The sequence below is a fragment of the Lutra lutra genome, chromosome 3 (assembly GCF_902655055.1).
Source record: "Lutra lutra chromosome 3, mLutLut1.2, whole genome shotgun sequence".
Classification (NCBI taxonomy): Eukaryota; Metazoa; Chordata; class Mammalia; order Carnivora; family Mustelidae; genus Lutra; species Lutra lutra.
In genome coordinates, this window is record NC_062280.1 from 142,891,926 (window position 1) to 143,023,965 (window position 132,040).

Sequence of the window (132,040 nt, forward strand, 5' to 3'; positions counted from 1 at the left end):
TTAAACCAGGGACTGGTTTTTTAAAAGATCAACAAAATTGATAAACCTCTAGTCAGACCCATTAAAAAGTAAGAAAAGAATCACAAATGAAAGAAATAACAATTAAAGGACAACTGGGTGGCTCAGTTGGCTAAGCATCTACCTTCAGCTCAGTCCATGATCCTGGGATGGAGCCCAGAGTCAGCCTCCATGCTTAGCAGGAACTCTTCTTCTCCCTCTGCCTCTGTTCATGTTCTCTCTCTCTCAAATCTTTTAAGAAATAACAAAAGAGAAATAACAATGAACACCACAGAAATATAATTTTAACTGATTATGAAAAACTGTATGCCAACAAATTAGATAATCTAGAAGAAATGGATAAATTCCTAGATACATAACCTTCCAAAACTGAAGTTAGAATAGAAAATTTGAACAGATTACCAGCAAGTAGATTGAATCAATCATCAAAAAATTCCCAACAAACAAAAGAAGAGGACCATTTAGCTTCACAGGTGAATTCTAGCAAACATTTAAGAGTTAAATGTGTTGTGATAAGCACTGGGAGTTAATACGCAACTAATGATGTACTATATGTTGGCTAACAACATAATAAATGAAAAAAGCATATCCAAGATGTATGGTTTAATTAATAGTAATAAAACTTTTCCCCACCTTAAAAAAACATTTAAGAGTTAATACCTATTCTTAAACTATTCCAAAAAATAGAAGGAATACTTCCATATGAGGTCAGTATGAAATCCAGATAAAGACACCAAAACAAAAACAAACTACAGGCTGATTTCTCTGGTGAACATGGAGGCAAAAGTCAACAAAATACTTACAAACCAGATCCAACAGTACATTTAAAAAATCATTCATCACAATCAAGAGGAACTTATTCCCGGGAGGTACAGGAAGGTTCAATATTTGCCTATCAGTGTGATATATCACATCAAATCACTTCTCGGCCTTTTGCCTATCAAGTGTGATATATCACATCAATAAGAGAACCAGATGAAACCCATATGATCATTCCATAGTCACAGAAAAAGCATTTACAAGTACAATCATATATCATGATTTAAAAAAAACCCTCAACAAAGTAGGTTTAGATGGAACACAACTCTACATAACAAAGTCCATATATGAAAACCCCACAGTTCAATCATATCAATATAGAAAAACAGAGCTTTTCTCCTAAGGACCAGGAAAAAGACCAAACTGTCCACTTTCACTTTATTGGCATAGTACTGGAAGTCCTAGCCACAGCCATCAGATAATAAAGAGAAATAAACATCATCCAAATTGGTAAGGAAGAAGTAAAACTTCATTACCTTCAGATGATATGATATTCTACAGAAACCTAAGACCCATTAAAAAAAACCCTGCTAAAATGAATTCAGTGCAGTCACAGGTACAAAGATCAATGTGCAGAAATCTATTGTATTTTTGTAAATTATGAACTAGCAGAAAGAGAAATTAAAAAAACAGTCCCCCTTTATAATTGCACCAAACATAAGATACCTAGGAATAAAAAAGACCAAACAGCTGAAAGACATAAAATCTAAAAACTACACTGATTATACTGAATAGGACACACACCAAAAAATGGAAAGACAGTCCATGCACATGGACTGAAAGTGTATCATTAAAATGTCTAATACTACCCAAAGCAATCTACATATTTAATACAATCTCTATCAAAATACCCATAGCATTTTTCACAGAACTAGAACAAATAATCCTACAGTTTCTAAGAAGCCACAGAAGACCTTGAATAGCCAAAGCTATCTTGGGAACAAAAAGCAAAGCTAGAGGTATCACAATTCCGGACTTCAAGTTATATTACAAAGCTATAGTAATCAAAACACTATAGTACTAGCCCCAAAACAGACACATAGATCAGTGGAAAAGCATAGAGAACCCAGAAATAAACCCACAGTTATAGATGTTCAATTTATCTTCAAAAGGGTGGCAAGAATATCTGATAAGAAAGTCTCTTCAACAAATGGTGTTGGGAAAACTGGTTAGTTACATGCAAAACAATGGAACAGGGCCCCTTTCTTACACCACACCTCAAAATAAACTCAAAATGAATTTAAGACCCAATGTGAGACCTGAATCCATAAAATTACTAGAGGAGAACACAGGCAGTAATGTCTGACATTGGCCAAAGCAACTTCTTTTTAGATAGGTCTCCTGAGGCAGGGAAAACAAAAGCAAAAATAAATTATTGGGGGCACATCAAAATAAAAAGGCTCTGCACCTCAAAGGAAACAACAAAACTAAAAGGTAACATACTGAATGGGAGAAGATATTTCCAAGTGACATTAGATAAAAGATTAGAATGCAAAATACATAAGAATGTAAACAGTTCAACACCCCAAAGCAAGACATGGCAGAAGACATGAACTGATATTTCTCCAAAGATGACACAGAGAAGGCCTACAGACACACAAGAAGATGCTCGACTCAGTCATCATCAGGAAAATGCAAAGTAAAAATACAATATCACCTCACACCTGTCAGAATAGCTAAAATCAACATACAGGTGTTGGTGAGCATGTGGAAAAGGGGAACCCTCTTCCAGTATTGGTGGGAATGAAAACCGGTGTAGCAATCTGGAAAAGAGTATGGAGTTTCCTCAAAAAGTTAAAAATAGAATGACCCTAAGATCTAGTAATTGCACTACTGAGTACTTACCCCAAAAATACAAAAATACTAGTTCCAAGGGATACACGTGCCCCAATGTTTATAGCAGCATTATCTACAATAGCTAAGCTTTGGAAACAGCCCAAGTGTCCATCAACTGATGAATGGATAAAGATATCTCTCTCTCTCTCTCTCTCTCAATCTCTCTCTCTCTCTCTCCCTCTCTCTCTCTCTCTCTCTCTCACACACACACACACACACACACACACACACACACACACACAGGAATATTACTCAGCCATGAAAAGGAATGAAATCTTACCATTTGCAACAACATGGATTGAACTAGAGTGTATAATGCCAAATGAAATAAATTGGAAAAAAGGCAAATACCATATTATTTCACTCATATGTGGAATTTAAGCCATAAAACAAATGAGCAAAGGAAAAAGAAAGACAAACCAAGAAACAAACTCAGAGAAAAAACTAATGGTTAGTAGAGGGAGGTGGTTGGGGGAATGGGTGAAATAGATGGTGGGAATTAAGGAAGGCACTTGTAATGAGGACTAAGTGATGTATGGAATTGTTGAATCACTATATTATACACTTGAAAGTAGTTTAACACTTTCTATTCACTATACTGGAATAAAATTTAAGAATGCCTTTATCAAATAGTAAAACTAAAAGTTCTGGATCACAAATTGTACGAGTATTTTCTAAAAATTTATTGTTACCTCTTTGATATACCTCTAAAATGAAGTTTTTGTGACTGAGAAACTTATCTTTATGGTCATACATACTTTTTTGCTTGCTTAAACAAAACTGGTGTCACCATGCTCAGTTTTTCATCAAATACAAAGCTCTCTGGCAAACACCTATCAAATATTTGGAACATTTACTGAAACATTTTGTACTCATTAGGAAAAAAATATATCAAAGACAACTGGGTTGTGCCAAGAGGACATGGAAACTTATCAGAAAGGGCTATCAAAGAATGAGTGTAACTGATAGAAACAATATTAAAATCTATGAACTCAATGATTTAAAGAGATAAAAGAAAAAAAACCCGTTGCACATCTTTGGAAATAACTAGGCCACCGATTCCTTATTCTGGAGGTTGGCTATTTGAAAGCAAGAGAATAGAATTAATCATTTTGCCTTCCCTATGTGAACTGTATTTTAGGTTAACTAGTTTTAGTGGATGGAATTTTTTTTATTTTTTTATGAAAGTATTCTAGTCAAACTATATGAGAGAGATAACAGTCATATACAACTAATAGAATCATTGAGCACTATATCAAAAACTAATGATGTACTATATGGTGGCTAACATAAGAAAAATAAAAATTAAAATTAACAAAAAGAAAGTCACTACTTTGTAGACCCTAAATAAAATAATTAATAAAATAATTGATTCAGGCAACAAACATTAACAAGAAGAAACCCTTATACATAGGCTATTAGTATTAATTTATAATAAATACAGGCGATAGAAAAACTAAATGATGTAAAGAAGCCAACTATGCTAAAAACAGGACCTTCTACAGGTTTCTGTTCGCAAGTCACTGATCTGGTGCTATAATAAGTCAAAATGTCATCAAGAGATATATGTGTTGTGGTGAGCCCTGGATGTTGTGTAAGACTGATGAATCACAGACCTGTACCCCTAAAACGAATAATACATTATGCTAATTAAAAAATAAAATTAAATTAAAATTAAATCACTTAAAAAGAAATAGGGATGGAGCAAATATACATTAGAAGAGTCTTAGGAAACAACTATAAAATCCAGTGCATAGATCTTATTTGGATTCTGGCTTAAAAGAGACATCCTTGCATCTCTGAGACAATGATATTGGGTAATAAGGAATTATTAGGTACAATGGCACTGTAGTTAAATTTAGAATGTCCTTTTTTGAGATGCACCTGAAGCATGAAGGTAGAAAATGACCTGTCTGATATTTGGCTTCTAAAACTTCAGAAAGGTAAAGTTATAAATACAGAAAAATCCTGATAACTCAAATCTTGAGGTTCAGCATATTGATCTACTAGTCTCTCTACTCTTGTTTATGCTTAAACATTTGTTAAAAACTTCTAGTAAAAAGTGTCACTGATACCAAAGATATTTCAAAGTCTACCAGCTAAGTTCCAGAATCATCTCTGAAAAATGAAGTAACAGAAGATTTGGGTGCATTACCAGCTTCTTTTAAATATGTGGTAGTCTTTTCAAGTGAATATCCTGAAGGTGCAAAATTCTTCATTTTTTAAGTTCTAGTAGGGTTTTTTTTTAAGATTTTATTTATTCATTTGACAGAGAGAGAGAGAAAGAGCACAAGCGGGGGGAGCAGCAAACAGAGGGAGAGGGAGAAGCAGGCTCAGCAGGGAGCTCGATGTGGGGCTCCATCTCAGGACCTTGGGATCGTAACCTGAGCCAAAAGCAGCCACTTAATTGACAGGGCCACCCAGGCAGGCACCCCTAATATGTTTTCTTTAAAATGAAGTCAATTTTATTTATAGTCTCACATGTCTTATTGTTTACTTTAAGGTAAAATAATTTTATCTCTTAAAAAAAAAAAAGAGATCAAGCCCAGATCTTCCATTGATAATGGAAAAGAATGTGAGGAGAAAGAGAACAGCTCACTGGACCTCAGAACCATCCCTCTCATTCAGAAAATTACCTTATTAATTAAACCCGCCTCCTGGGAGAACATCACTCCTTGATATTCCATCTTACAGCACAGCATAAGAACCATCTCTTACAACTTAAGCAAAACTGAGGTAATATAGAAACACTTATACAAGGTTTTAGTTAAAAATTGGGGATAAAAAAGTAAGCACTAAGAGTAACACAACTAGACCAGGGCTACACAAAGACCAGCCACAGACCAGCAGCAACAATAATCACTTCCAAGTCTGATACAAAGCAAATTCAAAATAAATAAATAAATAAATAATGTATCTTCATGGGTCCCACCCCAGAATTACTGAGTCAGAGTATCTGGGGATAGACTCTACAAATCCATGCTTTAAAAAGCTTTGGTTTTTAAGAATCATTGAACTTGATAAATCACCACAGATTCTTACTAAGTTCATTTATGATAATCATTTTCTCAAACTTAAGAGACACATTAGAATCATCTGGGGAGCTTTTAAAAGTCCTAACACCCAGTCCTCACAATAAACTGATTAAATGAGAAACTCTGGGAATAGATGCCAGGCATCAGTAGCTTTTAAAACTCAGCCAGAGGATTCTAATGGGCAGCCAAACTTGAGAACCACTGGTCTAGCACATGACATGCCCCAGCCATCATTATTTAGGAATTCCCCCAGAGGATACAGAAGTGTAGCCTGAGTTGAGAACCAACCAATGACTTGCATGCATACATGATGCATTCCATCCATCTTCACTGAAGGGTCTAAGCCATCTCACTGTCTGCTTCCATATGACAGGGATAATTTTTTCCCTACACACCACAAATGTCCACAAACATCACTCAATGCTGCAAAATCCAAGAATAAGAATGAAGGAGGCCATCAATTCCCTGTACTAGCCTTAAGTGTGTTCCAAGTTCTCATGATTAGCTTTTTCTACAGATGGGTAGTATTGGCAGTATCAACCTCATCATGAGACCCCACTTCCTAACCAGAAGGAGGTGACCGTCCCTATTCCAAAGACCTTAGTAACAAACTTATCAGAATCTACTACAACACAGCAACTTTAACATTTGAATATGAGATAACAATTTAGAGTATTAGGGAAAACTTGTAATCTGTATTACCAAAATAATTCAAGGAGTTGACTATCCAGGAACAGAGAAGTAATTAAAGGTATGTGTGTACTATACACATGTGTGACCACTCTGGCTTATAATTTAACTAATTGTAGACCCGATGGTTGTTAAAGACTTTGGATATTGAGCTCCAAGTTTTCTGAAGGCTGTAGGTTCCCAAAAACAATTCATCTCTGACCGATGCCATCTTGAACTCCCAGCAGAGAGATACTATGACACGTTATGAATTTATGTTCAGGATTTAGACCCTACATTTGAACCCAGATCCACCACTTACTATGGGATCTGGAACATATTAACCTACTCTAACCTTTATTTCCTTATCTATAAAGTGGGGATACCACCTGCCCTGAAGGACTGTTGTGATAATGTACAGGGCATACTGAAATTGTTCAGCATATTTATGGTCAACAATAGGCAGCTATTATTTTCAAAATACCCTGAGTAACTTTCATGCCTCCATGATTTTGCCCCACCATTCCCTATGCCTGGAATACCTTTCCCTTTTGTCAACCTGGTTTATGCGATCATTTGGAATTTATTAAATATCCGCTATGTGCTGGATCTTTATTAGGCACCAAGGATAAAATAACCAAAATCAGACATTCCATTTCCGTTAGGACAACTCAAACTGTTAAAAGCTATGAAGGAAAAGCTAGAAAGAAATTAAAGCATCTAAAAGGGAGCCTCTAGTCTAGGGTGTCAGAGCAGTACAGTGCAGGGTTTGAAAGCATGAATTCTGGAATCACTTCCAATGCTGCTTAATGTTTACACTGAGAAAGTTATTTCAGCCTCTGTGCTTCTGATTCCTTAGTACCTACTAGTGTTGCTGGCACGATTGAATGCTGTGAAAATTAACATAATACCTTGCATACAAGTACTTAATAAAGTCTTCATCTGGTGAAAGCTTTCATCTGGTGAAAGCCATCTTGACTTACGTGTTAACGTTTTCTTTTTTTTTTTTTTTTAAGATTTTATTTATTTATTTGTCAGAGAGAGAGAGAGAGCAAGCACAGGCAGACAGAGTGGCAGGCAGAGGCAGAGGGAGAAGCAGGCTCCCCACAGAGCAAGGAGCCCGATGTGGGACTCGATCCCAGGACGCTGGGATCATGACCTGAGCTGAAGGCAGCTGCTTAACCAACTGAGCCACCCAGGCGTCCCACGTGTTAACGTTTTCTATGAACTTTTCCAACTATCAGTGTAAGGCACATAGCAGAAACAATACGGTTTCTGGTTGAATAGATACAATGCCCATGGGCTGCAAGTAAGTCAAAGCTTAAATCAAGTTATACTAAATTGTACTGCAGTTCAGTATAGCAGCATTTTACCATCCAATTTGTCTTCATTTTAACCTCCATGTAATAGCTGCTGGTGTATACCATTAGCATCCTCTAAGATCTTCAAAGTGAAGCTGTGTTTTAGTACAGAAATTGGATGATCTTTGTTCAAGTATAGGCTGTGTATGTCTATACTGTCAATTTAGCACCTATCCATAATAACTATAAGGGAACAACTACAGTACCCTCCAAGCATTAAGAAAAAATCAAATTAAGCACTGTTAAATATAGTTGTACACATTTAAAGATATTAGAGGAATAAATCACAGCTTGAAGGCTACTATGTCCATATTTGTGGCTACTAAAAGAAAGCCATAACTCCCTCAAACATAGAGTTCCCAAGCTTCATGATCTTTTGTAGCTAGAAACCACAAGATCCTTATCATATTTGAACCCAATTTTTTAGGAAATTATTCCCAATATCCCCTAATAACTCTAAAGCCAACTGTGTCTGTCTATATGTACAGATGCAAAGGTTTCACTACAACCAAGCCTCACATAATTAGAATTCTAACAAATCAGCCCTGATAGCACTCTCTTCCTAACAATCACAGCAAGAAAATACCTCACATTTGTATTTACCATGTGCCAGGTGCCATGCAAGACACTGCGCTGGCATTATCTCATTTAATTCTCCCAACATCTGAAAGAGCCAGTACTATTACCCTATTTCACAATGAGTAATATGAAGCTTAGAAAGGTTAATCTGTTTTCAAAGCTTTCCTTTTTAGCCACTTTTCCTTTTGGCTTTTTTAGTTTATCTGTGTTCTTGTTACAGAAATAGTAGCATCTTAGGGTTTCCCATTCTTATCTTCTCTGTTGGTATTATAGTTCTCAGCTTCAGGTTATTGTTCCTACTGGTCATTAAATTCTCTGCAGAATTCTTCCTCTGAAAGTGTCCCCCACTGGTTCTGAGAATCAGAGCTGAATATACCAGGCCCCATACCTATGGGACATGACGGGGCAAAAAGGGAACTCTTCTACTCTGTTGGTTGAAATTTAAATTGGTTCAGTCACTATAGAAGACAATATGAATTTCCCTCTAAAAAATTCTAACTTAAACTACTCTATGATTCAGCGATCCCACTTCCAGATATATATATCCAATGGAAATGAAAAAAGGATATTGAAACAGTATCTGCACTTGCATTTATTGTTTTTCTCTGTAGCAGCACTATTTACAAAGGCCAAGATACGGAACCAAGTTAAGTGTCTATCAGTGACCCAATGGCTAAAGAAGATGTGGTATATATAAGAAGTATTATTCAACCATGACCATCCTGCCATTTGAAACATGAATGAAATTGGAGGGTATTACACCAGATGAAAAAAGAACAAAATACTGCATGAGATCACATACATGTGGAATCTATAAATCTTAACTCTTAAAAACAGAATACAGTAGTTTACCAGGGACTGACGAGTGGAATGATTGAGGAGATGACTGGTAAGGGTATAAACTTCCAGTTATAAGTTCTGGAAATCTAATGCCCAGGATTGTGTTTATTGTCAACAACATTGTATTATATACTTACTTCAGAGTTGGTAAGAGTAGATCTTAACTTTCTCACCAAAAATTAAAATTAAAATTACAAAGATTACAAAACTAAGAACTGACATAAACTGTTAGTTTACACTGTAATGGTTGTGTTACAATATAAAAATGTATCATAACACATTGTACTTTTTAACTTTACAATGTTGTGTGTCAGTTACATCTCAAAAAGACAAACAAAGACCTCTACATATGGGTTCAAAATCCAGAGAACTTGACAGGAGACCACAAGGAAGATACCTTGTAGACATGGAGTGCAGAAGAAGCAAGGAGAAGGTGCTGTTGTAGAAAGGTTTATGTGGAAAAAACTCAGACTTGAGAAGCTGAATTTATGTTATCAGTGTGGAAAGGGGCAGGGCTCCCTCAGGAAATAAGGCAAGTAGTAAGGACAGCCTTGAAGTAGGGAAGAGAAATGACTTAGCTCCTTGAAAGGTCAAATCCTTGGCAAGTTAGATCCTTGGATCCTGCTTCAGGTCAGGCAAGGATTTCAAGCCACAGAGTCTGCTGCCATTGTGACAAGGATGGTACAAATAGCAAAGTTATTACAAAGTAGGTAACATCTTCCAGCTCCTTCCAAACATAGTTCATGAGGAAAAGATTCTAGATCAATTCTAGGACTGTCCAGCACATTAGGAGGCAATAATGCCCACCTATCAGTTTTAGTTGTGATGAGAAGGAATACACACAGACAGAATGCCACCACAAAGAAATACACTTAGTGACTTAGCCATCTATCTTTCTTGCAGGAAACCCTGAAAAGAGATACTGAAGGGGAGGAGGAGGGAACCTACACAAGGTTGCTTTTCCTTTTCAGAGTGGAAGGAGGGTCAGACAAACCAGGTTGGGTTGGACTCCTTTTGAAGAAAACAAAAAAGGCAGCCCAAATGGGGATTCTGCCTAGTCACTGGTGTGACTGAGTTTGACTCACTACTCAAACCTCAGTCCCTCAAGGTCCCTAAAATACTGGCTTACCCACAGGGTACTCACCTCTGTGTTATGGCAGGATATCTCTACCCAAACCTGTACAAACCTTCCCAGCATTTTAATGTCCAGTCTAAAGAGAGATACTGAAGAAAGTTCCTCAGATTCACCACACTAAATCCTGAAGGAATAGGGAGGAGGTAGGTGGCTGGGCATAAGAGATAGAACTCAACTATGACTCTTAGTCAAAAGGAAATCAAGAAACTGTGGATATTACATAAGGTCCTTATATAAATACATCTCTCATCTTTCTCTTCTGCTGCAATGGGCTTGCTGAGAAGCCAGTGTGATTGTTTTGGAACTCAGAAGAGTATGCAAACTAATGGAGACAGCTCACTTGTCTTATAATATGGGAGACTTTAGATGGAGGGGCACACACATGAGAAAAAAAAGATTTAATGGGGAATTCTTATTAATTTTTGCCATAAGGTGTAGGATATAGATCTCTCCTCTAATCTACAAAGTAAAGGTACAAAGAAAGTACCTTCAGAAAAATCACCCAAGCATAGAATACTATAGCTGTTTGGGGGAAAAGAGCGTGTTATGAGAAAGTGCTAAGTCTGGCTGTAAGGTAGGAAAACAGTGAAGGTGGAACACATGAAGGCAGCTTCACCCAAGCTGTGTGAGGTCCTCCTATGGGTCAATAATCAGGTACTGGACAGGTCAAACACAGAGGGAGAACTCACATCATGTGCCCCTGTAAGATGAGACATGTACACAGAGCTAGAAGGGGGCACTGGCAGAGGGACCTACTGAAAATCTGAGACCCTTTGGTTGTCAAGGCAAACAAAAGAATGAACACATCTGGAGGAAAGTCAGAAGCCATTCCAGTTATCTAACTATTGCTGCAATCACCAACTATTCCCAAAACTCAACTCAGTGGCTTACAACAACCCACTGTGTTATCTCTCACAATTTTGAGTTAGGAATTTGAACAAGGCATCAGCTGGGCAATTCTGTACCATGATAGTATCATGGTACACTTGGATCACTTAGCTGTAATTAGCTGGTGATGGTCTGAATAAAAGGTCCAAAATATCTATACTCATGTGCCTGGGCCCTTCATGTGAAGGTGGCTGGAAGGCTGGGCTTGGCAGGATCCCTGGACTTCTCCATGTAGGCTGAGAGATACTCCAGAGTCCCTCCATAATGGTAATTTACCATTGGAAAAGCCATGGCAGGCCAGCCCAAATTCAAAGAAAGTAGACCCATCTCTCAAACAAGCTTTTAAATTTGTTAAAGGAAAAAGTTTAGTCTGCATATAATTGTGTTTTCCAAGAAGAATGACACATTCAATCCATCGGCAAGTTCTGTTGGGTCTACCTTCATAATATATCCCCAACCCAATGGATAGCTCATCACTTTCACCAAAATCAGGTAGTCCAAACCCAGATTATTTTAACAACCTCCACCTGCACTTCCTTCTACCACTCCTGCTTCCTACAATTTTCTACCCAACTGCCAAACACACTTGAGTTCTCAAGTCTCAAGCTGCTTACCATGACTTGTGCAGCCCTACATAATCTGAGAGTTGCCCATTTCTCCAATTGCCTTACCCATCTGCCTCTTCCCTCCTCCACTGTTAGCTCAACTGGACATTATGCTGTTCCTCAAATATCCCATATCCATCTCAAAGAGTCTTCACGTTTACTTTTCCCTCTGCCTGGGGAGCCCTTGTACCAATTCTCAGAAATGGATTCCCCTTGTTATTCAGATCTTAGGTATAATACAACCTCCTAAGATCTTAAAAACCCTATCTAAAGTATGCCATACCCCACCTCCCTATCTTCTTACCCTGTGACATTGTCCTTGGCACTCACCATTGCCTGGCCTAATAGTATATATTAATTCGTATATGGTGATCTATCTTCCCAAGTTGAATGGAATCTCTGTAAGGGAGAAACATAATTCCACTCTATTCACAACTATATACCCAGCATCTAGAGCATGGCCTGGAAAAGTAATAGACCCATAATAAATAGTTAATGAGTGAGGCAAATGCCAGAGGCTGTTTGAGAGAAATTGGGAGAAAATGGTAACTGTCAGGGGAACTGAAACTGGAAAGAGATTATAGAAAACATCTTTGTCTTCAATTAGAGAGTTTTGTTTTTTTTTTTTTTTAACCAGAGACAGAACATCACTAACCCAATTATGTTTGCAGGAATCTAAGTGATTTTTAAATACTGTTAAAGAGGTACCAACACTGAGGATGTCAAACTTCTGACAGGAAAATGACAGCTGAAAATTGTTAGGAATATGTAATGAACGTCTTATGACTAAGCAGGCTATGATTAATAAATTGCATCTTAGAACTAATATGTTTAAGGAATGCATATGAAATTTGATAGTTTCCAGTTATCTTTGTAAATTCATGTTGTGTGCTGTTTCTTCATTTAATATTAAAAGCTACTAATATCTAGGATTTATTTATAATTTAAATTTTGTCTCAATCTAAAAGACTCAGTCCATTTTCTTATATCATTCACATTTAATTTGTTCATCACCTATACACAGTTTTCACACTGCCCAAGTATTGCTAAACTAACTGGCCCCTCCTCTCACAAATTGAACACAATTAAGGATGAAGGTAATGGTTTTTAAAAACCTTAAGAATCTGTACAGTAGGGGCGCCTGGGTGGCTCAGTGGGTTAAGCCACTGCCTTCGGCTCAGGTCATGATCTCAGGGTCCCGGGATCGAGTCCCGCATCAGGCTCTCTGCTCAGCAGGGAGCCTGCTTCCCTCTCTCTCTTTCTCTCTCTCTGCCTGCCTCTCCGTCTACTTGTGATCTCTCTCTGTCAAATAAATAAATAAAATCTTTAAAAAAAAAAAAAGAATCTGTACAGTAACCATCTCCCAGAACATCAGCCGATTCATATTCCCTTTTCATAGGCTCTTGCTTCCATCATCTCAGTCCATGGCACTGCTGCTTTCCCTATAAAGAGAGCAGAAGTGGGTAACTGGCCCTAACTGTGCCGTTCAGATGGTCTTTACTTCTGAGATGGTTTTTAAAATCCTCCAGCAAAAGAACTTCTGCTTCTAGGATTAAAGTGGAGACATTATTTTACCTGTAGAACTTTCCACTCAGTAGAACGAAAAACCCTAGATGTTTGTAAATAAAATGAGCATAGACAATTCTAAATGGTGGAAAGGAAGCACAGCTAGGGTCATTTGAATCCAAGGAACACAACAGTGGTGAATTGCTTGAGTTTTCTTTTGGCCTCCTTGTATTCCAGACTAGGTTCTAGAGAGGACAAAAACCTGGAAACACCAATAGAATTAGACAAGAAAAACCTTAAAAGTCCCTCTCTATTCAAATGATCAGGAAAAGGGCAGCCTAGAAAGATCAATTATTTTTTTAATAATAGCCACTCTACTCCAAACATTAAAAAGAAACAACAGCAGCAACAACAACAACAACAAAACCCTACAGTCACATCCAGCAAAAGCAGAAAGGAAAACCTATACTTCCACTCTTGCCAGGCTGTACTGAGGCACCTAAAGGATCTATCCAAGCTGTTATTAGTGTAGGCTGAGTAGGTTGCCAAGACACTTATCTCTACTGAATAATAAGCAGCCATAACTCAATGTGAGTGAGCAACTGCATGGAGAACCTGGGCTTCTAATTCCCACATGGCAGTAACAAAGAGGCACTGCCCTCCACTTCCCTGTAAAAGTATCAGAGGAAGTCAACTAAAACAAAAAGTATAAATAAGATCCACAGTCTCTTAACAAAATACTCAAAGTCAGATTTCAGTTGAAATAAAATTATACAAAGCCACAAGATCTAAAATTGAAAATAACCAATAGATAATAACACTTAGATAATAGGGTATTAGAAATTTCTGGTAGTGATTTTCAAGTGACCATCATAAAAATACTCCAAGAAACAAACACAGTTGCAACAAATGAAAAATAGCAAGTGTCACCAAAGATTAAAGAACCAAATGAAAAAACTTTCTAAGTGAAAACTAAAATAAAAATTTTTAACTCTGAATGGGTTCATAGGTTCAAATAGGTGTGTGTTTTTCTGCCAGTACCATCCTGTCTTGATAGAGCTTGAAGTCCAGCATTGCGATGCCACCAGCTTTGGTTTCCTTTTTCAACATTCCTCTGGCTATTCAGGGTCTTTTCTGATTCCATACAAATTTTAGGATTATTTGTTCCAGCTCTGAAAAAAGTCGGTGGTAATTTGGTAAGGATTGCATTGAATGTGTATGTTGATCTGGGTAGCATAGACATTTTGACAATATTTATTCTTCCAGTCCATGAGCAGGGAATGTTTTCCCATAACTTTGTGTTTTCCTCAATTTCTTTCATAAGTTTTCTGTAGTTTTTAGAATACAGATCCTTTGCCTCTTTGGTTAGGTTTATTTCTAGGTATCTTAAGGTTCTTGGTACAAGTACAAATGGTATCGAGTCCTTAAATTCTCTTTCTCCTGTCTCATAGTTAGTGTACAGAAATGCAACTGATTTTTGTGCACTGATTTTATATCCAGCCACATTGCTGAGTTCCTATATGAGTTCTAGCAACTTGGGGGTAGAGTTTTTTGGGTTTTCCACATAAAGTATTATGTCATCTGCAAAGAGGGAGTTTGACTTTTTTGCCAATCTGAATACCTTTTATTTCATTTTGTTATGGCATTGCCGAAACTAGGACTTCTAGTACTATGCTGAACTAGTAGTGGCAGTGGTGAAAGTGAACATCCCAGTCTTTTTCCCTGACCTTCAGGGAAAAGCTCCCTCTTATCCCCACTGAGAATGATACTCACTTTGGGCTTTTCATATAGCTTTTATGATATTGAGGTATGATCCCTCTATCCCTACATTGTGCAGAGTTTTAATCAAGAATGGATGTTGTATTTTGTCAAATGCTTTTTCTGCATCAATTGGGAGGATCACATAGGTTTTTTCCTTTCTTTTATTAATGTTATGTTTCACACATTGATTGATTTGCAGATCTTGAACCAACTTTGTAGCCCAGGAATAAATACAACTTGGTCATGGTGAATAATCCTTTTGATGTACTGTTGCATCTTATTAGCTAGTATCTTGGTGAGAATTTTGGTATCCACATTCATCAGGAAATTTGGTCTATAATCCTTTTTGGTGTGGTCCTCATCTGATTTGGGAATTATAATACTGACATCATAGAACGAGTTTGGAAGTTTTCCTTCCATTTCTACTTTTTTAAACAGCTTAATTTTAGGTATTAATTCTTTAAATGTTTGGTAGAATTCCCCTGCAAAGCCATCTGACCCTGGACTCTTTTGTGTTGGGAGATTTTTGATTACCGCTTTAATTTCCTTGCTGGTTATGAACCTGTTCAGGTCTTCTATTTCTTCCTGGTTCAGCTTTGGTAGCTTATACATCTCTAGGAATGCATGCATTTCTTCCAGACTGTCCAATTTATTGGCATGTAATTGCTCATAATATGTCCTTGTAATGGTTTGTCTTTCCTTAGTGTTGGTCATGAGCTCTCTTTTTCAATCATTATTTTATTTATTTGGGTCCTTTTTCTTTTCTTTTTGAAAAGTCTGGCTAGGGGTTTGTCAATCTTATTAATGCTTTCAAAGAACCACCTCCTAGTTTTTTTGTTCTAGTCTACTTTTCTTTTGGTTTCTATTTCATTGATTTCTGCTATACTGTTTTCAATTCTCTTCTCTTGCTAGGTTTAGGCTTGATTTGCTTTTCTTTCTCTATCCCCTTTAGGTATAGGGTTAAGTTGTGTAACTGAGAAAGGTCTGCATTGCTATGTACTTCCCTCTTAGGATGGCCTTTGCTTTATCCCAAATGTTTTCAGCAGCTGTGTTTTCATTTTCACTTGTTTCCATGAATTTTTTAAATTCTTCTTTAATTTCCTGGTTGACCTATTCATTCTTCAGTAGCATAGTCTTTAACCTTCAAGTATTTGAGTTCCTTCCAAATTGCCTCTTGTGACTGAATTCCAATTTCAAAGCATTGTGGTCTGAAAATATGCAAGGTATAATCCCAGTCTTTTGATATTTGTTGGAACCTAATTTGTCCATTGACACCTTCTTTGTGAGCCACTATGTGATCTATTCTGGTGAATGTTTCATGTGCACTTGAGAAGACTGTGTATTCTGTTGCTTTGGGAAGGAATGCTCTGAATATATCTGTGAAGTCCATCTGGTCCAGTGTGTCATTCCAAGCCCTTGTTTTCTTGTTAGTCTTCTGCTTAGATGATCTGTCCATTTCTGTCAGTGGGGTGTTGAAGTCACTTACTATTATTGCATTATTATCAATGTGTTTCTTTAATTTTGTTATTAATTGGTTTGTATAATTGGCTGCTCTCAAGTTAGGAGAATATAATTGTTAGTTCTTCTTGTTGGATAGACCCTTTAAATATGACATAGTGTCTCTCTTCATCTCTTTTTTTTTTTTTTTAAGATTTTATTTATTTATTTGACAGAAATCACAAGTAGGCAGAGAGGCAAGCAGAGAGAGAGGAGGAAGCAGGCTCCCCGCCGAGCGGAAAGCCCGATGTGGGGCTTGAACCCAGGACCTGGGATCATGACCTGAGCCGAAGGCAGCGGCTTAACCCACTGAGCCACCCAGGCGCCCCTCTCTTCATCTCTTATTACAGTCTTTGGTTTAAAATTTAATTTGTCTGATGTAAGGATTGCTGCCCTGGCTTTCTTTTGATGTCCATTAGCATGATAAATTGTTCCCCACCCCCTCACTTTCAATCCGCAGGTGTCTTTGGGTCTAAAATGAGTCTCTTGTAGAGAGTATATGGATGGGTCTTGCTTTTTTTATCCAATCTGATACCCTGTGTCTTTTAATTGGAGCATTTAGCTCATTTATATTCAGAGTAACTATTCAAAGATATGAATTTAGTGCCATTGTGTTACCTGTAAAGTCACTGTTTCTGTATATTGTCATTGTTTCTTTTGGGTTTATGTTTTGGGTTCTCTCTTTGCTTAATGGACCCCCTTTAATATTTCTTGAAGGGCTGGTTTAGTGATCACAAATCCTATTAGTTTCTGTTTGTCCTGAAAGCTCTTTATCTCTCCTATTCTTTGGACAGAATATCCTCCTTCTGGCCTTCCTGGATAAAATATTCTTGACTGCGTATTTTTCTCATTTAGCATAAGGATTAGACTCTTGACTTTGGCTCAGGTCATGATCTCAGGGTTGGGGGACAGAGCTGCATATTGGGCTCTGCACTCAGTGGGAAGTCTGTTGGAGATTGTCTCTCTGTCCCTATCCCTCTGCCCCACCCACTTGCAAGCATGCTCTCTCTCTCATACTCGCTCTCACTCTCTAAAGTAAATCTTTTTTTAAAATTGAGTTAATTCTAAAACTCCTCAAAAAGAAATCTCTAGCCCCAATTGTTTTCATTATAGAACTCTACCAAATATTTGAAGAATTATCATACACATGTATCATACACATGTCTCTTCCAGACAAAATTAAAAAAAACACTTCCCAATGTGTTTTATGCAACTATTATCCTGATACCAAAACCAAACAAAAACAGAAAAAAAAGAGAACTACAGACCAATATCCCTCATTCATCGAAAAATTCTTAACCAAACATAAAAAAATAGATTTCAGCAGTAAGAATCCTATACCATGACCAAGTACAGATTATTCCAGGAACGCAAAACTGGTTTAAAATCTGAAGGAAAAAAATCCATGTAGTCCACGTTATTAACAGGCTAGAGAAAGAAAATCATGAGATCATATCAATTTACACATAAAAACCATTTAACAAAACTCAAAAAAAAAAAAAGGAAGTGTGTGTATTTGCGTGTGTCTATGTCTGTTGTGGTGGGACTTTAACTTGATAAAGACCATTTATAAAACACCTACAGCTAACATACTCCATGGTAAAAGAGAGGAGTAAAGCAAAGATATCCACTTCTATCATGCTAATTCAATGTAGTGCTGGAAGTTCTACCTTGTGCAAAAAATGAAAATAAAAGACCTACAGACTGGGAAGGAAAAAAAAAATAAAATAAAACTTTCCCTGTATCCAAAACATGGTATCTATGCATGAACTCCTAGTATGTCCCAAGTAACATTCCTAGATGTAAGAATCAACTCTAGCAATGTCAAAAGACAAAGATGTAAAAATTGTGTTTTTATGATCAATAAAACACCAAAACTGAAAATTCAAATTTTATTATAATAACTTTTAAAAACCCAAAATATTTAATTATAAAATCAAGCACGGGACTCATATGCTGAAAACTACAAAAGAAAAAAAAAAGTAAAAGAAATAGAAGATCTAAACTGGAGACTCATACCATGTTCATGGATTGGAAGATTCAACTGGTTAAAGAGATCAAATCTGAGTTTACATACAAATTGTTTAATACAATTCTCATCAATTACAGTAAGAATTTTAAAGATGTAAGTGACGTTGTTTGAACATTTAAATGGAAAGGCAAAAGATCTACAATAGCTATAAATTTTTTGAAGAAGAATGAAGTGGGGGAAAATCAGTTTGCTCAATTTCAAGATTTATCTGTCTACAGTAATCATAACTGTGTGGTATTGGTAGAGGAACAAGCACATAGATAAAGGAATAAACACGTCAGAAGTAGTTCCTCACAATTATGCCCAAATTATTTTCAACGAATGTACAAATATGATGCAGTGGAGAAAATGTACCTTTTCAGTAGTACTAGAGAAACTGGTCATCTATAGACAGAAAATGAACCTCCACTGAAGTCCCACACCTTATACAAGTTAAAGGAATCACAAATAAAAAACTTTAAAACTTTTAGAAAAAAAAAAAACTATCTTCAGGTTTGGGGTCTAGGGCTAGGCAAAGAGTCTTTTAGCTTGACCAAAGTAGCACCCCCTGGATGGAAAACTATATAAATTGGATTCCATCAAAATTAAAATATTTTTCTTTGTGTAAGGGTTGATTAAGAGAATAAAAAAACAATATGGAATGGGAGGAAATGTTTGCAAACCACATATCTGACAAAGGACTAGTCTGTAGAATACATAAAGAGTCCTCAGAACTCAAGAGTAAAATTTAAAATTACAATTAAAATTTTAAAACCTCACACCCTAAACTGAAAATGGCCAAAAGATATCTGCAATCATTTCACTGAAAAGGATATATAGATGACATATAAGCTCTGGAAAAGATATCCATTATCATGAACAATTAGGGAGCTAAAAATTAAAACAAGATCACTACAGATTTTAGTCAGAACTAATAGAGTAGTGACAGCACCAAATGCTACCAAAGATGTATAGAAACCCAACCATTCACACCTTTCTAGTGTTAATGTAAAAATTTATAGCTATTATAAACATTAGTTTGGCACTTTCTTAAGACTCTTAACACACAACCACCTTACAACTCAGCAGTAGTGTTACCAGACATTTATTCCATGGAAGATTATGTTTACACAAATACCTGCATGTTAATGTTTAAATTAATGTGAAATAGCAAAAAAGTGGAAAGCAGATGTTCTTCAATAGGTAAATGAGTAAACTGTTGTACATCTACACCAAGAACACTATTCCACAATAAAATGGAACTACTGATATACATAAAATCCTGGATATTGACAGAATTAGCTGAGTTGGAAAAGCCCTTTTCAGTACATTACATTCTGCATGATTTCATTCATTCACCATTTCTGAAATAACAATTATAATGAGGAACAGATCAGCGGTTATCAGGGAATAAGGAAAGAGTGGAGACAGAGAAATTGAGTGTAGCTCTAAAAAGGGTAACATAATGTATCCTTATGGTGATGAAGTGCTCTGTATCTTGAGTGTGTCAATGTCAATATCCTGGTAATATTGTACTATTCTCTTTCAAAATGTTACCATTGGGGGGAAATGAGTAGAGGGCATATAGGATCTATTATTTCTTATAGCTGCATGTAAATTTTCTCAAAAATAAGAATCAAAAAATAAATAAACAGCAAGTCTATTGGGAGATTGGGCTGAGAGAGCATTTAAATGGAAGCTGGGAGGCAATGTTGGACCAGGTAAAGGGGGAAAAGAAGTTTGCAGTAAGTAATGGGAGAATAAAGCAAACATGGCAGGTAAGAATGAACAACTAGGAAAAAGGAGTCATCTAAAAAGAGAGCTGCCTTGATTCCTCCTGACAGCTGAGTTCTTGGTTCCACATAAGTGGAAGGATTAGCTTAGCAGTACTTCCCACCTTTGAGGTATATAAGACAGGTATCTCTGCGTCTTTCCAGTTAAAGTTCCTTTGGGCTTAAGTTACTGTGGATGGTTTCCATTACTTGCCACCAAACAATTCCTAACAAGACAGCCATGTTCAAATTACCTCAACTCTCAAAACAGAAGTGTAAAAAATGGGATATGTGACAGATTCTTTTGTTTTGGTTGCATCAGGGCACTCAATTTTTAAGGGTAATATAGTGTGAAGTAATAAGTGAATGGAAATACTGATGTTCCAAATATTGATAATAATTGTAAACATGTGCCTGCCAAGTTTAACTTATACTTAACTATATGTCTTTTATGTCCCGTTTCTCTGAGAAAATTTCAAACTTTTTCCAGTACTAAAACCAAGCTGTTCTGATCCTACCTCTTTCTCCTTAAATTAGCTCATGTTCCATATTTTTTAAAACAAAGGAATGTTTAGGAGAAACAATTATTTGTAGGACATTTTTCAAGCTGGATAACTTAAGTTATTAATTAATTAATTAATTTATCAATTTAATTTTATTTAAATTTATTATTATTCATTATTAATTCCTTTGATTTTATTAATTTATACTACTGGGTTGTGTGCACCATTAGTGAAACATAGTTATGCTAATGTTCATTTTTATGCTTTTGATGTGGGCCCACAAATAAATGCAACTGGTGATTCAGATCCCTTCTTAGAAAGCAAAAGAATGATTCAATAATCCTCTGAGAAGCATTTGTCTCAAATTTCTCTAAAATGGCAATTACCCTTTCGTCTCCTAAAATTCAGAATTAGGACAGTTAACTGTAACTGTTTCAGAACACATTTATTATAACGAGGATCACTCGCCCACCCATTTATCTGTTCGACACAGTTAAGGTTCTCAGTATTACACAATGAGTAAGGTCTACAGAATAAGGACAGTTCCAAAGACCCTCACAGACCACAGGGAGACACCTTTAGTAAATCTGAACTGGAGGATATCTCACCATTTTGAGTAAGCATATCTGGTATGTACAAAGGGAAAAAAAAAAAAACATTTAGTTCGTCCAAAGTCCCTACAAACTGGGGAGTTTGTACTTAGGATTTTGTGTTTAAATCTCACCACATTATGAAACTGAACATGGAATCTCAGAGGACTTATCTCACACATTGTTGCGTGGCAACTGAAGGTAAGGTGGAGACTTTATAGTATCAGAAACCTTTTTTTTTTTTAAGATTTTATTTATTTGACACAGAGAGAGAGGTATCACAAGTAGGCAAAGAAGCAGGCAGAGAGAGAGGGGGAAGCAGGCTCCCTGCTGAGCAAGGAGCCCGAAGCAGGGCTCAATCCCAGTACCCTGAGATCATGACCTGAGACGAAGGCAGAGGCTTAATCCTCTGAGCCACCCAGGTGCCCTAAGAAACATGTTTCTAATAATGGAAAACTCAAACCAAAAATCAACATTGTATTTTAGAAATTAAGTACATTTGACCTAAAAAGCACTTCTGATAGGGACAAAGTAAAATGCATTATGCCCACACAAGCTATGAATGTACAGATGAAGCTTCATTTTATCCCTGACAGTACAAGACATCTTAGACTCGAAGAAATAAACCATCAGGCCGCTTGGCATATTTTTGACTCAGTAAATTACAAAAATATTATCCTTGTCATTTTCTGTGAATGAGACAAGGTTTTAGCTTGCTTCTTTTTATGTGGAAATAGGATTAAAATAAGGTGCACCATGGTGCCTGATAGTAAAAGCTGAAACAGCTTCCTTACCTTATTTAATCCCTTTTCAGAACAAATGACTTATTAACTACTATCATAATTAAAATCCTAATTGTCCAATTTATTGCGTGTCTATTACATGCCAGGTACCATACTTAGTATTCTCCACATGTTGTATTTAGTCCTCACAACCATCTAAGGCATTATCATCCCATTTTCTAGGGAAAGAAACCGAGGCTCAGAGTGTTTTGGCCAGCCTCCAGCCACAAACCAGACCACTGTATTGCCAACAAAATCCAACACACTTCATGTATGCTTAGAAAAATAATGACCATGGTTGCTTCTGGGATGGTTGGTTCTCTGAGCCTGAGAAAGGGTGGCTCAGAGAACCACCCTTTTTTTTTTTTTTTTTATTTCATGTACCTGCTTTTTTTTTTTTTAAACAAGGAGAATGGATTACTTTTATAATAAAAGTTGCTGAGTTCCTTGATCTGAAAACACCTGCTGTATGAAAACTTCCAATCTTTGGAGAACTGAACACAGCAGGCACTGAGTCAACACTAGATAGAACTGAAGTGAGTTAAATTGATTATTCTTTTAAAAATGAAAGATATGCAGAAATTGAAGTATAAATGTATTTCTACCCTTAACAAAGTATAATTAGACTATATATGAATATACATAAACCCTTATTCTTAAGGTATCTTAGCTATATTTTATATATTTAACATTGTTCTATCATAAATATGAATGATTCTCAACTTCTACCTCACAAGTTTATTTTCATGGGGTTTGTTTTATTTTTATTTTTTTTATTTTTTCAGCATAACAGTATTCATTTTTGCACCACACCCAGTGCTCCATGCAATCCGTGCCCTCTACAATACCCACCACCTGGTGCCCCCAACCTCCCACCCCCCACCCCTTCAAAATTCTCAGATCGTTTTTCAGAGTCCATAGTCTCTCATGGTTCACCTCCCCTTCCAATTTCCCTCAACTCCCTTCTCCTCTCCATCTCCCATGGGGTTTGTTTTAATGAAGAAAATTCGGCCCCACTCCAGAGGACCTGAAAATAAATCTAAGGTAGAATTTAGGCATACGCATTCTGAAAAATCTCCATATATTTGTTGAACAGGCCAGGGACTGTGAATCCCTACTCAAACTCTTTTTCAAGTAACTTAGCAATTCCTCCTCCTAGGCCCAACAGAATACTGTTTACCAAAACACATGTAGTAGATGAATAACAACACAGTTTCTAACTGTCCCAAATTAGAAGCTAACCAAAAGCCTAGTGACAGAATAAAAAAGTGGTCTATTCACACAGTGGAATGCTATGAAGCAGTCAACAGCTACAGGAAATAAGGATGAATGTCACAAAATGTTGATAATAGCCAGACACAAAGAACTACATGCTGTGTAATTCCACTAATATAAAATGCAAAAACTGATGAAACTCATTTTTGCTGTGAGAAGTCTAGATAGCAGTTACCTTTGCGGGGCAGGAGAGGAGGCAGGGAAGGGTGACTGAAAGGGAAAATAAGGAGGATTTCTTGTATGCTGCTACTGTTCTCTTTCTCCATCTGGTCATGTGGGTATACGAAGTTTGGGAAAATTAATCATGTAGTACTATTATATATGCATTTTGCTACATTATACAGCATTCTAATAAATCTAAAATGTCCATAAAATATCAGTTATTTGGCAGTTTAAAATTTAAGAACCAAGAAATAATTTAAAATATACAAAGAAGGGGTGCCTGGGTGGCTCAGTGGATTAAAGCCTCTGCCTTTGACTCAGGTCATGATCCCAGGGTCCTGGGATTGAGCCCCACATTGGGCTCTCTACTCAGCAGGGAGCCTGCTTCCTCCTCTCTCTCTCTGTCTGCCTCTCTGCCTACTTGTGATCTCTGTCAAATAGATAAATAAAATCTTTAAAATATATATATACAAAGAAAATGTGATGTCAGAGAATATACAATAGATAAGGGTTGAGATCCCAAAAGGAACAGGCCTAGGAGATTTAAATTCAGTTTCATCTTAACTTCCCAAGATCATCTGTGTTGCATATTATTTTACCTCTTGAAAAGCTGTTGTCAGGATTATGTAACTCTAAAGCTTAATAGTTGGCCCATAGTTCACAGTGAGCATTCATTTTTCTCCCTTTCCAGATTTTAGAACAAAATGTATGTTTCACAACAAAGCAGCTGTTATTATTCTTAAATGTAGTATCAGTTCAGGTAAGACCACCAAGAAATGTTTAAGCCAGTTCAGAAGTAGGTAATTCCAGAGGATTTTTAGATACTTCTAATTTTGTTCACTTTTCTGGGGTACGAAAGCAAGTGGTAGGTGGTGACTATGCTACCAGACAGACATCTCCAGCAACCATATCCATGCGGCAGGTAATGTGGTATCTGAAAGAACACTGGCTGTGACAGTTTTCAATAACCAGGAGCTGTGATTCTAACTCAGGTGGTATCACTAAAATGTGTCATTGAAGGAAAAAAAATGATCAAATTCCAGCAGCCAAATTCGAAGGCAGAAAAAAAAATCGTATCTGGGTATTGAAGGAATTCAAGCTGAATGGCAGTCAGAACTAGCCTGTTTCCATTTAAAAGGCAAATCATCAGATGCAGCAAAAAATTGGCATATGGTTAGTCATAGTACATTGACAGAACACGTGCTGTGTAAGGAGCCTCTGGCCTCATCATCCAGTTCTCATCCAAGCCTCAGAGGAGTTTTGAAGAGGATTAAGAAGGGCAAAGGTTGATAACTAGGATTAATAAGCACAACTTAAAACTGACCAACATTATTTACACCAAGAGGGAAAAGCAAGGGGCAGTTCAACAATCTGTGTTTGAATTAAAAGATCAAGGATTAAAGGAGGGAAATTAGAAATACATTGTCAACAAAATCAAACCCATTCATCATTTAAGCTTACTGCATGTTTTTAGCACCCTACTGGTCCCTTTCTGCTTCCCCAGGCAAAATTGATGCCTCCCTCACTGGCTTTATTTTGTTTTTAGAATAGTACAGTCAGGATATAATCACTACAACTTCTGATTACAATAATGAAACTATGCCGAGAAACGGAGGAAGTAGAATGGAAGACAAAGGAGTAGCTGGGTGAATCAAGTGGTTTTTATATTCCACTCTCATTCTTTATGTTACTTGGTCATTAGGGTCAATTGCAAATGGCTCTACAAGTCCTGAATCATGACCATCCCCAAAATAGATACTAACAGAATTGAGGGAGTTATGGCGTGTTATACTACTATGAAAGATTGATATGTTACAGGACATATTCCTGAATATCATAAAGAATGACTGAAGACAATAGCAAAATATCATAACTTTGCTCTTCACCTTTAAGTCTTTAAAAATCTAATTTTCTGTCTTCTCCCAAAAAGTGAATTGATGGCTTACAAAAATGGAATCAGGCCTGTGGCTATGAAATCCTTTAAAAAGGTCTGTTTACATGCCAAACTTTCACATGCTGTCTACTTGGATAGGAGATGAAAAATTTAAGTCTGATTTATTCTTAGAGTGACTGTAATGGAAAAAATAGAATTTTAGAATTATAAGGTGATAGAGAATTAGTTCTAAAGTAGAGATCAGCAGTTTTTTTTTTTTCTGTAAAAAGCCAGATAAACTTTGAGAGTATGTGAGCCAAATGGTCTGTCACAACTATGCAACTCTGCATGAAAGAGGCCATAGCCTAGATAGAAGAGAATGAGCATAGTCATTTTCTAATAAACCTTGATGAAAACAACAGGCAGGGGGCAGTATTTAGCCTGAAGGCCACCATTTGACAACCCTGCTCTTAAGAATATTAAGATGTGGTTTCCACAGGGGAGGCGGGGGAGCACTGGGTGCTGTATGGAAGTGTCGACCTACATATGGAAGTGTACACCTAAAACTAATGTAACACTGCCTGCCAACTAATGAGAATTAATAAAAACTTTAAAAAGATGTGGTAAAATACAGCAAACCACCCTTTTATTCAGTCTGGCCATGAGTAGGTAACATGACTGGCCAAAAGCTTGAGCATGTGTATCTTGGAAGCTATTAAGTCCTTCAAGTCTCCTTACACTGACAAAAATCAGAAGACCTTCTCTTTTTTTTTTTTAATCATTTTTTTAATTTATTTTCAGCATAACAGTATTCATTGTTTTTGTACCACATCCAGTGCTCCATGCAGTCCGTGCCCTCTCTAATACCCTTCTCTTCTTTATGTCTAAACACCCATATCACCTGTTTTCATTAGTGGTGGAATTCAAATATCAAAACAAAACAAATAAAAGGTCTTGACACAATAGGACTGGTAAGAAAAGAAACTCTAGTCTGGGGCTGACTCCAACAGAATTCACCCGATGCAACAAAAAGACAATAAATTCTAAAATACGTACTTAATAAAATTTTGCCCTTTTGTCCGTTCAGGGGCACCATTAGAAACTCCAATAATAATATAAACAAATGGAGGCTCTACAGCGTATTACAGCCTTGAACTACTGTATTGGAAAATAGGCTGCCAATTTCAGGAGAAAAGTTATGTGGCAAGTACCAAAAGAGGATACCGATGGCTACAAATCTCAAAGCTAGAAGAACCTACTTTCCCAGGAGATAGCCAACTATAATCAACAAGCCCTTTTATTAATTTAAACATGATAGAATAAGCATGTTGATATCAGGAACTTTCCTAAACCCATTTGGGATAGGGAAGGCAGGGCTGAATGAGGAATCAGGAAGTAGCATCCTGTCAGTGAGACAGTTTGTCTATAGCAAATGTTTGCATGACTGACCTGCAGTATCCATCTTTAATGGCTAGAAAGAACTAAAGCTGTAAATCTCATACACAATATATGACTAGGGACTTGAGGAAACAAGATGTGAATTACACTAGACCTATGGAGAAATTCTCAAAGGAAAGGGAAAGAATATAATGTGGGGGAGGGGGGTACAACTAGCAGACCAAGACTATTTGCTCCTCTCAAAAAACTTCCATGAAGAAGATTAAAATATTGACTAAACATAGGTCATGAATGTATAGGTCTTAATAAAGCAATCACGCATATAAACAACAGCTTGGAGCAGCAATTCTGTCATCTCAAGCAATCTCAGGTGAGTTAACAGAGACATCAGGAGATACAGCAGGAGCTAGCTCGTGGCAACACATAGTGCAAAGTAGTCACGGAAATGTAGACCATATTCAAAATAGCAAAAATAGGCACTGCTAAAACACCATAAAAAAAGACACAAGAGATTAAGTGAGTGAAATATTTTTAAGACGTAATTTAAGAAAATTACAGGAGTTCAAGAGGAAGTTAATCTACACATTAAAAAGGCACACTAGTTATACTATATGTTGACTGAGTTTAAATTAAAAAAAAAATAAGAAAAAGAAAAGGCACACCACATTGCAGGAAAAACTGACAGGACCAATCAACAGCAATACATTTCCAGGTAAACTTACTAGACATGAAAAGTTTAAAGAAAGTGGGGGAAGGGGCCTAGGTGGCTCAGTTAAGTGTCTGCCTTAGACTCATGTCATGATCCCAGGGTTCTAGGCTCAAGTCCTGCATCAGTCTCCCTGCTCAGCAGGGAATCTGCTCCTCCTTTTCCCTCTGCCCCTCCATGACTCACGCTTGCACACATGCACTCTCTCTCAAAAATTAAAAAAAAAAAAAATGCTCAAAGAAAACAGAAGTCTTTTGAGCACTTGAACAGAATGAATAAAACACTTAAAATGGTGAAAAAAAAGAAATTCACTGAACTCCGACTTCTACACAGCCATCCTTAACCAAAGATGGTAAGAATATTGAGGGTGTCCTTTTATTTTTTTTTTTATTTTTTTAGTGTTGGTTGTAATCTCTCCTCTTTCATTCATGATTTTATTTATTTGACTCCTTTCTCTTTTCTTTTTGATAAGTCTGGCCAGGAGTTTATCAATCTTATTAATTCTTTCAAAGAATCAGCTCCTAGTTTCATTGATTTGTTCTACTGGGTTTTTTGGGGTTTTTATTTCACTGATTTCTGCTCCGATCTTTATGATTTCTCTTCTCCTGTTGGGTTTAGGCTTTCTTTGCTGTTCTTTCTCCAGCTCCTTTAGGTGTAGGGTTAGGATGTGTATGTGAGACCTTTCTTATTTCTTGAGATCTTTTTTTTTAAATCTATTTTATTTTCAGTGTTTTGAAATTCATTGTTTATGCACCAGACCATGCTCCATGCAATACATGCCTTTTTATTGGCAGTAGCCAAGACACTGAAGAAGCCTAACTGTTCACTGGTGGATAAACGGATTAAGAAGCTGCTAGGGCATCTGAGTGGCTCTGTCATTTAGCGTCTGCCTTTGGCTCAGGTCCTGATGCCAGGGTCCTGGGATCAAGCCCCACATCGGGCTCCCTGCTAAGTGGGAAGATTGCTTCTCCCTTTCCCACTCCCCCTGCTTTGTGTTCCCTTTCTCACTCTCTCATTTTGTCAAATAAATAAATAAAATCTTTAAAAAAAAAGAAAGAAATGTGATATATATATACAATGGAATATTATTCAGTCTTTAAGGAAATACTACCATTTGGGGGTGGACCTGGAGGGCATGGTGCTAATGAAGTAAGCCAGATATAGGACAAGTTCCAGATGATACCACTTATGTGAAGAATCTAAAATAGTCCAGCACAGAAGCAGAGAGTAGACTGATGGATGCCAGGAGCTGGGAGACAATGACAGGAGGGAAAAAAGGAGGTGTTAAGGGGTACTAACTTTCAATTATACAAAATAAGTCCTAGAGATCTAGGATATGGCATAGTACCTATAGTTAATAGTATATTGCATACTTTAACATTTGCTGAGAGGATAGACCTTATGCTAAGTATTCTTACCACAAAAAAAAAAAAAAATGGAGAGAGGAAACTTGAAGGTAATAGATATATTTATGATATAAATTGTGTTGATAGCTTCATAGATGTGTACTTATCTCCAAAGTCATCAAGCTATATATATTAAATATGTACACTTTTTATATGCCAATCATCTCTGAATAAAGTGGTTAAAGAATCTATGTACAATGTTCAAGAAAATGACAACAATATTTGATGACATGTTAAAGTATAAATACAGACATGTTTTTCAACTTTTAACACTCAGAGAATATAGTTCCATGAGTCATTTTTGAAGAAACCACTAGAGAATAATATTCCATCAACCAAGAGATAACCAGACAACTATGGCAAAACAGACATTGGTAAGCAGTCATTTAGGATTAAGCCTAAAACAGATGTGAGGATTATGGTCACAAAATATGATTTAACATTATAGGCCTCAGAAGTTCTTAGAAAATGATATAAACAAAACCAGAATGAAAAGCAGAAAAAAAAAAAGTAACAGAACTACAAGCATGCTGATTTTCTTCCTTTATAGGCTCTTATTTAAAGTTCTTTGGTAAAGGTATACACATATACTTAGAAGTCACCAGAGATGTAAAAAAATCTGGATCACAGGCACAGATCTGCACCCCTGGGTGCTGAATTCTCACAATGCATTTGGTAGGTTAAGTATTTTTTCCTAACAGCCTTTGAGTTTTATGGCAAATGATCTAGAGAAAGACATGATTTTTGTTGAGAAGTTATCTGGAACCAAATCACTGAGACAGTTAAAATTAACATTGATGGAAATGGTCAAAGCAGAGAATCTCAAACTAAGGAATAAAGATATTTCAAGTAAACATCGGGGTTTTTCAGCAGTTACAAAGACTGCAAGTTGCAAAAACTGTTAAATTTTTAAGCCTTCAAAGTTTACATACATAAGTGAAAACCATTTCAAAACTATGATATTTCATAAATATTTATAGTTATAAATTTCACTTAACAGTGAGGCACAAGTTTTGTTTAACAACTGGTGGTTCAGAAGATGTAAAAATGTTAGAGCTGCCAATTTAAAGAACCCTATGTTTTGTTCAATGTTATCCTGCACTTAGAAAGTTAGTGTGGCTTCCGAAGCACATATACTAGAAAGTCAATACCTATCCTTCTCAAACTACTGCAAGATAAGAAAAAGGAATGCTTTCACGTTTATTCTGCCGAGCATGACGCTGATAACAAAACCAAAGACACCACAACAAAAGAAAACTACAGACCAATAGCTCTGATTATAGATGCAAAATCCTCATTAAAATATTACCAAATCAAATTCAATCCATTAAAAAAAATCATTCAGCACAATCAAGTGGGATTTCAGAAATGCAAACATAGATTGATATCCACTAATAAGATACACATTAACAAAATGTAGGATAAAAATCTTACGATTTTAATAGATGCAGAAAAAGCATTTTACAAAATTCAACATCTGTTCATGAATAAAAGTCTCAAAGCGGTTTTAAAGAGAACATCTCAGAGGCGCCTGGGTGGCTCAGTCATTGGATGTCCACCTTTCGGCTCAGGTCATGATCTCGGGGTCCTGGGATCAAGCCCCACACTAGGCTCTCTGTTCAGCAGGAAGCCTGCTTCTCCCTCTCCACTCCCCTTGTTTGTGTTCTCTGTCTCTCTCTCTCTCTCTGTGTCAAATAAATAAATAAATCTTTAAAAATAAATAAGTAAATAAATAGAATAGAACATCTCAATATAATAAAAGCTATCTAAGACAAACTCACAGCTAATATCTTAACAATGGTGAAAAGCTGAGATCTTTTCCTCTAAGATTGGCAACAAAACAAGGATGTACACGCTTACCATGCTGACCATAGTACCAATAGCAGTCAGATGAAGCAAAAGGCATCCAAATTACTAAGTAAATTTGCCCCTATTTGCAGATAATATGCTATATATCAAAAACTCTCAAAACTTCAGAGAATTAGAATAAATGCACTCAGTAAAGAGGCAGGATACAAAAATCAGTATATAAAAATCTGTTGTATTTCTATACATTAGTAAACTGGCAGATACATAAATTATTATAACTGTCCCATGTTTAGCTGCATCAAGAAGAATATAATACCTAGGAATAAACTAAACCAGTAGGCAAAAGACCTATATTCTGAAAACTATGACATGGATGACAGAAACTGAAGATGAACACAAGTAAATGGGAATATAGGTCATGCTAATGAACTGGAAGAATGTTAAAATATCCATTTTAACTACCCAAAACAATCTACAGATTCTATGTAATCCCTATCAAACGCCCGTAGTATTTTTCACAGAACTGGAATAATCCAACAATTTATATGGAACCACAAAAGGCCCTTCAGTTTCATTCTTTCACATGTAGCTGTCCTGTTTTATGAGCACCATTTACTGAACAGCCTGTGTTTTCCTCCATATATTCTTGCTGCCTTTGTCATAGATTAACTGACAATGTAAGTATGGGTGTATTTCTGGGATCTCTATTCTGTATCACTGATCTATGTCTATTTTTGTGCCAATACCATACTGTTTTGATTACTACTGTAGGTCTTGTAGTACAGTAGCTTGGTTCTTAAGATAGTTTTGGTGATTTGACCTATTTTGTTCCATACGAATTTTAGTATTTGTATACTTTGAGTATTATATTGTAGTATTTGACTACTTTGAGTAGTCAAAAGCTATCTTGCAAAAAAAAGAACCAAGCTGAAGGTACCACACTCCCAGATTCAAACTATATTACAAAGTAATAGTAACCAAAACAGTATAGCACTAGCACACACTATGAAATGGACATATTCCTAGAAACCTACAATCTTCCAAAACTGAATCCGGAAGAAATAGAAAATCCAAACAGAATAGTTAAATCTATAAATTTAAAAAAAGTACTGAAAAATAAATGTCCATGACCAGATGACTTCAAAGGTGATTTCTATAGAAAATTTAAAAACAAGAGTTACCTAGGGGCACCTGGCTGACTAAGTCAGAAGAGCATGTGACTCTTGATCTCAGAGTCAGGAGTTTGAACCCCATATTGGGTGTAGAAGTTACTTAAGTAAGTAAATAAAACTTAAAAAAAAAAAAAAGATAAAGAAGAGTTACTTCTCCTCTAACTATTCCAAAGCATATTTCTGATACCAAAACCAGACAAAGACACTACAAAACAAAGAAACTACAGGTCAATATCCCTGATGAACACAGATGCAAAAATCCTCAAAATATTACCAAATCACATTCAACAATATAGTAAAGGATCATTCACCATGATCAAATGGTGTTTATTCCATGGATTCAGGGATGATTCAATATCCCCAAATCAGCATGATATACCACATAAACAAAGGCTAGAAATCATGATCTCAACAGATGCAGAAAGAACTTTTGATAAAATTCAACATCCTTTTTTTTTTAGTAAGTTCTCAAGAAAGTGAGTTTAGAATGAACCTACCTCAACATAATAAAGGTAATATATAAAATCTCTCAGCTACCATCATCCTCAAAGGAAAAAAGCAGCTTTTCCTCTTAGATCAGGAGCAAGACAAGAATGTCCACTCTTGGGGCACCTGAGTGGCTCAGTGGGTTAAAGCCTCTGCCTTCGGCTCAGGTCATGATCTCAGAGTCCTAGGATTGAGCCCCACATCAGGATCTCTGCTCGGCAGGTAGCCTGCTTCCTCCTCTCTCTCTGCCTGCCTCTCTGCCTACTTGTGATCCCTGTCTGTCAAATAAATAAATAAATAAATAAATAAATAAATCTATCTATCTATCTATCTATCTATCTTAAAAAAAAAATGTCCACTCCCAGTACTTTTATTAAAATAGTACTTGGCCATCCTAGACAAAGCAATCAGACAAGAAAAACAAGAGGTATCCAAATTGGCAAAGAAGTTAAACTTTCACTATTTTTTTAAAGATTTTTATTTATTTGACAGACAGAGATCACAAGTAGGCAGAGAGGCAGGCAGAGAGAGAAAGGGAAGCAGGCTCCCTGATGAGCAGAGAGCCTGATGCGGGGTTCGATCCCAGGATCCTGTGATCATGACCTGAGCTGAATGAAGACAGAGGCTTAACCCACTGAGCAACCCAGGTGCCCCTAAACTTTCACTATTTGCAAAGAGTACTTTATATGTAGAAAATCCATAGGTTCCACCAAAAAACTACTAGAATAAATGCATGCAGTAAAATTGCAGAATACAAAATGAACACCCAGAAATTGGTCTCATTTCTTTACACTAATAACAAAGTAGAAGAAAAACTAAGAAAGCTGTGTTTATAATTCCACCAAGAAGAATATCTAGAAATAACCCCAATCACGTGAAAGACCCATAAGAACTCTGAAGTAGGGGCGCCTGGGTGGCTCAGTGGAGTAAGCCACTGCCTTCGGCTCAGGTCATGATCTCAGGGTCCTGGGATCGAGTCCCACATCGGGCTCTCTGCTCAGCAAGAAGCCTGCTTCCCTCTCTCTCTCTCTGCCTTCCTCTCCATCTACTTGTGATCTCTCTCTGTCAAATAAATAAATAAAATCTTTAAAAAAAAAAAAAAAGAACTCTGAAGTATTAATAAGTTGAAGATGACTCAAATAAAAACATATTCCATAGTCTTGGATTGGAATAATATTGTTATATTACCCAAAGTAATCTATAGATTCAACGTAATACCTATCAAAATACCAATGCCTTTTTGTTTCTACAAACTGAAGGAGAGAATACTAAAATTTGTATGGAACAAAATAGGCCAAATCACCAAAACTATCTTAAGAACCAAGCTACAGGTACTACAAGACCTACAGTAGTAATCAGAGAGAACAAAACCAAAACACTTTAAACACCCTAATAAAAATAAACTCAAAATGGATTAAAGACCTCAACATGACACCTGAAATCATAAAACTTCCAAAAAACATAGGTACTAATTTCTCTGGTGTTGGCCATAGCAACATTTTCCTAGATATGTCTCCTAAGGCAATGGAAATAAAAGCCAAAATCAACTATGGGACCACACCAAAATCTAATGCTTTTGCACAGCAAAGGAAACCATCAAAAAAAAAGGTACATACTGAATGCGAGATGATATTTACAAATGATATAACCAATAAGGGATTAATATCCACAATATAAATGTGATTAAAAACTGGACAGAAAACATGAATAGGGATTTTACCAAAGAGGACATACAGATGGCCAACAGATACATACAAAGCTCCACATTATAATCATCAGGGAAATGTAAATGATAACCACAATGAGGTATCACCTCACACCAGTCAGAATGGCTTGTATCCAAAAGACTTAGAAATAAGTGTTGTTGAGGATGTGGGAAAAAGGAACCCTCACCCACTACTGGTGAGAATGTGAATTGGTACATCCACTGTAGAAAACAGTTACAGAGTTTCCTCAAAAAACTAAAAATAGAACTACCTTACGATCTAATAATTCCACTACTAAGTATCTTCCCAATGAAAATGAAGTAGGGCAATTGCTGGGTCCTAGGGTAGCTGAACTTTTAACTTCTTGAGAACCTCCATATTGTTTTCCACAGTGACTCTACCAGCTTGCATTCCCACCAACAATGTAAGAGGGTTCCCCTTTCTCCCCAGCCTTGTCAACATTTGTTGTTTCCTGACTTGCTAATTTTAGCCATTCTGACAGCTTCGAGGTGGTATCTCATTGTGGTTTTGATTTGTATTTTCCTGATGTCAAGTGATGGGGAGTTTTTTGCACATGTCTGTTGGCCATTTGTAGGTCTTCTTTAGAGAAATGTCTGTTCATGTCTTCTGCCCATTTCTTGACTCATTTATTTGATTTTTGGGTCTTGAGTTTGAGAAGTTCTTATAGATCTTGGATACTAGCCCTATATCTGATATGTCACTTGCAAGTATCTTTTCCCTTTCTGTAGGTTGCCTTTTTTTTTTTTTTTTTTTACTGTTTCCTTTGCTGTGGAGAGGCTTTTGCTCTTGATGAAATTCTAATAGTTCATTTTTGCTTTTGTTTCCCTTGCCTATGGAAATGTGTCTAACAAAAAGTTGCTGCAGCCAAGGTCACAGAGGTTTCTGCCTGTGTTCTCCTTTAGGACTTGGATGGACTCCTCTCTCTCATTTAGGTCTCTAATCCATTTTAACTTTATCTTTGTGTATGGTGTAATAAAATTGTTCAGTTTCATTCTTCTGCATATGGCTGTCCAATTTTCCCAGCACCATTTATTAAAGAGACCATCTTTTTTCCATTGGACATTCTTTCCTGCTTTGTCAAATATTAGTTGGCCATAGAGTTGAGGGTCTATTTCTGGGCTCTCTATTCTGTTCCATTGATCTTTATGTCTGTTTTTGTGGCAGTACCATACTGTCTTGATGATTACAACTTTGTAATAGAGCTTGAAGTCCGTCATTGGGATGGCACCAGCTCTGGTTTTCTTTTTCAACATTATTCTGGCTATTCAGGGTCTTTCCTCAGTTCCATACAGAAGGGGCGCCTGCACCCCAATGTTCATAGCAGCAATGTCCACAATAGCCAAACTGTAGAAAGAGCCAAGATTTCCATCTACAGATGAATGGATAAAGATGTGGGGTGTGTGTCTGTGTATACATATATGTATGTATGTGTGTGTGTGTGTGTGTGTGTGTGTATAAAATCTCCAATGGAGTATTACTCCACCTTCAAAAAGGATGAATACGTAACCATTTAAATTGACATGGATGGAACTGGAGGGTATTATGCTAAGTGAAATAAGTCAATCAGAGAAAAACAGTTATCAAGGATTTCACTCATATGTGGCATAGAAGAAACAGTGCAGAGGATCATAGGGGAAGGGAGGGAAAACTGAGCAGGAAATCATCAGAGAGAAAAACCATGATAGACTCTTAATTACAGGTAACAAACTGAGGGTTCCTGGAGAGATGGGTGGGGAAAATGGGGTAATGGGTGATGTGATGAGCATTGGTGTTACACACACCTGATAAATTACTAAACACTACATCTAGAAACTAATGATGTACTATATGTTTGTTAATTTATTTTAAATTTCTAAAAAGATGCCAAAAATAAATTTAAAAAATAAAAATTACTGAAATGCAATTATCCAATCTTCGCTTCCACCCTTCCATTCTGAGAATTCACCATATACTTGGTCCTAAGTTTTGTGACTGTGGCAGAAAGATCCATAAAATCAAGTCACCTAACACAGAGGAAGGTCTCCAGGCCATGGACACCATGTATGAATGAGGAACTGTACATACTGCTGAACACGGAGCAAGGGCACTTCCCTAAGATAGACTTTCCTTAGAAAGGGCAGGAAGAGGCTTTAAAACACTGTGGCAGGGGCACCTGGGTGGCTCAGTGGGTTAAAGCCTCTGCCTTCGGCTCAGGTCGTGGTCCCGGTGTCCTGGGATCGAGCCCCGCATTGGGCTCTGTGCTCTGCAGGGGGCCTGCTTCCCCCTCTCTCTATCTGTCTGCCTCTCTGCCTACTTGTGATCTCTGTCTGTCAAATAAATAAATAAAAAATCTTAAAAAAAAAATAAAAAAAAAATAAAATAAAACACTGTGGCAGGAAGACGCCATGGCAATACTGGAATAATCATCTCCAACTCTCTGTCCATGTGAAGTCTGGAGTAGAACTGACCTGTTTGGTCTCAGACTCTGGAGCCCTTCATAAACCAGAAGAAATGTGGGGATAACAACAGGCTTTGAAAGGGAGATAATGGACTTAAGGATATAAAGGAGCTCAAATAATTAATTTTATAAATAACATATGTGACCTTTTTTATTCCAATATTATGGAGGTTTTAATATGCTCATGTGCAATGTATCACCTTATCCTGGATAATGTAGTTTAACATAGCTTGGGATGGGCAATAAAGTAGGCATAGTAATTTTATCTTAATGTATAGTAATATGCTTGTTCATTTCAGTCATTTCTGGGACCCCCATGTGAGATCTTTATAAAAGGTCCTGAGGGGCTTACCTGTCAGAATCAGAAATACCAGGTGTACAGAAGGAAATTTTTGGATTTTAAAAGTGAATAATCCAATTTAAAAATATGTAAGTGATGGATCACTAAATTCTACTCCTGAAAGCAAAATTAAACCAAAAAATAAATAAATAAATAAATAAAGAGAATAGGCTGACAGCATGAATAGACATTTTTCCAAAGACAACATACAAATGGCCAACAGACACATGAAAAGATACTCAACATCACTGATGATCTACGAAAGACAAATCAAAACTACAATGAGATATCACCTCACACCTGTCAGAATGGCTAAATCAGCAACATGACAACAGATGTTGGCAAGAATATGGAGAAAGGAAACGCTCCCGAACTAGCACAGCCACTGTGGCAAACAGAAAGGAGGTTCCTCAAAAAGTTAAAAACAGAACTATGCTGCAGTCCAGCAATTACACTAAGCATTTGGCCAAAGAATACAAAAATACTAATTCAAAGGATTGCATGCACCCCACTGTTTATAGCAGCATTGTCTACAATAGCCATATTATGGAAGCAGCCCAAGTGTCCACAGACAGATGAATGGATAAAGGTGGAATGTACATACAATGGAATATTACTCAGCAATAAAAAAGAATGAACTCTTGCCATTTTCAACAACCTGGATGGAGCTAGAGAGTGTTAAGTGAAATTGGCCACAGAAAGACAAATACATATGTTCTTACTCATATGTGGGATTTAAGCAACAAAACCAGTGAGCAAAGGGGAAAAAAAAAAGATTCAAAGCAAGAAACAGATTCTTAACTATAGACAACAAACCAATGGTTACCAGAGGGGAGATGGGTGGGTGGATGGGTTAAACAGATGTGGATTAAGGAGGGCACTTGTTACAATGAGCATAGGGTGATGCCTGTCAGTGTTGAATCACTATATTGCAGACCTCAAACTAATATTGCACAGTTGGTTAACTGGAATTTAAATAAAAGCTTAAAAACAACAACAGCATAAAAATAAAAGGGGCCTCATGAAGGTGAAAATTTGGCTTTTCTGATATACAGCTTTACTCCTGAGGAAGTCAACACTTTCTGTTCAGTTGACTAATCTATGGCTATTGAACCCACTGGAATATAGAAGAACCAGCTATACTGTGTACCAGTTTTATTCTGTCAAAATTCAAGATGGGGAAGAGCTCCAATGTGGGTCCAAACCAAGGGCACAATCAGGCCACAGTGCTAAAAGATACAGCCTTCCCTGAAAGAAGCAAAGACATTAAAAATTTATCCTCTGAGCAGTGAGCTCTCATTTGCATTTCCTCTCAGAGGCTGCTTTTTTCATACTGCCGCTTCAGTAAAATGGGCCCAAAGGATTTTTCTCCTTTGGAAAGTACCTCAACTAATAAGTCACCCCATCCCCTACTACTCCCCCACCTCTGTTAAGTTGGAAATGGAGTGGGACACAGAGGAGAGGCCCAAAAGCTGTGAGGCATGACTCTGATCACACAAATAGAACCCTCACAACCCATTCTGGATCACTACATGCCCTAGTTAGGAATAAGTGTGTTTGCCAGGAATAATCCTCCAGCACATTTCACAGACAGCGACCAGGGTGGCTGTATCCACAGTTGGAGCCAGAACAAAATTTGAGTTCCTGCCTAAGCATCTTTGAGATTCTTTTTACCAATAGGCAACTGCAAAATTTTATGAGGTAATTCTTTGGGATCAGCAATTACATTTGCCTCAATTAGTTCTTTTTCTCTTATTTTAATTTTTTTATTTTTATTTTCTAAACATTTATGCCTTTAGAGAAAGAAAAAAAGAGCACATGCCTGAGTGGAGGGGAGCCAGAGGAAGGAGAGAAGCAAACTCCCTGCTGAGAATGGAGCTCCACTCAGGCCAATCCCATGACCCTGAGATCATGACCTGATCTGAAATCAACCCAACCAACTGAGCCACCCAAGTGCCCCTGTGCTTTTCTGTTACTGGGTAACATTGTATTTTAAATCATTCTATTGTACACTGTATGTTAGACTTCAATGTAAATAAAAATTTTTAAGTATTTTATTCTCTTGGCCCCAGGACACCATATTCTCTGATTTTGCTCCTCCCTTATCACCCCCCACCTTGTTTCCCTTGCAGGTTCTTCCTCATCTCCCTTACCTCTGAATGTTGAGGTATCTCTGGATTTAGTCCTTGGACTGCTTCTTACTCTTAGATAGGATGAAATTTCTTAAGTATCTCATAACTTTCAATACCATCTATATACTCACAATATCCTAACTTACATATGCAGCCTGGACCTCCCCATTCTCCTCCTTACATTTGACCATGTTATAAGACATAGTTATTTGTTACATCTCCAGGTTAACGTACCCAAAACTGATCTGACATCTATCCAAAACTTGTACCTCTAAAGCCTTCCCCACCCCAGTTAAGGATAACTCCATCTTCCCAGGTGCTCAGATCTAAAACCTGAGTCATCTTTGACACTTGTTTTTCTTACATGTCACATCCTGTCCTTCTACTTCCCACTCTCAGAAGTTCCTTTCCCCCTCCCCACCACTGCCCCATGACCCCATGTTTCTCTTGTATATTTTAACATTTTCAATGACATTGCTCTTAAGGTCACCACCAAACCCATGTTGCTAAACCCAATGGACTCATATATGCTTTCATCTTAATAAACATCTCAATGGTAGTAGACCTCTTAGCCTTTTTCTTAAAAACACTTTCGTCTGTTGTTCTAGGACACCAGACTTTTCTAGTTATCTTACCATTTCTCAAAGGAATTTTTTGCTGAATCTTCTAGTTCTTTCAAACCTTTAAAATCCACCCCTTCTCTTTATTTTTTTTCTTTTTAAATTATTTATTTCTTTTCAGTGTAACAGTATTCATTGTTTTTGCACCACACCCAGTGCTCCATGCAATCTGTGCCCTCCCTAATACCCACCACCTGGTTCCCCCAACCTCCCACCCCCCGCCCCTTCAAAAGCCTCAGATTGTTTTTCAGAGTCCATAGTCTCTCATGGTTCACCTCCCCTTCCAATTTCCCTCAACTCCCTTCTCCTCTCCATCCCCCCCTTGTCCTCCATGTTATTTGTTATGCTCCACAAATAAGTGAAACCATATGATAATTGACTCTCTCTGCTTGACTTATTTCACTCAGCATAATCTCTTCCAGTCCTGTCCATGTTGCTACAAAAGTTGGGTATTCATCCTTTCTGATGGAGGCATAATACTCCATAGTGTATATGGACCACATCTTCCTTATCCATTCGTCCGTTGAAGGGCATCTTGGTTCTTTCCACAGTTTGGTGACCATGGCCATTGCTGCTATAAACATTGGGGTACGGATGCGAGGTACCACCCTACACCAGTTAGAATGGCCAAAATTAGCAAGATAGGAAACACTCCTTCTCTTTAAATCAAGATCATTCCAGCAATTATTTCCTGCTTCTATTGCACTGTCCATTTCTCCCTTTCTTCTGGTTCATTCCCATGATCACAAACCATGTTATAATTTATCCTTTTTTCAAAAAATCCTCTTCACCTCTTCTCCTATCAGTTACAACTCCATTTAGGTTTTCCAAGAAAAATCCTCAAAGTAACTGTCTATACGGACTATACTTAACACTTCTTTTTTTTTTTTTAATCTATGCTATTGGGCACTTACTTCAACTGCTGCAAACAGTTCTAATCAAGCCAAAAGCTTCCATTATGACAAACACGATGGTCATTTCTTATTTCTCATACTGAGTTTAGGAGTAGTGTTTTACTGTTGAGTACACTCCCCCACTTCACTGTCTTTCTCTACCTTACTTCTGGGATGTCACTCTGTCCCTCCTTACTCACTGGCTGCTCCTTTTCATTCTGCTTGAGTAGTTCCCTTTAGATTTCTCCAACCTCAAAATTCTGAAGTAATCCAGGGCCGATTCCTCAAACCTCTTTTCCTTTCTCTATTTCCACTCACCACCCCCCCCAGATGATCTCACCCAGTTAAACACTTTATATACCATCCACATGCCATTGATCACCAAGTTTATGCCTCCTCCCTATACCCCTGTACTCCTACTTGCTATCATCAACTACTTAAGTACATGAATTAAAGCAGGAACCTTATCTTTAATGTTATGCTCAGCACTACAACAGTATAGTGCTCAAAGGTTGTTATTTTCATGAGTATTGTTCAATACCCCTATGAGAAAATTTAAAGTTAGTAGCTAATTCCAAGTAGTTGCTTCTTTTACACAAGTCAATGGTGTAAGAGAAGGCAATTTAAGGCCTTGTTTTCAAACAATCTGGTTTGTTTTAAACCTGAGAACTGGAACATCCAAAGGGAGGAATGGATTATTTATCATTCAGGAAATCTTTTGTGAAAATTTGTTCTCATTCCTAGACTATTAATAAGATTTGGACAGCATAAATCTCAGGGACGTATTCTTTAAAAAGAACATAGAGTTAATGAATTCTATGCAGCCATTTCAAAATAAAATCAAATCTAGTCCGTTGAGCAGAGGTAAAGTTGGCATGGTCTTGAAAAAAAAAAAACTAAAAAGAATGGATCAAGGATCTAGTCCATGTTTCTTTGAACAAGAGAAAATAAATGATTTCCCAAATATCCAGGCCACATAACAGTTTTTCAGGCTACAATCCATAGAAAGTTTATGCACAGCAAGTAAGTAAGTCTCACAAACATACTGTTGAGCAAAAGAAGCCAGAACCAAAATGAGTATATACTACATGCTTCCATTTAAATCAAGGTTAGAATAACATGAGAGGACTTTCACACGTGAGGGTAATGGTGGCTATCTTGACTTGGGGGATGGTTACACAGGCATATAGTTGTCAAAGCTCGAACTGTATACTTAATATATTGACACTTTAAATTGGGTTACATTTTACATTCATCAAACAAAGGGTCCTGAAATCGGTGTTCTGGGGCTAGATGGGGAGTGAGCAAGGTAAGATCAACAAATTTCTTCACTGTACCATCTCTTGCTGCATTTAAGAGGTTAACATACACTCCAGATCTCTAAGAGAAGGCTATAGGATGCATTATGTTCCAGGCTTACTTGCTCAAAGAATCGCCCTCACACATATACTAACATCTGTAAGGCACTGATGTTTCAGAACCCACTAACTTTAAACTGGAAAAAAGTTAAGGGCTACAAATACTGCCACAGCTATTAAAAAAAAAAAAAAAAAAACCACCTGATTTAAACAATCCTCTTTTAGGGAATACTTCCCATAATAAACTGGTTACAAAACATATCCCTAAAGAAAGTCCAATTATGTACTTAAGAAACTGTGTCCCAAATAAGTTTGTTTTGGGGTTGTTGACCTTAAATTTTTTTTTTTTTTTAAGATTTAGTTATTTGACAGAGAGAGATCACAAGTGGGGATGGGGGTGGGGAGCAGGTTCCCTGCTGAGCAGAGAGCCCGATGTGGGACTCGATCCCAGGACCCTCAGATCATGACCTGAGCCAAAGGCAGAGGCTTAACCCACTGAGCCACTCAGGCACCCCGACCTTAAATTCTTTATGGAAGTAGTTAGACAGTAAAGCCAGTTATCTCTTGCAGAACTTTTGGTTTATGAGAAGAAAGTATTCATCAACATATAATTTTTTTGTTTTGTTTAAAGACATTAAACTCATCCAGAATGGCATTGAAGCATTAAAACACATGTTTAGGGGCACCTGGGTGGCTCAGTGGGTTAAGCCTCTGCCTTGGGCTCAGGTCATGATCTCAGGTTCCTGGGATCGAGCCCTACATCGGGTTCTCTGCTCAGCTTCCTCCCCCCACCCCCCGCCCCGCCTCTCTGCCTACTTGTGATCTCTGTCAAATAAATAAATAAATAAAATCTTAAAAAAAAAAAAAAAACCCACATGTTTAAAAATATTGGCCTTAGGTTCCCCAGGAAGGCAACTGTGAGACAGACTTGTGTGTGGGAGATTGATTGCTGAGAGCTCCAGATCCATACCTGCAGGGGAACGATGGAGGCAGGACTAGGAATGGGGAGGAGATTAACAGTGATGCAATCTCAACAAAGGCCTGGGCAGATCCCATGGAGACTCTGGGACCAGGATGGCCCTTCCACCTCATCTAGCCTCAAGGCAGGGAAACCAGACTTTTGTATCCTCACAAGAAACCAGTTGTATTCTGGCTGCCCTAGAGGAGAGACATGGCTATGGGCGAGGTGGTCTCTTTGGCTGAGGGTAGTTCTCAGACCAAGAATCAGCTGAGAGCCACCAGCTTTCAACATTTCCAGCAACAGGGAGAATGAGTGCCTCCGTCCCAAAGAGGTTGCTGAGCTGCACACCAATGTTCACTTTAGCAGCCAATGTACAGCCCTCTTTGAAACTCAAGAGTGTCTGACCTCCAAGAAACCATTCCCACCAAATCTAACTCCCATGCTGTTAACAGAGTAGCCAAGGGTCTGATTTTTTGAACACACTCCTTTGCCCTGGACTAGTATTCATGGAACTGCAAATAATCTCCAATGACTACGAACAAAATTATTTCACAATAGAAACCATATACCAAGGAATTCATTGACGAGCTTTGCCATGATTGGAAACCTGGCTGCCCCTGAAGACATCAAGCCTGAAAACATCAGGTTTCTCCAAGAAAAACACAGCAACCCATAAAACAAAATTAAAAAGGCCTTAATTTTCTAACAAAATTTTTAATCATATTTCCCTTTGCCCTCTTTAATAAAATTTAGCATCCCACTGCACAAAGTAATGAAAAAGGAAGTAGAGTTCTTTGTTTCTCCCTGATTAAGCTTTTTAATACAGGCTGCCAACTCACTTCTTCTTTCAAAATGCATTTACTAAGGACCTTCCATCAGGAGATACTATGCTTGGTCTTGTAGGTAAGAGATGACTAAGAAGTTCGCCATCTAATAAAGACAGACATATAAATTATCAGTCCTATGTTTCATTCAACAAACAGACCTAAGCACTATATGTATGACCATTAACAAGACAAAAACGTAGTCTTTGCCTACATGCAAGGTGAGACATGATTGAAGAGAAAGCTTCTGAAAATACCATGCTCGTTGCCCATACTGGGGAAGAGAGCCATGGAAATCTTGACAACTGTAAGCCAATGATTAGCCTTTACAGAGCACTCAAGTTTGTACATGCCGGGTACATTCTGACTCTCAATCAATCCTCTCATATAGGTATTATCTTCCCCTATTTACAGATAAGGAAATTAAAGCACAGAGGTTAAGCAGCTTAGTCCAGGTCACTCAGGGGTTGAGTGGCAGGAGTGGATTCAAGGACTTACCTTCAGAACTGAGCCTTGAAAACTGAGTAGGAATTTGCCAGATGGATACTAAGAGGGGGTGGTGAGAGCATTCCAGACACAGGGAACTTCAAGTACAAACACTTTAAAATTATCAACCTGCAAGTTTGTCTCCATGTAGGCTGCTTATAGAAGAAAACAGGAGTCTAGGCCTGGGAAGCGGGAGCAGTGGGGGACAAAGATGGGAGTTGTGTCCCACAAGGGAGAGGCTAAAGGGATGGAAGCACAAATTGGTGGGAGTGAGGTCAATTGTTTCAACAACATCAAATAGGATTAATAAAAATGACTAACATTAAGAACATCCTCTAAGCATGTTGGTTTATGTATTTACATGCAAGACCCCGTTTTAGTTTCACCACCACTTGAAGGAGGTACAACTATGATCCCATTTAAAGTGAGAATACAGAGTCTTAAAGAGGACGGCTAGATTGTCCAGGGTTCTACTGTTGGACTTATCGAGCTAGGATTCAAAACTAAGGAGCTGTAACCCAGAGCCTGGGCTCTCAGCTGCCCGCTCAAATGGCACAGCAATCACACTCTCCTCCTCCAAGGTATGGCATCAAGGGCAAGTTCCCACAAGGGAGAGGCTCCAGCCCAGAAGACAGGTAAAATGAGGGCTCAAGGATGAGAAGTCTGTGTACACACAAGTGGCCCTGGAGACTACGATCAAGCAGGGAGAAGGAAGGAAGAGTCTTGGCTAAGAGCCAGCTGTCTCAAGAGAGGCTGATTCTGGTGACCAAGAGAATGGGTGGAGATACGCACCAAGAAGCCGGTAGGGGGATGGGAGAAAGATGCAGAGGTCAAGGTCCTCTAGGGCACAGATGAAGGTCTCAGTAGGCAGCTGGATATTTAGGTCAAGAGCAGAGAAATCACCTGCTAGGAAGGTACTGATTTGTCCAAGGACATGTTGAAGGCACACAAGTAACAGAATTTGTCTAGAGAGAATGTGAAGATAAGAACAGAAATCTAGAAAACCACCACTCTTCAGGATTAAGAATCCTTTTTTTCATCTGTAAAAATAATGCTATCTAGTGTATATACATATATACACCTCGTGTACCTGCCACATAGCTTCGGTTTTTAGAATTGAGAAGGGGTTTTTTTGTTTGTTTGTTTTTAAACAAGGCAGGAGGTCTTTAAAATGATCTCTGAAAAACCCCTCTTCCATATGTGAGGTTTTGAATTACTTCTAGGTAAGTTTATTTCTGGGGAAAATAAGTTAGTTGAATGGAGCATGCTACTGATAAATAAAAATACTACTGATAGTTTGAGTATCTCCAGGAGGAGCTTGGCCGCCCTGAGCCCAAGTCGCTGACGTCAGCAACTGCACTTCAGACAGCACTGTGGGCTCTGGGGGGAAGAACAGCACGCTTACAGTGCTCCCAGGATATGCCACTTTCTAGCCTTATTTACGTGCCCCCCCACCCTAAGAACCTCACAGCACAGCTTACCTGCCTTAGCCATCTGCATAAAAGGCAATTCCTGACGTAAGAGAACTTCCCTATGTTAACATGTGGCCAAAAGAGAAAGAGGGAGAGAGAGAAACAAGGGGAAAAAAAAAAAACGCCTGTTTGGTCCGCCCTCCTGGGCTGTTGCTACCTTGCAGTTTCTGACATACAGATAGAGGGAGGTCTGGTGTGAAGTGAACGAGGCAGCCTGAGAGCCGGTCCATTCCCGGGGAAACCACGAGTCCCCTGGCACAGGCAGCTCTCCCTACTTTCCGGAGGGATTTCTTTTGTGCAACTTGGAGAGGGGCTCATGAATGATTGCTGAACGTGTGCCTCGCTCAGGCAAGCCGCGCAGGGAGGGAGTGACCCAGCCGAGTGTGGGCAGAGCCGGCGAACACAGACCGCGCAGTGCTGGAATTGGCTCCACTCTTGCAGTTTTTGAAGTCAGCAAAACAGAAATCAAATTACTCTCCTGTTATGCCGGTTGAGGCTCAAGAAGAAGGGACTCTACACTGGCTTAATTACCGTGGGAGATGCAGCAAGTCCCAGAACAGCGAAGTATGTCTAACGTGTGGACCCTGAAGACAAATGTAAGTTCTCACGCTGCTGTCTTTTATTTCGGTGTTAATTTTCTTTCTGCCTTGAAATCACGCTTGGCCAAAATGTTATCATTTCAGTGAGAATTTCTGGTGTGAAAAGTTGTCTGCTAATCTTTGCTTAAGAGTTTTCTTTTCTTTTTTTTTTCTTTCTTTTTTTTTTTAGCTAAGCATAATGCAAAAGGAAATTCCTGACAGCAGCTATGGCTATTCAGCCTAGAGACGGAGAACTATAGCCCCAAGTACATCCAATTACTATGGGATTAACACAGGATGTATTTTTAATTGCCTTTCTTAATGTAGAATGCATACCGCCCCACTGTTTTGGATTGCATGCTGTTTTAATACTGCTGTGGCTAAACTAGTGGGATCAACAAAACCCACAAAATGAGACAGAGCTCAATGAGATTCCTGGTAATTACAAAACTTTTCTTTCCTGGCCAGGATCGCATTTTTCTCCCCGAATGCTCCAAACTCTGCAACCTCTGTTAAAAAGTTCATCCTGCTTTTCTGACCTTGCTTTGAAGGGAAAAAAAAAAAAAAATGAAACCAAACAAGACTCCACTAACCCCGTGAAGGAAGGAGATACAAAAAGCCACTGCAGTTCAGCTCCCATTGTAATCATGAGAGAAAAAAGGCGACCCAAGGAGCCCAGCATGTACGCCGGCTTCAGTGTGACAGAGCTTGGGGACAGAAAGATGGATGGCAAGCTGAGGCTCTAACTTGGTAGTTTTTCTTTACTTCATCTGCTACAAATTCCGGCTTAGAAATGGATATTCTTTTTGAGGAAAATGCTTCATTGAGCCCAACAACAAACTCCTTAATGCAATCAAATGAGGACCCAAGGCTCTACATCAATGACTTTAACTCCGCAGAAGCTAACACTTCAGATGCATTTAACTGGACAGTGGACTCGGAAAATCGAACCAACCTTTCCTGTGAGGGCTGTCTCTCACCACCATGCTTCTCCTTACTTCATCTCCAGGAAAAAAACTGGTCTGCTTTGTTGACAGCTGTAGTGATTATTCTAACCATTGCTGGGAACATACTCGTCATCATGGCAGTGTCCCTAGAGAAAAAGCTGCAGAACGCCACCAACTATTTCCTGATGTCACTTGCCATAGCTGATATGCTGCTGGGTTTCCTTGTCATGCCCGTGTCCATGCTAACTATCCTGTATGGTGAGTGGCCTTAGCCTCCCAGCTGCACCCACACGGGTAATAGACAGCGTGTGCATGTTAGGAGCAGATGAGCGGAGGCTCAAGGGACAAACTAAACACAAGGGTTTATTTATAGACAGGGGTCTACCGTGTTACGCTGGTTAAATCTTAAATTGGCTTTCACATATTAAGAGATCAGACAACCCATTATCCTTGGAGAGTCTGTGCTTTGAAACACATCCATTTTACGTAGTCACTTTAAATGCCCCCCATACGGTCATAAAGCAGTAATTTAGCTGTCATTCTGAATCCACTGGATTTTCGCTTCTATATATGCCCAAGTATCCCAGCCTTCAGGACAGAACACAGTTTTAGCTTTGTCACACAGTTTTCAGCACTTCTAATGGAGTGGCAAACCTTCCCAATTACCTTGGAACGTGTGCAGGGAGAACATTTGTGGTACAGTGGGTCTGATGTTAAAATATGCAGCTTCTACCTTAGAATAAATAAATTAACTCCTGTTTCAATTGTTCCCTACCTCCAGAGAAGCTAATTTAGAAGTATGCCTTTAAATTAGACCCTCAACTCTTTAAAAATACATATACATCAACTCCTCCAGTCTGGTTTGGAAGAGGGTAGAAAACAAATGGGAAGACATTAATCTTGCTTTCTTCAACAGTTTGAAAGAGTCAAACCTCTCAGCAAGTCAGCAAACACTGGTACGGCTTCAGCTGGAAGCAGAACATGATGTTCTTTTCAAATTATGAGTAATACAGTTGGATTTCTTTTTTGAAGAGTATTTAGACTGCTGACATAGGCACGTAGCAGTCACCTTATGGTCTTTGTAAGAGGAGATTTTCTGTCCAAGTCTTAAGGGCTAAAGTATATATGTATTACCCCAGCGCAGAAGGGTATGGAGGAGGAAGGAGATGGGCAATGGAAAGCGGGCACCGGTTTGCACTGGGTCCATACTGCTCTTTGCTAGGACAACCTCCGTTTGACCATCAAATGTCACACCAGGATGATTTCATCAAATTTGCCTGTCATTTCCCAGACATGCTGCAGAGGTTCTGGCTTCCTAAGGCCCGACCCCCGCGTCGAAGGCAAACTCCGGGAGTGGTGCATGGCTCCCAGAGGTCCCATTAGGGCACTAAAACCACTGCCAGAGGGCGGAGGTGACCCCAGTAGCAGATGGGGAGCAGGCACCCACCAGCTGGGTTAAGAAGCTAGGACCTGGCCGCCGACTCCCGCTCGGGGTACAACGGCGCCCCCTAGCGGCCGCTGCTCCGCATGCAGCCAATTCCAGCCAGAGTTTCAACTCTCACTGGGACTGGTCCTCTCTCACCCCTCAGGGTGAGGAAATGACCCTCCCTATCCCTACTTAGGAAACCAGACTGTGGCCCGACCTCAGCTGTCTCTCCTTGCAGAGAGAACTCCCAAGGGCCAACATCAGTTCCGACCAGACAAAGTGTGGCTTCCCTCCAGGCACTGCAAAGGAAGAGGCTCTTGTTTTAGCTCGTTTTTTGGCAAGTAGAGTGAAAGGCATTAAGTTAGACTTGTATCCTGCACCCTTTACTTCCCCAAATATAGGTGGTGGCATTTTGGTGGAAATGCGGAATTTTGCACATGCGGAATCTGTTCAGCTTTGCAGGTCTGGACTACTGACGAGAAGAGGTGATCTTTAGGATTGCCTTTTCACTTGTACGCAGATGTAACATCATCGCTTACACAGTTATCAAAACTAATTTGGGTTTATATAACCACTGGATCCCCTGTAAAACAAGAACAGGACACTTAGAATATGCATTATGGGCCTCCCGCAGTGCTCTTCATATTGGGATCAATATGAAGACAGCTCTGCAACACTCTGTTTGGGGCCCACCTCCTCCTAACCTCCTGAGAACCAGAACCTAGAGAAAAAGCTTCTCGGCTGATTCTCAAGTGCAGCCAGGGCTGACAGCCGCTGCTGCACGCAGCTGTTGCCCAAGTGTTATCCCGGGACCAGGAACACCACCTGGAAACTGGTTAGAAATGGCCATTCTCCTTCCCCACTGCAGAGTCACAAAATCGACACCTCCAGGTGGGATCCAACAGTACCATTTCAAGACCCTACCTGGGAGGCCCTGAGGCTCACTGAGTTTGAGAACCACTACCCTGAAACACTCATCAGGACAAGAACACAATGCTTTTCTGCATATCCCCCACACACACACACCCCAAATTTGAGTTGAACCCCTAAAGCATAATGTAATTATTTTTCATTTTTCCAAAAAATATTCTCAATCTGGACTTTTTCATCATTTATTCATTCACACCAATAGCATTTATTGAGAGACCACTAAATGATATCACTGTGCAAGACTGAGCCGTTAAAGTTATGGAGACTAAGAGGTGGGCCGAACCTCAGGGAACCCACAGTATGTCAAAGACGTGAACAAGGCGCTTTAATAGAAGAGCTCCAAAGCTATCGAGACTTCTAACTCCTTAAAAACAAAGAGAAAAAGGTAGATGCTTTAGGGGACACAGAGCAAGAGAAACCCTGAAGACAACCCAAGGTTACCACAACACAGTGGCATAGAACTCCAGCCCCAAGAAATTTCTAAACCCTGAGTTCATCAGCTTGTAGGATCTGAACATTGTTCAGTACAATTGTTCTTGGGCTTTTAAAATACTGAAAATATCTTGTGTTGCCCTTTGCCACCACCTGTGCCTTCCCCACTCCACCCCATCCCCAGAATAGCAGCCCTTCTGGCAGGCTGGGTTCCATGCACCGCACCATGGGAGGCCCGAGATCCCTTATTGATGCTAACCTTTTGCATCCCAGGTTACCGGTGGCCTCTGCCTAGCAAGCTCTGTGCTGTCTGGATTTACCTGGACGTGCTCTTCTCCACGGCTTCCATCATGCACCTCTGTGCGATCTCACTAGACCGCTACGTTGCCATCCAGAACCCCATCCATCATAGCCGGTTCAACTCCAGAACCAAGGCCTTTCTGAAAATAATTGCTGTTTGGACCATATCAGTGGGTAAGTGGGTACGGGATTTCAGGGGCTCATCTGAAATAACCATCCATGCCTTCCATAAACACTTGTTCTGTTTTATTGTACGAAAAGCTGATACACAGACTCCATGGGGTTTTTGTTATTGTCATCTCTAGATTGCAATGTCGTATTTCTCAGATTTGCTTTAGGAAGAAAAAGTATCAACATCACTGGCTGACAACCTAAGTTTGCCCAGTTAAGTACAGACACCTGCAGTTAGAAATAACTGCGCCATAGCCACTTTCAAATGCTTTTGCTCCCCATCTCACACTTTCAAATTCACTACTCTTTAACTCTTGAGCTCCCCTGGAGACCTCCACATTTGTCATCCCTGCCCTTGTCCATTTAAGATGGCAGATCCCCACACTGGAGAATACTCAGCTTCCGGAGGCTGGAGAAAGGTACCAGGGGCTGTAACTCGGAGGCAGAAGGTGAGAACAGAGGAAGGTGGCAGGACTAGCTCAAGGGCAAGGCACTTCTGCCCGCCCAGTACCTCTGTAACCCCTCCTCTTGTTAGGTCACCACACACCCGAAGATTTCAACCCCCTTCAGTTGCTTTGATTACACATTCCCCTCTCACCAGTATTGATCTCCTGTTACAACCAACTCAACAGGCAGGAAACCCCAGATAATGGGAGCCAAAGGGTCAGCTCACAGGTAGCTAAGTCAATGGCACCAGTCACCTCAACAGGCTTGGTTTGTAACCAAAAATTCCCTGGGATTTAAGGCGACAAAGCTTTTCAGGCAAGGACACTGCACCTGCTTGTGGCCACAGCGGTGTTTGCATCTGCTATCAGGAGGGAGGCTATGGGATTTGACAGCAGGCTTGACACCAAAAATTTCAGAGTCTTTGTGATAAAAATCCAAGTTAATAGCAAATGCAATAGGATATTTTGTGTTTTCCCATTCCTCCTGCTTGCCTTGCTGCTAAAGGGGTCCTCTGCAGAATAGGTAACTCCATTTTAGGGATGAGCAAATGGGGCTTCAACAAGTGAAATGACCCGCACCAGACCCCACAGCTAGGACACAGGACAATGCCTGTTTCCTGATGGAAATGCTAACAAATTACATTTGCAGGATATTCAAATTTTGAAGGGTCTTATCTAGTTTCCATTTTAAAATTCCTAGTACAGGTTGAGGTGGATAGAAGAGCTCATTATGCTTATTTGATCAATCAGGCTTTGTGGCTTTCTGTGTCAGCTCTTCAGCCAGTGACAGGGCTAGGACGCCAAACTTCTGGTGCCAAGCCATGCTCTTCCTACTGCATGACCACCTTCTTTAGAAAAACGTTTTGGGGCGGGCGGGGAGGAGCATGTGGTTTCTGGGCCCATGCAATCTTAGACTCCTTCTATCAGGAACAACAGAATGAAAGACCAGTGGTTCTCAATCCCAGCTACACCTAAGAACACATGTGGAGCACTGGGATTTAATTGGTCCATGGTGGGGTGACTAAGGAGCAACCAGGGTAAAGGACCACTAAACACATGCGCTTAGCAATGGTGGCCGATAATGCAAACAAAGCAAACCATGTTATCATCAGGTTTATTGTAGTGCTCCCCTCGTACACAGTCTCACTGGTGAGACAGAGGCTGGGAGCGTCACCCATCTTCTACCTTCTGCCATACATGTACAGCTCAATAGCACTTGTCCCAAGGAGCTGTTTCTGAGCAAAGATAACCAGCCCGCGGTATTTAAAGTGCCTTACAGAAAATAAACTGCAGAGAAGTTGCACAAGATGACATCGCTCCTATTCTGCTCTCGCTCCAGGAGACGGGCAGGCTGGATGGGTGTGGGGGTGCGAGGAGGGGTCATCACCAATGTGGCCGTACTTACAACACAGCTACAATGTATGGAGCACTAAATACACGAAGATGAGTAAGATAAGTATTTGGAGACTTCCAATAAGGTGATGGAGGAAGTCAAATAAGTAAATAAAAAAGCTCTATATCACAAATCCGAGATAGAAGGCTGAGGAGATGGCAGTTGGGAAAGGGTTAAAAAAAAATTCTAACCAAGAGCCTGAAGGTGCTCAGCACAAACATCTGAATTCTCTGCTACTGTTTCCACTTGTTTTACATTTAGATACTTAGTCCAGATGGAATTTTGTGTATACAATCTAACAGATTTCTTCTACCAGTGAATATGGTCTTTTTAGCATCTATTGATATATCAGTACACTGAAGCTGAAAAACGGATATTTTGTTTTCTTGATAGATCTGAACTGCCCTTGCGTTCCTGCAATGCATTTATAAATGAAATTGGCTTTGGAGGACTTTGTTAGTTGGTTTATTATTCTTACAAGGTTTTTTTTTTTTTCTTTTTAGCTATATTAAATAAATTTGGGATATTACTGGTTTTTTCTCTGTGGTCTTCAAATATTTAAATGGGAATGTTCTTTAAAAGGTTTTATAGAACTTAGTTCTAAATCTCTGTCATGCTGGAACCTTTCTAAATGTTCTCTTTAATTATAACTCTAAACTTTCTTCAGTAGTTATTTACATTTTCTACCTGGTCTTGGGTTACTAGCTACGTAGAAAGTTGAGATTATCCTTTCATATGGATTCTTGATTATTAAATGCAATTCTTCTTGCTTTAACATCTACTTCATCTGATAGGAGTATAGCTCTGCCAGTTCCCTTTTGGTTATTTTCTGAATATATCCTATTCCACCTTATTACTGTCACTAATTCCTGATTTAATATTTAAAGTACATTGCCTACAAGCAGCACATAAAATTTTCTTTAATCCAGTCTATCTTTTCATTGGAATATTTAACCCATTTATAACTAATGCAGCCCAGATACATAGTATTTGGGTTTAAAATGACCATTACTTTTTTCTTTTGTCCCATTTATTTTATATTCTAGTTTCTATCCTTGCCTTCTTATGGCCTGATCAAGAATTCATTGTTCCCCATTATAAGCTTGTTATCCATTCTTTTAAATCCTTATGATTTATTTTTTTAACCTAATAGAGCCTAACAAATTATTTTACCATTTCTTAGATAATGGAAAACCTCTGGAATATTTTAATTCCATTTATCCCTATCTTTCATGTTCTCTTTTCCTATTGTCTAATTTTAAGTATCCTATTAAAAAACCATAGGGGGGCACCTGGGTGGCTCAGTGGGTTGAGCCGCTGCCTTCGGCTCAGGTCATGATCCCAGGTCCTGGATTCGAGCCCCGCATCGGGCTTTCTGCTCGGCAGGGAGCCTGCTTCCTCCTCTCTCTCTGCCTGCCTCTCTGCCTGCTTGTGATTTCTCTCTGTCAAATAAATAAATAAAATCTTTAAAAAAAAAAAACCATAGGACATAAGTGTCCTACTATTTCCCACATATTGAACATTTCTGTTGCCATTCGTTGCTTCTGTCATTTCCATGATTCTGCCCATCTTTTCCATGATTCATAGTCCTTACTTCTGAATTTTAGAATGACCATGTAGTTTTCTTTCAGCTCGTTATTCCAAACATCTTTATTTAGCCTTCCTTTTAGGCATATTTTTTGCTCAATATACAACTCAAGGTTTCTGGTTTTCCAGTAATTTAGAAGGGGCATTCCAAAGTTCTAGCTTATATAATTTTGTTTGATAGTGAGAACTCAGCTGTCAGACTTAGTGTCCCTTAGAAACCACCAGCCCTTGCCACCCCTTGCTACTTTAGTAGGATTCTTTCTTTGTATTTTAGAAATTTAACTATGATGTGCCCAGATATGTCTTTTAGTTTTGGGTTTGTCCTGCATGGTGTTTATATTCATTAATTTTTTGCTCAGTGCTTTTGTTAATTTAGCAACATTTTTGGCCATTATCTTTTCAAGAATTGCTTCTGCTACAACTTTTCTCCCCGACACATTTCTTAGACTCATTTCCCAGATAATAGAAATTTTACCCATGGTCACAACTCAAATAACTTTTCCACATTTTTACATCTTTAAGTCTTTAGTCCATGTAGTTTTACTCCCTTCTCTGGATTATTTTTTTTTTAAGATTTTATTTATTTATTTGACAGAGAGAAATCACAAGCAGGCAGAGAGGCAGGTAGAGAGAGAGGAGGAAGCAGGCTCCCCGCTGAGCAGAGAGCCCGATGCGGGGCTGGATCCCAGGACCCTGAGATCATGACCTGAGTCAAAGGCAGCGGCTTAACCCACTGAGCCACCCAGAGCGCCCCCCTTCTCTGGATTATTAAAGCTCTCACCAGCTATTTCAAATTTGCTGCTCAACAAATGTATTATAGCCTTAATAGATCACTGTATTTCTAGTTTTAAAATTCCCATTTTATTGTATTTAGTTCTGAAATAATTCTCCATGGTTTCATCGGTTTTCTCAAATGTTAATCACAGATGTCCAGACAGCTGATTACCTGGGATATTCTGTTTTCTGGGGTCTTTTCCCCTTTGGCTATTAGTATACCTGGTAATTTTTTTTTTAATTGAATACCAGACACTGTGTTAAGGGAAAAAAAAAAAAAAGAAATAAAATGTTAGTATTCTTGTTCAGAGAGGCATTCTTTAGTTTTATCAGGCAGTTGCCGTAAATCTCTTTAATCCAACTAGGGACTGAGCTTATTTTAGTCTCGCTTTTCGTAAGCACTGTTTTTTAGTTTATCCTTACACCTAAGGTATATGCCTTCCTTTTTCCAAATGAAAGCCTGAGGTGTTCTCCATTTTGAAGAATTCTGAAATCCTATCCCCTAATCCCATCCCCTCAGCACAGATTATTCAGCTACTCAGCCTCTCAGTCCATCCCTCAAATGGACTGGTAAATGACTAACTGGGAAAAGGGCTCACATGAATACCTTCCTTCTCTTCACTTCACTCCAGAAGCTTAATTCTTGAAATCCTGGCTACCATGGGTAGCCCTAGTCCAATTCTTTATCCCCCTAACCCCTGAGATATGGTTTTGGGCCTTGAGTTCTGCCTTATATGAAACTAGCATTGCCATGCCTCTTCCTCATTTGAAATTCCCCATTTCATCTTTTCTCATCTCTTCATTTCTGTCATGTCTTTGTTCCTTTGATAATTTCACATTTTTAAAACACAATCTTCCTATCTCTGTCTTTTGATAAAGAAATTCATCCTGTATTACTATCACAACTGGCAAAAATCAATTTTATTCTTCCCATCTTCTATTTCATATATTTCCTTTATAACAGTTCATTTACGTTATTTCATGCATTTACTGACTTGTACAAGGTCATTCTTTCCTTCACCCCATCCCAATCAGTTTGCATTATTTGACTTTTCCATTCTTTTTATTTTTGAAGTCCATCCCAATAATTGCACTGATATATCTATTAGAAGATCATAAGTAATCCAACTAGGTTGTATTCTTTCCTCACTCACCCTGAGTCCCAATTTAGACTTCTTCATAATTTCAAAATAGTAGAGCAATAGCTTTTTAAGCAATCCAAAGAAATACACAAACTACGAAGATATAGACATTGCTTACTACAGGAGAAAAAGTTCTATGGGTAAAAATCAATAAAAGCGAAGTCAAAAGAAAGTATCAGTGCACATGAACAGACCGAGGGTTGGTATTCCTAACATACAAAGAGTACCTACAGGTCAAAAAGACAACCCAATAGGGAAAAAATATATAAACATGAACAGAAACATGAAATGGACAATAAATGCTGAAAAGAGGACAACTAGTGGACAGGAAAATGCTTAATTTCTTTAACGGTCATGGAAGTGTAATTTAAAACAATGCATTATCATTGTTCATCTGATTGGCATAATTAAAATAAGCAGAAACACCCTGAGTGATGCCCTATGTAGGCTCATACCTTATTTGTGTGAATATGAATTGTTCTTGGACAGTGTAGCCAAAGTTATTAAAATCTGACCTGCCAATCCTACTTCAGGCCATCTGTCCTACAGAAAAATAGAAGTAGATCTAAAGACCTTTAATTCAGAAGTCTTGGAAAATAGCAGAAAAGAAGACTGGATTGTGGTTCACTGTATTGTTTTTATCCTAATTACAGAACATTTTCTAGCTCTTAAGACTATTGAGGTGGGGTTATTGGATAGTCAAATGGAAAAATGTCCATGACTGTAAGGGCAAAAAGCAAGATTTCAGGGTGGTATGGATGGTCTGAGCCCATTCCAGTAAAATAGGAATAATTTAGGTGAATCTATTAGCAGGAAGAATCTGAGGACTTCAAATTTGTCAAGTAAGGGAAATTAGAAAAAAAAAAAAAAAAACAGATTGTTGTTTTCCCCTGTAGCTTTCTGTATAGTTTTGTCACAGATATTGCAACTGTTTCATTCTTGATCATCATAACATCTGTGGCGTGGGAGAGAAGGCTTCATGGAGAAGGTGGACGACCTTCTAAGTTTGCTCGGATCTAACAAACAGCAACCTTGGGAACCACAACCCAGATGACTCAAGTTTTCCTGCACTTAGTATTTCTGAGATTTGCTGCCGTGAACCCCTGCTCCCTGCTACCAGCTTGGTCATTTTACTGTTGCCAAGGCTTTCATCCAATTCGGAGGAAAATGAACGTAATTACAAATCAATTGCACTTTCTATTTGTGAACTCTGAGGACAGAACTGATGACAGAAAAGATTGACGCATTAGATTAAGAACGATCCTAGGATCTTCCGGATTTCATCAGCCCTTCATAAACCCAATTCCCATGATCAGAGGTAACGGACTTCACCATGGTATAAAAAAAGGGAGCAAATGCTTTCCTCACAACAATAGACTTGCTAACATCACGTAGGAAAAGAAAATACTTAATTCTCTATCTGTAGCAGGTAAAGGTACAGGTTAGATAGAAAAAGTGAAAAGGACTATCTTTCACATCATCATAGGACAAGCAAAAACCCCAATTAGAATTTTTTCTTCTATTTCAGAAACATACTTGCACCCCATGGAGTCACTTTGAAGTATCCCAAGTCCAAATAGAATTTTTTCACTCCCCTCTCAAGGATATCCATGACTACTATTCTCTACATTAAGACTACTTTTGTAATAGGATAAAGATAAGCTGTGTCACATTTATTCAGAACCTGTGTCTTCACAAACGGACACCTTTGCATAAATCCTCAATTGAATGCGGTCACCAGGTCCCCAGGTCACAACACTTGCCTTTAGGCAGTCAATAATTTCCTTTCTTACGCAGATTTATAAAGAAATTTTGAGGGACAGTGAAAATAATCTCAGTGTAGCTTTCATTTTTTAAAGAGGATTTTGAGTATCTTTGGTCTATGAACAACTTTCCATTTTGTTTAGTTGGTTGGCCACAGATCTTGGTTATAAGCCACAAGTCTGGAGTCAGACTATCTGGCTCTGTCATGCCTAAGCTGTGTGACATATAGCAAGTTACTAACCTCTCTGTACCTTAGGCTCCCAATGAATAAATTTTAGTAATAGTACCTATATCATGAGGTTTAGTGATGGAGTAAATATAGGGTTTGTGTCCTAAGTGTTACAACATGCAAACTTCTCTGTAAGGTTCTTGGTTTCTTCCTAACAAATAAGCAGGATTAGGGGTTTTTTTTTCGTGGTTTTTTTTTATAATTTTTTTACTTTTTATAAACATAAAATGTATTATTAGCCCCAGAGGTACAGGTCTGTGAATTTCCAGGTTTACACACTTCACAGCACTCACCATAGCACATACCCTCCCCAATGTCCATAACCCAACCACCCTCTCCCTACCCCCCTCCCCCTGGCAACCCTCAGTTTGTTTTGTGAGATTAAGTCTCTTATGGTTTGTCTCCCTCCTGATCCCATCTTGGTTCATTTATTCTTTTCCTACCCCCCGAACCCCCTGACATTGCATCTCCACTTCTTCATATCAGGGAGATCATATGACAGTTGTCTTTCTCCAATTGACTTATTTTGCTAAGCATAATACCCTTTAATTCCATCCACGTTGTCGCAAATAGCAAGATTTCATTTCTTTTGATGGCTGCATAGTATTCCATTGTATATATATACCACCTCTTTATCCATTTGTCTGTTGATGGACATCTAGGTTCTTTCCATAGTTTGGCTATTGTGGACATTGCTGCTATAAACATTCAGGTGCATGTGCCCCTTTGGATCACTACGTTTGTATCTTTAGGGTAAATACCCAGTAGTGCAATTGCTGGGTCATAGGGTAGCTCTATTTTCAACTTTTTGAGGAACCTCTATGCTGTTTTCCAGAGTGGTTGCACCAGCTTGCATTCCCACCAACAGCGTAGGAGGGTTCCCCTTTCTCTGCATCCTCACCAGCATCTGTCATTTCCTAGCAGGATTAGCTTTTTGTCTGCTTTCACAATTTATCTAAGTATTCCCAATGTGTTACTGGTCATTTGAAAATGGTGAGTTTTTCCAAATGAATTTTTGGGGTTTTTTTTAAAGATTTTATTTATTTATTTGACAGACAGAGATCACAAGTAGGCAGAGAGGCAGGCAGAGAGAGAGAGAGAAAGGAGGAAGCAGGCTCCCCGCAGAGCAGAGAGCCCGATGTGGCGCTCGATCCCAGGACCCTGAGATCATGACCTGAGCCGAAGGCAGAGGCTTAACCCGCTGAGCCACCCAGGGGCCTGAATTTTTATTTTTATATGATTTTTTATGTATTTTCTTTTCTTTAGGTCTTCTGAATTTTCAATCATTACTGAGATTGCCTTTCCCATTACAAAGTTAAAAAATCTTCCATTACTTTTATAGTTTTATAAGTATTTGAACCATTTAGAATTAAACCTGTGATTTTAGTTTTTCTACACAGCTTCATGTACCCTTTATTTGACCACAGTCTGATACTCTACTTTATCATAACCCAAGTTCCCATATATATCTGGATTTAATTCTGGACTTGTTCTGTTGATTTGTTTACTTTTACCCAGAGTATACTTTCAGTTGAGAATGTATAATGGCATTTATTACCTTAGATCAACTCCCTCATTCTTAGACTTTTCATGACTATTTTCACATGCTTTGAGTTTTAAAAATCAGCTTCTATCTAGTTCTGGAGGGTGGGGGGGTGAATGGTTTTATTGAAATCCCATGTAGTTTTATAAATCAACTTTCTAGGTCTTTTCGGGGGCATGCCTGTGTACTTTTTTGGTCTATTTTTGTGGCTTTGTGAACAAGCTCCTTCTTTGTAGAACAAAGTAAATGTATATAAACAAATATAACTACCTGAAATTTTAGCATTTAGCATTTTAAAAATCACATACAATCTAGGTCCAAAAAGAATAATAGTGAACTATGCTTAATTAAAAATACAAAGTGAATCAGCTGTTCTGTTGGCCTTCATGCTTGGAGGTGATGGGATTCCCAACTCCACTGGCTGAGACAAAGTATCTTAGGACTCCTGGGATTCTCTCTTCTGGGACCTGACAGGTTTATGCCCAACTTGCTTATTGCTAGGAGTCAGCCATCCTAGAAGTGGAATCCAGAGACTCATCAAGCAACCAGGACTGGAGGTGAATGGGTTACCTATGCACTCTTCCACAACTGGGAGATCACAGTGTAGGCTAGCTCCTACCAGGACACATAGGCAAACTTGAGAAATTCACTTAACTCTCCCTTTCCCTTGTTTCTTGGCTCATTTTCTCTCCTGGGTGAAGCAAAGTGGTTTTTCGTTTTGCTTCCCCCATATGGCACTGTCCTATCCAGACGGCTAGGAAGGAGCTCTGGGTACCACCTCAGTCCGTGGGTGAGTGGGCCAGTGTCTGGGAGCAGGGATGCTCACAGCCACATGGAGACTGCAGTCCTTCCCAGGAGTATCACGGCACCAGATAGCTAAGGGACCGGCCATACTGTCACAGCCCTGAAACAAAGGCTCTGCTGAGCCACTATCCCCTCAGCCCATCTTCTCATTTCTTAGAGGGCCACGGTCCTTTCCCCTTCAGCCCACAGGTACAGAACTTAGGGACCTGCTAAGCAGCACTAAGACCCTGCTGAGCAGCACTTCCTACTTAGAAATCTCACAGGGAGGCTATGCTCTTGGAGGACACATCCTTGGCTGTCCTTCAGCACTCTTGCCCATGGGTATGAGGCCATTTAATGGCCCATGTCGCTCAAAACCTGCCAGAATGACAGCTGACTTCTTTCTGCATCGCAGACTCAGCCATAGCTATGGGACAATATGCTCAATAAAACAGCACTTAGCATAAACTCTCCAGGGCAATTGGAAACTGGTGAGAAAAATTAAGAAGTGATTTGGTGGTAAAGAAGTACTTTATGCCTTGTCAGTCTGCTACTTTGGCTTGCCTCATGGACTGTTCTGCTTTTTTGATCATTCTCTCAAGGAAAATGAGGAAGGAAAGGAGGAACAGGGTTGAGACTTTTATTACTTCTGGACATTGAGAGCAGAGGACTAGCATCCATATACCGCCCCTTCTTGCCCACAGGCTCTGTTGGGTACTTCCAGGTTAGGGAGCCTTCCACTTTCTCCACATCTACCCATCACTTCTGGGCTGGAGGGTAGGAACCCTCAAGTCAGAGGCTAAGGTAGATCATCCGAGAGGTTATCACCAGCACCCTTCATATCCTAGTACCTGTTCCTTCCTTGGCATAACCAAACCCCAACCCTGGGTCACTTAGACCATCATCCCTTATGGTTACTGCACCCATGTAACCCACAGCTGCTAGAGAAAGTCTCACACTGAATCACATGGTGCCACATATCTCTGGTTTCCAACTTTGCCTAGATGCCCATTGTGGTCAGTCCTTTGGGCCATCCCTAGTGGATCTTTCAAGTTTTTCCCCATTTAGGTTTTCTCAACCTCAGTCCTTCATTCTCCAACCAGAAGGCCTCATCCCATCTCCTCTGTGAGAAGGCTATTAAAGCTAATTCCCCTTATCCCTACTTTTACTTTGCAATTTGGGTTTTAATTCCCAGTTTCCAGACACGTATTCCAGGACCATCCATGTTCTTCTGTGCTTTGTCTCTACTTCCTGTTCAACTCCTCCCCATCCAACTCTGATTTACATTAACTCCCCCTAATGATTCTACCCTTGCTTGCTGCATTTTGTCACATTGTTGACACCTCAAACACCATCCAACTTTGGCTGCCCTTCTTACTGCTCAAGGTCACCAAAGCCTTTCTGTTTCCCAGTCATGTCTAAGAGACGCTAATAACATCCTCAAGTAATACATGAATACTTTCCCAATGTGAGGATCTAACAGCTCAGACTACAGAGAATGCAAACTCACCCTTCATCCCTCCTGCCTTTCCAGACCAGCACCCACAGTCTGGGCTAACCTTGATCCTCACCATTACCATTCAGTGCAGAGCATAAGCTGGAAGGGAACAAGTGAATCGTACCAAGCAAAGCTCCCTCAGATTTCAGCCCTTTGAGAACATCTCAGTCCCTTTTCACTTGGATAACCTTTGACTCTGTTTGCACTTCAAACCTTTGCTGCAGTTTCTCTTGTTTTGGCCCTTTCTTCAAGTTGTTTTTACTAAACCATCTGCTGTCCTCCATTTGTGAATTACTAGTAAGAGCATTCTTTTCATGGGTTGTTCTAGTTGATTGTGATCAATGGACTTTATTCTGTTTTATCAGTGAAAGGAATTTCCAAGATCCTATACATATGTGCCCGGACATGGGCCTGATTCAAAAATATTTCTCATTCCTTACCTACTATCCTTTTATATATTTAATTCTATGGATTGATTGCTTTCAATACTATCTTTTTTCTCTTTTCCTTTATTAACTCCCAAATGAACCACTGAAGGTTTGTAAGAGGAACCATACTTACAGGCTACACTTAAATGGTTAAGACATGACCAATTCCCACCACATTTAAGGAAACCACCTAGTTTACATACTTGATATAGCAACTTCGGAAACCAGCCAGGATATAGAAACCCACAGTCTGTTTATTCAGGGATGCTTTCTACTTCTGATACAGCAATTAACCCATCTGGGTTTTTTGTTTGTTTTTTAAAGGTTTTTGCTCATTAAAATTTCATTTTATCCAATGAAAGATACTCAAGCCTGTCTGAAACAAAGTTGATCCTCATTTGTTGTCTTGTTTGGTCCGCTGGTTTTGTGTCTTTGTTTTAGGCACTGGCTACTGAATCCCTAGTAAATGGACCAGAAACCATGTATCTGCGGTTCCTCTAATCCAGGGAAAGGAGAGGTTCCTCTTCTTTCGCCCAGCACCTTCCTGTGCTATCCTGCCAGCATTCTATTATGGCTCCAACCACTCTATTCCAGCATCACCATTCTTAGATGCTAATTCACCAACCCAGCCCTATCATTCTGGTTTAACACACATGCTCCCTACATATACTTGAAGACATTATTTCTTTTGATTTGTCTCCTAAAGCCATTTACCAAGGAATCAGACACATAAGAGACCAAGCAGGAGTGTATTTAGCCATACATAGGAAATCAATTATGCTATCTGCTATGTTATCAAGTAAATAATGAGAAATAAATAAAGAAAATTTAAAAAATAAATAAAATAAAATAAATAAATAAATGAGAAAAGGATGGAGGAGACCTAGAAAGAAGGGATACAGAAATAAAAGGAGGGAGAGAAGTAGGGTTTCCTGATGGGTCCTTGTAGCTTTTCCCCTGCAGTAAGTCATCTTTAATAGGTCTACCTAGGCCAGCTGTTTTATGTACAGGACCTCACTTGGCCAAGTACAGCAAATAAAGGTTTGCATACACATCTCCAGGGTAGCTTTTTCAGTTCAGATTTAATGTCAGTTTCCATAGTAACAGGTTTAGAAAGGCTGATTCACAGAAGCTAAGAATGAGAGACATTCTATGAGAAGTTCTCTAACTTCAGGCAAAAACTAAAAGTCACACTTTTGTCTTTTCAGTAACTTGGTGCTTTAAACTCAGCAGGAGAGAGCCTTATTAAGTCGACCAAGAAATATTTTCATTAATGAGGTTTCTTTTTTGACTGTTTATATTTCTCGTAAAATTGAAAGCTATTATAGAACAGTGTTAATAGGGAATGTTCCTCAGGGGAATGGAAAACTTCCAGATTCTGGTTATGGTCTTCAGAACTGCCCCTGCCCAGCCCTTTCCTCAATGAAAGGTCTTAGCTGCCACTTGTTCACCTGCCTATTTTGAGGTATTTTATCATTTAGCCAGACGTCAAGAGCATTAAAGAAAACTAAAAAACTTGAACAGTAAGACTGAACTGTAAAAATGAAGTATTTCTCTAAGCATCCCTAGTGACCATTCCTAGACCAGTTTCTGAAACAACGTCAAACAGACCAAAGTGATAACCGGTAACTGGAGGCCATTTATTTCACCCTTGGATGAGAACTTCCTTTGTGTCTGTGAAGGAGGACTTTTCTGTAAGGAACAATGGGAGCACATTAAAGTTACTGTAAAATGCCTATGCTTAGAGCCCATTCCCAGATAATCTGGTTCAATAGAAATGGAAAAACTCAGGAATTGGTATACCTCAAGAAGCACTGCCTGAATTATCAGTTTAGAATTTGAATTTTTTTTATGTATATTCTCCTGGACCATATTTCATATTCAAGACTTCAGATTTGTACATTGCATGTACACATATTTTTAAAGGAAGCATGTAAGCATTCCACTAGAAGTACCCAGTTGTTCAACACAGCTGTTCAACCAGCATGCAAAAGTACACAGTATGTTCTACATGCAGAATATACCAGACTTTTAAACTCTTAAGGGTAGGGACAAGTAATGTCTTACTTGTTTGTGTAAGTAACACCTCTTTGCCCCAGTACAGTAGGCATTCCATCAATGTTTGCAAAACTGACCAGTAATGAGTCAATCCTGATATCTTCAGTTTTCATTTCAAATTGGTCAAGGTAATAAGGTACCTTCTCACATAAAGGAATATCATGATATTTGAAAGTTACTGCTGCCCATCAATAACTCTACCAGAATTAAAAGAGGAAAAATACAACTAAGATGACCCAACTAATTTCCCTGGAGGTCTTTTGAAATAGTTTAGAAAGTCTTAGGTCTCACATGGCATTTGTCTAGAATTAAATTACATTTTGATAATCCTTTTCAGCTCTATAATTCCATTTTCTACTCTTGGGTCTCAATACTTAAAATTGTTAGCAAGCCTCTGAACAAAGATACTTTTGTTTTAGCAGCAAAGAATTTTATTTCTAGGTCTCCATTCGACCTTTAAAATCATACTCAGAACAAGTTGGGTGTCAAAATGTGGAGAAAAGCACTGAAAGCTCTCACTGGTCTAACCAAAGTACAGTGTTATCTGCAACTCCTATCTGTTTGCCTACCTGGAAACTTTATGAACTCTCCATAATTATTTTGAAGTAGGGATGGTCCTTGGGTGAATAAACTAATTCACAGACCCTATGGAAAAAGTAGCACTAAATAGCGTATCTTCAGAATGATTTGCTTTTTTTCCCGTGGTGGTTGAAGGCAGGAAAGACAATGGCTTATTTAGCAACTCAGAGGCTCAGCAGCCTGAAACAGGATATAGAAATAGAAATAGAACAGGTGAGAACCAATCAGTCAAAAGGTTTTTGTTTGTTTGTTTGTTTTTAACCCAGCCCCAGTTGCAAGTAGAATTGAATAGACAGAAATCATAAAAAAGGGTAGGGTCTTGTGATTGATTTCCCTTTGTTTTTCAGGTCAAAAATGGACCTGTTTAGTTTATAGACTTTTAACAGATCTTTCACAAGGATAAAATAAGAAATCTGAATCGAATCATTTTCATAGTTCTTTAGGAAGCTTTTTCCACATTACTACATTCTAGAAGCTTTGGAAGTCCAATTCCTCAAGGTTGAAATAATTCTCGCAATGTAAAGGACTAAAAGTTCAAAGGGAGATAAGAAGAGATGATGGGTTTGGTTAATTTAGTAGCAATAAACTAAACATTTTAAAGTGGTTTTGCAGCACCAAGTCCCTCTGTCCGTGATACATTGCCATTCAGAGTTCAGTATCAGGTAATAAGCTGCTCTGGCAAGAGGAACAGTGTATTGAGACCCAAGCAGCCTGGACCATCAGCTTTTATGGGCATATGGGCTGTGTCCATTTCCACACTTGTATGGTGAGAAGTTTGGATTACTGAATTCCTGAGCTCATGGTCAACTCTACAGTCCTGTAGTCTGTAGACTGAACCCTTAAGTCTTGGTATTGAGAATATTTAGGGGGAGCCCGGCAAAACTTAATTGGAATTTAATATCTCCAAACTACTGACTAGCTATACTTCATGTTAGACCTATTTAGATAAAATTCATCAGATTAAAACTGAGAACTGATGGAGCTCCACGATAAAATGTAGCTCAAAACTCCAATAGGTAATTAATAGGTCACTATTAATAGACCCCCAAGGTATTGAGCCAGACAAGATCTTTCCTTTAAAGAACAGTCGAAATCATTAGCAATTTTAATCCTAGAACTATTTTCATTTGTCTCCCAGTAGAATGCATTTTTAGCAAAGAGCCTATACACGGTTCTATATCATGATACTTTTATGACTTGTAATACATTGTTTTTTCCATTACAGGCTCTATTATTACAATTCTAATGACTGTAATCTATTCCTTCATGTTGGTAAAGCATAATCTGTTAGCCATTCTCCCAATTTTGTTTCTAGTTTTGACCAGAAGTAGTATACCCAAAAAACACTCACTTGACATTTAATAGCATTTGTTTTATTCTGTCCTTACAGCTGATTGTATTTTAGTTTAGTCCTTTCGGTTTCACTTATCTTGAATTTCCTCAAGTCTATTCAGTCCAAATGATTCCTTCACTTTTCTCCTCTTTAAGGAAGCTGACCATTTTAGAAGTTGCTTTTCTTTTTAAGAAGTCACAAATGAAGGCATTACTTAAAAAAAAAAAAAAAGTTGTGGCAAAACAACCAGTGTGTCATTTCACTACTAAGCATATAGTTCAGTGGTATTACATTCAGAATCTTGTACAACCACAATCATTATTTCCAAACTTCCCAACCCAAGCAGAAACCATGTTAAGCAATTCTCCATTCCCTCCTACTGCAGCCCTTGGTAACTGCTAATCTAATTTATCTCTAGGAACTGGTCTCTTACATTTCATAGAAGTGGAATTATATTTTTCCATTTGAGTCTAGCTTACCTAAGTTTTCAAGGTTTATTACACTACCTAGAAAACTCTATTCCTTCTCATAGTTCAATAGTCCATTGTAAGTACATTTTGTTTATTGGTTTGTCTGATGGTAGACATGAGTTATTTCTACCTTTTGGCTATTGTGAATACTGCTGTACTGAATGTTGGCACGAGGACCTGTTGTAGTCCCATTCTTAATTCTTTTGTTTACTGAGCAGTAGGTCATATTCTAGATTTACCTTTTCAAGAAACTGATAAATCAGCTTTCACAGTACCTATACCATTTTACATTTCCATCAGCTATGTAGAAGGGCTCCAGTTTCTCCACATCATCAGCAAAAGCTATCTTGCTTTTTATTGTAGACATACTAGTAGTGTGAAGCGATATTTCACTGTGGCTTTGATTTGTATTTTCCTAATGACTGATGTTGTTTCTTAAGTTTTTTTGGCTTTGTGTATCTTTGATGAAATTTCTCCAAGTCCTCCATCCACTTTTTAACTGGTATGTTTATCCTCTCATTTAGGAATTTTTTTTTACATGTTCTGGATATAAGCCTTTCAGAGAATATTTGCAGACATTTTTCCCCCTCATAGTTTGTCATTTTCTTGATCATCAAAATTAAACTTGTACACAGAAGGACATTAAATCCAACTTCATTTTTCTTCTGTCACCTGTACTTTTGGTTCCCTATTTCAATCACTTTTTATTCCTTTAATCTAGCTTGCTTTCTTACTCCATCTTCCCTAAGGTTTCTTTATTACTCCAAGTTATACTATTGTTAGATAATAATTCAATGAGTTATCAAGGATTAAAAGGATTTACAACAAACTGTTTTCCTGTTATTTGAAGTATTGAAATTCGGTGTGGCAATGTTAATAGCAGTGAATAACTTTTCCATTTTTAGAAATGGCACATATCAGTAGCCGGTAAATGTCGATATAGTTTATAAAGCACTTTTGGATGCTTCAAGGATGAAGAGTCACCCTAGACTTCTTTGGTAAGTGCCTGAAGATAGATAATGAAAATGTGGTATAGAGGGTGAAATAGGAACTCAGTCAAATACGGGTAATTTAAAATATGCTACACCTGTGAGTACACTCTCAAAAGAACTAGGTAGGATAATCACATATTTGATGGTGCTAATTCCTTCATTTAAGATGTAGAAGAATTCAACAGTATTTTAGGGAGGTGTTAGTCTAATTCCTTCAGTTGGAGTCTGCTTTTGATTATATGGTGGATTCTTGCCAATACAGGTTCTTCTGAATAGTTACTTGTTCTTGGCCATGCATTCACCTTCAAAGACCTCGTACAAATGTTAAATCTCAATACCAAGCTGTCAGAGCTTTGCCTTCTATTTCATTTACAGATCACATTTCCAGCCGCACAGCAGCCTTCCGTAATTCCATTCAGCTTGACTCTCTGACCCAGCTCTGGCAGCTTTGCACATCCAAGGATGTGGAGCTTTCTGATTATGCAAATGTTATGTGCTTCCTGAAGTCTGACTTCTCTAGGGAAAAGACATCCCCATAGTTTTAGAGAGACAGAAAGAAAATGTTTGAAAATGGGAACAATTTCCCCTGATCATCTCTTCAATCATGATTTGTATTATCTAGCTTTCCAACTGCTAAAGGAAACCAGCTCCTGAAGAACTGATCATCTCTTTGCAGTAGACTCAGACAATTAATCTAAGACAAAGGAACCTGAGCTTAAACCCAAATCCTTCATGAAGAGCAGCAAGCAACCAGCTCCTTGTTCCAGATGGAGATGTTATCTGTTATCCAAGGCTGCCCACCATTCAAACATTCTCAAAAAGATATTCTTGAGGAGCAGCAACTCCTTGAATTCTGTGGAGAATCATCTCCTCGGTTTTATTTTTTCCCCTTTTAAAATCTTTAAAAAAGATTTTATTTATTTGACAGAGAGAGACACAGCAAGAGAGGGAACACAAGCAGGGGAGTGGGAGAGGGAGAAGCAGGCTTCCCACTGAGCAGGGAGCCCAATGTGGGGATCGATTCCAGGACTCTGAAATCACAACCTGAGCCACCCAGGTGCCCCCCCCCCCGTTAAAATTTTAATTCCAGAGTAGTAGCATACAGTGTCACACTGTCTCCTCAGTTTTATGCTATGTTGCACACACATGTAGCGGGCTGTCACGGTGCTGATATAAAATGACAAGGGGTAAATGGTGAAACAAGGGATTAAGTGAAAAATGACCAATTATCAGTCTCATGAAAGGGGACAAGATAATGGGATTGCCTTCACTTTCTAGGATGAAGTCCAGTTGGTACCAACTTGTAAGTAGCTGAGGTAGTTCAGATATCACCTATGCCAGATCCTTTGTCCACTCTACATCTAGCCTATAATAAGCATTTTTTGGAGTAGCTGTTGTCAATGTTATTAGTTCCAGGCAAAGGTTGTTTAGCCTATATATGGAAACTAGTCAGTTAATATATAAAATATGTAACAAATATAAAAAACTAGTTATTCTATTTCTGGACTCCAACTTATACTACTTAGAAAGCTTCTCCTCAGACTGTAAAGGAACCAATGGGACATGTGCCTTCAAGCCTTTGCTCAAATGTTCATTTCCTGGTGAAGCCTACCTAAACTTTCCCTCCCACCCAGAGAAGTTTTCACATTATGTCCTATTTCCCACCCATTCTACCCAGCTTATTACCTTCTATTGTTTATTTAGGTTTTATTTTCAGCCTACCACTGGAATATATGTCCCATGAGGGTAGGCGTTTGTAATCTGGTATACATGATCAATCTCCACCCGCAAACACTGTGTGGTCACCCACAGTCAATGCTCCCTAAATTTGTTAGATGAGAGAACTGAGTCCTAAGAGATAAAGGACCTCAGCCGGCTATAGTAACAAAGTAGGATTGGGACACAGACGCAGGTCTTCTGACTCAGTTACTATTTCCACTGTATGTCACTTACTTTGCTAACCTCCCCTATCCCAGGCCTCCAGGTACTTGTATGCAACTCCATCTAGGAGCAGAGATGCCCGCCCCACCCCACCCCCTCCCCCAGGAAAGAGAAGGACTGCAAGTGAGGCAGAGGCTAAAGGACGGGTCAGCTTTCCAGGTAAAAAGACCACCCAATCAACTGTATGTGTGCATCAGCCTCCTGGGTTAGTAACAGATGCACCTCTCTGAACTTTATAAAGGTGAGCTTTCAGAAGTCTAATCTCTAAATCAGGACTGCCCATAGTAATAAACATTTTATATAGAATTTTAATCTACAAAGCAATTTCTAAAACTCTCCCAAGTGAATCCTCTTAGGATTCCCAGGATGTGGGCCAAGATAGAGGTAACAGAACTTGAAAATAATGAAGTATGTGAGAACAACAACAAAAAGGCCTCAGCAGATGGCTGGAAAGCCCAGAAAAGCTTACTTGGGTCTGAGCATCCTTATGTTCCCATCACTGCTAACTTTGAGGACTCCCACTCCAGTGTCTACATATCCTGCCATCAGTGATAGATGCTCATCAGTGTCCTATACATAGGACTTATTTCCACTCATAGCACAAGATTCTGTGTATATATTTCTACATATGCTTTAAGTGATCCCAAGATTTCCTTTGAATTAGTTAGTTCCATAAAGCTATCAAGCAGCCACCAGAAATGTGTGCTATTTAAAACTTCAATGTTCGGTAGACCTAGACATTGATGGCTCTGACATTCCCATCACATAGTTCTACTAGACAGTGTCCCTGCTAGATGTAGCCCACATGATACAAGACCATTTATAATCTGCATCTCAATCTGGTAGAGCCATAATGGTTTCATAGGGCAGTCTGTTGGCAGCTGTGGTGGTAAAATTTGTGCCTAATAGCTTTTTGACACTGGATTCTCATGAACTTTGAGCAATTGCTTTATCTTGTCCTATCTTATGAGGCTATTAGTTTTCTTTTCCATCACATCACACTCACTGACCTGGAGTCCTCAACAGCTGAACCTCTTCCCTCCCCACCTCCAATAGTTTTTGTCAGCTAGCTGACAGTTCATGGCCATGTGAGGCTTGGGACAATGTACTTTGCTATCTTCTCCTTCTTTGATAGATCTTAAAATTCTCGACATCCAAATTAAATTTACAGATTAGCTAAGAAGGCCAGAAGATGGGGAAGTGCAGCAAAATATATTTTAGTAAAAATAGGCCAGGCCAGATTCAGAGGTAGGATAACTCAAATTTGGCACTCATCGTTAACCCACAGACCAGTCCTCTAACTTCTTTCAAAGTTTCCTTCGTTGTCATTTGTAGAAGTATTCACATCTACTGGAGGCCTGGGGGAATATTTTATTTATTTATTTATTTATTTATTTATTTTTATTATTATTTTTTGGTATCTTTTCAGCGTAACAGTATTCATTGTTTTTTGTACCACACCCAGTGCTCCATGCAATCCGTGCCCTCTCCAATACCCACCACCTGGCTCTCCCAACCTCCCACCCCCCACCCTTTCAAAACCCTCAGGTTGTTTTTCAGAGTCCATAGTCTCTCATGGTTCACCTCCCCTTCCGGTTTCCCTCAACTCCCTTCTCCTCTCCATCTCCCCTTCTCCTCCATGCTATTTGTTATGCTCCACAAATAAGTGAAACCATATGATAATTGACTCTCTCTGCTTGACTTATTTCACTCAGCATAATCTCTTCCAGTCCCGTCCATGTTGCTACAAAAATTGGGTATTCATCCTTTCTGATGGACGCATAATACTCCATAGTGTATATGGACCACATCTTCTTTATCCATTTGTCCATTGAACGGCATCTTGGTTCTTTCCACAGTTTGGCGACTGTGGCCACTGCTGCTATAAACATGGGGGTACAGATGGCCCCTCTTTTCACTACATCTGTATCTTTGGGGTAAATACCCAGTAGTGCAATTGCAGGGTGATAGGGAAGCTCTATTTTTAATTTCTTGAGGAATCTCCACACTGTTCTCCAAAGTGGCTGCACCAACTTGCATTCCCACCAACAGTGTAAGAAGGTTCCCCTTTCTCCACATCCTCTCCAACACACGTTGTTTCCTGTCTTGCTAATTTTGGCCATTCTAACTGGGGTAAGGGGGTATCTCAATGTGGTTTTAATTTGAATCTCCCTGATGGCTAGTGATGAACATTTTTTCATGTGTCTGATAGCCATTTGTATGTCTTTATTGGAGAAGTGTCTGTTCATATCTTCTGCCCATTTTTTAATAGCAAGAAGTAGAGCTACACTGATGTTAGATCTTGAGAAATTAAACCCAGATTCTCCCAACCCAGAAACTCTCTCCACAAAAGGTAGCCAGAAGTTATTATTGAAGCAGCATTAGTCAGAACATGCTCTGCATCACAGGCAACCTAAGAGTGCTGAAAGCAGGAAATCTCACCTTTTTATGTAGCCAGGCAAATATAGCCTGTTACCTATGTGGTCTCAAGTCATGAGTTCAAGTTTAGAGGGCTTACCAGCAACATTTGTCACCTGAAGTACATCCTAGGCTTACCTAATAGTTGGGGTAACCATCTGTGTTACCTAACCGACTATATGCAAATATAAATTTTTCATCTTTCTGACAGGAAGTAGTTTTCCAACTCAGAGGGAGGTATAAGCCAAAGTCGGGATCCCACCTTCCCACAGAACTTGGTGGATATAGTAGCTCTTAATCACATTTCAGAAGGATGGCTCCCTGGTCCTTGAGAACGATACCCCAAAATTCTAAGTCCTACAAGACTTGAGAAGACTTAAAACTCATCAAGGCAGAGGAAGAATTTAACAGTTACAACTTTATACAAGCAAGCACCCTAAGAAAAAGGAGAGGTAGGTCTCTCCCCTTTTCCTTATGAGAATTAAACCTTTTGATTTTCATTTGTATTTGTCCTGCTTATAGGAATAACCAATAGGTTAATTCAAATTTACACTGTCACTTATAATGGAACCTTATCTAATTATTGGCAAAGTAAATCTGGATTAAAGAATCTAAAGTACATTTTTTTCCCCTCACATGCATATAGTAAACTAGACCAAAGTAAACGGACCAAAGAGAAAGGTCAGTGAATGCGGGCCCTTGGAATCTTCTTCATTTGAAGAGCTGTGTAATCAGTGATTTACACAGAAAGGACCATGCACCTGAAAGCAGTCCAGACAACTTTAATATTTCTACCAATAACTTATTTGGTATTACTTGAAGGAATGTCATTTTGTAAATAAATATATAAGAAATATTTGTACTGTAGTGATACTCAAAGTTTTATTCTATCGACCAAAGAACTTATTTTTTCTTGGATGGGTTGCATTACAGGCCTTACTGTAGTCCTTTGCATCATTCATTGTTACTGAAAATCTATGTAACCATAATACACTCTCACCAGTTTTGTTGTAGTTTAGGCAAACTAAAATTACACCATACTACTTCGTAATAGTTGATTCTAGTACTTCATAAAATTCAGTCGGTCAAGAGTCGTAGCATCATTCACTTCAAGAACAGTTGCCTGTGGTCCACATAGTCTAGGTTTCATGCTCATAAAAGGTCTTAATGACCATCAAGTGGTCAGAACAGTACCAAGATTTTTATATACTCATTAAGTATATGCACCTGTTAACCCCGCTAATTTGTAATTAAACAGGTGAATGTTTAAACAACCAGAGGCTTGATGCATTATTTTAGGTATTCAGAATTCAGAGGTAGGCACTAAGATCTTTTGGTAACTTTTCAATGGCTTTCCACTGTCCTTAGGAGTTTTAAATGAGTTCCTTAGACTTAGATGTGAAGCCAGTCTTTCTGCCCCCAGACACCTGCCATTTCTCTACCCTCTCTTTGCCCCACATGTTCCTTCTCTGTCTTCAAGTCAGCCTAGACTTTCCCAACTTACCAGGCTTACCCTTGCATCAGGGTTGAAGTATTTCCTACCCCACTTACCATCCACTTCACGTTCTACCCTTCCTTTAGATCTTGACTGAGTGGTTTTACAACTAGAACCATTCCAGTTGAAGACACAGAGTTAGTGGACCCAACCTAAGTTATCTTAGGAGTTTAATAGAAGTCACTAACAACTTTATTTCCTATCCATGGTCAGCCAATTTCTTACTGTTCTTCCTATTTCTGGGGTTTTCTCATTAGGAGGCCTCTATGTCATTGAAAGCCCCATTTGATCTATCCCAAAGTGAATTCTACAATACTTATTTTCCAGCTATTTTTTCCTATTCTGTTTATATTTTATTATACTTCATAGTAAAATATAGTTTATCTTCCTCAATACATATATTTGGGTAGAACCAAGCTTACAGTGCTTACATCTATACTGACTACAGTACTTACCAGAGTAGGCTCTTAATGATTTAAGTAATATGCAAAATCCCTATCCCCCTCCCGTCCCCCAGAGAGCTACTTGCTGTGAGTCTATTTCTTCTAATGTGTGATATGTTTAAACTGCTTGGTTCAAAACTAGAGATATATTGCCTATATCCCATGTAATAACTGTTGGGTTTAAGTCTACTTTCAAAAGATCCATCCACGTCGTCGCAAATGGCAAGATTTCATTTCTCTTGATGGCTGCATAGTATTCCACTGTGTATATATACCACATCTTCTTTATCCATTCGTCTGTAGATGGACATCTAGGTTCTTTCCATAGTTTGGCTATTGTAGACATTGCTGCTATAAACATTTGGGTGCACGTGCCCCTTCGGATCACTACGTTTGTATCTTTAGGGTAAATACCCAGCAGTGCAATTGCTGGGTCATAGGGTAGTTCTATTTTCAACATTTTGAGGAACCTCCATGCTGTTTTCCAGAGTGGTTGCACCAGCTTGCATTCCCACCAACAGTGTAGGAGGGTTCCCCTTTCTCCGCATCCTCGCCAGCATCTGTCATTTCCTGACTTGTTAATTTTAGCCATTCTGACTGGTGTGAGGTGGTATCTCATGGTGGTTTTGATTTGTATTTCCCTGATGCCGAGTGATATGGAGCACTTTTTCATGTGTCTGTTGGCCATCTGGATGTCTTCTTTGCAGAAATGTCTGTTCATGTCCTCTGCCCATTTCTTGACTAGAGGGTATCATGCTTAGCGAAATAAGTCAATCAGAGAAAGACAACTATCATATGATCTCCCTGATATGAGGGAGAGGAGATGCAACATGGGGGGTTGAGTGGGTAGGAGAAGAGTAAATGAAACAAGATGGGAGTGGGAGGGAGACAAACCATAAGTGACTCTTAATCTCACAAAACAAACTGAGGGTTGATGGGGGGAGGGGGTTGGGGAGGGGGTGGGGTTATGGATATTGGGGAGGGTATGTGCTATGGTGAGTGCTGTGAAGTGTGTAAACCTGGCGAATCGCAGACCTGTACCCCTGGGGATAAAAATATATGTTTATAAAGCTGTAAAAAAAAAAAAAAAAAAGAAAAAGAAAGGATGAATACCCAAGTTTTGTAGCAACATGGACGGACGGGACTGGAAGAGATTATGCTGAGTGAAATAAGTCAAGCAGAGAGAGTCAATTATCATATGGTTTCACTTATTTGTGGAGCATAACAAATAGCATGGAGGACAAGGGGAGATGGAGAGGAGAAGGGAGTTGAGGGAAATTGGAAGGGGAGGTGAACCATGAGAGACTATGGACTCTGAAAAACGATCTGAGAATTTTGAAGGGGTGGGGGGTGGGAGGTTGGGGGCACCAGGTGGTGGGTATTGTAGAGGGCACGGATTGCATGGAGCACTGGGTGTGGTGCAAAAATAATGAATACTGTTATGCTGAAAAAAATAAAAAAATTAAAAAAAAAAAAAATAAAAAAAAATAAAAACTCTGCTGCATTTTTTAAAAACTCCTAAGTTTCATAAGCTTGGATCACAGTGAATAGAACATCTCCTTACGTTTTTACCTCTCCTTTGTGGGAAAAATAGAGGTTAAGTAATTCAGCGTACTGAGGCTTCACTGTCAAGTTAGGAAGTTGGACCTAGCTGTGTGCCTGTATTTCAAGTCTCTTCTAAATCATGTTGTTGATTATGAAGCCACAGGAGATTGCGGTTTTCATTTTAGTGAAAAATTGAGAGAGAAAAACTCTTCATACTGGGGACTCTTTCAAAACAGTAACAGTGTTGGCGGGGACAGATATGCCGGTGTCTTGTTTGTAACGCAATATCAGAACATCGTCCTGTTTCCCAGAGAAACCCATAGCTGGAAATGAAGCAGCAAAAACTACTGCTTGATTCCATGCCTTTGTCCTCAATGCAAGAGGCTCTAATCTCCTCTTAGAGGTCAAGAAATGTACTAGTCAGGAAGAAGGTTTAGGTATGGAAGTACAGCTAGAGGAGGAAAGACCATTTGCCCCAATGCCCAGGGCTTGTTGATTTTTTTTTTTTAAGATTTGAAAAAAAAAAAAGATTTATTTATTTGACGGAGAGAGAGATCACAATTAAGCAGAGAGGCCGGCAGGTGGCAGCGGGGGGGGTGGGGGGGTTGGCAGGATCACCACTGAGCAGAGTTTGAGGTGGGGCTTGATCCCAGGACCCTGAGATCATGACCTGAGCCGAACGCAGAGGCTTAACCCACTGAGCCACCCAGGCACCCCAAGGCTCTTGATTTTTAGTAATTCTTGGAGATTCCATCCACATCATAGCTTAAGTATGATTTAATGTGAGATATATATATATATATATATATATATATATATAAAATCAGAACTGATCTGGCTGACAAATGTTCTATTTTAGATATTCAAGTTAAGTGTTTGAGGTTACCTGTATTTTGGATTCTTTTTTCCAGGTCTGAAGATTTTTGTAGGCTCTTTACAACACCAAAATGTCCCCATCTACTCACCTACCTCAGACCTTTTTAGAGAGGTAGGGCTTTGGAGTCCTATTCCTTCTCCCTCATCCCATTAGGTTTTACCTGGCTACATGGAATACATAGAAGCATCCCAAAAGCCTAAGGGAAAGCCAGAGAACTAAGTAGCCAAGATGTCCCCTCTGAGAGCACCTCCCTATGCTCAACAAGGGGATAAATGAAAAAAAAAAATCTAGAGACAGGCCCCACCCACCCGGAGACTTATAGGCCGCACAAAAGGCTCTCCCCATCCCCAGAAAAGTCTTAAGTTGGAACATGTGAAACTGCCCTTTCTGAAGGTCGAAAGGGGTTAAATATCAGCCTTCTCACTTTTCAACCTAGTAATTCAATGCTTGTCTTTGCATTCAAAGACTCCATAGCATCCTCGTGAGAGAGTGAGGGAAATTGGGTCTTAGTTTCCTAGGGTTGCCATAACAAAATACCCCAAACTAGGTGACTCAACCAACAAATTATTATCTAGTCTCCCATTCTGGAGACTACAAGTCCAAAATAGAGGTGTTGGCAGGGTTAGTTCCTTTCTAGGGCTGTAAGAATCTGTTGCATGTGTCTCTCCCAGATCCTGCTGGTTTGCTGACAACCTTCTACATTCCTTGAATTAATAGGTGCATCATTCAATTTCTGCCTTTATCATCCCTGTGTCATCTTTGTGTGCTTGTCTCGGCCCTCATTTCCACCTCTTTTGTAAGGTCACCAGACATACTGGATTAAGGCTCACCCTAATGACCTTACTTTTCACTTGTGCGTCTACAGAGACCCTATTTCCAAATGAGGTCCCATTCACAAGTACACATTCAGGGGGACTGGGATTTTAACAGCTTTTGGAGGAACACTATTCAAACCACATGGGGGCAGGAGGGAATCTATGGTCTACTGGCCTAAGGCACAGACCAGTTTCAGCCTCAAGTGTTACTAGATGTTAATTATGTTACCACATCTCCACAGCACCAAGCTCCCTCAGTCAGGTCGGCTAATATTCTCAGGACAGATTCCAGACTGCAAAGAGGTGAAGTCAGATAGGGCCAGACCTGGGATGATGAGATTTTATTGTGAGGGGTTCAACAGAGACTCAAAAACCACCAAACTTTGTCTAGACACAATGTTACAGCAGCTTCTACCTTAAGGCAGTCCAAGCCTGAAGTGAGCTACGTTGTATGAGTTTTATTATATACCCCTCTCATAGCATAACAGAAATCTAATAAGTCAACTTCTAACAAATTCTAATAAGCGATTTTAACAGAAGAAGCATGGAGGTGTGGCTTGTGGCCATGGAGGAACCCCTGAGCCTGTGATATTTGCAACACCGCCTACTAGATTATTCTTTTATTCTCAGATGGCTGATCATCTGGTCACACAGCAGTTAATGTTTGTCCTATTCACACAAGAGTTAACATCCAGCTAATATCTAGGATTATCTCCTGAAAGCCTATTGCTTGTATGTACTTTTCCATTTTATCCCATTTAATCCTCATAAGGACTGAGGGATACGTTTGTTTTGTTAGCTAAGAATCTAAGCCCAGACTTGCCACTCTGTGTCCTGTGTCTTCTCCAATACCCCCTCCATTTGAGAATGTTCTGAAGCAAAACACATAGAGCACTGACAACCAGACCCTTCGGGCTGGTTTCCCTTTAGTTCTCCGGGTTTAAAGGGGCCTCTAGGTCCTGCCATGTAGGGAAACCAGCGAAGACTGCCAACTACCTCTTCTAAATCTAAGAGGAAGTTGGTGAGCTGGAGACCATAAGAGCCTGGAATAACCTCTAAGAAAGAAGATGATTGGACCCATGCATGGCAGACACGTCACCCAGATGGGAAAACCAGAGAGCCACAGGCAGAGTAGTCTGGGCAGGGCTCACCTGCCTGCTGACTAAGCCAAGCAGAGAAAAAACAATGGTGGCCCAGCACCTCCTCCAGCTGGTTGGGTAAGTTCACCATAGGTCTAAAGCTACGGAGATAGAGCTCAGTGACACATTAGAATCACCTGTGATTCTAATTTTTAAGTTTTAAGACCTCCTTATGCCCTAGGCCTTACCTGGGGCTCATAAAAATCAGACCATGGGTTTAGTCCAAGCGTCAATATTTTTAAAGCGCCCAGGCTGTTCCATCATGCTCCATGGCCAAGAACCACAGAATCAGGGCAAGTAGGAAATGAAAGGAGCAGCCCCGTGGCTGGTCATAACTGTCTCTCTTCCTGCTTCTCCAAGCCCAATGATTAGAGATCGGGAACTAGAAAAGCAGCCCAGAGAGGTGTCCATGGAGAAGTGGGTAAATGGGGGAGGGGTCTTTGAGCCCACATTTTAATTCTAAAGGTTATCTGCCCTAATTTCCATCTTCCTCCTCAGTCACAATCACCAGGAGGGGGACACGCTGCAGCCCCTTCTCCCGATGTCCAGAATCAGTTATGGTAGCTTATACCCCTGAGGGAGCATTTACACACAAGACAAAAAAAAAAAGTAGGCATAGGAAAACCAAGTCTCTGTAAAAGAAATAGAACTAGTCGACCAACCTTTACCCCACAATTCAGAAGCAACACCCCATACAAAGGAACAAAATGAGTAAGAATGATACAGCAATACTGGATACAAAGATAGGCTAACAATATGCATTCGCAGGACCTTTTTGGGGGAAAAAAAACCCTAAAAATCATAGGACATAAATGACTTCACTTGTTAAAAAATATGTGTTTGTACTGGGATAATGTAGCACTGTAAATTACAGGAGTAAGATATTCGTTTTCCCCTAAATTAAGCCACAGTTTCAATTCAAATGTCAGAAGGATTTGAGGACCTTGATGAAGTTATTGTAAAATGTTTATGGGAGAAAAACCATTCATCACAGCCTCTTACGCAAGGCAGAGGAAGGAACAGGGAAAAGCCAGAGCTCCCATCCCCCAGTCCAGGCTTGTTTTATCCCACTTGGCTACAGTTCTGAGTTGCATTTTAGTAGCATAAAACTGAAAAGCAATACCGTTTTTATTATTGAACTGTTATCTTGCTCACAGAAAGGTTTAAAAGTTATTAGAGTTAATGTCATCCAAATTCATCAAGTTTGTCCCTTTGAAGAATTCTCATAGTGAAAACCACTCCAAGTGCACAAGGTCAAAAACAATGCCATTAAGAACAGTGGGAGCAGGGGAGCCCTCCATACAAGGAAATACGGTCATCCTTGGCAAGAGCGGGCCCCTCCTCCTCCAGGAGCACGCACACCTACAGCAGCACCTGAGCACTGAAACAGGAATGGGTCCAAACAACAGACATTTGTTTCCTTTTGCTACCGTAAAAACTTCAACAGCACTTTCTTTAGCTCAAAAAAAAACCAAATTCATTACTCACAATTTTAGTTCAAAATCTAAACCGGGTCTCCCCAGGCCAAAATCAAGGTATTAGAAAGTCCAAATTCCTTCTGAAGACCCTCAGAGAGAAGGCGTCCACTCGTGGCTTCTAGAAGACACCATCCACTGTTACAGAGACTGAATTACTCTGACATACCCCTCCAGCTTCCTCTTCTACTTTTAAAAACACTTGTGATTAGGATGGGCCCACCTGGATAACCCACGACACACACGCCCTCTTTAAAGGTCAACTATTGAACTTTAATTCCCTTTCCTATGCAGTTTCCAGGAGACAGACGGAGACTTCTCGGGGTCAAATATTAAGTGGGCTGAAGCTGGTTAAATAGTGTCTTTGTTACTGTCGCAAAATTTAGAAAAGTGATGAGTGCATCATGAGCAAGTACACAGTTTAATTAACCAGACCTGCAACCACTCCAGGTGCCCAAAATCTTGTTAAAAGAAGGGCCTTGGGCACCTGGGTGGCTTAGTGGGTTAAGTCTCTGCCTTTGGCTCAGGTCATGATCTCAGGGTCCTGGAATCGAGGCCCGAATCGGGCTCTCTGCTCAGCAGGGAGCCTGCTTCCCCTCTCTGTCTCTGCCTGCCTCTCTGCCTACTTATGATCTCTCTCTCATCAAATAAATAAATAAAATCTTTAAAAAAAAAAAAAGAAGAAGAAGAAGAAGGGCCTCTCCCCCAGTTAGTCTAAAACCATCTTAACCTTGTAAGGTGAGGTGGAGAGCTGCATCGGTTTTTCAGATGTGCCTGTCTCCATTAGATAGATATTCTATGTGAAAGATTCTTTTGGTCTGACTTATTCTAAGTGCTCCGATTTTAACATGTGGCTAGCCTGACAAAGTAACTTCTCCGCAGGATGCTAAAGTTAATTAATGAACGTGTTTTGTGAAGTGTGTGTGTGTGTGTGTGTGTGAGTGTGTGCGTATGGGTTTTAACCTGAATACACAATTCATCAAGGAGCTCCTTCTTTATCACTTCCCTGCATTTCCTTAAAACTATCTGGCTCATTAAATGTGGACTGTGACTCTGGCTTCTTACTGTCTTTGAAAAATATAAGTTTCTTCCATATTCTCTAGAAGAGTACTATCCAGGAGAAGTACAATTCTGAAGCTGTGAAGCTGTGTTTTTATTAGGACACACACGACACAGCCTTTGTACACCCAGGCTCAGTGCCTCAGAATCGTTTTTATCCTATAGAGTATTGGGGGATTGCCTCTCTTCTGAAAAATTTACATAGTCACAATAATATAAATTTTCCATCCATTTTCAGGGGGTTTCTGCCTCACCCCTACCCCTGAGATCATCTAAAGGTTCAGCTGGAAGAAAAAACATTCAACATCAAAACAGGTGTGGGACACTCGTCAGCTGAAACTCATGGAAAGAAAATAAGCATAGCAAGACAACATGAAGGATTAAATGCTAAGGTCTTATTCATTTCATCCCAAAGATATAGCATAAACTGTAAATATATATATATGCATATATACATATATATAAATGGTTAAAATAGTAAATTTTACATTATGTATATTTTACCACAATAAAAAAGGGAACCTTATAGGTACAAATTTCCATTTCTTTCAACACTTAGTCATGTAAGCTCTCACAGTTATTTTCTAAAACACCTGAAACAGTAAGAACACAAAAAAAGGTAAACATTTAGCAGATGCTTATTTTTTTAAATGAAAAATACACAATTTTTATTAAAACTATCAATTACATAAGTGTGGGTATTTACCCCATGAGGCGAGCTAGGGGGTTTGAACTGCCTGCCGGCAAGCTCACCAGTCGACAGTGGTGTGAGGAGGCTTAGCAGATGTTTAAAAACATATCTCACAAATATAATATTAGTGAAAAGCCAAGCACAAAGGAATCTGTGCTGATGACTTGATGACTCCATTATAGAGTTTCAAAGCAGACGAAGCTAACCTGTCGCAGAGGTCAGCAGAGCAGTGACCTTCAAGCAGGAGGAGAGGAGGCATGCATGGGAAGTGTCGGCAGGGCGCCCCAGAGGTGCTGCCGATGCTGTGTGTGTCCGGCTCGGGGACAGGCTCGCCTTCTGTAACTCAATCACCTGTACATGCGTGACTTACACACTTCTCTGTGTGGATGTTCTCCTTCAAGAAGTTGTGTCTGCTGTCAAAACGTAGAGGAGATTAGAATCTTTTAAATGTTAAAACTATTAATGTAATATTAATATAAAAATGTTAAATTAGAGAAGAAAAACAAACCCTGAGAGATGTGTATTGAAGCTTATGGTGCATGATGACTCCTGAACCCGGAGATCCTAAGCAGCAGGTCCCATATCATACCTCATTCATGACTCAAAGCCATGACCCTCCTTCCCGTGGGGAGCACCCACACGACTGTAAATGTGAAATTTATGCACAAACACAGGTGCACATCCTAGCTAGGATGGAGAAAGGATAGGAAACTGGCAGTTGGGGGATGGTGGTGGGGAACAGCATGCATTCCAGAGTTCTACTGTCACCATGAAAAGTTAGGGGACATCCGAGCTGAGAGGAAAAGTGGGTAGCTATGTATTTGTTTATTCCTTATTAAACAGTTATTTCTGACCTTGAATGGCATACCTTTAATGAAGAGCTCCATGAACCTGAGGGTAGAGGTTTTATTTGTTTTCCATTCCCTATCTCTTGTTTCTATTCCTGCCTCCCACGTATAAGATCTCACATAATGCTTAAGTGGATCTCCAGGCTCTTTACAAATAAACACTCTTATTCCTTAAAGCCTAATGAAATATAAGCTATAAAATGAAAGCAATGAACAAGCTGTCTAAACACTGATGTAGATGAAAGCCCTCTAGACTAGGGATCTGGAGGCCATGGTCCTAACACAAAGTGAGGTACAGAAGAAAACCAAAGAGTCCTACATTTGAATCCTAGTCTGTTCACTCATTAAGGGAAAGACCTAGAGCCAATGATGGAGTATCTTGAAACCTCAGTTTTCTCCACCTGAAAGTGGGGATAATAATTCTTGCCTTATGGGTGCCTAATGAGGATGAAATTTGTTGACATCCATGAAGGTTTCTACAGTGTCTGACACATGGTGGACACCTATAAACAGGTGTACATAGGACATCTGTAACCAGGATTCTTTCATTCTTTTTGCCAAAGAACCACTCTTTTTTATTATCAGTGTAAACTTTCATAAAGCATTTAATATCTCTCTACCTTGGTTCATCAATTTTGAAAGAAAGCAGCTTCAACAGAAGATCATTAAGCTCCACCTTAAGTCTTGGAAAACAACAACAACGAATGGTCTTCTTGATAAAAACCAGATAAACTTAGTGAAAGCTGCTTTTTAACCTGGTATCAGTGCATCTGTCTGAAAACTTACTTAGACTGGGGAAGACAGGGCATTGAGAAGCAGAAATTACACCAGAGAAATATCTCCCCAATGTCACAAAAATGTTCTCCCCCAAACCACTAGAATATCAGACACAAACACTTTGCAGAAGATGGAGTAAATGACATCCCACTGAAGAGCGACTTTGGGATCGCTCACTGCACGTACAGTCTAAAAGAAATCAAAACCCAAAGCTCTTCATCTCTGGCTTCCCTAAACTAGATAGGAAGTTTGGAGATCTGGGCAAACCAGACTGATGAGTAATGAAAGGGATGGGAAGGTGGAATTGTAGAGAAGCTTCTAAAATCCTAGCAGCTCAAAGAGAGGGTGGCTATGACAGGAGGGAGATCCTGATTTAGCTCTGGCTAGAAAAATGAGTTGCTAGTTGGGGACTATCTATGTCCCCTCCTCCACAGGCACTGTCAGAACGAGAGTTTATCCACCTGTGTGACAACAGCATTGATCTGAATCCAAGGCAAGCACCTCTGAAACCCAAGCTGCTTTGAAAACAGTATGGAGTTTCCTCAAAAATTAAAAATAGAGCGATCCTATGACCTGGCAATTGCTACTGGGTATTTACCCCAAAGATACAGATGCAGTGAAAAGAAGGGTCATATGCACCCCAATGTTCATAGTAGCAATGTCCACAATCGCCAAACTGTGGAAAGAACCAAGATGCCCTTCAACAGACAAATGGATAAATAAGATGTGGTCCATAATATACAATGGAATATTATTCAGCCATCAGAAGTGATGAATACCCAACTTTTACATCAACATGGTTGGGACTGGAGGAGATTATGCTGAGTGAAATAAGTCAAGCAGAGAAAGTCAATTATCATATGTGGAACATAAGAAATAGCATGGAGGACATTAGGAGAAGGAAGGGAAAAATGAACAGGGGGAAATCAGAGGAGGAGAAGAACCATGAGAGATTGCAGACTCTGAGAAACAAACTGAAGGTTTTAGAGGGGCGGAGGGTGGGGGGATGTATAAGCCTGGTGGTGGGTATCAAGGAGGGCACGTATTGCAAGGAGCACTGGGTGTTATATGCAAACAATGAATCATGGAACACTACATCAAAAACTAATGACGTATTGTATGGTGACTAACATAACATAATAAAAAATATTAATAACTAAAAAGAAAGAAAAGAAAAGAAAAAGAAGCCCAAGCTGATAAAGACCTTGCTTGATCATTGAACTTAGGAACCAAGGCAAAAATATATTTAAGCCTAGTGGTAGAAATAGTGTCAGTCTATCCATATAGGGACAGTAACTCCAAGAGCAAAACCAAGACGAGAAGCCCATAAGACATATGAAAAAGAAGAATCCCAAGGAACTTTAAAGTTCTAAACCTGTATCAAGCTAAATGAATAATGAAAACTTTGTCTAGCCCAGAAATATCTCTTCTTTGGCTTGCACAATGTGGAATTTTTAAACCGAACTTGATTGTTCTTAGACACTGTCCAGTTTATCAAGCACCATTCTCCTGTCTTATAGGTCAGGACATAGTTCACTTATATTACCAGGCTAGCTCCATAAGCATTTCATAGGTACCAGTGTGTAATGTTCAGATTGACTCATTTTTAAGTATTAAATACGTGAACATATGCTGACTACAGAGATGACAGAGAAAGGGGACAATCATGGGGAAAAGATAAAAATAGGAAAAGGCCAGAAATTATAGCATTGCCCTCTTTGGAAGAGGCATCTCCCCGGCCCAGCCCAATTATAACAGCTACGAATCATGCCATGCAAAGGTCGAGTTAAATGGGTGCCTACCATATTTGTGGCTGACTGTCTCTTTCAACTAACCTTTCTATATTTGGGGAAATTCCCAAGAGGCAGAACTCAAATTCTAAGCCTTCCTTATAGCTAGGACATTGGCTTATAGCCTAGGTTCAGTCATATAGCAATGCCTTGGCAAAACTGTGACGGGAAAAGAGCAAAGTGAGCAAATAGGAAGGGCAAACCACCTCCGTTCTTGCCAGCATGGAGATCGCCCAGGTGTGAGGCTTCTGGGAGGTGCATAATTGAACCCCTGTTCTAGAAGTGGCATTGGTGAGGCAGGAGCTTCTGTGGTTGTTCCTCCCGGTGCTCAGTGGACAAGGAAAACAGCAGAAATCTCCTCTCCCAAACCAAGTCCATAATGCAATTGAATTCCTGGAATCTTAGTCTGGAGCCCAGCCCTGTCAAGAATTCTTTAAACTACTCAATATCATTTTTTTAACTCATTTTCTGCTATATCAGGCCAAATCAGCTTCTACTACTTAAAACCGAAGTATCCTAACTGATAAAACAAGCGATGGCAGACATATGTTGGAGAACCTTTCAGTGGGGGTATCTTGGGAGAACGCCATTCACACTAATTTCTATGAACCCTAATACCTGTGGAAGAAGCCCCAGGTTTTATAAGGCCATCCTTGTCTCCACAGAGGAAGTGCACAGTAGAAATCTCTCTTTATTCTTGCTCTGTGAATCCTACATGTATTTTCTACAGCAATATCACCTTGCACACGTATTACTCAGTAGTCCTAGCAGTTGACTTAATTGTTACCATCAGCAGAAGAGGTCATTAAATTTTCACCATTTGCTAATTAGTTATGGAAAATTACAGGGCTGAGAAGTCCATTATCAACCATCTGAGAGACGGTCTTGCTTTGCAAGGCCTCTATGTTAAGTGATGAACAGGTTCCTTATTAACAGACCTCTACACAAGCAAACAAAGCACAGATTTTTAAGCTTAAACTGTAAGGATGACATCAAGCTGGTTTGGATTTCTGTTACAACCAAACATTGGAAGTTTGAGCTATAGAAGGGATTTTAGATAGAATGAAGAACTCAGCATATTGAGGAAGGCTGTGGAACATTCTTGTCTATGATTTCCATGTGCTAGACAATACTGTATTTTACTACCAAAGGAATAGCAATTCCCATTGTCCCTCATGATAATCTTTAAAAGGGAATCCTATTAAATAATCAAATAATACTCATTTAAAAAGTGAAAATTCTCACAGGGATTAAATGGCTTGCTTAAAGGTTGTAGGGAATCCAAACTTGGGTTTTCTGATTTCAAGCTGATGGTTTTTTCTCCTACATCAGTGGCTTTCAAAGTGTGCTCCTGGGAGTTCTGGCGATACCCAATACACTTTCAAGACATCTATGAGGTCAATACTATTTTCATCATCATCATCATCATCACCATCATCATCATAATAATATCCAAAGGAAAAGAAATCACCCATGTTTGCTGAAGAACTACCACAACAGTCAAACAGGGAAACAACCTCAGTGCCCACTAATGAATGGATGAAGCATGTGTGTGTGTGTGTGTATTGCAATATTCAGCCTCCTTTATACATATAATGTAGTATTATTCAGCCACAAAAAAGAAGGAAGTCCTATTATTTGTGACAACATGGATGGACTTTGAGGCCATTATGCTAAGTGAAATAAGTCAAAGAAAGACAGATACTATATGATATCCATTACATATGCAATCTAAAAATATCAAACTCATAGAAACAGAGTAGAGTGGTGGTTAGCTGGGACTGAAAGGTGGGAAATGGGGAAATGTTGGATACAGAATACAAACTTTCATTTATAAGATAAATAAGTTCAGTTATAAGATAAATAAGATAAATATAAATAAATAAGTTCTAAGGTATATTATGATGACTATAGTCAATGATGCCATATTCTATATTTCAAAGTTGCTATGAGAGTAGAGCTCTAATGTTTTCACCATAACTATAACAACAAAATGGTAAGTGTGTGAGATGAAGGATGTGGGAACTAACCTTATTGTGGCAAACATGTCTCAATGTATAGGTGTATCAAATCATCTTAAATTTATACAATGTTATATGTCAATTATATCTTAATAAAGCTCAGAAGAAATAAGGTATTATCATCCCTTTTCCCCTCCATCCTTCTATAAGATACAGTGGAGTTTAATGGAGGATATATGGTGTGTGATAGAGTAGACTAAAACAGAAGCATCTATGAGAATCCAGCCATTCTTTGTTAAGCCTGACATTAAAGGAGGCTTTCAAAATTAAAACAATGTTCTTCTTCACTATTTGATTTGTTTTGACTTGATTTGTTGTGGGGAAGTTTAATTATTTTTCATAAAAAATGCTATTTATGTTAATAGGCAAGGGGTTTATTAGCTATTTTTGATGAAGTGATAAATTATTTTAAGTGTCCTCAGTTTTCATTTATAATGCAACAAATATTTATAGGTGTAATCCACAGAAACAAAGATTCTTTGGAATCCTCAACCATTTTTTTGAAAGAGAGAGAACATGATTTGCGAGCAGGGGGCAGGAGGGTGGTGGAGGAGCAGAGGGGAAGGAAAGCGACAAGCAGAGTCTGCGCTGAGCTCAGAGCCCACATGGGGCTCCATCCTGGGACCTGAGATGGTGATCCCAACCAACATCACAAGTCAGATGCTGGGGCGCCTGGGTAGTCCCATCCATTAAGCCTTCAACTCAGGTCAAGATCTCAGGGTCCTGGGGTCAAGCCCCATCTCCAGGCTCCCTGCTCAGCGGGGAGCCTGCTTCTCCCTCTGCCCTTTCTCATCTCTCATGCTTGCTCTCTCTCAGACTATCTCTCTCTCAAATAAAGAAAATCTTTAAAAAAAAAAAAAGAAAAGAAAGAAAGAAAAGAAAAAAGAGTCAGATGCTCAACTGACTGAGCCACCCAAGCGCTCCTGGAAGCCTCAATCATTTTTAAATGTGTAAAGGAGACTTGAGACCAAAACATTTGAGAACTGCTATCCTGCATTAAGCCGCCTTGAAAACAAACTCCAAGCTTGAGAGCCTGGGTGGCTCAGTTGTTAAGCGTCTGCCTTTGGTTCAGGTCATGATCTGGGGGTCCTGGGATCGAACCCCACGTCCGGCTCTCTGCTCCATGGGAAACTGCTTCTTCCTCTCCCACTCCCCCTGCTTGTGTTCTCTCTCTCACTGTCTCTCTCTCTGTCAAAAAATAAATTTAAAAATGTAAAAAACAAAACAAACAAACAAAAACCTTCAGGCTAACTACAGATTTACCTAGTTTGTGTTACTTTTAACCAACGGATACCCGTGCTAACCCTAGTTTTTCTGCTTACATTTCTGTGCCTTTTTTCTCCCCAGTTTTGGATTGATGAGTTAATGAACGACAGCAAAAGTCTTGGATTGTAAAGCAGTGATTATAGCCTCAAGTACCTTCTTTCTCTCAAATTCCTGAAGTACCTAGTTCACTGTACATTCAATTAATATTTAATTAATGGATGAATGACTGAAGCTGATTGCTATCACACAGAGAGGACCTGCTTGATGTCCCTGAGAAATAACATGTGTGCCTGCCCCTGAGTTCACAGGGGCCCATCAGACAGAGCAGAACTCAGCACCAGCAAGAACAGGCAGAGTGCAGGCCTGGAGGCACAGCGATCACATTCCACATTCCTGCCACCACCACCCCCCCACACCCCACCCCCTGCCACCCCGTCCGCCATCCACAGCACGAGACCCGAATCCGCAATCCCGTCTCCTCCACGGCTCTTTCCCAGAGACAGTAACCCACAATAACACCACATTCTGACCTCACACATCAGTCTGAATCCACATCATCTATTTTGCCTCTTGGTCTCATTCGATTCTGCTTTGTCTTTGTAGACTAGATGTGTCTATTTTGTTTTTCTAAGATCTGAGGCTTCCTAAAGGTTGTCAAAGGCCTTTTGTGGCACCCAAGAGTTTAGCATAGAATCAACTGTTTGTTCACCAACGCCCTATATGTAAATTAGGGAAGGCCTCTGTTTATTACCTCTGCCTTACAGAGGGAGGCTTTAAAGTTAAGCAACGTGGGGTCTCCCAGCCAGTGATTAACAGGATGCACACCTGCGTCTTGGGTGACCCATTCTGTGCTATTGTCACTGTATTAATGCTCTCGTTTCTCAATACATACTTGTTTAATTTATCTGAAAAAAAAAAAGCTTGGAGAAAAATAACAGCTCTAAATCCAGGTGGTGAGTCAAAACACTCAAGAATAAACCCAGGTCTCCTGATTCCCACACAAACACTTTGTTTTACGGCATCTTTTCCCTTGTGATTTTAGCTGTTAAGGTGGTCAGTGCCTGTGCTGGTTATATGGACTTCTCAGGAGAAAAGTACACAAATTAGCATCATAGTAATATCCACTTTCCTTCTTTCTGCCCTTGGGAGCTAATTAGCAGCCACACTGACTGTGTTTTCCCAGCAAAAATGAAGGGAAACATTATAAAATAATTCAGTAAATTCAAGCTGTGTCTATAAAAGTGATTAGGATTCACATTTATTATAACTCCTTATCTTTGTTCCCCCCTTCATTCACTTACTCATCAATCCCACGAGAATTTACTAAGTGCCTAGGATGAGAATTACATCAGATGCCATACTTGAAATAAGGAAAAGATGTCCCTGCCACTAATAAGATTATCATCTCATGGGTGAACTGACGCTCCTAGGGAAAAATTCTATGGTATTAGAAGTGTAAAATTAGTGCAGTATAAATTACTTTTGGAGGCAATGAAGGAATATAGAGTAAAAATTCTCTTATTACAGATAGAACTTTAGGAAAGCTTCCAACAGAAGATGTCTTGAAAGAAAGATGTCATGAGCTATCTCCTCAATGTAGGATATAGTTTGGGAATATAACCTCCATCCGTAGCCCCCAAAACCCAAATAATCATACAATCAAAGCAAAAACAAGTTGTTTCCTATGCAAATGCAGCCACAAAATGAGGTTACCTCAGTCCCCCATGCCCAGCCAGCTGTCATCACTAGTGCCCTGCCACAGAGAAGTTCTGGAGTCCGCACTGGTCGGTAGAGCATTTCAAGGAAGAGGAGAATCGGAACTGGTCCAAGGCAAAATGGAGAAATGAGCCTGTACCTTCCACATACTATTTCCAGCGCACCTTCCCTCATAGGAAACCCAACATGTCACAGATATACATCCATCTCTGACCTGCATCCCTGAGCTATGCTCTGTGTCCTCTGGCCTATGACTGCTTCCCTTTCCAAGGGATGCCCCCAGGAGTCTCCCCTGCTATGTGTCTCTGTACCACTACAACTTGAGCTTGGATTAACAGTTAACCCTTGGAAGTTCTACAGGTACAAAAACATGGGATCTCTCTCATTCTAACAATGGGACATGGCAGTGTACAAAGCAAGCGTCTGGGAAAAGACATGTGGGGAGCAGGCAGATCTAGAGAGCTCCTCAGATCATGCTAGGTGCTTAGCTGAAAAATCAAGCTATGTATAATTCTATTCTAAATAGTTCAAGAGATAGCATAAAGAAAAGAGAAAACACCACATGACTATGTCAAAAATAGAGAACATTGAATGATCACATTAAAACCAGATCACAAAGACTGGGTGCCTGGGTGGCTCAGCTGGTTGGGCGACTGCCTTTGGCTCAGGTGGTGATCCTGGAGTTCTAGGATTGAGTCCCACATTGGGCTCCCTGCTTAGCGGGGAGTCTGCTTCTCCCTCTAGCCTTCCCCCATCTCATGCTCTCTCTCTCAAATAAATAAATAAAAATCATTAAAAAAAAAAAACCACAAAGACCTTGGAGGATGGGTTCAGTAGTTGGTAATGGCTTGAGCATCAGGGACACTATAGTTCTTCATTACATAACGCGATAAATGTGGTGCTTTGGGAAGGTGTGTATAAAAGAGTTTAGGGGAAGAACTGACCACCTATAGGCCTGGATTATATAGGCACCTGCTGCAAGCCATCTTCCAGATACCATAACTGTTTCTGCACACACGCTCTAGGACACTCTAGGCCCGAGTCTCTGAAATGAGGTATCACACGTGAGACTCATTCTCCAAGCTTTCAGAAACAATCACTACAAAATCTGTCCCTTTTAAAACAAGTGGAATGGGTGGCTGGGTGGCTCAGTGGGTTAAGCCTCTGTCTTCAGCTCAGGTCATGATCTTAGGGTCCTGGGATCAAGCCCCGCATTGGGTTGTCTGCTCAGCAGGAAGCCTGCTTCCCATCCCCCCTGCCTGCCTCTCTGCTTACTTGTGATCTCTGTCAAATAAATAAATAAGATATTTTTAAAAAAAACAAAAAACAAATGGAAGATAGGATGTGATCCTTTAAAGATGAGGTTCAGTGATATGGGGCAGAGATGAATTTTTCTCTTTTTTTAAAAGATTTATTTATTTGAGGGGGAGAGAAAGAATCTCAGGTAGACTGCCTGCTGAGTGGGGAGCCTAAAGCAGGGCTCAATCTCATGACCCTGAGATCATGACCTGAGTCAATGCTTAACCAACTGAGCCACCCAGGCACCTTGGAATTTTTTTTTTTTTCAAGATTTTAGTTATTTATTTGACAGGGAAAGAGAGATCACAAATGGGCAGAGAGGCAGGCAGAGAGAGAGGGGGAAGCAGGCTCCCTGCTGAGTAGAGAGCCCAATGCGGGACTCAATCCGAGGACCCTGAGATCATGACCTGAGCCAAAGGCAGAGGCTTAACTCACTGAGCCAAGCAGGCACCCCGTGGAATCTTTTTTTTTTTTTTTAAATAATAAACCTCTGTTAGTATGTTGCTAAAAGAAACTTTTCCATTGTTGGTGAATAGTGTAATATCCACTGATTTAAAAAGAGTCAGCGGGTGACAAGGTGAATTGAGGAATTTGAAGTTTCTCCATGACTTGTGATACCAACTGCAAAATGAGGGTCTGATAACTTATCCATATGCCATCAGATCATTCAGATTCTATTTGGGCTTCATACCATATTGACAGGGAAAAAAGATGGTCCATGGAAATCAATCTGCCTAGGGATGAAAGACATGGATGGGCTGCCAGGTGTCACAGTGACAGCTGACAATCCACATCTTAAAAGTCACAATTCAGCCCCTTTACCTTCCCAGAATGTAAGATCACGATATGAACACACAACTTCTGGGCTACTGAACCCAAAGGAAAAGGAATGAGGGTCTAAAGAGCAAGATACCACCCTTCCAGGACTCTACCGGAGGGCAGTTAGTGGGGCTCCAACTGCAGCGGTTCACAGCTGTTCTACCTCAGGGAGACTCTGAGCACTTCTTCTGAGTATCATACATTGCCTGGGACAGAACACAAGCTCTAAACCTTGTTGGAGATGTAGCCGTAACAAAGTATTAAAACAAGGATATGTGGATTTATACAATAACCTCACTCAACACATTTTTTTTCCCCCAGATAACTCACGCCCAACTTGAGGGAGGGGCAGAGGACAGGTTTCTTTGCCTCGCCATCATTTCTCCACTTGGCTTTGCTGTGGAAAGCCTACTGGAAAGTAATAGATTTGTTGAACCAAGGGAAAGGAAGCAGCTATAAAATTACTCCATTTAGTTTCATTTCAAAATAAAGACATTACTTATTTATTAGAGAGGGAGGAAAGAGGGGGAGGGTAGAGGGGAAGGATAGAGAGAACCTTTAGCAGGCTCCTCACCCAGCACAGAGCCAGATGCAGGGCTAGATCTCCCAACCCTGAGATCGTGACCTGAGTCGAAATCAAGAGTCCGAAGCTTGACTGACTGAGCCACCCAAGCGCCCCTCAGAATGAAGACATTTTTCCTAAGCTTTTAACCCTATACATCCCAGGTTCTCAGCACTAGTTGTGTATCAGTATCGTCCAGATATTCTTTTATTTGAATAACATGTTCATATGGGGCCTGAGCATTAGCATTTTTTAAAAAGTACTAATATCAGAACTTCTGGGACTGGACCCCATGCTGTGTAATTTTTAAAAGCTCCCTAGGTGATTTTTTTTTTAAGATTTTTTTTTTTTTTTTTGACAGACAGCGATCACAAGTAGGCAGAAAGGCAGGCAGAGAAGGGGTGGGGGGAGCAGGCTCCCGGCTGAGCAGAGAGACTGATGCGGAGCTCGATCCCAGGACCCTGGGATCATGACCTGAGCTGAAGGCAGAGGCTTTAACCCACTGAGCCACCCAGGCGTCCCCCTAGGTGATTCTAATACACAGCCAAGGTTAAGAATAACTGCCACATAAAAAAGAAACTAGATGTTGATTCTAAGGATTTTCGTTTTGGAATACCTGTCTGGCTTCAAAGAATTATGTCTCATCAGAGGAAATTCTGACTTTGAGATTAAAGAATGAAAGAAGAAAGTATCAAATGTAGAGAAATGTGTGTGTGTGTGTGTGTGTGTGTGTGTGTTCTGTACATAGGGTATTGAAATAACTTAATGTTTATTAACTACCTTGGGGGCTGGAACATTTTTGCTAATCTGATGAAAGTTCTGTCTCAAAAAAAAAAAGTACATATATGAAGGTTTTGCAGATTTCAAGCACATCACAGACTTCCTGGAACTAATGTTACAGACCTCTGCGATAGTCAGACTGTTGTAACTACTTTTGTAAATAAGCAGGTAAAAAAATCATCTATAAGAAACGAGAGACCTAAGTAGGAGCCTTGATTTTGCCCCTAAATGACTGTGTGACTCTAAATAAATTACCTAAATTTGCTGCCCCCAGTTTTTCCACAAAGTGAAATTTTTACCTAACCGTAGGACAGTGTTGGTAATGTTTTTATAATTTTGTAAAACAAAACAAAACAAAGGTCAAGAGTCAATGGATATATGTGAAAGTACTTCGAGAAGCTATGCTTTATTATTAGAAATATCAAGAATTAATCTAAGAAAAAGAGAAATGACTTAAGAAGAAGCATACAATTTCTTGAGTAACTGACATGTTTATCTAACTCTCACGTTTATGGACCTCTGCCTGTCTGAAGACCACAGATTATAAGGAATTTGGTAACTCTAGAGCTTCACACTTTATATTAGAAGGATGAGTCCCAGCCCCAGTTCCCTACATACTCAATCTCTCTCTCCCCGCAGTATGATGACTATCCTGCAGTTTTCACTTATGGTGTTTTCTGTCAAACTGCTAGTAAGTCCATTCTTACATGAAAAAATTCAGCGTAAGTTAAAATACAAAGGAAAGACAGTAGTTCCAGAGGACATGAAACCTATGAACCAAAATTCAGTCCCTTTCACAAGAGCCCTGAAGTATTTGTTTCTTTCCCCTCTACCTCCCACAAAACCAGAGGCCCTGGGAACTCCCACTGTCATGTCCCCTATCAGAGGGTCACTACTTAGTAAGGAACCTTATTCCCCAAGGAGACACTGTCTCAGAAGTACATTTGGTCCCGAAATATTAAAGTATAAAAATCTAGGATTGAGAATAAAACATATCTTTCACAATCAGTGCTTCTGATTGAAGGCCATGCACCAGACTGTGGTTAGATGGGAAGTAGAGGTACAAATTTGATATGCACAGTAAGCAGAGCTACCCTAAAAGGAAGACAACAGCCCCAGCCTTCACGCTCCTGGGTGTCAATGTTTCCCATTCATTTCATTGTCTGAGTTTTAATGAAAATGTGCATGGAGGGTCCAATGCAGATAGTGAATCTTCACTATTTACTGCTCCTCAGAAAGATGTATTAAACAAAATGCAGAGTCACGTAGTTTAAGCTACTGTCTGTTTGATCATAAAGGAAAATGCTTTATATGCAGAAATTTCAAGTGAGAGGAGATGTCAGGTCTCCAAAAGCAGCTATTATCAAACAAAGCAGCCAGAAAATTAATGCACTGCAGATGGCTATGACCGCAGCCTTGGCTGTGAGCCAGTGTCTTCCTCTCTCTTGGTAGAAGAATGTTTTTGAACTGCTTCTTGTACTCACAAAGCTTCCCTAAATGTTCTAGTTCTTTGACGTAAAATTCTTTCCCCTCTTTTACAGTGTATTGTTCTAACTCTCTAGATATTCTTTCCATAAACCCTCGCTGACCCTTTACTAGCAGTGAGGCACTGAGAAAGAATGGTATATGACTGTAGTTAGGACATTTTTGTTATACATAAAGAGGAATGGACCATTTAAAGAACAAACTAGTTTGATTCTTCTCCTCCAAATCAAGGACCCCCTTCCAGACAGCCTGCCTGTGTCTTCTTGCCATATCCATTTTAAAGTGGTTCTTTAGGGACGCCTGGGTGGTTCAGCTGGTTAAGTGTCTGTGTTCAGCTCAGGTCATGATCTCAGGATCCTGGGATTGTGTCCCACATCAGGCCCCTTGCTCAGTGGGCAGTCTTCCTCTGCTCGTCATTCCCCCTGCTTGTGCTCTCTCTCTCTCTCTCTCTCTCGTCCTCTGACAAATAAATAAAATCATTAAAAAATAAAATAAAATGACTCTTTATCCCTGGCAGCTAAAAGGAATCTCTACCTCAGTAAGATGGCTCCATCATCCCTTTCCATCCCTGTCCACAGAAGTTGAGCCATTCTGGAGAGGGGTGTGTGTGTGTGTGTGTGTGTACGTGTGTTTTCTCCCAAACAAGGACACTCATCTGATTTCCAAAGATTGAAGAATTTTTAAGTAATAGCTTGGTGTTTTAAGTAATAGCTTATTCTGGTTGAGAACTGCCACTTACATAAATCACCAGGTTGCAAACAAATAGGGCAAAAGACTCTCAAGGTAGTGACTTCTTTTGCATAAAGAAAATGCATACCCAAGCATTTAAAAACAAAATAATACACCTTTTATTCACACAGTTGATTTTTGTTTATGCATTATCGTGACTAATAGTAATGGCTGCAATTCATCACATTAGAAAAGCGATCAACAGTTCTAGCAGCAAGCACAGAATTAAAATTGATTGAGGCTTTTTGTCACCCTGGCAGAAGCTAATAATTACATCATTATTAAAATGTAGCCAATAGCCAAAACTTTTTAACTTCTTTTGGTTTAAGACAAAATAGAACAAAATCAAGTTAATGTATTCAATTTGAATAATTCTGTGGAGAAGGCTACTCCCATGTTTATCTACCACTGGCAGAACATCCACTCGGGACTAAGGACTGTCCTAGGTGCTTTGCATATTGGATTCATTTTATCCTTCCCACATCTTTGAAGGCATGTTGGTGCCAACCTCATATGATAGATGAGGAACTGTGGGGATGAAGTAACCAGCTCAGCAGCACAGAGCCAGGACCAAGACTCAAATCCAGGTCTGTCTCATTCCAAAGTTTCCATTCTAGTCAACTACACTGAGCAACTGCACTGTAGAACCTTGTAGATGAATACAGGTAACACAGTTCACAGATACACGTTCAAACACTTGGAGGACAAAACAGTCATCTTAGAAACCATTTCTTAACTTTTATGATCAAAAGTTTTCTGAAGGTTAAACAAAACTGGTGTGTGTCCAGAGTCTGAGAGGATGTTCCCTTTGGAGCCATAGTCCTTCCATCCCTTCCTGGCCCACAGAATGTTATCAACAGGCTGGGACAGAGAGGAATAACAGAAATGAAGAGTCATTAACCACACTAAGTGTCCTTAAGACCAGCTCTGGTGTCATTTATCTCCGCCTTCCAAGAATACTGGGATAGCCTAGCATGGACAAGCGACAAATACAGTCAATGAAGTCTGTGAGGATAATGGTAAATGCCACTGAGAAAGCTTTGAGTTAAACATTATATTAACCCAAGCTCACGTCCTCCTCCTTGCAAGGACGGCCAGTGTGAGGGAAACGAGGTTAGGACAGTTGGGCCTATGGTTGGGTAGAGCCGAACTATCCCAAGCATGCACAAATTAGATTATAGAGCCTGAAAGTTCTTCCAGATGGGTAACAAGACTCAAGCCGTAGCTCCCAACTCAGAACTGAACCTATGTTCTTGGCTAGATTGTAACCACTCATTAGAATCTGAAGAGTGGTCAGGAGCAGTGTGCAGGACACTCCATTATACAACTTTGAGGGAGGGATTAGAAAGAAACTTCATTCTGATGTTCTCCCAGGGTGCCCTTTGGCATCTACCCTATCACAGAAGAAGCAATCTTAAACTAAGTTATACAAACTAGTTATTTGATTCATGTTTCCTCTCCTTCCTCATTTCCCTGATGTTTCCTTTAGGGCATCACATGATTGCCAGGAGAGGAAGGCACTCCCCCGCCCCCAAAAATTGTACAATGGTGGGAGTGGCCAGGTGAAGCTCCCTTAAATATGGTCCTACATCATGGGGGATAAATTAGCAGGATTAGAGGCCAAGCATTCCTTTTACTCACTTTGTTCCCTCCTCTGCCTAAGCCCTGTCCTTAAGGGAGCTGTATGGTTTCTCCAAATTTCAGTGATGGAACAACTAACCATGAGCTCACATTTTCATGTCTTCTCTCATCTTGTACCTAACTCTTATATTCGTCAAGAAAAGTTTTATCTTCTTATTTTTTTTAAGAGTTTTATTTATTTATTTATTTGACAGAATGAGAGCAGGAAAGCACAGGCAAGGGGAGCAGCAGAGGGAGGGGGAGAAGCAGGTTCCCGGCCCAGCCAGAAACCTGGTGTGGGGTTTGATCCCTGGACCCCCAGATCATGACCCAAGCCGAAGGCAGTTGCTGAACCAACTGAGCCACCCAAGTGCCCCTATAGCTGCTCATTATTTGTATTCCACCGTTATGAATATTCTACAACTAAAAATATATAAAGATTTTTATAGAACAATTAGAAATGCAAACACTGATTCTATAATAATATTAAGGAAATATTAAATTTCTATTTAAGAGTAGGATTGTGATAATATGAGGTTTTTAAAGAATGCATAGCTTTTATATCTACATAAGAAAATATGTACAGATTGGGGCGCCTGGGTGGCTCAGTGGGTTAAGCCGCTGCCTTCGGCTCAGGTCATGCATGATCTCAGCGTCCTAGGATCGAGTCCCGCATCGGGCTCTCTGCTCAGCCAAGAGCCTGCTTCCCCCTCTCTCTCTCTGCCTGCCTCTCTGCCTACTTGTGATCTCTGTCAAATAAATAAATAAAATATTTTTTAAAAAAGAAAATATGTACAGATTGGATGATATGATGTCTGGGATCTGTTTAAAAATAACATGGGAGAGGTTGTAGCAGGTAGGAATATGGGTGAAACCAGATCGTCCTTGAGTTCACTAATGTTGTAGCTGGGTGATGGGTTCAATGTGCTAGGTTTGTTTTGGTTTTTCAGTGTTTTCTTTTTTTTTCCTGCATATATTATAACTTTTTGATAGCAAAAAGCTTCTTTTAAAAAAGAATCTAGGGGCACCTGGGTGGCTCAGTGGGTTAAGCCGCTGCCTTCGGCTCAGGTCATGATCCCAGTGTCCTGGGATCGAGTCCCACATTGGGCTCCTTGCTCAGCGGGGAGCCTGCTTCTCTCTCTGCCTCTCCCTGCCACTTCGCCTACTTGTGCACTCTCTCTCTCTCTCTGAAAAATAAATAAAATTAAAAAAAAATAAAATAAAAAATAAAAAAGAATCTAAGGATATGTGGGTGGCTCAGTGGCCAAGCAGCTGCCTTCGGCTTAGGTCATGAAACCAGGGTCCTGAGATCGAGCCCCACATTGGGCTTCTTGCTGAGCAGGAGCCTGCTTCTCCCTCTGCCTGCTGCTCCCCCTACCTACTTGTGTTTGTTCTCCCATCCCGTGTCAAATAAATAAATAAAACATTTAATAAATAAATTAAGAATCAAAATTAAAGTTAAAAAATATAATTGGTGAGTTACTTTAAATTCACACTAGAAAATCATATTTTCTAAAAATGCTTTAAAATATGTGCAATTCTCTCTTAACTGTAGAGGGTTATGGAAGGAGGTGGGTGGGGGATGGGCTAGACGGGTGAGGGGCATTAAGGAGGGCACTTGTTATGATGAGCACTGGGTGTTGCATATAAGTGATGAATCACTAAATTTGATTCCTGAAACCAATATTACATATAGCCAACTAACTAGAATTTAAATTATAATCTGAAACATAATTAACTAATTAAATATATGCAATGTTCATGACTGAATGTTAAATGGAATAGGAAGATCTAAATCTGCACATAAAATACTGCATATACATGTATATTTACTTATACATGTAAATGGAAGAAGAAACTACCTAATGTAAATTGGAATTTCCCCTGGCTGGCAAGAATATATATCAGTACTTTTTATTTATGACTTTTTTCTTTTTCAAATTTTCTGAAAAGAAAATATGCTTACAATTTTATGAGGGCATTTTTATAAATTATACTCATGGCACAATGTTAGGAGAAAAATAGTTAGAAACTGTATATGAAATTCAGTTATAAAATGTGTGTGAATGCTGTGTATGTGTGTTTATCTAAAAGAAATAGCATCATACTGTTAATGGTGATTATCTCTGGATGGTAGGTGGCATCACTGGTCATTTTTATTTTTGTGTGAATGTATTTTATTCAATTAATAAGTATAATGTTATAATCAGAAAAAACACAGCATGAAAAGTTAAAGCTAGACTTATTTAACTTCTGTTTTTAAAATATTTATTTATTTATTTTAGAGAGAGACAGTGTGCATGAGCAGGGGTAGGGGCAACGGGAGAGAGGGAGAGAAAGGGAAAGGAGCAGACACTTAACCAAATGAGCCGCTCAGGAGCCCCCTGTAATTCTTTAAAGGTAAAGGACTATTGGGGCACCTGGGTGGCTGAGTGGGTTAAGCCTCTGCCTTCAGCTCAGGTCATGGTCTCAGGGTCCTGGGATCGAGCCCTGCATCGGGGTCTCTGCTCAGCATGGAGCCTGCTTACCCCCATCTCTCTGCCTGCGGCTCCCCCTACTTGTGCTCTCTCTGGGTCAAATAAATAAATAAATAAAATCTTCAAAAAAAAAAAAAAACGAAGTAAAAGACTATCTCTATAGGGCAATATAACATACACATATAAGAAACCATATGTTCTATATAGTTAATATATATTTTATATATATTCATATCTATATTACAACTATATATGTCACTACTATAATTATATATTAAATTTATATAATAATCCCCTAATATCTGTAATTCCAAGAGAATTTTAAATTCTCACTGCAAGTATATATTGAGCTTTTAAACAATGTTGATACAGAATCCTTTGCCTGCCACCATTACGTAGCAATGCTCCTCATGTAGACAATTCCTTCATAAGCATGTCTCATTTTCTGTCCAACTCCAGGTATCTCTATGCCAATACCAGTCTTCGGGCTACAGGATGATTCCAAGGTCTTTAAGGAAGGGAGCTGCTTACTTGCCGATGACAACTTTGTCCTGATCGGCTCTTTCGTGTCATTCTTCATTCCCTTAACCATCATGGTGATCACCTACTTTCTAACTATCAAGTCACTCCAGAAAGAAGCTACTCTGTGTGTGAGTGATCTTGGCACACGGGCCAAACTATCATCTTTCAGTTTCCTCCCTCAGAGTTCCCTGTCTTCAGAAAAGCTCTTCCAGCGATCCATCCATAGGGAGCCAGGGTCCTATGGCAGGAGGACTATGCAGTCCATCAGCAACGAGCAAAAAGCTTGCAAGGTGCTGGGCATCGTCTTCTTTCTGTTTGTGGTGATGTGGTGCCCATTCTTCATCACGAACATAATGGCCGTCATCTGCAAAGAGTCCTGCAACGAAAACATCATTGGAGCCCTCCTCAACGTGTTTGTTTGGATCGGTTACCTCTCCTCCGCGGTCAACCCACTCGTGTACACACTGTTCAACAAGACCTACAGGTCAGCCTTTTCCCGGTATATTCAGTGTCAGTACAAGGAAAATAAAAAACCATTGCAGTTAATTTTAGTGAACACTATACCGGCCTTGGCCTACAAATCTAGTCAGCTCCAAATAGGACAAAAAAATAATTCCAAGAAAGATGCCAAGAGCACAGATAATGACTACGGTATGGTTGCTCTAGGAAAAGAGCATTCAGAAGATGCTCCTACAGACAATATTAACACAGTGAATGAAAAGGTTAGCTGTGTGTGAGAGACTGGTTGCCATAGCAACCACGGAGGGCACACTAGGCAAATTTTCACCTATTCTGGGGGAAAAAAAAAAAAAGAAAATAGGGAGACTGGAAAAAAAAATCAGGCCAGTCTAGTAGAACCAACAAAAATATTTATATGCCTCATTTTATTCTGTCAATGAAAAAACAAAAAAAAAAAGCAGGGTTAAATGACACAAAATGTGCACTTCAAAAATGTTCTGACAGCATTTCAGCTGTGAGCTTTATGATACTTATTTTTAACATTGTAAATGATATGTCTTTAAAATTGTATAATTATACTGAGGCCATAAATAAGTCTAAATTACCTTCTATTTCAAGTGGAAATCTTACTACTCTGTTGTTAATTCACGGCATGAGTTGGTTACCTATTGCTGTAAATAACAATAGCTATAACTAGTGAAAATTGGTTAAATATAATATAATGACCTCTTAAAGAAAAATCTTCTTTAAAACTTACTATGTTACATATTTTGAACAACAACAAAAAGGACAGTGTTACAAAATCTATATTGCTAAGATAATTAAATGAAATACTTCACGACTTTTTCAGATGTCATTTGGAAATATTCACAAAGTTGCTGGCATTTGCTGCATTTCAAGCTAATTCTTCTCAGAAGTGAAAAAGTTTTAAAATGTTATTTAATAACTACTGCTGCTTTCTCTTCTACTATTTGTGCTTTATTCTGAATCTCCAATGTGGTCTTGTGTAGTGTCTGTTCTACTAGGTAAACTATCAAAAGGATAATTTAACATTACCAAATACGTTTCTAGAAACTGCTTCTCCTGAACAGCACCATAGCAGTGTTTGGTAACTCGCTCTTTGACGACCACACCGTGCATGCGCTCTTCTGAACAGTAAGCAGTATTGATGTAACTGTGTCAAGATTGAGGAATAAACTCAGGTTTTTGGCTACTGACAGCAGCAGAACCTTAGGACGTCTCTGTAAAATGCAGGTGGCTTTCCTCTTGGCACCCATCAGGTAAATTGATGTTTTCAGATCAATCAATCTATATTCTTTACTAAAACTGTTCAGCTTTGGTCTCATAATCATCTACTGGGTCTATACTGTCTGTGAAGAAATGCCCCAGGTACTGAGGATATTAAAAGAATTAAACAGTTTTCCTGCCTTTGAAGAAAATGACCTAACTGGAATGGTCCTTGTCAGAAATATTGATTAACAGACATTCTGAGAATTGGTTCAAACTGTTTTCTTCTTACTTCATTCAGAAGAAGGCTTGTTTCGACTCTGAGGGTAGTTTTCTCAGTAAGTTTCCCGACTGGTTGCCAATAAATACCCACCAAGTGATCGGGGGGGGGGGGGGGGGGATACAGTAGGAGGTCAAAATTTGCAGTTAGTTTAGAAATACACCACAACCTGGACCCAACCTGTCACTACCAAAGTTTCAAGGAAAACTTCTGTTTTACTCCCCTAAAAATCTGATTTATTTCTTACTCACTGACACTGGACTCCCTAAAAAAGAGCAGTAATACAGTGTTTTATAGAAAAGTTTGCTAAAGAGAGAAAAAGTTTAACAGTAGTTAATTCACCTTGATATTCCTCTAGATTAAATTACACATTCTTACTAAAATAGATGTTAGATGATATGAGATTACAACACTGAAGCATTTCTATTAAATGAAAAATAGTTTTTTGCTCTAAGCCATTTGAAAAATATTGTAGATTTGAAAACTGAAGAATGTGGGAGATGCCACTGTGTAATTTGGAAATGCTTTAAGGCTATCCAATTTAATTCTTATAGGTATGCTGAAAGGTATGTATTTCAAAGCTAGAATTTACAGCAAACCACTTATACCAAGGCTGCATTTGACCTGAACCACTTTAATGATAATACCATTCTAACTGAGAAAAATACAAATGTTAAAAAATCTCTGCTCTAAAGTATTTTGCCATAGTTTGTAACTCTGACATTGCATTAAATATTAGAGAAAAGATTACAGATTCTACCCCCATTTACTCAATCTTGATCAGAATGAACATAAATACTGCCTGACCAATGTCTTTTGACTACATATATATTACAAATGTGTATTTTTTTCTTTCCATAAGTATCTACTCAAGTGTATATAGACAAACATGTATCTGTGTATATGTACAGACATGTTCTCATGCACTTTATTCGATATTTATATTATATTTATATGGAGAAAAAGCAAGAGTCATTAATGAAAACACTCAGTATATACACATGTTTGCATGTTTGTATCCTGTCAATTAAAATGTGAATTCATGTTCTAACGTTTCTACGACCTTCCATTGCTGTCAAAGCAGATTAAAATGTAACAGAAGTATCAGCTCTTTAAATAAACTGGAAGTTCACCTAATTTTGTGGGAAGACTTTAACACAATTCTATGAGGGTGGTGAAAACAGTGGTCTTTTTAATAGCTGAGTGATCTTAAATAAAATGGTGGACCCTTTCGGACCCTTTTTCCATCTGGGGACTTTCTGACTACTAAGGCTTTCAAAACACCCCCGCCCTACCCCAATGAGACACAGTGCTTGAACGATATATGGATCTGTGATTAAAGGACTCACTCCTAATCAATGCTTTAAGTTGAACAGTAGATTCTTCTATATTTAAAGAAAGGAATTAAATGCCATATAGTTAGGGGAAACACTCAGTTTAGACATACTTAATCTACTTGGCCACAGTGCCATCTCATGGTCATTTTTTAAAGTGCTACTGTAGCCAAATTGAACTAAGTTACTGTACTGCTTTTGGCAAAGGGTGCTTCTCCCATTTGTGCATCAATGAAACATATTTATAAAGTGTTAAATTATTCTGTGCCATATATAATAAATACAGTGAAGATTATTTTGTGTAATGATTTTAACCAAGGTGATTCTAAAAGATTTCAAGAAAGAATAATTATAAATAAAGTATACTCAAAAATCAATGTAATTTTATGAGTCCGTAGTTTTGTCTGCTAAAGGGAGTTACCCAAACCTTTCAGCCACCAAACTAAGAACTTGTGTGTCATCCAGATACTTTGAGAGCCCAGAGCCCGTGCTCTGAGGTTCAGTGACTGAACCAGGATCAAGCTGGTTGAGTTAGATTTAAGATTGTGTGATCCAGTTTGCAATTATCTGCAGCAGAGAGATGCTCTACGTTCGGTCACTCCATCTGGTTCAACACAGCCCAGAAACACAGAGAACCACTGCTGTACCCCCAACGCATGCACACCACTACTGATGGGTACGTGTGTACACGTGTACCCCAAGACATGCAAGGGGCCTTCACACACACGACACACATTTTCACAGGAGATAATTTCAGGAATTGAAGTAAACCAAGAAAACATGGTAACATTGAATAAACTGGAAATTGCCCTGATTCATCATTTCACCTCTAAATGTAGGAAAAGTTTATGAAATCCGGGCAGTAGGTATCTTTTCCAAGCGTTTATAGCTCTATGTATTGAGTACCTACCCTGTGCCGGGAATTAAGCTGGCTGCTTTGCTTGACTGACCTAAAGGAATCTTCACAACAATCCTATGGGGTAGGTATTACTATTTCTTATTTTTTAGAGATATAGAAACTGAGATTCAGAACAGTTAGTAACGTGTCCAAGGTCACGCAGCTGGCAAAAAAAAAAAAAAAGAGTGACAAGTTCAAGCCTGGGTCATCTGACTCTGAAGCATAAAATTCTTGTCACTGCCCAATATGGCATGGGAGGAAAAAAAACACCGAATTCAGAACCAAAAGATGCAAGTTCCCATCTTAGCTTGCCTACACATTGTTTTATAACCTCAGACAAATCACTTAAGAACCCTGGGCCTCAATTTCACTGTCTCCAAAAAGGGAGTCACAAGTAGCTGACCTGGCTAATGGAGAGCATCACTTAAATGAGGTAATGGCTATGGCTGTGCTTGATAACCTGTAAAGCACCATGTAAATGTAATAAGTGTGTTGTTATTGAAAAGAAAAATACCCAAAGCCGGTTTATATTATTAGCCATCAGAGTAAATTCTGCACAGAATTGTGGGCTAGTCAATATTATTATTCAACAGCCTCTACTATCCTTTCCTTGAACATGCTCATTTTTTAAAACATTCTGTTTTGTCCACACCATGATGCAGAGTTCCCCTCACTGGTATTTTTTCCTGCTTACATCGAAACTTACCCATTCTATGACCCATCCTATCAGGTTCCTCTTCTCTACTAGAGCCCCAATAAGTAATTCAAGCTGACAAACCACTGTCTATCACTGAGGTCCCTTGAGTTGTCCACCATGAACATAATCCATGATTAAAAACTTTAGCACCAGGAAGACAAGTGAGAAAGAAATTTAGGGACAAGAAATATTCTCCTGGCATCACTCAAATGACCCACAGGAAAACAAGTACTTTCAGAAACTTCGTAATGTGTATGCAGTTTTATAACTTAACATTAAATTTTAACTCACAATCATAACAATGATTTTGAAGAATAGATGTGATTTTTAAGATTTAATTCTAAAATGAGAACACTAATAATACTACTGAGCTTATCGCAAGTTTTATAGTCAATGGACATTTGTCCCAGTAAATATGCAATAGGACAAAACTCTATTAATTTTTATTATTTGTGCAGCTGGTTTGTTTGCCAAAAAAAAAAAAAAAAAAGGTTTCCTTATTTTCCCTTAATGATATATACCCCAGTGTTCTCCCTTTTTGATATTTAATGACAACTGTCCTTTGATATTTAATTAAATTGTCCACCTGAGCCAACACATTATGGGAACTTTTGACACCCAGCTGGAGCCTCAGGCATGAGAGACTGAGGAAGGACACCTCGGTCCAATCTGCTGCTACTGTCTGACCCTGGACAAGTCAAAGACTTTCTTTATTTTTTTTTCAAGTCTATAATAAGGGACTATAATCAGCGATCTTTTCAGAAGGTCTCTTCTGAGTCTGTTTATCTCGATGTTAGGAGTCCAGTCCAGGCTCTGATGAACCAAGACACAGCTTCATGAACCAAGAATATTTTGGAACAATTCTCATATTCTCTGAAATTCTTCAGATGCATTGCAAATAAATGACAACTATAACTTTTATATGGGAATCTTTTAGAAAAATCAAATTGTTGATGTATGAGACCAAGAGCCAGATATCAACACAAATGATTCCTACTGTGGCATTTTTCCCACCATCAGCCTCATTTCTGCACATCTTATAGATGGTACAAGATATCAGGTTGCTCTTTTTAACAGGCCGCAGGTTCCCTAAAGAACAAGTGCTCTCACTATTCAAGTTCAACTTCCTTGAAGGGTTAAAATTCAAAAGTTCAAAAAGATTGAGATACCATGGTGCAACGAGGATCTCTTTTTTTAAAGCTAGATTTTTGTTGAAAATGAGCCAAGGTCATTTAAGTTTTTATTTATAATTAAGATTCCAACATCTTTAAAGGTGTTTATTCTGGCTTCTAGAGAACAGCACAATTTGTACTTCCTGCCCTATATTTATTTCAGATATTGAAAGGCAATAAAATCCCATTATTTAGATGATCTTGTCTTAGTTGGGTTGACCCCAAGTACAGAGCCAAGACAAGAACTTGAGTGCAGATCATTTATGCGGCACGTGATCTCAAGAAGGAGACAAAATAAGGAAAGAGGTAAAGTCTATTTAAGGGTGTGGTATTAAGGATAGTACAGACAGTTAGGGGTCAATTCCACTAGCAGCAGCAACAGATGACTTGGAACCCTTCACTACAGCTGGAACTAAATTCAAAGTGGGCCAAAAGCACCTGGTTGAGAGTTTGCATGAATGTTTTACACAGGCAGTGATTAACTATGGTCTCAAAAATCAGTATGTGGGGCACCTACATGAGGGGTGGCTCACTCAGTTAAGCATGTTCTGCCTTCGGGCTTCTGCCTTCAGCTCAGGTCATGACCCCAGTGTCCTGGGATCCAGTCCCACATCAGGATCCCTGCTCAGCAGGGAGTCTGCTTCTCCCTCTCCCTCTGCAGCTCCCCTTTCTTGTGCTCTCTCTATCTCTCTCTCTCAGTCTCTCTCAAATAAATAAAATCTTCAAAAAAACCAATATGCATCCTCAATAGAGTGATGTTATGGGGCGCCTGGGTGGCTCAGTGGGTTAAGCCTCTGCCTTCGGTTCAGGTCATGATCTCAGGGTCCTGGGATCTAGCCCCTCATCAGGCTCTCTGCTCAGCACAGAGCCTGCTTCTCTCCCTCTCTCTCTGCCTGCCTCTCTGCCTACTTGTGATCTCTCTGTCAAATAAATAAATAAAGTCTTTAAAAAAAAGAAAGTGGTGTTACTATGGTTAGTAACAATATTTAAATGAACATCCATTCATAATGTACAAACACGTCTAAACTTATTACTAAAGCTCTAGGACTGGCAAACACATTTCCTATAGACTGAAAGTTGATAATTCCTTCCAGCTTTGCTTAGAAGGTTCTGGATAGCCATTATCATTCCCACAGGAGCTGCAAAAGACCTAGAGAAGCTCTCTAATGCCCTAATATGTAATACAAATTCTCTGTATGAGTTCTACTTACTTAGCCTAAGTAATAGTTCTAAACTACTGAACTATAAGGAACAAAAAGAAACATACCCAATAAATTCAAGAGCTAGAGGAGCTTAGACATCATCTGATATGGGCTTTTCATTTAGCAGAAATGGTGATAAAGAGCCAGGGAAATTAGAGAAATTATGCAAGGCCACCTGGCCAAGCAGCATCAAACTCTACTTTTCCCCTTCCATATGCAAAGATGATCAAAGAAGGGCCCACTGCTTTATAGTTTATATGGCTTATTTATTCATATAACCAAAAATATATTTAAATTGGGTTGAGAGACCAGTGCCACAAACTCACTTATTCTCTCCATGTATTTGTTAGTGAGGGTCCACTATGTGTATCTTATACCTCAGGCATCGTTAAGTGTGGGAAATCTTCAGATGAAATTGCTCCTTAAAAAATATTAAAAGGACATGTTTGGTGGGGAATTATCCTATCCTCTTTACAAAACTCATGTTTGTGTTACTGAACCTACTGGCTTTGTCACAGATTGACCTAGTTGATATGTGGATGGATAACTCAACACACTCACCCAATGATGCTTCTTAAGACACTGCATCCGAAAGATGTCCCCGCCGCAAGACCTCCACTCTTCTGCTGATGTTTTCACAGCTGCAGACTCTAGTGAAAGCAGATTCATGTGGGTCAGTGGGCAAAAGTGTTTAAAATATAGAGTTTATAAGTTAGTTCTAAAGGGGGAAAAATTAGGGCGCCTGGGTGGCTCAGTGGGTTAAGCCTCTGCCTTCCCCTCAGGTCATGATCTCAGGGTCCTGGGATCTAGCCCTACATTGGGCTCTCTGCTCAGCAGGGAGCCTGCTTCCCCCTCTTTCTCTGCCTGCCTCTCTGCCTACTTGTGTTTCTCTCTCTGTGTCAAAAGATAAATAAAAGTCTTTTAAAAAATAAAATTAAATTAAAAATAAAGGGGAAAAAATTAAAATTAGATGTAATGTTCAATATCACTAACTCTAGCCTCCACTATCAATGTTCTACTTTCTATAACGCAGGTACACATGGGATATATAAAGAAGAATATCCAAAATATGGGAATTGAGTCAACAGAGATAACCAAACCAAGAAGAATTTTTTTTAAAAGAGAAAAAAAATGTTAAGAAATAAAACAAAGTCAAAACAAATTTGCTCAGCATGTAGACATTTAATAACTTACCTCTCTGGGACACTGAATATGAGAAATATCTCTAAGTATTTAATTTCTAAAAATGAGATGGTGGGTTTTTTCCAGAACTAGCAGGAAACCGGAAATGTGACTTATTCATGAGTGATTATGAGTGTGACAAACTTAATTCAACTAAACATATTCAAGACTGAAGAGCAAGAAGAGCAATTTACATGAAAATGTCACGCTATTCTGAGCCTTTGGTTCACTTGTCTTTGATAAATTCATCCCTATACTTGTCTACGGAAGAATGTGGAAGCTCTGACTCACATTTGGTCTTCCACCTGTCCACCAGACAGACCTGACCAACTAGCACCACTCGAAAAGAATAAATCTTGTCAACCTTGGAACTATAATGATAATCATGATGCAAGCACCACGTTATCTCAATTTATGTTAAGCATAATAAAACATTGGAACTAGAGGTACATTTAGGTAATAGTCTACTTTAAGAAATTTACTTAATGAATTTGAATCTGAAATACAAATTCGAGGGGTGCCTGTGTGGCTCAGTCGGTTAGAGTGACCGACTCTTAGTTTTGGCTCAGATCATAATCTCAGGGTCAAGAGATGGAGCCCTGCATTGGCTCTGCAGGAAGTCTGCTGGATATTCTCTCCCTTTCCCTCTCCATCTACTCCTTCCCCTGCTCACTCTCTCTTTCTCTAAAAATAAACAAATAAATCTTAAAAAAAAAAAAGAAAGACAACTATCATATGATCTCCCTGATATGAGGGAGAGGAGATGCAACATGGGGGGTTAAGGGGGTAGGAGAAGAATAAATGTAACAAGATGGGATTGGGAGGGAGACAAACCATAAGTGACTCTTAATCTCACAAAACAAACTGAGGGTTGATGGGGGGAGGGGGGTTGGGAGACGGGGGGTGGGGTTATGGATATTGGGGAGGGTATGTGCTATGGTGAGTGCTGTGAAGTGTGTAAACCTGGCGATTCGCAGACCTGTACCCCTGGGGATAAAAATATATGTTTATTAAAAAATAAAATGAAAAAAAAAGAAATATAAATTTGAATTTGCTGATAAATTTGAAAGACAAATAATTTCCCCCTTGGGGAAGAATATTTTTTACTTGAATTCAGTAATAACTTGTGTTGCTATTTGTCTTATTTGCCTCTAAGAATTCAGGCAAAATACAGCTAGCTACTTGTAGGTAGATGATAATGTGCACACAAACATAAATTACAATGTTCTGATATTTTTTTGAAGTAGTGAAATTAAACCCAGAACCATCCAATCTACCTTCATTACAGAAGGAGGAATGTAAAAGGAAGACACTGATGTTACTATTTATTGAGCAACTATTTTGTGCTAAGGGATTTCATATATGTAAGCCCAGTAAAAGGTCTATCTGTATCTCATTGTAACTGGTCGGGAAACCGTATCTCAAAGGGAAATTTGCCTAATTTGCCTAAGCTAAGGAAGAGAACCAGAATTCAAATTCGGATCTGTATGACTGTTAAGCTTTAACAGTTTCCTAATTCCGTTTCCTAATTCCACTATGCCAAAGATTAGAAAACATTGTCTACAAAGGGTCAAATAGTACATATGTTGGGTTTTGTGGCCCATACAATCTGTCACAACCATTCAGCTCTGGTGCTGTAGTGTGAAAGTAGACTTAAACAGCAAGCAAATGAGAAGACGTGACTGTCTCCCGTTAAAACTGCATTTACAAAAACAAGTGGCAGGCCAGATTTGGCCCCTGGGTAATAACTAGCCATTTCTGGGCTACATTGTCCAGCATCAGTAATAATTACAACAAACACAACAACTAATAACATATTCTGCCATCCCAACTATTCATTTGAACCCTTATTGAATGCTAAATATTTTATTCCATCTTTTAAGATACCATTTCATTTAATTTTTATGGTATCAACACTGCATTCTGTACGGAAGAAAACTAAAGATCAAGGGACTTGCCCAAGCTTACACATAGTAAAGTGAAGCTGGATTTTGAATCAACAGCCATGTTCTCAGCCACTTGCTCTGTTTCTTCCCTACCCCAGAAATGTAAGCGCACATTTCCATTATGCCCGCATTATGTCCAAGACTGCCCAGCCTAAGTTAATCAAAGAAAGAAGCACAACAGAACTTCAACATTATTTAAGGGAGAGCTCCTCCTAAATTCCCTAACCTACAGTGCAGAGTAGATTAGACATTGCTGAATAAACATAATTTTAACCTGTAAGTATAGTTCATCATAGTATGACTAATTCTTTTTTTTTAAGATTTTATTTATTTATTTGACAGACAGAGATCACAAGTAGGCAGAGAGGCAGGCAGAGAGAGGGAGAAGCAGGCTCCCCGCTGAGCGGAGAGCCTGATGCGGGGCTCGATCCCAGGACCCTGGGATCATGACCTGAGCCGAAGGTAGAGGCTTTAATCCACTGAGCCACCCAGGCGCCCCATAATATGACTAATTCTTATATAAAGGATCTTTCCTGATCTTGTAAGATATAGCCACCATATACTGATTGCTGTCTCTTCTCTTAGCTCACCTTTATGCACAGAAAATGTATCTAACATTAATTTCCTCTTAATGAAAGCTAGAATGAATAAGCCTATGTCCTTCACACCAGTCGAATGATGCTCAAAAATCAATTTCTGATATTTCCTTTCTACTTCGTGCACTAATGAATAAAAGAACGGATTTGAACAGAGGAAAAAAATACTATTTAAACTGAGTGTTAGAGGGTGCCTGGGTGGCTCAGTCAGTTAAGCATCTGCCTTCAGCTCAGGTCATGATCCTAGGGTCCTGGGACTGAGTCCTGCTTCGGGTTCCCTGCCCAGTGGGAAGTCTGCTTCTCCCTCTCCTACTTCCCCTGCTTTGTGTTCCCTCTCTCACTGTGTCTCTCTCTGTCAAGTAAATAAATAAAATCTTAAATAAATAATTAATTAATTGTTAGACATGCTGGTTCATTGAAAAACCTCCTCAAGGTCCTTCAGAGAACACGGAGTTTATTATCAGGAGACAGTAAGAATGAGTAAGCAGTAATCACAAATATCAGAGACCTCACAGAAGCCCAGAAAGAAAAGCCCAGTTTCATACCAATTCTAGGACCTGAGCTTACACAGGCACTAGATCTTCCACTTGATCATCCGTGGGACCCAGCTACGCCCTCTCAGCCTATTCCTCTCTGTGCCTCTTTTACTCTTCCTGTGTGTCCCACTCTTGGCTCCCTTCTGGCTTCTTTTTACTTATAACACCTTCACTCATGCTCCACCATGACCTCTCTCTACTTCATGGATTTCTATCTTCTATACCTGCCACTAGTTACTGGATCTTTGCTATACTTTTCTGTTCAGATTTCTAAAAGATGGTGATCAAGTTGGTCCAGATTCTCCCTATTTAGGCGGAGATTTTATTCTGAGCTCCTCTTATAGTCCACTACCATGGTATGGTGAGATGCCCCTCCCAATCCAATTAGCTGTGTGGTCTGTGCAGAATGGTCTGTGCGGTCTGTCTTCTCTCCCACCGGAGCCCTGGAGAGAAGACGAATTTTCACACAAGGGGTTAAGAAATGCCCAGCACTTTGTCTATCAGCACCTTATAGGACAAGGCAAAGAATCTATGGACTTACTATTCTGGTAAGAACAGCCATCTCCTTGCAACATGGGGGGTGAAGGGGGTAGGAGAAGAGTAAATGAAACAAGATGGGATTGGGAGGGAGACAAACCATAAGTGACTCTTCATCTCACAAAACAAACTGAGGGTTGATGGGAGGAGGGGGGGTGGGGTTATGGACATTGGGGAGGGTGTGTGCTATGGTGAGTGCTGTGAAGTGTGTAAACCTGGCGATTCACAGACCTGTACTCCTGGGGATAAAAATATATTATATGCTTATAAAAAATAAAATTAAAAAAAAAGAATAGCCATCTCTTTCAAATAGCACTCCCATTTCTCACCTTACATTATTTCTCTTGTAATACAACCATTTCCAATTTCCTATCTGTTACCTAGACTATAAAATACAGTAGTCACATTTTAAAGAATGTTACCACGAAGCAAGCCAGCCAATTTTCTTTTCTGGGGCAATCTGCAAGACAGTCATTGCTAAATAATACAGAAGCTTAAGTACAAAATCCAGGAAATACAATAGGCTGGAGATGAACCAAACCCAATGACGCTTTTCCAATACTTGCCCTGGGAACTGTGATGTGATGACCTTTACAGGTAACACCATGTACTGTGATGAGAATAGTCATGCTACAACCTAAAGAAAATTAGACAATTCAGAAGGAAAAATGTGCCAAGCCTCAGTAGAGGAGAAAATTACTTAGTAGCTGAGTTGGAAACATTTATGTTATCGGGCATCCAGAGTCCTCCAACCATCTTACCCCTATGGTATAAAGACACACCTAGGAGAAGAAAGGCACAGAGCAACACAAGTAGCCCACAGCCCCCAGTAGGATGCCCAGTTTATACCCATGATCAGAGAAGAGCATGGATTTCATTATCTGTAAACCAGAACTCTAAGAAGAAATGAGGGAATTAACTACAGGATGTTAATAAAAATAAGCTAATATATCTTTACTGCAATGCAGCAAGAATTATTTGAGTTATTCCATATTTCTTAGATTCACAATAAGAAGTTACATTAGAGATCCTGAAGGCTTTATTTTATTTTAACAGTTCCTGGTTAGGCCATTATGGGAGGCTGTATTTTAAATATAATGGTAAAAGATTCAGGAAAATATTAGAAAGGACATGGGCTTAGGAGTTACATAGACACTACTTTAGATTCTGCCTCTGCTATTCACTGGCTGTATGAGAAAATACTGAACCTTCGTGAGCCTCATCTGCTAAATGGGGATGATAGTATTTTGCGGAGTTGTAAGAATTAGAGATAGATCGTTGAACAGCATTGGACCTATTCTAGATGATGACTATTAACATTACTAGCTAGAGAACAAAGGCACAACTCTACTTGTTACAAGGACCCACCTGATTGTCTCCCACACAAAGGAGGACAAAAATGAAGGCAAAGGGGCCTCCAGAGCTAATAAGTCGTAGGCAAAATTTACACATGAGATCTGGCAAGCATCTCAATCTATTCTATCCCCATCTTGTTTCTCCCTTGGTGTTTATATAAGAAGGTGAGTTATCAAGGAAAAAAGCAATCAACTATTGTTTGGGGCTTTCTCACCAGCATGGATTTAAAAGGAGTCATCTCCTTTCCCTACCTCCATCTGTCTCTAAAGGTCCGAAGGCTTCCTCCCGTGAGGGGGCTGGTGAATAGGCCTGTTTCAGACCCACCAACGTCATGTCTTTCAGAAGCAAAGAAGACAGAACTAATGCTTTAAACTGCAGGTGGGGATGATGGCCTGAACCACAGTTCCCCTGAGATTTGGAAAATTGCAGGTTGAGCACATCTACAAGTGAAAAGAGCTGCCCTCTACCCCATCTAGGACCCTGGGACTTGATAAGTCTTCTGTTCGGCTGCCAGAAAAGCAGATGCCTTGGCAAGAAACTCCAGGCCTGATGCAGGGGTGGAGGGCAGAACCTTCCCACTCTTGCTCCTCATCATACCCATAGCCATGAACATCTCCAAGTTTCAGGACTATGACCTTTGGATTCTCACAAAGTAAAAGAATGGACTCCCTGACAACAGTGACCAAACCGGACTTTTCTCCAACCTTGTGGGTGAGGGAGGATGGCTCAGGGAGAGGAACTCAGGCCCAGATTTATTTTTATTTAGAAAAATAAGTAACCGGGGTTTGCTTTTGAGGTTCATTATATAAAGTAGCAATAAGAAGGTAGAATGAAGGAAAGTTCCATTTCCTTTTCCAAGTCTGTCCTTCGATGATATGATAGACTATCAGTCTTGCCTGCCCGTGCAGAGAAAAGGCCTCACTCCATTCCCAGGAAGCCATCCCTGGGTAGAACAATCCTGTCCTAACAGTGGAATTCTTGTACGACTCACTGACATTTTCTTGGCACTAGCTCTCCAGCAACCTCAGCTCTCCAGAACAGAGTTATGGAGAGAAATGAGTGGAAAGGGCTTCTGAGTAGCCAAAGTCACCTTCATCAAGGCCATCAACACAAGTTTCTTCTTTATTGCATTGAAAAAAAGGCCCTCAAACCCAGAAGCAGAGTCAGTCTGTTTATGTAATAAGCAACAATACATCCCTCACACTTTCATGAACGTCAGTATCACTATAAGGCTCAGAAGATGAGGTGCTCTTGACTATTGTCTGGTTTCTTGTCACAAAACTGATTAGGAACTGAAGAGGGAAATTGGGAGGAAATAGGATCTCAAGAACAGCCCATGAATGTGACTAGATAGTCATCATCTAGAATAGGTCCAGTACAGCCAAGGGGTAGACAGTAAAACCATAAAGTGGATAGTAGAAGAAAACCACCTTAGGTCTAACAGTTTCTTTCTGCTACAAATCATACATGCTTCAAAGGCCCCCAAATAACAGTTTTCGGTGTTCAAAACACCTGGCAAGCTGGTTTAAAGTGCAGATTTCACTTATGAGTACTCCTGGAATTTTCCTCAGGGCCAACCAGGGTCCCGGGAACTTGAAGTTTTTTTGAGATCTTCGGTATTTCTGTAACAGTAAGTCCTTGGACCTCTCTGCAGAAACACAGAACTGAAGATATGGCTGCACCCCTGGTATTCATTCCTTCAAAGATCCTGAGCTGGATGCTGGGAATTCAGAGATGATGGAGTCATCGTGTCTGTCCTCAGGAGGCCCACAGCTGAGGTGGAGATACAGACGGGTAGATAAAATCTGCAATAATGTCGTCGATGCTATGCTGATGCATATTTGTACCTACATCAGCCACACTGGCAACACACAGAGGACAGGAAACTACCTCGGTGGAGCTGGGAAGCCTTCACTGGTGAGATGTTTGATCTGCATCGTCAACAAGTATGGAGTCAACAAGCTGACCTAAGGGAAGGGCATTTAAATCACAGATGAGCTCGGAGGATGAAAAAGCAACAAGCTTTTTCGGTGAACTGTTAAGTCTGACCTTGACAGTGAAGGAGGAAGAGAGGAACAGCAGTTGAGGTAGAACTGGACAGGAAGGGGCTCGGTCAAAGAGAACCCTGAATTGCAAACTTCTCATGTGAGGAATCTCTCCTGTGGGCAGAGGGGAGCCATTGACAGAATGAGAGAAAAAATAACATGGAATCAGATTTGTACTTTTGATCTTTTGACACTGGTAGGGAGCCTTAAACGGTGTAAGCCTGAGCCTTATATAAAGCAATTAAGCAGTAAGGGTGGAGAAGCCCAAAATTTGAAATGTGCTAATGTAAGGAACAAATTAGAGATGGGAGGACTATAGCAACAAGCTCTCTAGGAACTCTTAACGTAACATACACACCATCTTTTAACTTTAAGTCCAAAGTCCTTTACCCTTAATTCCAAAGCCAAAAAGCTCTAAAAAGTAAAAAATAATTCTTAGTAACTGATGTGGCAGCAACGCCTGGCCTGACCTAGAGTTACCTGTGACAAAATCTTCCCTGACCTTATATGAGACTATGCATAACTTTTGATTATCCCACTTAGTATGACTATCTGTGTGTTTGCTGCAGAAGTATTACAGGATATGATTCTGGGAAACTGCTAGCTCCTGTCAGTGATGTTATGGGATGTGTGGTTCAGGGTCCAGATTTCCAGTTTAAAATCAGAACAATCTGAATTCACGAACACATTTGGCCCTAAGAGGTTGGGGTAAAGGGTTGTGGTCCTATGAAACCAGAGCCATGAGTCTGTCTTGGGGGCGCCTGGGTGGTTCAGTTGATAAAACATCTGCTCAGGTCATGATCCCAGGGTCCTGGGATCGAGCCCTGCATTGGGAGTGTGCTTTTCCCCCTCCCTCTGCTTGCTGATCCCCCTGCTTGTGTTCTCTCTCTCTCTCTCGCTCTCTCTCTCTCTCAGTCAAATAAATAAATGATCCTGTCCTGAAAAGCAGCCACAGCATCAGAAAGAAAAGGAGAGCAACAAGACTTAGACATGATGGAGACAAAGAAATCCCATTTCTGGCTTAGGTCTTGGATAATAAAGACGACCACCATCCAGAATGAGGAAAAAGGAATCAAAAGATTAAGGAACACTTTATAGGAGTTCAGGAACCTTCCAATTCAAATTATTATTTTTTACAATGGTGTTTAAGTGGGTACATTACAAACATCTGGACATCCATGTGACTGGAATATTTCATACCTCTTCAAACCTAGATAAATGAATTCAAAGCAATAATTCCTTACATCGCTGTGTGCCTCAGAGTGCACAGAGCACCGCCCTATAACTATGGGACTTAGCCATCTGAGCAACCCCAAGGCATGTACTCATAGACTTAGCTAAACTTTAATTTAAAAAAAAGCAGTCAGTTTATTTTTGCATATGTAATGTTTCAAGACATATACTCAATATCAGAAAGGCCTCTGTGGTACAGGGAAAGGCGTGATAATATGGGGGGAAAGACTCTAGAGAGCCACATGAAGTGTAATTAGTACTTCCATATCAGTGCAGAAAATGTTCAGATCTATACTGAATTCATCAAATCGTACATGTAGCATTATGGGATTGCTGTAGGAGAAAAAGAAGGCAGGCTGTACCTGTTTCCCCTCAAAGCATCCTGTCAGTGTGGTCTGATCACTATTTACTTTTAATCATCAAATTTTTCTCCCTTCCAAAAAAATGGTCTATAATTGTACATCTATTAACCTCAATTGTATTTATATCTTAATCTCCTGAGTCAATAACAAATTGAATTATTCATTCTTGATCGCATTTTTCTTTATAATCTGGCATTTATCAGATGGTTCCATGGCACTTTGCACTGTCCTTGCCAACTGTAGATGCTAAATATTTGTCTCAATTAATCTACATGTCTGATAAAGTTCATGTTAAGTCCACATACACCTTGCCTAAATGAAGGGAAATGTGTCCTTGACAAAAGTTGTCAGTCTCATCTGTAACTTTTTTTAATGTTATGCAAGTAACATAAGACTATTTTGTTGTTGTAAAAGATTCAAACATACAGCAGCACACAGCAAAGTGGGAAGGTTCCCTTCGTGGCCATTTAGGCTCTCCTACTTCATGCCACTGACAATAGTTTGACGTTAGTCATTTATTCTCCACACCATTTCCTATGCTCCAAGAGCAATTCAGAGGGAGAATTCAATTTTTTTTCTATTTAGGTTCTCATTCTCTCTATCGCTGTCTTTCTCACTCCCTCTCTCTGTCTCTCTGTCTCTTTCTCTCTCAGTACATTTAATATCTTCTCCATTGGGAAACGCTGTTGGCTCAATCTTCGAAATATATCCATCACCCCACACTGTTACCACCTTGGTCCAAACCACCATCATCTCTCACTTGGATAACTACGGTAGCCTCCTTCCTGGTCTCCTGGTCTCCTGGCTTCTGTTCTTTCCCCATTCTAAAAATCTATTCACAACACAGCAGTGAGAAGGATCCTTATGATAGCATTCTGCTCAAAAGCCTCCAATGACTCCTCACAGAGTACAGGTCCTGTCCTTTTGGAGTCCAGAAAGTTCCATACAATCTTATCTCTCTGAGTTCATCTTCTGTAACTCTCCTGCCTCTGAACATCCACACTGGCTTCCCTACTCTTCTCAAATGTGCCAGATCTGGGGCCACTTCGGGTCTCTGGAATGAATGCGGCTGTACCAACACTGGAATTTTAACCCTGGAGACTCACTGCGGATGTCTGACCTCCGGAAAGGAGAAGGCAATAAATTTGTGTTGTTTAAGCCACTAAATGTGTGAAAATTGTTACATAAGTAATAGGAAACTAATACATAATGTGCCTTTCTTTTATAGTAGCCCCAGGCAAGCACCCCTTCTCGACACAAGTGGTGAAAGTACTTTCAACACTGAAATTTTACTAACTTCCCAGTTAATGTGTGGATTGCTTGCTTACTTATTTGCTTATGTATCTGTTTGTTTATGCTTGTATAATATATGGAAACTGGAAACCTAGCCTATTCAGTAGACATAATGCATAGAAAAACAGTCATTCAAATAGAGAAAGGGCAGAAATCTAAAAAAAAAAAAAAATTCTACTGATCCAAAAGTTACTGAAAATCTCCCATGGGCCAGACATGGCAGGCACTGTGTCCCTGAGAGTGCAAAGGACACTAATTCATTCAATGAACGAATCCATGACTATGATTCTTGATCACGTATAGGCCATCTAACAATTACTGGCCGATCATCTACAACACAGTACTATTGTAGATGCTGAGTAACACAAAGAAGTATCAGGATTCATGATTATGTAGGACCAGACTAGTAGACCAGAACCGATAAGTGAACAATGTGAGGCGCTATAGAGTTTGCGTTAAATCATAAGGACAACAGGAGAGCCATGTATATGGACCAGAGTGAGGGCTGCATTCAGCAGGACCTAAATAGAGGACTGGCAAGATTAGAATGAGTGAAAAGGGGATATGAGGGCATCTTAGGCAGGAGAAACAGCTGGAGCAAAAGCGTGAAAGAGAAAATGAGCATAGCAGAAGTGAGGGAGAGTGAGGAAATGAGCTTGGTTACAGTACAGGACTTGACAGGGAACAGTGGAAATAAAGCTAGACAGGTGTGGTGCAACTTTTTATTTCTGAGCTTTAAAAGCAATGGTAGAGGCCTTTGGACTTGATGTAAGAAAAGTAGGGAGCTGAGGCATATATTTTCCCATTTTACTTGGAAACCTTTCAAACATCAAAAACAGTTGAAAGAATTATACATAAACATCCTATATGCATCATGTGGGTTCTACAAGTCACCTGTTGATACGTGTGCTTTATTCTTATCTAAGCATCCCTGTACATAATTATTAATCCATCTCATGTTTTAGGACTTTTTAAAATTGATTGATCAATTTTTTAAACTGATTGATCAATTTTTTAAATTGATCAATTTTAAGTTGATTTTTAATTCTTATTCTTCCAGATGAATCTTGAATCATTTGCCAAATTCCACAGGAATACCTTTGGAATTTTGAGGTACATTACACAAAATTTGTCAATCAATTTGGAGGGAAATTACATTTTTTAACTGTTTTCCTTCTCAGGAAAACTATCTCAGTAATGTTTTATATTTGTACTTTCTCCTTGTATAGTTTTTCACAAATCTATGATCAAGCTTGTTCTAGATATTTTAGCAACAATGTGAATATTCATTCCCCCATTTTATGATTTCTGATGGGTGGCCCAGATCTCTTCTTTCATGGTCATGCTTAGCCATTCTTTGTTCATCTTGCGTGTTCCTCTTATCTGAGACTACATTATAACCTGGGCTCAGGTGCCAGACACAGGGCAGAGAAATAGCAGGGGATACTGCTAGTCTTCTCAACAACCATTTAAAAAATATTCGTAAGATAAGACTTGCTTCTCAGTACTTATACACTCTTTCGCTAACCTAACATTTGGGAGAACAATTTTTTCAAAAACATTTAAGAGTTCAGGGAATAAAAGACCTAGCGATTGATTAAAAAAGGAAATCTATATCCTAAACAGATATTCTTCAGAAGAATCAAAAGCCAGGGAACAAAAGTGAGTTATTTGAAGTAAAAAAAAAAAAAGGTGCTGGGTGTGATAAAGTGAAAACAAAGTGGAAAGATACATGATACATACTTTCAGCAGCCCAAGCCATCCTTCCCTGGACTCTTGGCCTTTGACTCAACTATGAATAAGCAGAACTTTTAAATAAATGATGGACTTATTTTACACTTAACCACAGAAAATAAATACTTTTATTTTGCTTTAAAATTAATTTTATAGTTAACAGATTAAAGTGTTTCCAAAAAATCAAACCAATATAATTAGGAATCTCATGGCTCCCTGTTTGCTCATATCTAGGCCCAATGATTTATTTATATATAACATACTTTATTAGATTTGTCTATCCTCCCAGTATTACTTCACACAAATCCAAATACCCATTTATAGCTTCCCACCTTTATATATAAATGGTGGCATGCTGCGTGCATTGATCTGCACCTTGCTTTTTCCTGGAACTAGAGATCATATCATATTTACACATAAAGAACTTCCTCATTTTCCTGAAGGCCTCATACAGTCCCATTTTGTGATGTGCCACAGTGTATTTAACCAGCCTTTTACTGATGGAGACTTCCGTTGCTTTCTTTGGTTTACTATTATAAACAATGCTGCAATTAATTGCTTTGGATGTATAATATTTCATACATTTGCAGTCATATCATGGAGCTTATAATGTATGTAGATGAAATATTAATGATAAAAGATCTAAAATGATGATGGGTTAGGAAATGAAACTGTGCTGTTACAAAATTACCATTTTCATAAAGTGGCATAATATTAAGTCATGGTAGACCATGATAAAATAAGAATGTATATTGTAATTCCTAGAGAAACCAGTTTGAAAAATATAGAGGTTAAACTGAAAGGCAATAGAAGAATACTGAATATTGAACACAGAATATTACAAATATTCGATGAACCCAGGAGAAAGTTGGGAAAAAAAAGATCAGAAAAATAAAAACTACAGGGGACAAATAGAAAAACAGCTAGGTACAGACCTAAATCCAATCATATCAACACTTACATTAAATGCAAACAGACTGAACATTCCAATGAAAAGACAGAGACACTTCAAATGATAAACAGTCAATTCATCAAGAAGGTATAACAGTAACAAATGTTTACCAGAGCTTCAAATACATGAGGGAAAACTGGTGGAACTAAAGAAAAAGAAAGTAAGTCTATAATCATGGTTGTACATTTAAATACCCATCTCTGAAAAATTAATGGAACACCTTTAAAACCTCCTACATAAAAAATTAATAAAGGTATGGAATATCTGAACATTGTTGACCAACTTGACCTCATCAAAATTTATAAACAGTACACTCTATGACCACATTATACATATTATTTTCAAGTGCACATGGAACACTCATTATACAGACATTATGCTGGGTCATAAAATGTCTCAATAAATTTCAAAAGTTTGAAATCCTTCACAGTATGTTCTCTCACAACAAGGAAATTACATTAGAAATCAATGACAACAGACAGCTAGAAGATGGAAAGGAGAATTATAAATATGCAAAGACAAGACTGTGGTTTTGGATAGGAATTGTGGGTATCAAGGTGAATGCATTAATTTTAATATGTACAGAAATAAACACAGGTACGTATACCTACAGGAATGTGTGTGTCCATCCAACTTTGGCCTCCTGAAAGGTCCCAGAAGCAAGCACATGCCAGAAACAATTAGCACCCTTAACTCCCAGATCTTAAATTATAAAAATGGACCTCCTTGGAGAAAAGCCTGACTCTAGCTCTGGGCCAGGGATAAGCCTACAGCATCTTGTTGCTCCTGAAAGTAAGAAATGGCTCAAAGAATAATCGAAATACGTAAAAAAGACATGAGAGGCCCTGGCAAAACCTGGAACAACTCCAACTTCAAAATAATCTTAGCAATGGGTTACATAATCCATTAAAAGACAAAAATGCGGGGCGCCTGGGTGGCTCAGCGGGTTGAGCCTCTGCCTTCAGCTCGGGTCATGATCTCAGGGTCCTGGGATCGAGCCCCGCAAGGGGCTCTCTGCTCAGCGGGGAGCCTGCTTCCCCCTCTCTCTCTGCCTGCCTCTCTGCCTACTTGTGATCTCTCTCTCTCTGTGTGTCAAATAAATAAATAAAATATTTTTTAAAAAAAAGACAAAAATGCATGAGTACATTTTGATAAAAGTGAATGAATGAATAAGCAAACAAGAAAGGAAAGATCTTCCTTTTACTAGTAAAAGGAATAAATAATAGAAGAATAAATAATAGAAAGAAGATGTCCTAAATAAACTGGCTTGTATTCTTCAAAAAACTTAAGGAACTATATTCTAGGTTAAAGGAGACTAAAGAGACGTGGCAGTTAAGTGCATAACCCTGAAAAGTGAGGGGTAAAATACACACACACTCACATACACACACACTTTGGACAATCAAAGGGAAAACTGACAAAATTCAGATAGGAACTGTAGGTTAGGTAATAGTGTTATATCAATGTTAATTTCCTGATTTCAGTAATTATACTAGGTTATTTCAAAATTTAAATATTAAGTGCCTTTGACAGAGCAAAAGTGATAAAGGATGTATAAGAGTTATTTGTATTACTTTTGCAATTATTTTGTAACCTTTAAATTAGATCATAATAAAATTTTACCCAAAAATGAATATCCTGAGCTTGATGAAATTCCTTTAAAATCTTTTCTACCACTCTTGTAATATACCTCCATAGTCTCCACTATCTGCTATTAAAACAAAACATAAAAACCAGTTTAGATGTCCATTATTCTCTATGGGTAACATAGTTATCAATCTATCCTACATTAGTTAAAGTAACACACAAAAAGCAAACTCATTTGCCATATTGAAATTTTTACTATTGATATGCACTATGTTCATTCGAAGCATGCATATAGGCATTTTATATGTGGGAATAACTATGTGATTCAACTTTTAATTTACTTATGAATGTGGGATTTAAAAAGTTAGTGATGATTATCATCCATTCATGTAAATATATTCAATAAATATTTTTCTAATTATGATTTTTTCCCTCATGTCATCCAGATTATATTTACTGAAATGCAATTTATATGTGTTGAATCTACTAATCAAAGTTGGAACTTATATTTTTGCCTTTGTGGTGGTTTTTTGTTTCATTTTTCTAGAAATTCATTTCTATTCTCTTGGCTCATGACATTGAAAGTCATGTGTGTGGTTATTAACCTCAGATAATTGAGGAGGCACTGGTTAATTCATGTGTAAACAATCAGCCTCCCAGAGATATTTGCTTTCTAAAAGGACCTGATCTCTTTCACAAAGAGAATAAAGCATCCAATGGATTGGTAGGGGTTTTTTTTTTATTTGTTTGATTGATGCAAACAAGTATTCCTTCTGTAACTGAATTATGCAGTCACTAACACCCAACTTTTGGTAATGGAGGAACCCAAATATGTGGGTTTCATCTCTGAAAGGATCAGCTATCCTCACGCACAGAGGAATCATTCGAGACCACATCCTCATTCAAGAGCACACATCTTTACATCATCTCAGGTCTGCAGTATGCGGTAATTATCAGGGGACTACACACTTAGCTCAGTATTTGGGGGCTGGGGAATGGGAATGGGACACCCTAAGGAGGTTAAAATCCTAACTAGTTATATCCACGTGGAAATTTATTGTTAGTTGTGTTTAACTAGAAGTTTTTCTCTCATGTTCTCATGGAAAGCCTTAAAATTCCTTTCTTCAGTGGAACTATGCTAGGCCTTCACCCAGCAAGCTAAACCCACACAAATCCTTCTCTAGAAGTTACAAAACCCAAACATGTAGCACCACTGTAGAAACACAGTAACATGTAGTCCTAAACAAATATGGTCAGTGAATAATTATTTACTGATGAAAAAAATTACCCAATACTTAGAAATAGGCAAAGAGATTACTGGGAGTGCCCTTGGTGGAGACTGGGCATTGTCTAATGGCCATTCTGAGTATTATCCGATTCTATGGGAGTGCGCATCTGTGACTGACTTTCTATTGACTAGGCTATTCTACAGCCCGATAGGGGTAAGCAATAGGAAATTTGCAGCAATCAATGCAAATTATTCCAGTTAATAGCAGTGCAAATTATTCATATTTATAGTAAGGCAGATTAATTTTATCTAACAAAGAATATAAATCTCTATAACTGAAGTTCCCATGCGAACCAATTTTAACATCTTACTAACCTCTCCTTTTGTTAATAAATTGAATAGTCTTTGATTCATGTGCACTTTTGATTTGCATAAGGATGATAAACATGACTTTTAAAAAAAAAGTACACTTAGCAGTACTGTCAGGTAACAATGTTTCTTCTAAGGAAACCAAAAAGGCAGCATGGTCAAAAGAAGAGGGAGAGGTGACACCTTGATCAGTAATGAAAAAATTTCCTTGGAGATGGGCGCCTGGGTGGCTCAGTGGGTTAAGCCTCTGCCTTCGGCTCAGGTCATGATCTCAGGGTCCTCGGATCGAGCCCCACATCAGGCTCTCTGCTCACCAGGGAAGCCTGCTTCTCCCTCTCTCTGCAGGCCTCTCTGCCTGCTTGTGATCGATCTCTCTCTCTCTCTCTCTCTCTCTCTGTCAAATAAATAAAATCTTTAAAAAAAACTTTCCTTGGAGAGAAGTTAGGTCTGTTAAATGGGCTGAAACAGCCTGGGCGTGTGTTAATCAAAGCCCCCTCATAGGGTGTAAATCCAGAAAAATAAAAAGTGAGAAATATTTGTGAAATTATGGGAAGAAAATGCAGTAGGACTTGGCAATTGGCTGGGAAAGTAGAATAAAAAGCTATTAAATACATCATTGCTTGGAATTTCTTGTTTGAGAAATTGGTGATACTAAGGTTATTAAAAACTAAAACACATCAAATCATTAATGGAATGTGAATAGTTAAGGACTTAGAAAAAGATTATTATGGGGTCTGATCCAATGGGAACATGACCAAGAGCAAACTAGATGGGTATTTCCCAAATTGTATTTCAGATGAAAAAAATCTATCAGAATGCTGTAAGACAAAAACAGTACTATATCCCCCCAAAAGGAGATATATATTGTTTGCTAGCACCTGAAAGACTCAGTGAAGTCCTTTGTTTCAACCTACCATTCCTACATTTAATCTCAGAAACATGAATCAAATAATTTCCTAAGGAACTGGGAGTTTCTCAGGGTGAGGTTGAGAAATGTGATACCATATTTATAAAGAAAGTCCATTTATTAAACAAGTTTTGTCAAGCGATGATAAAATTTAAAGTGAGATATAAATTTTTATGTGACCTCTGACTTTACCTAAGTGTATTCCTGAAACATCCTTGCCTATGGTTTTACAGAACTACTTCATGAAAATTCCAGAAATCTGACAGTTTTGCAAGAAAGGCCTTTCATAATTCTAGGCAATTCAAGTATAACAATAAAATTATCACTGTTTTTCTTACCATTTCCAGTAAGTCCAAAATTATCTCAGTATTTTTTTGCATTCTTCTATTTCAAATCAAGTTCCACTCTATAAAAATCTCTAATAGTCACACATTTATTCTCACATTATTCTTATTCTCCACTAACTCATCTTACTCATACTGTTTTAAAACTCTGCTCTCTCCTTCTCTTATGGATGCCAATAAAAACATTTTTAGATATGGCTCATTACCCTTGTCTCCTACTCACAGCATAATGTTTTTTGAGTGTTTATATAACATCGGTGAATTTCAGGTCCTGTGGTTTATTTTAGTAGAAGGTAGACTGGAAAAGACCAGAATTTACTAAGAATCGGGGGATACTGGCTATGTCTTCTCAAATTCAACCAAGCTTTACAGAGCTGAAAGCAATAGTCATTTACAAACACATCAGATTCCATTCTATGGGACATGTGTTGCCTCTCTTGCAAACCCTGGTCTGCTTCAAGGAATTAGATTCACTCAGTCTTTGAGTTGAAGTCACATCACTTGGGTTCATGGCAATCTAACCTTAAACTCAATTTCCAGCTGTGCCAATGTCCTGACCCATGTCATTTGTCCCCTTGTGAATCAGTTTGTACTCTGTTAAGACCAAATTAACTATATCCAGAAACACTTGATTCTGTTAACTGAGTTCAAATGCAACAATTTGCTTTACTAATATAGAATAATATTTTTTAGGCTTCTAGAAAAAGTAAACTCTGTAAGAGCAGAGAGTTTGATTTGTCCATTTCTGTATTTCTAGTACCTTAAAAGAGTACCTGGCCTATAGTAGACAAACAATAATTATTGGTGGGTCAAAGAGTGGATGAATGGAGGGCACTTGGGTGGCTTAGTGGGTTAAGTCTCTACCTTCAGTTCAGGTCATGATCTCAGGGTCCTGGGATCCAGCCCCACATCCTGCTCTCTACTCAGGGGGGATCCTGATTCCCCCTCTCTCTGTCTGCCTCTCTGCCTACTTGTGATCTCTCTCTGTGTCAAATAAATAAATAAAATCTTTAAGGAAAAAAAAGAGAATGGATGAATGGATGACAGTATAAGGAGAGATCCAGAAGGTAGAGCAAATGAGTTTACTCTGCCCAATGATGCAAAATAAACCCATGCCCTTGCACCTATTATCTTCTATTTTAAAAGTCTATTCCTTATTGTTTTCATAAGATGTAACTTGAGGATGACATTGGTTTGTTCAATCTACAATGCTCTGATAGCAAAAACAGAGTGTATAACACTATCTTCCTCATTATTATTACCATGAAGCAGTGTGGAATAGTAGTTAAATACACACACTCTGGATTCTGACTAATGGAAACAAATCTCAGCTCTGCCCCTTACTAGCTCTTTGTCCCATGTTAAATAATTTATCTGTGCTTCCTTTTCCTCATCTACAAAAACATAAACATAAAAATACTTATCTCATAACCTCATAGGTTAACGCATGTAAAGATCTTAGAATAAATAGTACTTGTTCATAGGAAGCACTAGATAAGTATCTACTGTTAATAATAATACTACTGTGCACTCCTGTTAAAAGATTTTATTTATTTATTTGATAGACAGAGATTACAAGTAGTCAGAGAGGCAGGCAGAGAGAGAGGAGGAAGCAGGTTCTCTGCTGAGCAGAGAGCCCGATGTGGGGCTCGATCCCAGGACCCTGAGCCCATGACCTGAGGCAAAGGCAGAGGCTTTAACCCACTGAGCCACCCAGGCGCCCCAGTACTGTGCATTCTTATCTTAGAAAAATGCAGAACAATTGTTAGAAACGTCAAAGGCCACATTTCATCCTGATCTTTAGGTACCAAAACACAGAGAGTCTCTGTTAGAGTAAAAATAGTACTGCATCTTTAGTATCTGCCCTGTTAGCCTTCTTTCTTTTATGGAAGCCCAAAGTCCCACCTCAGGGCCTTTGCACTAGCTATACCCTCTACTTAGAATGGTCTTCCACTGATCTTTATAGAAGGGAACTACTCTTCTCATTCTGATCTCAGCTAAAATTTAGTCTCCTCAGAAGTCCTTCTCTGACCAATGTTTCTAAAGTAGAGGCTTACTACTATATCCCTACTTACTCCCTGAGTAGTAGTTAAAACTAACTGAAATTTTCTCATTTATTTATTTATTATTTTTATTTTACCTTCTGGTCCTCCTTCTAGAATTTAAGTTTAATAAGATCAAGAAACTTGCATGTCTAGCTCACCATTTTATCCCAATAATAGTACGTGGTACATAAAAGAAAATAAATAAATATATCCAATGCATAAGTGAATCAACCTCAAATTCTTTGAAATGACTCATTGCTAAAGTCATCCATAACTTTTATTCCAATTGTCTCATCTCTTGAAACAGCATTCTTGAGGAGAAAATTACTCTTTAATTAGCTAAAATTGGAATTGATTTTACATAGTTCATAAAACATTTTATGAATTAACACAGAAGAAAATTAACTCAGTAGCAAAATAAATATATATGTAACTATGAGATATAAATAATATTTTCCCATGACATTTGGAAACTTGACCAGTCTCCCATACAATATTTGCAGGCTTACATATTATAATAGAAAGCTAAGATACCAAACAGAATAATGTTTAAAAAATATAGAACCAGAGACATATATTATTTCAGATGTCAACCTAGGGTTGTTAGATCTATAATCTGTATAAATGTAAAATGTTAAAATGTGCAAAACTCTCTTCTATAGCTAGTTCTGTATTATAAAAGAATCCATTAGAAGTTTTATTAAAAATAGTTTATAAAAACAAAATCAGATTAAGCTTAAAATAAAGCCTTTATTATTCCCAAATTCCTAGTTTCTTTTGCGAGGGACAGAAAGGTAAACAGCAAAACAACTCACTCTAATTTTTTAAACTGCCTCTAGGTCATACACAAAAACTAATACAAATTTAGCCCAACCCTCAAATCTCTATATTACTAATTAAAGATATAATTTTTATCAACTGACTTATAATTTGAACTTTCCTCTCCACCTTCTAAAAATGATCAAAGGTAGATTAATTGTAGTAAAAACTGAATGTTCCCAAACAAGAGAGAGAAATAAGAAACAAAAGAGGAGAAAAGGAAACTTGTATTTTAAAAGATCTTGCTTAAAGTAAACAATGCTATAGTAATTGTACAGAACTTAGCTCTTTATTCTGCTCACCCTAAAAACCACGATGAAGAAGGAAAGTACAGTACGTAGCTCTCATCAACAGACAGAAGTATGTTAGTTTATTGGGAAAAACACACTTTTATCCAGATCCTTAGTGCCAAGAGAAAACTGCAGGAGATTTTGTAAGAGGGCATTGAACTGCTTTGTAAGTATTATATGGAGCTCCTTCAAATGGTACATGTTTTCATTTCCACCATCTATATAAGAAAATAACACCGAAGCAGGGTTCCATCAATGCAGCCACCATGGAGGCAGGGAAATGTGGACAGACGGTGCAATGCAGGTATTGAACTTCCTATTTTCTTTAACACAAGGTGCACTTGAAAAAGAAACTACATTCATCAAAACATCCCACTCCTAGAGAATTATAACTGGAGCCCTATTCCATGTGATTTCTGAGTTCACATTCGGAATCTGTAGTATATGTGCTTCAGCTTATACATCACAAAATGCAAAGTGTCCCACTGAAGAACAGTGCCTAATGAGAGGATGTGTTGAAGGGATGTAAAGTGACATAAATGTTCTGTTATTGTGCTAATATGTATCAGGCAGCTTAAAAAAGGGGGTAAATTTTGACTCAGCAATTCTACTTCTAGGACTGTGTCCTTAGGACATAATTAAGAAAGCGGGCAAAGGTTTACTTACTAAACACCCAAACAATACAAGAGTGGAAAAATACATTATATGGAAAACCATTTATCCATTAAAAATTCTTTGGCAGAAAAAATTTTATCCTGGAAAAATGTTCAAATCCAGGTTAGTGTTAGGAAAATGGTAAGGAAGTAGCTTCTTTCCTATGATGGAGGGTGCATAGACTTGACAAAGTCTTCGGGAGAGATATTACGTAGATTTACCAAAATTCTAAATGTGCATCCCAATGGAACAGCACTTCTATTTATGGGAAATATGCCCTGCAAGAATCTTTACTCTATACGTACAGATATATATATGCACAGAAAAATATTGTAAAAATGCAAATATTGCAAAAACTGTAATTTTTTGCAATATTTGCAAATGTTGCAAAAATTGCAAATATTACAAAAATTGCAAAAATGTATGCAAAGAAAATATAATATATTCTTATATCACAACAATATAAGAATATCTTATGTTGGGGCACCTGGGTGGCTCAATCAGTTAGGCGTCTGCCTTCAGCTTGGGTCGTGAACTCAGGGTCCTGGGATCAAGCCCCGAGTTAGGTTCCCTGCTCAGCGGGGAGTCTGCTTCTCCTTTGCCCCCTCCCCGCTCTCATGCCCACTCTCTTTCTCTCTCAAATCAATAAAAAATATATACATATATTGTTGTAATGAGCAAAATCATAAATGGCCTAAATGTTCTTTTTTCATTTTTTTAAGATTTTACTTATTTTTTTGACAGAGAGAGGCACAGCAAGAGAGGGAACACAAGCAGGGGGAGTGGGAGAGGGAGAACAGGCTTCCCATGGAGCCGGGAGCCTGATGGGCTATGGGGCTGGATCCCAGGACTCTGGGATCATGAACTGAGCCAAAGGCAGGTGCTTAACGACTGAGCCACCCAGGCACCCAAATGGCCTAAATGTTCTTAATAGGTGTGGTGGTTTTATCCAACGTCTCTGACCCTTCCCCCATCAAGAGATGGGGATCTATGTCTGCTCTCCTGAAATCTAGGTAGGCGTGTGGCTACTATGACTGAAAGAGTGCAACAGGGGTGACACTAGGTCAAAAAGGCTATGCAGCTTCTGCCTGATTCTCTGGGGTCATTCACTTCTAGGAGTCATTGCTACCAGGAAGAACAGTGTAAGGACACTCAAGCCCCCAAACTGTGAGGAAGCTCAGACCAAATACAGAGATAAGTGGTCTCAACAAGAGCCAGCAACAACCACCAGGCATGTGAGGGAAAATGCCTACTACAGTGATTCCATTCCCCAGTTGTTAAGTTCCTCTGGCTGCTGAGTGTCCCCAGCTGAGGCCCCAAATACATGTATCAGAGTAAGTCATCTACACTGTACTAATTCAGAGTGAATTCCTAAACCAGCAAAGCACAACAAAATGCTATTTCACATGATTAACTTTTAGAGTAGTTTATTATGCAGCATTGCTAACAGGAATGGTAAGGCATTGGTTAAGTAAAATATCCTACATCCATTGAATGAAACTCCAGACAGCTGTTTAAAAATAAAAGATGGTGTCGTTTTTGAAATAATACATATAGGACCCTACTTCGTTTTGTATTTTTTAAATTTAGTTTCAACCTTACTGAGGTATAATTGACAACTGTGATCCAGTTCATGAAAGAGAGAAATAAAGATAAACAAACATTGCATATGAGTCTTATGAATTTTCTAGAAACCAATTTAATAATATATGTATTTCAAGAGCAGTAAAAATCCAAAACAGTTGACCCAATAATACCTTTTGTAGGAATATATATTTTGTATTTTAAAACTACATATATAAATCTAAGAATGGTTCTTTTAAAAGGTCAACTAAAAAAAAAATCCCCTTTGAATGAAAGACTAAAGCAAAAAGAGAAAGAATACAAACATTCAACACTAAAAAAGGGAGAAAGTACGATAACCACAGGAGTGAAGATTTAAATTTTCTTAATGCTACAAAAAATATAAAACCTGGATAAAATAGATTGCCCTTTTTAAAAACATAAATTATCAAAAAATTTTAAAAGGAATTTAAAAATCTAAATAATCATGTTAGAAGGTGAAAAAGATTTCACTGCTGCTTCCAAAAAATTGTCAGGCACAGAAAGTTTTGCATGCAAGCGTGTTCAAATCTTAAATGAACAAAAGTCCTATCAGAGAAATTAAATTCAATTCTCTCTTAGCCAATAGGATTACTGGTGATTTAATTTTCTTTTTCCACTATTCTCTATTTTCTAAGTGTTCTACTTTTCAAATGTACTTTTTCTATTACTAATATAATTAGTATTATATATAATACAACAAAAATGTATTAAAAATTTGGGATGAATCTGGGCCGCCTGGGTGGCTCAGTGGGTTAAAGCCTCTGCCTTGGGCTCAGGTCATGATCCCAGGGTCCTGGGATTGAGCCCCGCATCGGGCTCTCTGCTCGGCAGGGAGCCTGCTTCCTCCTCTCTCTCTCTGCCTGCCTGTCTACTTGTGATCTCTGTCTGTCAAATAAATAAATAAAATCTTAAAAAAAAATTTTTTTTTGATGAATCTAACTGAAATCATGAGAATGGGAATATGTAATTTTGTATGCAGTGTTGAAATCAGAGAA

At 39.0% G+C, this 132,040-nt stretch overlaps 1 protein-coding gene across 2 annotated transcripts; it reads left to right on the forward strand.

Moving 5' to 3' along the window:
* The first annotated feature begins 45,962 nt into the window (after positions 1–45,962).
* Positions 45,963–101,396, forward strand: HTR2A (5-hydroxytryptamine receptor 2A). 2 transcript variants are annotated; one of them, XM_047723436.1, is made up of 4 exons: positions 45,963–46,340; positions 46,791–47,527; positions 50,331–50,531; positions 100,094–101,396. In XM_047723436.1, the coding sequence occupies exons 2-4, from the start codon at positions 47,116–47,118 to the stop codon at positions 100,891–100,893; spliced, it is 1,413 nt and encodes a 470-aa protein (XP_047579392.1). In that variant the 5' UTR covers positions 45,963–46,340; positions 46,791–47,115; the 3' UTR covers positions 100,894–101,396. The 2 variants fall into 2 exon arrangements, with proteins under 2 accessions (XP_047579392.1, XP_047579393.1); XM_047723437.1 differs by lacking the exon at positions 46,791–47,527.
* Positions 101,397–132,040: the final 30,644 nt, after the last annotated feature.

Excerpts from the sequence above, each read along its gene's own strand:
- HTR2A (XM_047723436.1), top strand. The coding sequence starts at position 47,116 with ATGGATATTCTTTTTGAGGAAAATGCTTCATTGAGCCCAACAACAAAC. Across the intron at positions 47,528-50,330 it reads CATGCTAACTATCCTGTATG|GTTACCGGTGGCCTCTGCCT; the intron begins GTGAGTGGCCTT and ends TTTGCATCCCAG. Across the intron at positions 50,532-100,093 it reads TGTTTGGACCATATCAGTGG|GTATCTCTATGCCAATACCA; the intron begins GTAAGTGGGTAC and ends GTCCAACTCCAG.